The sequence below is a fragment of the Nomascus leucogenys genome, chromosome 11 (assembly GCF_006542625.1).
Source record: "Nomascus leucogenys isolate Asia chromosome 11, Asia_NLE_v1, whole genome shotgun sequence".
Lineage (NCBI taxonomy): Eukaryota > Metazoa > Chordata > Mammalia > Primates > Hylobatidae > Nomascus > Nomascus leucogenys.
The window spans coordinates 54,878,710-55,016,312 of NC_044391.1; the positions used below are offsets into that span (position 1 = coordinate 54,878,710).

General features: G+C 47.3%; 7 protein-coding genes and 1 non-coding gene across 17 annotated transcripts; 6 read left to right on the top strand and 2 right to left on the bottom strand.

Annotated features, from left to right (window-relative positions):
• The first annotated feature begins 29,521 nt into the window (after positions 1-29,521).
• APOF (apolipoprotein F) lies at positions 29,522-31,800 on the top strand. Its single transcript, XM_003252820.1, has 2 exons — positions 29,522-29,643; positions 30,180-31,800. The coding sequence occupies exons 1-2, from the start codon at positions 29,559-29,561 to the stop codon at positions 31,142-31,144; spliced, it is 1,050 nt and encodes a 349-aa protein (XP_003252868.1). The 5' UTR covers positions 29,522-29,558; the 3' UTR covers positions 31,145-31,800.
• Positions 31,801-32,094: 294 nt separating this feature from the next.
• Positions 32,095-51,832, top strand: STAT2 (signal transducer and activator of transcription 2). Of its 2 annotated transcripts, XM_003252812.2 has the most exons (24): positions 32,095-32,309; positions 35,936-36,073; positions 36,229-36,382; positions 36,711-36,806; positions 36,982-37,071; positions 37,163-37,238; positions 37,651-37,736; positions 37,900-38,048; positions 41,690-41,848; positions 41,950-42,042; positions 42,252-42,311; positions 42,688-42,708; positions 42,931-43,024; positions 43,487-43,534; positions 43,614-43,697; positions 43,862-43,960; positions 44,063-44,198; positions 44,318-44,370; positions 44,496-44,590; positions 46,450-46,586; positions 46,781-46,963; positions 47,201-47,258; positions 49,279-49,589; positions 49,883-51,832. In XM_003252812.2, the coding sequence occupies exons 2-24, from the start codon at positions 35,943-35,945 to the stop codon at positions 50,023-50,025; spliced, it is 2,556 nt and encodes an 851-aa protein (XP_003252860.1). In that variant the 5' UTR covers positions 32,095-32,309; positions 35,936-35,942; the 3' UTR covers positions 50,026-51,832. The 2 variants fall into 2 exon arrangements, with proteins under 2 accessions (XP_003252860.1, XP_030678291.1); XM_030822431.1 differs by lacking the exon at positions 42,688-42,708.
• Positions 40,398-40,461, top strand: LOC115837396. Its single transcript, XR_004032441.1, has one exon. It is a non-coding gene; the product is annotated as a U7 small nuclear RNA (small nuclear RNA).
• A 1,179-nt stretch (positions 51,833-53,011) lies between the features above and the next one.
• On the bottom strand, positions 53,012-54,664 carry IL23A (interleukin 23 subunit alpha). Its single transcript, XM_003252818.3, has 4 exons — positions 54,223-54,664; positions 53,900-53,998; positions 53,587-53,733; positions 53,012-53,481 (listed from the first exon to the last, which is right to left on the bottom strand). The coding sequence occupies exons 1-4, from the start codon at positions 54,382-54,384 to the stop codon at positions 53,320-53,322; spliced, it is 570 nt and encodes a 189-aa protein (XP_003252866.1). The 5' UTR covers positions 54,385-54,664; the 3' UTR covers positions 53,012-53,319.
• A 4,701-nt stretch (positions 54,665-59,365) lies between these two features.
• On the top strand, positions 59,366-76,327 carry PAN2 (poly(A) specific ribonuclease subunit PAN2). 3 transcript variants are annotated; one of them, XM_030822432.1, is made up of 26 exons: positions 59,366-59,552; positions 60,209-60,604; positions 64,584-64,753; positions 64,867-64,987; positions 65,150-65,227; positions 65,596-65,863; positions 66,268-66,610; positions 66,818-66,914; positions 67,773-67,892; positions 68,097-68,216; positions 68,510-68,638; positions 68,733-68,932; positions 69,041-69,177; positions 69,313-69,419; positions 69,627-69,725; positions 69,841-69,914; positions 70,016-70,163; positions 70,467-70,610; positions 70,743-70,802; positions 71,065-71,155; positions 73,230-73,387; positions 73,487-73,630; positions 73,764-73,943; positions 74,070-74,163; positions 74,827-75,024; positions 75,621-76,327. In XM_030822432.1, exons 2-26 carry the CDS (start codon positions 60,323-60,325, stop codon positions 75,653-75,655), a joined length of 3,597 nt encoding a protein of 1,198 aa, XP_030678292.1. In that variant the 5' UTR covers positions 59,366-59,552; positions 60,209-60,322; the 3' UTR covers positions 75,656-76,327. The 3 variants fall into 3 exon arrangements, with proteins under 3 accessions (XP_030678292.1, XP_030678293.1, XP_030678294.1); XM_030822433.1 differs by having other exon boundaries at positions 69,044-69,177; XM_030822434.1 differs by lacking the exon at positions 74,827-75,024.
• Positions 76,328-76,965: 638 nt separating this feature from the next.
• CNPY2 (canopy FGF signaling regulator 2) lies at positions 76,966-82,863 on the top strand. Of its 2 annotated transcripts, none has more exons than XM_012510355.2 (6): positions 76,966-77,442; positions 78,078-78,190; positions 78,354-78,469; positions 81,867-82,070; positions 82,227-82,323; positions 82,696-82,863. In XM_012510355.2, the coding sequence occupies exons 2-6, from the start codon at positions 78,103-78,105 to the stop codon at positions 82,737-82,739; spliced, it is 549 nt and encodes a 182-aa protein (XP_012365809.1). In that variant the 5' UTR covers positions 76,966-77,442; positions 78,078-78,102; the 3' UTR covers positions 82,740-82,863. The 2 variants fall into 2 exon arrangements, with proteins under 2 accessions (XP_012365809.1, XP_003252861.1); XM_003252813.4 differs by having other exon boundaries at positions 76,968-77,499.
• Positions 82,864-92,896: 10,033 nt separating this feature from the next.
• On the top strand, positions 92,897-122,048 carry CS (citrate synthase). 5 transcript variants are annotated; one of them, XM_030822437.1, is made up of 12 exons: positions 92,959-93,129; positions 102,234-102,320; positions 106,840-106,890; positions 107,459-107,566; positions 109,667-109,732; positions 110,539-110,670; positions 110,924-111,112; positions 118,302-118,501; positions 119,685-119,814; positions 119,938-120,039; positions 121,044-121,253; positions 121,586-122,048. In XM_030822437.1, exons 2-12 carry the CDS (start codon positions 102,318-102,320, stop codon positions 121,754-121,756), a joined length of 1,362 nt encoding a protein of 453 aa, XP_030678297.1. In that variant the 5' UTR covers positions 92,959-93,129; positions 102,234-102,317; the 3' UTR covers positions 121,757-122,048. The 5 variants fall into 5 exon arrangements, with proteins under 5 accessions (XP_030678296.1, XP_030678297.1, XP_030678298.1 ...); XM_030822436.1 differs by lacking the exon at positions 102,234-102,320 and having other exon boundaries at positions 92,897-93,129; XM_030822438.1 differs by lacking the exons at positions 92,959-93,129; positions 102,234-102,320 and adding an exon at positions 93,256-93,364.
• A 1,038-nt stretch (positions 122,049-123,086) lies between these two features.
• COQ10A (coenzyme Q10A) lies at positions 123,087-128,617 on the bottom strand. 2 transcript variants are annotated; one of them, XM_003252420.3, is made up of 5 exons: positions 127,935-128,617; positions 127,240-127,386; positions 125,923-126,115; positions 125,613-125,714; positions 123,087-125,021 (listed from the first exon to the last, which is right to left on the bottom strand). In XM_003252420.3, exons 1-5 carry the CDS (start codon positions 128,066-128,068, stop codon positions 124,854-124,856), a joined length of 744 nt encoding a protein of 247 aa, XP_003252468.3. In that variant the 5' UTR covers positions 128,069-128,617; the 3' UTR covers positions 123,087-124,853. The 2 variants fall into 2 exon arrangements, with proteins under 2 accessions (XP_003252468.3, XP_004089658.2); XM_004089610.3 differs by lacking the exon at positions 127,935-128,617 and adding an exon at positions 127,754-127,918.
• Positions 128,618-137,603: the final 8,986 nt, after the last annotated feature.

The window sequence follows — 137,603 nt, forward strand, 5'->3', positions numbered from 1 at the left end:
GCCTTAGCCTTCCAAAGTGCTGGAATTACAGGCATGAGCCACCACGCCAGGCCTAATTTTTGTATTTTTAGTAGAGATGGAGTTTAACCATGTTGTCCAGGCTGGTCGTAAACTCGTAGCCTCAAGTGATCTGCCTGCCATGGCCTCCCAAAGTGCTAGGATTATAGGCGTGAGTCACCAAGCCCAGTCTCTGCAGAAATTCTTTTTTTTTTTTTTTTTTTTTTTGAGACGGAGAATCCATCTGTCTGTCACCCAGGCTGGAGTACAGTGGCACGATCTTGGCTCACTGCAGCCTCCACCTCCCAGCTTCAAGCAATTTTCCTGCCTCAGCCTCCTGAGTAGCTGGGATTACAGGCATGCACCACCACACTCAGCTAATTTTTTGTATTTTAGTAGAGATGGGATTTCACCATGTTGGCCAGGCTGGTCTCTAACTCCTGACCTCAGGTGATCCACCCACCTCGGCCTCCCAAAGTGCTGGATTACAGGCGTGAGCCACCATGCCCAGCCCCCCTTGACTATTTTCAGTCACCCACACAGAGCAGGCCTTTTCATGCCAGCAAGCTGTGGATCCTGCCAGTCCCTTTATTGGAAGGTTCTATCCAAACACTAGCCATCCTTCCAGAATCAGCTCAAGCCTGGGCAACAAAGTGAGACCCTGTCTCTACAAAAATATAAAAAAATTAGCCAAGCATCGTGGTACATGCCTGTTGTCCCACCTACATGGATGGCTAAAGCAGGAGGATCACTTGAGCCTGGGAGGCCAAGGCTGTGGTGAGCTATTATCACACCACTGCACTACTGCCTTGGTGACAGAGTGAGACCTTGTCTCAATAATAATAATACAATAATCAATTATAACAAATGTAGCACACTGATGTAAGATGTTAATAATAGGGAAAACTGGCCAGGCGCGGTGGCTCACGCTTGTAATCCCAGCACTTTGGGAGGCCGAGGCGGGCGGATCACAAGGTCAGGAGATCGAGACCACGGTGAAACCCCGTCTCTACTAAAAATACAAAAAATTAGCCGGGCGTGGTGGCGGGCGCCTGTAGTCCCAGCTACTCGGAGAGGCTGAGGCAGGAGAATGGCGTGAACCCGGGAGGCGGAGCTTGCAGTGAGCCGAGATCGCGCCACCGCACTCCAGCATGGGTGACAGAGCGAGATTCTGTCTCAAAAAAAAAAAAAAATAATAATAATAATAATAATAATAGGGAAAACTGAGGGGTGCGGGAAGAGGGATTATATGGGAACTCTACTCTCTGCTCAATGTTTTTGTAAACCTAAAATTGCCCTAAAAAATACTCTATTAATTAAAAACAGCAGCAATGAAAACCCAAGTGCACAAGAAGTGACAACTGCTGGGCATTGATGAGGAACATGTGGCAGATAAGGGCAGGAGGTCTGGTTGTGGGACCTGCCTTTGTCTTCATGTCCTCTGTCATTCTCAGTCCTGAAGATAAACTCACCCCCACTTTCCCTGTCCTCTCCCATGTTTATGCATTCAATTTCCCCTGTCATTCCCAAAGCGCCAGAGTTAGAAATTCAAAGAATTTCTAAGAAAAGGCAGTTTCATACTGAGATAGTTTGGGTATTTGTCCCCTCGAAGTCTCATGCTGAAATTTGATCCCCAGTGTTGGAGCTGGGGCCTGGTGGGAGTTGTTTGGATTGTGGGGTGGATCCCTCATGAATTGCTTGGTGCCATTCTCGAGGGAATGAGTGAGTTGTCTTAGTTCCTGCAAGAACTGATTATTAAGAAGAGCCTGATACTTCCCTCCCCTGTTGTTCCCTTACACTCTTGCTGTGTGCTGCCTGCTCCCTTTTGCCTTCTACCATGAGTGGAAGCTTCCTGAGGCCCAGATGCAGATGCTGGCACCATGCTTTTTTTTTTTTTTTTTTTTTTTTTGAGATGGAGTTTCACTCTTTTGCCCAGGCTGAAGTGAAGTGGCATGATCTCAGCTCACTGCAACCTCTGCCCCCCGGGTTCAAACAATTCTTCTGCCTCAGCCTCCTGAGTAGCTGGGATTATAGGCACCTGCCACCACACCTGGCTAATTTTTGTATTTTTAGTGGAGATGGTGTTTTGCCATGTTGGCCAGGCTAGTCTCGAACTCTTGACCTCAGCCTGACTCACCCACCTCCACCTCCCAAAATGCTAGGATTACAGGCATGAGTCACCACACCCAGCCACACCATGTTTCTTGTGCAGTCTGCAGAATTATGAGCAAAATAAACCTCTTTTCTTTATAAATTACCCAGCCTCAGGTATTTCCTTTATAGCAGCACAAATAAACTAAGATACATACTGAGGAGGAGGATGCCAGCTGAAGAACCAGAAGGCTGGAGGAGGAGATGGGTCCAGTTATGGATGGTGAACTCAGGTCAGAAATGGGAGACTTAGACAAAATCCAAAAATCTCTCCGAGCTGTGCAGCAGCAGTAGAGGCTTGAGATTCGGGTGACAGGGTTGGACATCTCTACATCTAGTTCTCCCAGTTTTAGGTGTGTGTCCCAGTAGCTCCCTGTTTTAAAAGTTTTTTTTTTTCTGATTTCTTCTTCGTTGTTAGGTGCCTTTTCTGGGGAATAAGAGAAGTGAGTGAAATAGGAGGAGGGACCTGGACTTCTTTTTTTTTTTTTTTTTTTTTGGACGGAGTTTTGCTCTTGTTGCCCAGGCTGAAAGTGCAATGGTGTGATCTTGGCTCACTGCAACCTCCGCACCTCCGCCTCCCGGGTCCAAGTGATTCTCCTACCTCAGCCTCCCATGTAGCTGGGGCTACAGGCACCGCCGCCATGCCTAGCTAGTTTTTGTATTTTTTTGTAGAGACAGGGTTTCACCATGTTGTCCAGGCTGGTCTCAAACTCCTGACCTCACGTAATCCGCCCACCTCAGCCTCTCAAAGTGCTGGGATTACAGGCTTGAGCCATTGCACCTGGCCTGGCCTGGACTTCTTCACTGGCCTGTTTCCTTTGGCTGTCTGCCAGAGGTTGGTCATAGCTCCAGGGAGGAACCATTAGGTGCCTCCCATTAGGGCACAATTATGTGGGCCCTTTTACCAGTTGTAGGAGGAACTATATGCCATCTTTCCCTATTTTCCAAACTGCAGATACTCCTAGAAGAGATATGAAGCCCAATTCATGTTGTTTTGATATAAGCTTAGAAAGTGGTACTAGCATGGTAATGAATGTGTTCAATTTGGGTATTGCATTGGAATTAAATAGGCAAAGACTAAAAAGTTACTCTGATTTGGTCTGACTTGCTAATAGGTTCTATTCTTCCAGTCATCTACCTGATAAATCCATAGAGTAATAACTCTTTTTTTTTTTTTTTTTTTTTTTTTTTGAGACAGAGTTTCTCTCTTGTTGCCCAGGCTGGAGTGCAATGGGCAACAAGAGGCTCACCACAACCTCTGCCTCCCAGGTCCAAGTGATTCTCCTGCCTCAGCCTCCCAAGTAGCTGGGATTACAGGTGTGTGCCACCACACCTGGCTAATTTTGTATTTCTAGTAGAGATGGGGTTTCTCCATGTTGGCCAGGCTGTTCTCGAACTCCTGACCTCAGGTGATCCGCCCACCTTGGCCTCCCAAAGTGCTGGGATTACAGGCATAAGCCACCATGCCCAGCCTGTAATAACTCTTTTAGGGTCTTTTCTTTGTTTGTTTTCTGTTGCTTAGAACACCTAAAACTGGGTAATTTATAAAGAAATTTATCTCTTACAATTCTGGTAGCTGGAAGGTCCAAGGCTATGGCTCAGCATCTAGTGAGGGCCTTCTTCATGGTGGGGACTCTAGAGTCCTGATGTGGCCTGGGCTCTGAGCATTACACGGCAAGGGGGTTCAGCATACTAGCTCCGGTATTTCTCTTCTTATAAAGCCACCAGTAACACTCCCTTGATAATCTGTTAATCCATGAATTAATCATTCCGAAACACATTTTAATCCATTCATGAAGGCAGACCCCTCATGACCAAATCACCTCTTTTTTTTTTTTTTTTGAGACGGAGTCTTGCTCTGTCACCCAGGTTGGAGTGCAGTGGCACGATCTCAGCTCACTGCAACCTCCGCCTCCCGGGTTCAAGAGATTCCCCTGCCTCAGCCTCCTGAGTAGCTGGGACTACAGGCACACGCCACCACACCCGGCTAATTTTTGTATTTTTAGTAGAGATGAGGTTTCACCATGTTGGCCAGGATGGTCTTAATCTCCTGACCTCGTGATCCACCGGCCTTGGCCTCCCAAAGTGCTGGGATGACAGGAATGAGTCACCCCACCCAGCCGACCCAATCACCTCTTAAAGACAGTACCTTTCTTTTCCATTTTTTTTTTTTTTTTTTTTGAGACGGAGTCTCGCTCTGTCGCCCAGACTGCAATGCAATGGCGTGATCTCGCCTCACTGCATCCTCTACCTCCCGGTTCAAGTGATTCTCCTGCCTCAGCCTCCCCAGTAGCTGGGATTACAGGCACCGGCCATCATGCCCAGCTAATTTTTTTTTGTATTTTTGTAGAGACGGGATTTCACCATGTTGGTCAGGCTGGTCTCAAACTCCTGACTTCAGATGATCCGCCCACCTTGGCCTCCCAAAGTGCTGGGATTACAGGCATAAGACTGTACCTTTCAGTACTCCCATATTGGGGATTAAGTTTCAACAGGATTTTTGAAGGGTACAAACATTCAGGCCAGAGCAGTTCTCCTACCCAGAGGTGAAAGGCACTCCTGCCTTCCTCTCCTCCCTGTTTCCTCAGAAGGTACAGAGGAAACTTTTTAAATCTAAGTTTAGGTCTAGGGTAAATCCTTAGGGTGACAAGGATATGGGGCAGGAGAAGCAGAAGCCACAAACGGAAAAATGTTTGTCAGCGTGGGACAAAGGTAAGAAGGACAAAGTCCGGGCCAGGAAAAGGTAGATAAATATTTGTGAATGTTACATTCTTCACTGTTCTCAGAAGGCATCAGCTTTTTTGGCTGGGGTAAAGACGTCAGGTCTAAAAAGTAGTCATTCAGATTAGGGAAACACTGAAGCAAAGGATGTGTTTTGGGCCAACTGCTTCTGGCTTGTTTTTCTGGAGCAGGTGAGGTGTGTTCAGAGCAATTGAAGTTTCCAAGGGCTAAGACACTTTCTAGCTCTGGCCAGTCTTGGTGTCTCTTTGTCCTCAGCCTTTCTCCACTTCCCAGCCCTGAGCACTGCTTCCTTCCAGCAGGGCTGCTCTGCTGTCCCCCCATGGTCCAGGCTGTGCTGCTCCTCTGCTGTGTCTTGCTGCCCCTGGTAGCTGCCTTTCCAAGAAATGCCCAAAGTGGGGCCCTAACCTTCCAGCTGTCTTTTCCAGAGACTGGGCATCCATCTCCCATTTCTGGGAGAGCCAGATTCCTCTCCCAGATCCCAGGACCAGCCAGGATCTCTTACACACAGCCCCCTCCCTAGCCCCTCTGCCTGAGTACCTGTCCAACTTAGCTCTGAGGGTGGCCTTGGAGGAGGTGGGCTGCCCAACTGAGGCCCATGTTCTGCAGCTTCAGCTCATTAGGATGGGAGGAAAGGATACTACTGAAACCCTCATCCGTGAGAGTCAAAAGTTCAAGGAGGAGGAAGTGATTGGCAATACTAATATCATCGTGAGGGATCTGGGGGGAACCCCAGGGGAGCTTACGCGGGTCCAGCACTCCCGTTACCCTTCCTGAGGCATGTACCTATGGACATGGGCAGGTGCTGTATGAGACAGCAGCACTGATGTTTGAATTTAATGAGAAGCTCCCTTCCCCTAAGCTGGTAACAGCTTCTGCTGTCAATGTCACCCAGAAGTGCACGGATGAGCATTTGGAAGAAGTAGACAAACGGCTGATGAATAACTCCGAAATTAAGAACTTCACAATGGCCAGGTGCAGTGGCTCACACCTGTCATACCAGCACTTTGGGAAGCCGAGGCGGGTGGATCACGAGATCAGGAGTTCGAGACCAGCCTGGCCAACATAGTGAAACCCTGTCTCTACTAAAGATGCAAAAATTAGCCAGTGTGGTGGCACGTGGCTGTAGTGCCAGCTACTAGGGAGGCTGAGGCAGGAGAATCACTTGAACCCAGGAGGCGGAGGTTGCAGTGACCGAGATCATGCCACTGTGCGCCAGCCTGGCAACAGAGTGAGACCCCGTCTTGAAAATAAATAAATAATATCTCATTAATAATTAAAAAGAAAAAAAAGAACTTCACAAGGCCAGGGCGAGGGTCGGGCCCAGTCAGTGAAGGGATGCGGGGCGCCGTGGCGCTCACACGGAGAAGTGCAGCAGAGGGCACCTGCCTTAGCAGGTATGCAAAGACGCGTTTTCACTCAGGTGTCCTTAGAGATAACTTGGATGAGCCCAGAGTTCTCCTCTGGGTGCAAGCAGAACCCTTTCTAGTGGGTGCCTTGCAAGTCCCCCGCTCCATCCAAGTTTAGTCTTCACTATCTCAGGAAGATATTCAACTATGTGCAAATCCGGGCCACAGAAGGATTTTCCCCACACCTCTACTGGTCTACATGGAGGCACATCGCTTGTGGGAAGCTGTAGTTGGCTTTACTTCGAAATATCTGATAGTCTTTCAGTGAAGACACCTGAGGAGCGCCTGGAATGGTCTGAGGTTTTGTCCAACTGCATGTCTGAGGAGGAAGTTGAAAAGCAGAGAAATCAGCTTTCAGTGGACACCCTGCAGTTTCTGCTCTTCTTATACATTCAACAATTGAACAAGGCCTCTACTAAGGACATCTTTGATTGGAGAAGAGTGGCCTAGTCCCAGAAACAGATGTGAGTCTCCTGACCTGACTGAAAAGTCTAATTGTCATAATAAGAACTGGAATGATTACAGTCATCAAGCTTTTGTCTATGATCATCTGTCTGATCTCCCGAGCTGCTTTTAGATCCAGGACAACTCACTGCATCATTTCGTTCAAACCATAGTAGTCTAGTGTCTCAAGAAGCTTCCTTATTGAAAGAATAAGAAGAGCCAGGAAGATCTATCCACTTCATGAACTTGCACTGTGGTAACCACTGCATGCAGATAGTGGCTTCTCAAAGATCTCTAAGACTTTCTCTTTCTACAAGCTGGAACCCTGGTTGAGGTCCTCTTTGACTGAGAATCCATTTGGTACATCAACTTGCCTCATGTCTGGAAAGAAATTGGCTTGGGCTCATCAAGTTGAAGGGACAACCAAAAGAGCTAAGATTGCTTGTTTGTAATTCTTCTTCTTTTTTTTCTTTTTCTTTTTCTTTTTTTGAGATGGAGTCTCACTCTGTCACCCAGGCTGGAGTGCAATGGCGTGATCTCTGCTCACTTCAGCCTCTGCTTCCTTGGCTCAAGCGATTCTCCTGCTTCAGCCTCCCAAGTAGCTGGGATTACAGGTGCCCACCACCACGCCCGGCTAATTTTTGCATTTTTAATAGAGACAGGGTTTCACCATGTTGGCCAGGCTGATTTCAAACTCCTGACCTCAAATGATCCACTCGCCTCGGCCTCCCAAAGTGCCGGGATTATAGGCATGAGCCACCACACCCGTCCCAGATTGCTTGTAATTCTAATGTGGCCCCTAGGTTACACCACATGATGGTGATGAGCCAGGTTTACAATCAGACATTGGCTAAGAGCTCAGATACTCTGGTGGGGGCACATGTAAAGATTCATCATTGCAATGAATCTTTTATATATCTACTCTCTCCCTTATGATCTGTGACTATTGAGAAGTGCAAGAATAGCACCTTTGTCTTGGGCCCTGTAGCAACTATGCTTTACCTCCACAGTTGTGACAACGTTAAAGTCATTGCTGTTTGCCATCGTTTGTCCATCTCTTCTACAACAGGTTGCGTCTTTCACATTCTGATGCCTACGTGCCCACTCATTCTCTATGGGAACCAGATAGTAACTTTTGCCCCTTTTCATACCCATTACCCAATGCTAGGTAATGGACCTAGCATTAGTCCTGGTCAAAAGAGAACCACATGGCCAGGACTGGCCTTGCTACAGTGCCTAACTATTGGGATAATCTAATGGTTGTGTGCAGAAAGAACAGCGACACAGGTGTCTTCTGGCTTTTACCACCTTCTGAATTCTATATATTTATTATTCCCTTTGAAATGGAAGAGGACACAACAGAGATTCCTGGGGGTCTTCCATCTGTATATCAGAAAGCACTGGCTCAAAGAGAACAGAAGATACAGATCTGGCAGAAAACTGTGAAGGAGGCTCATTTGACATAGGATCAAAGGAAGCAGTTCCAGGTACTGACAGAGAACAAGTTTTTTTTTTTTTTTTTTTTCTTTTGAGGTGGAGTTTCGCTCTGTCGCCCAGGCTAGAGTGCAATGGCGCGATCTCGGCTCACTGCAAGCTCCGCCTCCCAGGTTCACACCATTCTCCTGCCTCAGCCTCCCGAGTAGCTGGGACTACAGGCACCCACCACCATGCCTGGCTATTTTTTTTTTTTTCTGTATTTTTAGTAGAGACAGGGTTTCACCGTGTTAGCCAGGATGGTCTCGATCTCCTGACCTCATGATCCACCCACCTTGGCCTCCCAAAGTGCTGGGATTACAGGCATGAGCTACCACACCTGGCCAGAACAAGTTTTATGAATGGTTGATTAATACAGGACATCGCCAACAGCTGGACAGCCTTGTACCCCCTGCAGCAGGCTCCAAACAAGCAGCTGGATAAGGATCTTCCATGGCAACACTGGGCCCTGGAAATACAAGGATAAATGGAGGATGGTGCTCATCTTGAAACTAAATTGGGAAGGTGCTCTTGCTGCTTAAGAGACATTGGGACTTTTTCATCCTATTTAAGAACTTTATTTGATTTCCATTCCATATTCATTTATTACTGTGTAGGCTGAATTTTAGCTAAACTTCTGACTTTCATATAAACATATTGTTTAGGCCGGGCCCGGTGGCTCACGCTTGTAATCCCAGCACTTTGGGAGGCCGAGGCAGGCGGATCACGAGGTCAGGAGATCAAGACCACGGTGAAACCCTGTCTCTACTAAAAATACAAAAAATTAGCCGAGCGTGGTGGCGGGCGCCTGTAGTCCCAGCTACTCGGAGAGGCTGAGGCAGGAGAATGGCGTGAACCCAGGAGGCGGAGCTTGCAGTGAGCGGAGATTGCGCCACTGCACTCCAGCCTGGGCGACAGAGTGAGACTCTGTCTCAAAAAAAAAAAAAAACATATTGTTTATAGAACATCAGAAGACTCATCTTTGTGATGCCCAACTGAAAAAGTTGATGAAGGTAGTAGCATTGTATATATGTTAATATTAACACAATTGAGTGTAGATTTGCAAATATACTGTGTATCTTAATTTGTATGATGAAAGAATTTCATTCTTTCTAGAGTTAAATAAGAGTTTTATAGTTCTTTGTAACTAAAAGGAAATTGCGACCAGGCACAGTGGCTCATGCCTGTAATCCCAGCACTTTGGGAGGCTGAGGCAGGTGGATCACCTGAGGTCAGGAGTTTGAGACCAGCCTGGCCAATATGGTGAAACCCCATCTCTACTAAAAATGCAAAAATTAGCTGGGCGCGGTGGCATGCCCCTGTAATCCCAGCTACTCAGGAAGCTGAGGTGGGAGAATTGCTTGAACACGGGAGGCAGAGACTGAGGTGAGCTGAGATCATGCCACTGCACTCCAGCCTGGGCAACAGAGCAAGACCCAATCTCAAAAATTATATAAATAAATAAATAAATAAATAAATAAATAAATAAATGGCAATTGCTACACCTTTTAAAAAATAATTGGAGGCCGGGCACGGTGGCTCATGCCTGTAATCCCAGCACTTTGGGAGGCCGAGACAGGCAGATAATGAGGTCAGGAGATCGAGACCATCCTGGCTAACACAGTGAAACCCCGTCTCTACTAAAAATACAAAAAAATTAGCCAGGCGTGGTGGCAGGCGCCTGTAGTCCCAGCTACTCGGGAGGCTGAGGCAGGAGAATGGTGTGAACCTGGGAGGCAGAGCTTGTAGTGAGCCAAGATCGCACCACTGCACTCCAGCCTGGGTGACAGAGCAAGATTCTGTCTCAGAAAAAATAAATAAATAAAAATAATTGGAAGGAAAGTATGATTTGTTGGTATATAGATATAGCAGAAATAGTTTTTATTATATTTTAGTCCTTAAAGTATGGAACTTAATGAAACTGTAAAAACTTTTTTTTTTTTTTTAAGAGGGAGTCTTGCTCTGTCACCCAGGCTGGAGTGCAGTGGCACGATCTTGGCTCACTGCAACCTCTGCCTTCCAGGTTCAAGCAATTCTCCTGCTTCAGCCTCCCAAGTAGCTAGGATTACAGGCACCCGCCACCATGCCCAGCTAATTTTTGTATTTTTAGTAGAGATGGGGTTTCACCATGTTGGCCAGTCTGGTCTCAAACTCCTGACCTCAGGTGATCCACCCGCCCCGGCCTCCCAAAGTGCTGGGATTACAGGCATGAGCCACTGTGCCCGGCCTGAAAATCTTTACTTTTCATTTTCTGCTTCAAATTTTCAATAAACAAACTCTAAAGAATTAAAAAAAAAACTTCGCAATGCCTATACATAGAAGATTAGATGTACTTTTTCATTCATGCCACAAAAATTCTGAACCTCATTTTGCTGGACTTGATAAAGAAATATTTTCAGGCTGATTTAGCCTACCACTACATTTACTTTCTCAAATGTCTCTGATAGACCTGTGTGCAGAGACTCAGCATAGCATAGCAGGTAGTTAGAAATGTTGAACAGAGGAGAAGGAAGAGGAAAAAAGGATGATGGGAACAGCTTAGGACAGATGTATGTTCACTTGATCCCAGAGCTAAAAGACATGTGACTAGAATCAGCTTTGCCCCTCTCTTAGTAGTTCCTACCTCCTATTTCTTCTCCCCAATTTATCTTTCTTTCAGTTGTCAAATACTGTGGATTTATTATGTACTAGATGTGAAGGGTATTGTTATCTTTCCCCATTCATCTTCTTTATACTTTCTAACTCCCCACCCAAATGCTGTAGCTTGCTTACATTAATTTGCAAACTGAAAAGAGAAATAAAAAGCTGCTTTTATATCAGAATCACAGTTTTCTTATTTCTCTTGACTGTGGGTCTCTGTGGCCTCTTTTGTGAACTGGAGGTGAAATGTGACAGGGACACGGAAATGCCAATGTCTTTTGAGGCTGAAGATTTTAACAAAAGGACAAATATTTGTAGAGATCATGTCCCTTAACTGAGTATCGGGGAAAGCAATCATCTCCCCTCCTCATGGGACAGGGAATTGGGCAGAGTGTCTACACCTATCAGAGCAGTCCCACTTCTCACTGATGGGATTGTGTAGTAATTTGGGGCCCCATAATTAGGAAGTGAAGCGGAGGAAGTCTAGTGATCTGGAATGGGGAGACCAAGAAGAATAATTGAGACCCATTCTCTTTTCTTGGGGCCAACTTAAAAGGCACAAAAGCTGAAGGTTATTGCATGAGATGTCTTCTGAGCCCTGGGCTCCTTTCAGACTATAACCATCATCTCTAGGCTGGAGGATGTGAACACATGCAGGGTTTATTCAACCAGATACAAGGTGCCATAAGGACAGCAGCCCAGGTAGATGCTTCCCAGGGGGTATCTTGATGTCTGTTCTGTAGCTGCTAGGCAGGGTTCAGCTTAATTCAGAGCAAGTGTACCTTCTCTACTATAGACTGTGGGCATAAGCAGGAACAGCATGTCTATAATGCAGTCTAGCTGTCACCAGGAGTGGGAATCTGCTACAAACTCAGGCACAGCTTTGTACTCTGCTGCTCAGAACTACTCTGTCAAACCCAAGGAACGAGGCAGATATGGAGCCATAGATCTTGGCCGTGACCTCCTGATGATCATACTGAGGCTGTCAGGGGGATCCACAGACTCTCTGTGTTAAACCTGCAGTGAAGGCTGGGATTCACAGCTCATCTAGTATTCCTATGAAAAAGAAGCAAACAGGCCGGGCGTGGTGGTTCACACCTGCAATCCCCGCACTTTGGGAGGCTGATGCGGGCGGATCATGAGGTCAGAAGTACGAGACCAGGCTGACCAACATGGTGAAACCCTGTCTATACCAAAAATACAAAAATTAGCCAGGCGTGGTGGCACGTGCCTGTAATCCCAGCTACTCAAGAGGCTGAGGCAGGAGAATCACTTGAATCCAGGAGGCGGAGGTTGCAGTGAGCCAAGATCGTGCCACTGCACTCCAGCCTGGGTAACAGACCAAGTCTCTATCTCAGAAAAGAAAAGAGAAAAGAAAAAGAAGCAAACACCCTTCTACCAGACATCAGGGATGGAGGGGTGGGGGCACCACATATATGAGTCACCAAGGGGTGACAAATAACAACCATGGCCTTGGAAGGCAAGGCTTCAGAAGAAAACAGTTCTCTCCTCGCTGTGGGCCTTATTCAAGGGCTGTGATGTAGATACTAGTCCTAGGAGTCCCGTGCTTTATGTAAAAGGGTTAGGCACAAAAAGAGTACGTACTAATTCTTGACAAACTGTATGTATGGTAGTCAAAATCCAACTAAACATCTGGTTTAATATCTACAAGATAGGCAGTACTTAACTGAATAATTAAAAAATTATCACCAAGTCTTTTGTACTATTCCCTAGATATAAAATAGAATATTCAACTATGATTATGTCAGCCTGTGATTACCCATGGTGGTGAAGAGAATTCTTCTTACCTTGAAAAAGGGGGCTGGGCCAGGCGCAGTGGCTCACGCCTGTAATCCCAGCACTTTGGGGGGCTGAGGTTGGCAGATCACAAGGTCAGGAGTTCGAGACCAGCCTGACCAACATGGTGAAATCCCGTCTCTACTAAATACAAAAATTAGCCAGGCATGGTGGCGCGTGCCTGTAATCCCAGCTACTCAGGAGGCTGAGGCAGGAGAATTGCTTGAACCCAGGAGGCAGAGGTTGCAGTGAGCCGAGATTGCGCCATTGCACTCCAGCCTGGGCAATAGAGTGAGACTCCGTCTCAAAAAAAAAAAAAAAAGAAAAGAAAAAGGGGGGTGGTGTGACAGCAAGGAACAGTGGTTCACGCTTGTAATCCCAGCACTTTGGGAGGATGAGGTGGGATGATTGCTTGAGGCCAAGAGTTCGAGACCAGCCTGGGCAACATAGCATGACCCCATCTGTATTAAAAGAAGAAAAAAAGAAGGTTTTTTTTTTGTTTTTTTTGTTTTTGAGACAGAGTCTCGCTGTCACCCAGGCTGGAGTGCAGTTGGTGCGATCTCGGCTCACTGCAGGCTCCGCCCCCCAGGGTTCACGCCATTCTCCTGCCTCAGCCTCCCGAGTAGCTGGGAATACAGGCGCCCGCCACCACGCCCGGCTAATTTTTTTGTATTTTTGGTACAGACGGGGTTTCACTGTGTTAGCCAGGATGGTCTCGATCTCCTGACCTTGTGATCCACCCGCCTCGGCCTCCCAAAGTGCTGGGATTACAGGCGTGAGCCACCGCGCCTGGCCAGAAGATTTTGCTTCATAATAAAATTTTGTGACTCTTTAAATCACAGAACGTGCTTGCTTTATTCTGTTAAGCTCGAGGTGTTACAATAAGTTTAAATTTCCCGGCCGGGCGAGGTGGCTCACGCCTGTAATCCCAGCACTTAGAGAGGCCGAGGCGGGTGGATCACGAGGTCAAGAGATCGAGACCATCCTGACCAATATGGTGAAACCCCGTCTTTACTAAAAATACAACAATTAGCCAGGGGTGGTGGCACGTGCCTGTATTCCCAGCTGCTCAGGAGGCTGAGGCAGGAAAATCACCTGAACCCGGGAGGCGGAGGTTGCAGTGAGCCGAGATCACACCACTACACTCCAGCCTGGCAACAGAGCAAGACTCTGTCTCAAAAATAAATAAATAAATAAAATAAGTTTAAATTTCCCAAAGGTCAGATGGCCCTAGGAGTAAAAAGGGAGCAAAGCCAGGTGCAGCGGCACACACCTATAGTCCCAGGTACTGGAGAGGCTGAAGCAGGAGGGTTGTTTGAGCCCAGGAGTTTGAGTCCAACCTGGGCAACATAGTGAGACCCCGTCTCTTAAAAAAGACAGCCCGGCATGGCAGCTCATGCCTGTAATCCCAGCACTTTGGGAGGCCAAGGTGGGGAGATCACTTGAGGCCAGGAGTTCGAGACCAGCCTGGCCAACGTGGTGAAACCGTGTCTCTACTAAAAATACAAAAAATTAGCCGGGTGTGGTGGCACGTGCCTGTAATCCCAGCTATTCAGGAGGCTGAGGCAAGAGAATCGTTTGAACCCGGAAGGCGGAGGTTTCAGTGAGCCAAGATCACGCCATTGCACTCCAGCATAGGTAACAAGCGAAACTGCATCTCAAAAAAAAAAAAAAAAACACACAAACAAAAAACAAAAAGGCAAGGGGCAACAGAGGAGATTTGGGGAGAATGCTGTACAGTCCAGCAAGTCTTTCACAGATATGATAATTCACACATTGAAAATCAGAGATGAGGCCGGGCGCGGTGGCTCACACCTGTATTCCCAGCACTTTGGGAGGCCGAGGCGGGCGGATCATGAGGTCAGGAGATCAAGACCATCCTGGCTAACACGGTGAAACCCTGTCTCTGGCCAGGTGCAGCAGCTCATGCCTGTAATTCCAGCTACTCAGGAGGCTGGAGTCGGGGGATCCCTTGAGTCCAAGAGTTCGGGGCTGCATTGAACTATGATCATACTATGATACTGCAGCCTGGACAACAGAGCAAGACTCTGTCTCAAAAAAAAAAAAATTAAGCTAGAGAACAGAAAAGGTTAAGATAATCATAAAGAAGAGAAAATATATTTACTATTCATTAAGTGAAAGTGGATCATCATAAAGGTCTTCATCCTTATCATCTGCACATTGAATAGACTGAGGAGGAAGAAGAGGAGTTGCTCTTGCTATCTCAGGGATGGCAGAGATGGAAGAAAATTCACCCATAAATAGATCCTTGAAATTCAAACTGGTGTTGTTCAAGGGTCAACTGTATTTGGCTATATGGCCTTTAAAGAGGTAATTAAGGCCAGGCACAGTGGTTCATGTTTGTAATCCCAACATTTTGGGAGGCCAAGGCAGAAGGATCACTTAACACCAGGAGTTCAAGACCACCCTAGGCAACAAAGTGAGACCCTGTCTGTACAAAAAAATTAAAAATTGGCTCATGCCTGCAATCCAAGCACTTTGGGAGGCCAAGGTGGGAGGAATGCTTGAGGCCAGAAGTTGGAGACCAGCTTGGGCAACATAGTGAGATCTCATCTTTAAAAAATTAATTAAATTTTTTTAAAAAGAAATAAATTAGCTGGGCATGATGGCACATGCCAATATTCCTAGTTACTAGGGAGGCTGAGGTGGGAGAATCGCTTGAGCCAAGGAGTTCCAGGCTACAAAGAGCTGTGATCATTCCTCTGCACTACACCCTGGGTGACAGAGGGAAACCCTGTCTCAAAAAAAAAAAAAAAAAAAAAAAAAAGCAGCTGGGCATGGTGGCTCACGCCTGTAATCCCAGCAGTTTGGGAGGCCCAGGCGGGTGAATCATCTGAGGTCGGGAGTTCGAGACAAGCCTGACCAACATAGAGAAACCTCATCTCTACTAAAAATACAAAATTAGCCGGGCATGGTGGCACATACCTGTAATCTCAGCTACTCGGGAGGCTGAGGCAAGAGAATCACTTGAACCCGGGAGGCGGCAGAGGTTGTGGTGAACTGAGATTGCACCATTGCACTCTAGCCTGGGCAACAAGAGCAAAACTCCGTCTCAAAAACAAAAACAAAAACAAAACAGTAATTAAAGTTAAAAGAGGGCCGGGTGTGGTGGCTCATGCCTGTAATCCCAGCACTTTGGGAGGCCAAGGCGTGTGGATCACCTGAGGTCAGGAGTTTGAGACCAGCCTGGCCAACATGGTGAAACCGCGTCTCTTACAAAAAATACAAAAATTAGCCAGGTGTGGTGGCGGGTGCCTGTAATCCCAGCTACTTGGGAGGCAGAGGTAGGAGAATCACTTGAACCTGGGGGGCGGAGGTTGCAGGGAGCTGAGATCGCGCCACTGCACTCCAGCCTAGGTGACAGAGCGAGACTCTATCTCAAAAATAAATAAATAAATAAATAAATAAATAAATAAATAAAGTTAAAGAGGTCATAAGGATGGAACCCTAATCCAATAGGACCTATGTCCTTATAAGAAGAGGAAAAGGCTGAGTGCGGTGACTCACACCTGTAATACCAGCACTTTGGGAGGCCAAGGCGGGTGGATCACTTGAGCTTGTGAGTTCGAGACCAGCCTGGGCAACATGGTGAAACCCTGTCTCTACAAAAAAATACAAAAATTAGCCGGGCACAGTGGTGCGCACCAGTAGTCCCAGCTACTAGGGAGGCTGAGGTGGGAGAATGGCTTGAGCCTGGGAGGTGGAGGTTGCAGTGAGCTGAGATAGCACCACTGCACTCCAGCCTGAGCAACAGAATCAGACCTTGTCTCACAAAAAAAAAAAAAGGAAAAAGGAAGAGACACCCAGAGTGTATGGGGATAGAGGAATGGCCATGTGCCATGTGAAGACACAGTGAGAAAATGGCAATCTGCAAGCCAATTAGAGAGGCCTCAGGAGCAACTGAACCTGCTGACACCTTAATCCTGTACTTCCAGCCTTCAGAACTGTCGGAAGTAAATTTATATTCCTTAAGACATCCAGGCTGTAGTTTTGCGTTATGGCAGCCCTAGCCAACTAAGACACTAAGCATGGGTCTTTATTCATCTATTTTCTCTTACCCTGTGAGTTCACTCAATCAGAAAACTTATTATCTTCATCTTAAAAAATCTCCTAGAAAAAAATCATTTTCTCACTTCCTTTTTTTTTTTTTTAGTTTAGTTTTCGTATGGTAAAAAACACATAGCAAGCCAAGCTCGGTGGCTCACGTCTGTAATACCCCAGCACCTTGGGAGGCCAAGACGGGCAGATGGCTTGAGCAACCTAGGCAACATGGCAAAAACCCGTCTCTACAGAAAATACAAAAAATTAGCAGGTGGTGGTGCATGCCTGTAGTCCCAGCTATTCGGGAGGCTGGGGTGGGAGGATCACCTGAGTCTAGGAGGTCGAGACTGCAGTGAACCATGATTACCCCACTGCACTCCAGCCTGGGTGACAAAGACCGTGTCTCAAAAGAAAAGAAAAACAAAACAAAACAAAACATGTAACGAAATTTATCATCATAACCATTTCTTTTTTTCTTCTTTTCCTTTCTTTTTTTTTTTTTTTTTTTTTTTTGACAGAATCTTGCTCTGTCGCTGAGGCTGGAGTGCAGTGGTACAATCTCTGCTCACTGCAACCTCCACCTCCTGGGTTCAAGCAATTCTCCCTGCCTCAGCCTCCCAAGTAGCTGAGATTACAGGTGCCCGCCATCACACTTGGCTAACTTTTGTATTTTTAGTAGAGGCGGGGTTTCACCATGTTGGCCAAGCTGATCTCAAACTCATGATCTCAGGTGATCTGCCCACCTCGACCTCCCACAGTGCTGGAATTACAGGTCTGAGCCACTGTGCCTAGCCCACAACCATTTCTAAGTGTACAGTTCAGTAGTGGTAAGTATATTTACATTGTTGTACAACCCACATTCAGAACTTTTTCTCTTGCAAAACGGAAACTGCATATTGGTTAAACAACAGCTGCCTATCTTCCCCTCCCGGAAGCCTGTGGCAACCACCCTTCCACTTTGTTTCTATGAATTTGAGTACTGTAAATACCTCACATAAGTGGAATTATACAGGATTTGTCTTTTCGTAACTGGCTGATTTCACTTATCATAATAGCCTCAAAGTTCATCCATGTTGTAGCTTGTGTCAGAATTTCATTCCTTTTTTTTTTTTTAGAGATGGGACCTCACTCTGACACCCAGGATGGACATCAACCTCTGGGCCTCAAGCAATTCTCCCACTTCAGCCTCCTGAGTAGCTAGGACCACAGGCATGAACCTTCACATCCCATTAATTTTGTTTATTTATTTTTTGGGGGGGCCAGATCTCACTATGTTGCCCATCCTGTTCCTTCCTTTTTAAAGCTGAACAATGCTCCATTGCATGTATGCACTTTTTTTTTTTTTTTTTTTGAGACAGAGTCTCACTAAAGACAGAGTCTTTTTTTTTTTGAGACAGAGTCTTACAGGCGAGAGCCACCGTGCCCAGCCCTTAAAATTTTTTAAATAGAATTACCATACAATCTAGCAATTCCACTTCTGGATATATATCTCAGAGAATTGAAAGCAGGATTTCAAAAAGATATTTTCCCATCTGTGTTCATAGCAGTACTATTCCCAATAGTCAAGAAATGGAAGCAACCCAAATGTCTCTCAATGAATGAATGGATTTTAAAAATCCATTTGGTGGTGGATGGCCGTGGCGGTTCATGCCTGTAATCCCAGCATTTTGGTAGGTTGAGGCAGGTGGATCACTTGAGGTCGGGAGTTCAAGTCCAGCCTGGCCAACAAGGTGAAACCCATCTCTACAAAAAAAAAAAAAAAATATATATATATATATATATATATAAATTAGCCAGGCGCGGTGGCAGGTGCCTGTAATACCAGCTACTTGGGAGGCTGACGCAGGAGAATCCTTGAACCCAGGAGGCAGAGGTTGCAGTGAGCCAAGATCGCACCATTGCACTCCAGCCTGGGTGGCAAAAGTGAAACTCCATCTCAAAAAAAAAAAAAAAAAAACAAAAAACAAATTTAAGGGCCTGTCATACTGTTTTCCAAAGGTCCTGTACCATTTTGCATTCCCAACAACAAAGCACAAGGGTTCCATTTTCTCCACATCTTTGACAACACTTGTTATTTTCTATTTTTAAAAATAATAACTATCCTAGTGGATGTGAGATAGTATCTCACTGTAGTTTTAATTTGCATTTCCCTAATGATTAGAGATGTTGCACATCTTTTCATGTCCTTATTGGCCATCTGTATAGCTTCCTTAGAGAAATGCTTGTTCATGCCCTTTGCCCATTTTGAGTCAGGCCATTTTTGTTTCTGTCGAGTTTTAGGAGTTCTCTATTTATTCTGGATATAAATGTTTACTAGGTATATAATTGCAAATACTTCCTCCCATTCTGTGTGTATTGCCTTTTTACTTTGTTGATATTGCCTTTTGGTGTACAAAATTTTAAAATTTTCATGAGGTCCAATTTGTCCGTTTTTTTCTTTTGTTGCCTGTGTCTTTGGTGTTATATCCAAGTAATCGTTGCCAGATTCAATGTCATGAAGATTTCGCCCTATGTTTTCTTTTTTTTTTTTTTTCGAGACGAAGTCTCACTCTGTCGCCCAGGCTGGAGTGCAGTGGAGCAATCTTGGCTCACTGCAAGCTCTGCCTCCCAGGTTCACACCATTCTCCTGCTTCAGCCTCCGGAGTAGCTGGGATTACAGGCACCCACCACCACACCCGGCTAATTTTGTTTTTGTATTTTTAGTAGATACGGGGCTTCACTGTGTTGGCCAAGATGGTCTTGATCTCCTGACCTCGTGACCTGCCCAAAGTGCTGGGATTACAGGCATGAGCCACTGCACCCGGCCCCTATGTTTTCTTCTAAGAGCTTCATAGTTTTAGCTCTTATATTTAGATTTTAGATAATATTTGTATGGTGTTAAGTAATGGTTCAACTTCATCTTTTTGCAGGTAGATATCCAGTTTCCCACGGCAACATTTGTTAGAAAAGTTGTCTTTTCCCTCATCAAATAGTCTTGGCACCCTTGTCAAAAATCATTTGACCATATATGCAAGAGTTTATTTCTGGGCTCTCTATTCTATTCCATTGGTCTATATGTCTGCTGCTATGCCAGTATCACACTGTTTCGATTTATAGTAGCTTTGCAGTAAGTTGTGATATGAGGAAGTTGTTCTTTTTCAATATTGTTTTGTCTATTTGGGGTCCCTTGAGATTTTATATGAATTTTAGAATGGGCTTTTCAATTTCTGCAAAAAAACATGATTGAGATTTTGATAGGGATTGCATTGAATCTGTGGATCACTTTGGGTACTGTTGGCCTCTTAACAATAGTCTTTTAATCCATGGACATGGAATGCATTTTCATGTATTTATGTCTCCTTTAATTTCTTTCAGCAATGTTTTACAGTTTTCATTGTATAAACCTTTTAACTCCTTGGATAAATTAATTCCTAAGTATTTTATTTTTATCCTATTGTAAATGGGATTGTTTTCAAAATTTTATTTTCAAATGGCTCATTGTTAATATGTAGAGATGCAAGTGGTTCTTGTTTGTTGACTTGTAATCCACTAATTTGCTGAATTCATTTCTGAGTTCTAATAGTTTTTTGTGTGAAATCTTTAGGGTTTTCTACATATAAAATCATAAGAAGTAGCCAGGCGTGGTGGTGTGCGCCCGTAGTCCCAGCTACTCAGGACGCTGAGGCAGAAGAATTGCTTGAACCCAGGAGGTGGAGGTTGCAGTGAGCCCAGAAGGAGCCACTGCACTCCAGCCTGGCGACAGAGTGAGACTCCTTCTCAAAAAAAAAAAACCATAAGAACAAGAGATAATTGCACTTCTTCGTTTTCAACCTGGATGCCTTTAATTTCCTTTTCTTGCCTAATTGCTCTGGTTAGAACTTCCAGTGCTATGTTGAATGGAACTAGTAAAAGTGGGCATCCTTTTCTTGTTCCTGATATTAGCGGAATAGCCTTTAATCTTTCACCATTGAGTATGATATAATGTTTGTTATGAGTTTCTCATACATGCCTTTTATTATATTGAGGTAGTTTCCTTTTATTCCTAGTTTGTTAAATGTTTTCATCATGAAAGGGTGTTGAATTTTGTCAAATGCTTTTTCTGCATCAATTGAGATGATTGTATGATTTTTCTCCTTCATTCTGTTAATGTGGTGAATTATATTGATTGTTGTTTTTCATATACTGTGCCATCTTTACATGCCGGGAATAAATCCCAGTGTATAATCCTTTTAATATATTGCTAAATTTGGCTTGCTGGCATTTTGTTGAGGATTTTTGCATCGGTATTCATAAGAGATATTGGTGTATGTTTTCTTTTTTCCTAGTGTATGTCTGCCTTTGGTATCAAGGTAATGCTCACCCCTGGAATGAGTTAGGAAATGTTCCTTCTCTTTGATCTTTTAGCAAAGTTTGAGAAGCATTAGCATTAATTCTCCTTCAAATGTTTGGCAGAATTCACCAGTGAAGCCATCTGGTCCAGGGCTTTTCATTTTGGGGAGGTTTTTGATTATTGATGCAATATCTTTATTTCAAATTTTCTATTACTTCATGATTTAGTCTTGGTAAGATATATGTTCCTAGGAATTTGTTCATTTCATCTAGATTATCCAATTTGTTGGCATGTAATTGGTTTAATTACTCTCATAATTCTTTTAATTTTTGTAAAATGTAATGTTCCCACTTTCATTTTGACTTTAATAATTTGAGTCTTTTTATCTTTTTTTGTTGTTAGTGTAGCTAAAGGTTTGTCAATTTTGTTCATCTATTTGAAGAACCAACTTTTGGTTGCACTGATTTTCTCTATTGTTTTTCTATTATCTGTATTATTTATTTATTTATTTATTTATTTTTTATTATTATTTTGAGACAGAGTCTCCCTCTGTCGCCCAGGCTGGAGTGCAGTGGTGCGAAGCCTCCACCTCCCTGGTTCCAGTGATTCTCCTGCCTCAGCCTCTCAAGTAACGGGGGTTACAGGCATCTGCCACCATGCCTGGCTAATTTTTGTTTTTTTGTTTTAATTATTTATTTATTTAGAGACAAAGTCTAGCTCTGTCACCCAGGCTGGAGTGCAGTGGCATGATCTCGGCTCACCGCAACCTCCACCTCCCAGGTTCAAGCAATTCTCTTGCCTTAGCCTCCCGAGTAGCTGGGATTACAGGCATGCGCCACCACAGCTAATTTTTATATTTTTAGTAGAGACGGGATTTCACCATGTTGGCCAGGCTGGTCTTGAACTCCTGACCTTGGATGATCCGCCCACCTTGGCCTCCCAAAGTGCTGGGATTACAGGCGTGAGCCACCGTGCCCAGCCAATTTTTTTTTTTTTTTTTTTGAGACGGAGTCTTGCTCTGTCGCCCAGGCTGGAGTGCAGTGGTGCAATCTTGGCTCACTGCAACCTCCACCTCCCAGGTTCAAGCAATTTCCTGCCTCAGCCTCCCGAGTAGCTGGGACTATAGGCGTGTGCCACCACGCCCAGCTAATTTTTTGTATTTTTAGTAGAGATGAGGTTTCACAGTGTTAACAGGATGGTCTCGATTTCCTGACCTCGTGATCCACCCCCCTCAGCCTCCCAAAGTACTGGGATTACAGGCACGAGCCACCTTGCCGGGCCTATTTTTAATTTTTTCACAAGTATTTGTGCCTAAAGGTATTCTCTGTTTTATTTATCTCTTCTCTAATCTCTATTATTTCCTTCCTTATGATAGTTTTGGGTTTAACTCATTCTTTAATCTTCTTAATCTCCTTTAATATCTTTTAGTAATGTTTTGTAGTTTTTTTTTAAACTTTTTATTATGGAAAATTTCAAATATATACAAAAGTAGAGAAAATAGTCTATTAAACACCCATTTCTTATCACCTAATTCCAAGAATTATCAATTCATAGTCATATACTCCACATTTTCCCACCTCCACCATTTTGAAGCAAATAATATATTATCATCCATGAGTATTTCAGTATGAATCTCTAAAAGATGAGAGCTCTTTTTTTCTTTGACTTTTTTTTTTATACTTTAAGTTTTAGGGTACATGTGCACAACGTGCAGGTTTGTTACATATGTATACATGTGCCATGTTGGTGTGCTGCACCCATTAACTCGTCATTTAACATTAGGTATATCTCCTAATGCAATCCCTCCCCCCTCCCCCCACCCATGCAGTTTTCAATGTACAAGTTTTAAACTTATAGCTGCTATTTATAAATGGAATTTTCTTTTTTTTTTTTTTTTTGAGACGGAGTCTTTGCTCTGTCGCCCAGGCTGGAGTGCAGTGGCCCAATCTCGGCTCACTGCAAGCTTCGCCTCCCGGGTTCACGCCATTCTCCTGCCTCAGCCTCCCGAGTAGCTGGGACTACAGGCGCCCGCCACCACGCCTGGCTAATTTTTGTATTTTTAGTAGAGACGGGGTTTCACTGTGTTAGCCAGGAAGGTCTCGATCTCCTGACCTCATGATCCACCCACCTTGGCCTCCCAAAGTGCTAGGATTACAGGTGTGAGCCACTGCACCTGGCCCTAAGTTAACGTTCAATGTATGTTTTTAGACTACAGAAATAGAATTCGTTTATGTATTAATATTTTATCTTAGCCGGGCGCGGTGGCTCACACCTGTAATCCCAGCACTTTGGGAGGCAGAGGCGGGTGGATCACGAGGTCAGGAGATCGAGACCACGGTGAAACCCCGTCTCTACTAAAAATACAAAAAATTAGCCGGGCGCGGTGGTGGGTGCCTGTAGTCCCAGCTACTCAGAGAGGCTGAGGCAGGAGAATGGCGTGAACCCGGGAGGCGGAGCTTGCAGTGAGCCAAGATTGCGCCACTGCACTCCAGCCTGCGCGACAGAGCGAGACTCCGTCTCAAAAAAAAAAAAAAAAATTTTATCTTGTCACCTTGCTAAATTAACTTATTGGTCCTTTTAAAATTGTATTCTTTAGGATTTTATGCATAAACAATCACATTCTTTTAATTTTTTTATTTTTTAATTATTATTATTTTATTTATTTATTTGCGACAGGGTCTCCCTCTGTTGCCCAGACTGGAGTTCAGTGGTATGATCACAGCTTATTGAAGCCTCAACCTCCTGGGCACAAGTGATCCTCCTGTCTCAGCCTCCTGAGAAAATGAGACTACAGGCGTGTGCCACCACAGCTGGACAGCTTAGCTGGCTAATTTTTTTTTTTTTTTTTTGCAGAGACATGGTTTCCCCTGTGCTGCCCAGGCTGGTCTTGAACTCCTGGATTAAGGCAATCCTCCCACTTCGGCCTCCCAAAGTGTGTGAGCCACAATGCCCAGTCCATGTTGTTTTTATTTTGTACTACTTTTTAAAATTTTATTATTATTACTTTTTGAGACATAGTCTCACTCTGTCGCCGAGGTTGGAGTGCAGTGGCACAATCATGGCTCACTGTAATCTCCCCCTCCTGGGTTCAAGCAATCCTCCTGCCTCAGCCTCCCGAGTAGCTGGGGCTACAGATGCACACCACCACCCCCGGCTATGTTTTTTATTTTTTGTAGAGATGAGGTTTCGCCATGCTGGCCAGGCTAGTCTCAAACTCCTGGTCTCAAGCCCTGCCCCATGTTTTTTTTGTTTGCTTGTTTTTTTGTTGTTGCGTTTTTTTTTTCTTTTTTTTTTTTTTTTTTTTGATAGAGTCTCGCTCTGTCACCAGGCTGGAGTACAGTGGCACGATCTCGGTTCACTGCAATCTCCGCCTCCCGGGTTCAAGTGATTCTCCTGCCTCAGCCTCCCGAATAGCTGGGATTACAGGGGCGCACCACCATGCCTGGCTAATTTTTTGTATTTTTAGTACAGACGGGGTTGCACCATGCTGGCCAGGCTGGTCTTGAACTCTTGACCGTGTGATCTGCCCATCTCGGCCTCCCAAAGTGCTAGGATTATACGTGTGAGCCACTGCGCCCAGCCCTCATGTTGTTTTCAAGAGTCTCATGTTCTACCGACTGAGCCAGCCTGGGCTATGTTGTTTTTAAATAAATATCGTTCTACATCTTCCTTTCTAGTTTTGTTTTTTTTTTTTTTTTTTTTGGAGACGGAGTTTCGCTCTTGTTGCCCAGGCTGGAGTGCAATGGCTCGATCTCGGCTCACCGCAACCTCCGCCTCCCAGGTTCAAGCAATTCTCCTGCCTCAGCCTCCCAAGTAGCTGAGATTACAGACATGCACCACTACGCCCTGGCTAATTTTGTATTTTTAGTAGAGATGGGGTTTCCCCATGTTGAGGCTGGTCTTGAACTCCTGACCTCAGGTGATCCACCCGCCTCAGCCTCCCAAAGTGCTGGGATTACAAGTGTGAGCCACCGTGCCCGGCCCCCTTTCTAGTTTTATGCCATTTATTTTTTATTCTTTCCACATTACACTAGTTAGAACTTCCAGTACAATGAGGAAAAACTGGTAAGAATGGATATTTCTGCTTTGTGATAGATCTTAGGAGAAAAGGGTTAAATCTTTTACTCCTTCTAGTGTTGCTACACAGAAATATAGAGTCCTAGGAGGCTGGGTGCAGTGGCTCAGCACTCTGGGAGGCCTAGGCAGGAGGATCCCTTGAGCCCAGGAGCTCTAGACCAGCCTGGCCAACGTAGTGAGGTCCCCTCTCTACAAGAAAATTTTAAAAATTAGCCAGGTGTGGTGGTATGTGCCTGAAGTCCCAGATATATAGGAGTTCGAGGTGGGAGGATTGCTTGAGCCCGGGAGTTCAAGGCTGCAGTGAGCTGTGATTGTGCCAACTGCACTCCAGCCTGGTATATGTATATGTGTGTGTATGTATATTTTATCCATGTAGGTATATGTATATGTATATATATTGTCTTAGGGATTCCCTAGGGGCTTGGGGTCTAGTAATTTCAGACAGGGTTGGACTCCTTTCCACCTAGTTCTTGCTGTTTCTAACTTGGCACTGTGTCCCTGGAGACTTACTCCTCTGCTTCTGTCTTTGCTCTTAGTTGCCAGGGGCCACTCCTGGGAACTGAAAGAACCGAAAAAAATAGAGGGAGGGACCCAGGACCCTGCCATTGGCCTATTCCCTTTGGCCATGTGCCTGAGGTGACATCAGAGGAAACTTTAGGCCATAACGATATGTGGGAACTGTTACCATTTTTAGGAGGCACCAGACGTCTTATTTCCCTAATTTTTGGACTAATGTTACCCCTAAACCCAAGATAAAGCCTAATTCCTAGAGTTTTAGTTAGATTTAGAAAGTTACTGCTCAGCTGATGAACATGTTTTATTTGTGTTTTGCATTGGAATTACAAAAATGAAAAATAAACCAGGTGCAGTGGTTCACACCTCTAATCATGGCACTTTGGGAGGCTGAGGTGGGAGGACTGCTTGAGACCAGGAGTTCAAGACCAGTCTGGGAAACATAGTGGAACCCCATCTCTACAAAAAAAAAAAAAATTTTAGCCAAGCATGGTGATGCACACCAGTAGTCACAGCTACTTGACAAGCTGAGGCAGGAGGATCTTTTGAACCCAGGAGTTAAACGCTGTGGTGAGCCATGATCAGGCTACTGTACTCCAGCCAGGGAGACAGAGCAATACCTGGATGGACTCTAAAAAAGAAAAAAAAAAGTTGCTCTGATTTTATCTTATTTGTCAATCTGTCCAGTTTCCCTGAACTCCCATCCAGTATATTCTCTTTTTCAAACAAAGTCTCACTCTGTCACCCAGTCTGGATGGTGCAGTGGTGTAATCATGGCTCACTGCAGCCTTGACCTCCCCAGGTTCAGGTGATCCTCCCACCTCAGCCTCCCCAGTAGCTGGGACTACAGATGCATGCCACCACTTCTGGCTAATTTTTATATTTTTTGTAGAGACGGGGCTTTCACCATGTTGCCTAGGCTGGTCTCAAACTTCTGGGCTCAAGCCATCTGCCCGCCTTGGCTTCCCGACCAATATATTCTTTTAATAAGAAAAATGATGACCAGGTGCTGTGGCTGGCTCAAGCCTGTAATCCCAGCACTTTGGGAGGCCAAGGTGGGCAGATCACCTTAGGTCAGGGGTTCAAAATCAGCCTGGCCAACATGGAGAAACCCCGTCTCCACTAAAAATACAAAATTAGCCAGGCATGGTGGCACATGCCTGTAATCCCAGCTACTCGGGAGGCTGAGGCAGGAGAATTGCTTGAACCTGGGAGGTGGAGATTGCAGTGAGCTGAGATCATGCCATTGCACTCCAGCCTGGTCAACAAGAGCGAAACTCCGTCTCAGAAAAAAAAAAAGAAAAAAAAGAAAAGAAAAATGGTTTAGGGGTCCCAGAGATCACCAGCTATTATGCCTTACCCTTTCTCCCCTCAAGAAGATACGGAGGACCTTTTCCTCAACTCATATATAGGTTTAGGGTAAAACCTTAGGATAAAAAAGATATGTCACTGGGTGCCGTGGGTCACGCCTGTAATCCCAACACTTTGGGAGGCCGAGGCAGGCAGATCATTTGAGGTCAGTAGTTTGAGACCAGCCTGACTGACATGGTGAAAGCCCATCTCTACTAAAAATACAAAAACATTAGCTGGGCGTGGTGGCGCACACCTTTAGTCCCAGCTACTCGGGAGGCTGAGGCAAGAGAATCTCTTGAACCTGGGAAGCAGAGGTTGCAGTGAGCTAAGATCACGCCATTGCACTCCAGCCTGAGCAACAGAGTGAGACTGTCTCCAGAAAACAAAACAAAACAAAAATTTGCCAGGCACGGTGGTGCGTGCCTGTAATCCCAACTACTAGGGAGACTGAGACACAAGAATTGCTTGAACCCGGGATGTGGAGGTTGCAGTGAGCTGTGATCGTGCCACTGCACTCTAGCCTGGGCAACAGAGTAAGACTGTGTCTCCAAAAAAAAAAGGAAAAGAAAAAGAAAAAGAAAAAAAAAAAGATATGGGACAGGACTGTAGGGCCTAAAAGGGGAAAGTTTGTCAGTATAGGTCAAAGGTGAGAAGGACAAAGTCTGGGCTGGGAAGAGATGCATAAATATTTGCAAATGTTTTGTCCTTCACTGTTTTGGAAGCCATCAACTTTCTGGTTTCCTTGTGATTCTGGGAAAGGGCAGATTAAAAACAGCAACAACAATAGCAATAGTAAGTCAGGTCATGAAGATACCAAAGCAAATGAGATGTTTGGACTGTTTTTTTCCTCTGACTTGTTTCTCCTCAAAATAGGAGGATCACCAACATCCTTTAAGAGTGAAGATGAGGTGCGTTCAGGGCAACCAAAGTTTCCAAGAGCTAAGACACTTTCTAGCTCTGGCCAGTCTTGGTGTCTGTTTGTCCTGAGCCTTTCTCCACTTCCCAACCTGAGCACTGCTTCCTTCCAGGAGGGCTGCTCTGCTGTCCCCCCATGGTCCAGGCTGTGCTGCTCCTTTGCTGTGTCCTGCTGTCCCTGGTGTCTGCCTTTCCAAGAAATGCCCAGAATGAGACTCTGACCCTCCAGCCGTGTTTCACAGAGACTGGGCATCCATCAAACATGCTCTCCATATTTGGAGAACATGGAGAGCCAGATTCCTCTCCCAGATCCCAGGATCTGCCAAGATCTCTTACACACAGCCCCCTCCCTAGCCCCTCTGCCTGAGTACCTGTCCAACTTAACTCTGAGGGTGGCCTTGGAGGAGGTGGGCTGCCCAACTGAGGCCCATGTTCTGCAGTTTCAGATGCAAGGAAAGGATACCACTGAAACCCTCATCCGTGAGAGTGAAAAAGTTCAATGGGGAGGAAGGCAATACCAACATCATTGTGAAGAATCTAGTAGTCCCTTAGGGAAGTGCGAATAAACCCAGTACCCAGCTGCCCATCCTGGGAAATGTATGGATGGTGGCAAATATACCCACTGGGGTGGCTGGCCTACCAGTTAGCTCAGATGGTGATTAAGTTTGCTGAGAAACCATCTCCCATGATGCTTGGTGTCACAGTTCAAAGCTTTGGGTGTCAACGTCACCAAAAACTGCAGGTATGAGTCTTGGGAGCATATTGAAAAATTAGGCAAAAAGTTGGAGAAGCTCTCAAGTTAAGATCATTTAAATATCCATGGACAGTGACAATATAATCTATCAAATGTTCCACAGCTATTCTGAAGTGCTTTGTGAAGAAAACGATCCAGGAATTGATCCCGGCTCACTTCAGCTATTTAATGCCACATAGGTAAGGAGTCTCCTTTCCCAGGACTGTATTCAAGGATGGGACACAGTAAGTAGTCAGAAACGTTGGAGACCACTTAGGACAGATGAATGCTCTTTATTTCATCCCTTCTCTTAAACACACATGTGACCAGTGTTAGCCTTGCCCCTCTCCACTTAGTAGGTGTCAGCCCCCCCCTCTTTTTTTTTTTTTAAGACAGAGTCTCACTCTGTCACCCAGGCTGGAGTGCAGTGGTGTGATCTTGGCTCACTGCAACCTCCACCTCCTGGGTTCAAGCGATTCTCCTGCCTCAGCCTCCTGAGTAGCTGGGACTACAGGCGCCCACCACCACACCCGGGTTATTATTTTTTTTTCTTGTATTTTTAGTAGAGACAAGGTTTCACCATATTGGCCAGGCTGGTGTTGAACTCCTGACCTTATGATCCGCCCGCCTTGGCCTCCCAAAGTGCTGGGATTACAGGCGTGAGCCACCATGCCCAGCCGCTAATTTAATTTTTAAAATGAAGAGAAATGAGAGTATCACAAACATCTCATCTTTCCTAATTCTGAATTTCCCTGGCTCCTATCATGAGCTTAGAGTGGGAATGTGGCAGGGACATACAGGAAATGCCAAAGAACAGGACTGTAGGTATAGAGGTTGAGTGTGTGACAAGGGGCACAAGGTTTGAGCAGCCAGTATAAATGGGCAAATATTTGCAGAGATTACATCCTTCACTGATCAGAGGGGAAAGCAAATATCTCCTTTCCTCATGGGACACAGAACTAGGCAGAACAGGATCAGGGAGCGACCAAACCTACCAAGGCAGTCTCACTTCTCAATGACTGGACTGTGTGGTAATTTGGGGTCCCTATATATGGGTGGAAATTAAACAGAAGTCCCTGGTGACCTGTAAGTGGGGGAGACCAAGTGGGAGCAATTGGGGTGCATTTCCTGTTTCCTACGCCTTTACCTAAAAAGAACAGAAGCTTGGGGCCAGGCGTGGTGGCTCACATCTGGAAGCCTATCACTTTGGGAGGTGGAGGTGGAAGGATCACTTGAGCCCAAAGTTCAGAACCAGGCTGGGCAAGATGGCAAAACCACGTCTCTACAAAAAATTTAAAAATTAGCTGGGCATGGTGTCATGCACCTGTAGTCCCAGCTGCTTGGGAGGCTGAGGCAGGAGGATCCCTTAAGCCCAGGAATTCAAGGCAGCAGTGATTTGTGATCCCATCACTGCACTCCAGTCTGGGCAACAGAGCAAGACCCTGTCTCTAAAAAGTACAAAAGCTTGGAGGTAGGTGATGTATGAGGTATCCCCCTAACTGAGTCTTGGGCTCACCATAGCCCTTAGGGAAATGGTTTGTATGTGTCGGATTTCTCCCCTTTCTAGGGTACTCTGCTGCAGACATGCGTGGCCTCAGACTCATCATGATACCAGTTGAGCTGCTACTTTGCTACCTCCTGCTGCACCCTGTGGATGCCACTTCATATGGAAAGCAGACAAATGTCTTGATGCACCTTCCCTTGTCCTTGGAATCCCAGACACACTCCTCAGACCCCTTGTCCTGCCAATTTCTGCACCCAAAGTCACTGCCTGGTTTCAGCCACATGGACCCTCTACCCAAATTCTTGGTAAGCCTGGCTCTAAGGAATGCCCTGGAGGAAGCTGGTTGCCAAGCTGATGTTTGGGCTCTACAGCTACAGCTCTACCGCCAGGGTGGTGTGAATGCTACACAGGTCCTCATCCAGCATCTTCAAGGGCTCCAGAAAGGCAGAAGCACAGAGAGGAACGTGTCAGTGGAAGCCCTGGCCTCTGCTCTGCAGCTGTTAACCAGGGAGCAGCAAAGCACAGGAAGGGTCCGGCGCTCCCTCCCCACAGAGGACTGTGAGAATGAGAAGGAGCAAGGTGTGCACAATGTCGTCCAGCTGCTGCCAGGAGTGGGAACCTTCTACAACCTGGGCACAGCTTTGTATTATGCTACTCAAAACTGCCTGGGCAAGGCCAGGGAACGAGGCCAAGATGGGGCCATAGATCTAGGATATGACCTTCTGATGACCATGGCTGGGATGTCAGGGGGGCCTATGGGTCTAGCGATCAGTGCTGCACTTAAACCTGCATTAAGGTCTGGGGTTCAGCAGTTGATCCAGTATTACCAAGATCAGAAAGACGCAAACATCTCTCAGCCAGAGACCACCAAGGAGGGTTTGAGGGCCATCTCAGATGTGAGTGACCTGGAAGAAACAACCACCCTGCCTTCTTTCATATCAGAAGTAGTAAGTTCAGCTCCCTACTGGGGGTGGGCCATAATCAAGAGCTATGACTTAGATCCTGGGGCTGGGAGTCTTGAGATATAAAAGAACGTGGTAACCACAGAATTAATAACTGTACTATCCTGACAAGCTGTATACATGTCTTCAAAATTTTAATCTCTGAATTATCCAGGAGGAAGGCTGTACAGTAAAACGTAGGAACGTAAATGTTTGGGGGTTGAAGTCAGAGGGTTTGGTTTTGAATCTAGGCTCCACTTGTTAGAGCCTCGGTGGTCACTGACTAGTAACTTCTTTCTTGAACTAAGATGAGTTTTTAAATTTCTAAAGGAGATAGAATGATTTTAACCTCAATGAGTTGCCCTGTAAATTTAAAATGATACAATGAATCTAAAATGCTTATCACAGTACTTTCAATAAATAGCTATTAGCCAGGTGCGGTGGCTCACGCCTGTAATCCCAGCACTGTGAGAGGCCGAGGCGGGAGGATCACCTGAGGTCAGGAGTTCAAGACCAGCCTGGGCAACATGGCGAAACCCCGTCTCTACAATAAATACAAAAAATTATCCTGGCGGAGTTATGCACGCTTGTAGTCCCAACTACCTGGGAGGCTGAGGCAGGAGAATCACCTGAGCCCGGGAGGTCGAGGCTGCAGAGAGCCGAGATCGCGCCACTGCATTCCAGCCTGGGTGATAGAGCGAGACCATGTCTCAAAAAATAAAAAAAATAAAAAATTGTTTTCATTACCTCAGCTCTCCTCTTCCTATCCCAAGGGGTCGAAATTCCGGTCCCACCCCTTCCCATGGAGCCCTTGGCGTCTCCAGGCTCCTCTAGCTAGTTTCGGTTCCGTGGCTCACGCGCGGGTTCCCGAAAAGCAGCTGTTTCAGTCTTGGGCTAGTCCACTAATTGCACTTCTCCCCTCGTAGAAAGTGCCTACTTGAACTTCTCCACCAATCGCTGGAGCTGCAGGTGTGGTTTCGGCTCAGCTTGTCCCGCCCTGCGGATGGGCGGAGTTGCGGCGGCGCCAGTGAGCTCGCAGTCTGGGAAGGGCTTGACTGAGTGGCAGCCGGTGTCGGGGTGGTGGCTGGGAATGGGGCCGCTCCGGACTTCCGCTGCCAACTACAAGGGCAGATCCGAGGGGATTAGCCGAAGTTGTAGGCGGGGCGTGAGGCTCTGGTACCCGAGCTCATACTAGGGACGGGAAGTCGCGACCAGAGCCACTGGAGGGCGCGGGGACTGCAACCCTAATCAGGTACGGGCCCTGAGAGGATGTGCTGAGGTAGGGGTGGGGGTCAAAGTGAGAGTTCCTCCCAGGGAAGGGCGACTGGCCCCAGGGGTTACGCCCTGGAGGGGGCAGCTTTGGTCCCCAGGTTGAAATAGGAGCTGTCGCCTGCTCGGTCCTCGATCTTCTTCTGCCCAGCCTATCTCCCCAACCCTAATGCCTCTCTCCCAAAACTGCCCTGCAGCTTCCGAGACCCGGATCTGGCATTATTATGTTAGTTCGGTATCTGACGTATTTCCCTCTGCTCTGCATTATTTTTTATCTTCACCAAAAAACGATGTTCAAAGATAAATAAATCTAAAAAAAAGATAGGTAAATCTATCATCTTTGTTTTGTTAAAAAGTATAAGCTACTGAAAGATGAAACGATTGCCTAAGGTCACACACAAAATTCAGTTCATTTCAGAAAAGCTTCTTGAGTGCAAAATATGTGCCTAAGAATGAGAGATGAGAAAAAAATGTTTCAGCCCTTAACCTCAGTGTTTGCAATCCATTTGGGGAGACCAGGTTTTTTGTTTGGTTTTCATATTTGAATCTTTGCTGACTTGCTCCTTTAATATCAGACACTTAAATCCTCAAGAATTGGGACCTCATCATTAATTTTTTTTTTTTTTTTTTGGAGATGGAATCTCACTATGTTGCTCAGGTTTGGTCTCAAACTCCTGAGCTCAAGCCATCCTCCCATCTTGTTGGCCTCACAAAGTGCTGGGATTCAGGCATGAGCCATCATGCCTAGCCACCTAATCATTTTTTTAACTTTTTTTTTTATCAAAAAAGCAATACAGATACATAGTTTTAAAAATCAAGCACTACTAAAAGGGTTAAAATGAAAATAGCCCCTGCCCAATCCTTCCCTTCCCTTGTTCCTGCTGGAGGTAGAAAGGCAGCTGATGTTAATCATGTTAGTAGAAGACTCTCCCACCCCAAGCATTTCTCTTTGTTTTGTAATAAAATCATGTGACCTTTTTAGACCACAAATATGCACGAATTCTGTTCTGTTAGGCTCAGGCTGCAACAAGCGTTAAGTTTCAGTTTCCTAAATGGACACCAGCTGGCAGTGAGCAGGGAACAGTGGGGAGAAAGATGCATGGCACAGCCTGCTTGGTGACAGGCAAAAACCAATTTGTTGTTGTTGTTGTTTTGAGACAGAGTCTTGCTCTGTCACCCAGGCTGGAGCGCAGTGATGTGATCTCTGCTTACTGCAATCCCTGCCTCCTGGGTACAAGCCGTTCTCCTGCCTCAGCCTCTTGAGTAGCTGGGATTACAGGCGCCCACCAACACGCCTGGCTAATTTTTTTATGTTTTTAGTAGAGATGGGGTTTCACGTTGGCCAGGCTGGTCTCGAACTCCTGACCTCAGGTGATCCTCCCGCCTCTTCCAAAGTGCTGGAATTACAGGCATGAGCCACTGTGCCCTGCCAAAAAAAAAAAAAAAAAATTAAGTGAAGTTTCAGGATCTCACAAAGTTGATAACCTATAATCATATTCAAGATTCACTGGTCATAAACATGTCATATTCTTAGGGATTGAGCAACCCGTTGCACAGCATTTAGATGTCTTCTAGAATGGAGCTCCTCCTTCTTGTATGGAGGGCAGTTTATATGGTGTACTTACCTGACCTCCAAAAAGATTTAGCCGCTAAAAAAGCTTCAGGTGGCTGGGCACAGTGGCTCACGCCTGTAATCCCAGCACTTTGGGAGGCCGAGGTGGGCGGATCACCTGAGGTCAGAAGTTCCAGACCAGCCTGGACAATATGGTGAAACCCCATCTCTACTAAAAATACAAAAATTAGCTGGGCGTGGTGGTGGGTGCCTGTAATCCCAGCTAGTCGGGAGGCTGAGGCAGGAGAATCCCTTCAACTCAGGAGGCAGAATTTGCAGTGAGCCAAGATCATGTCACTGCACTCCAGCCTGGGTGACAGAGCAAGACTCCATCTCAAAAAAAAAAAAAAAAAAAAGCTTCAGAGCCATCAGGGATCATGCTGTAATAAATACTTAACATCAACACTGATCTTTAAATGCTTTAGCATAATCAAATATAAACAACAAACAAACACATAAATGCAAAATAAACGAATTAGGGAGATAGATGAAATAAGATAGTGGAAATAGTAATGTTTGTTAAAGCTGGATGGTGATCCTTGTACTATTCACTCTACTTTAGTGTTTGTTTGAAAATTACCATTAGGCAGGTTATGGTGGCTCATGCCTGTAATCTCAGCATTTTGGAAGGCTGAGGCAGGTGGATTACTTGAGCTCAGGAGTTTGAGATCTGCCTGGGCAACATGGTAAAATCCTATCTCTACAAAAAATTAGCTGGCATGATGGCACACTCCTATAGTCCCAGCTCCTTGAGGGGCTGAGGCAGAGAATTGCTTGAACCTGAGAGGTCAAAGCTGCGATGAGCCAAGATCATGCCACTGCACTCCAGCCTGGGTGACCAAATGAGACCCTGTCTCAAAAAAAAAAAAAAAAAAATTCTCGTTAAAGCACAAAGGCCCACTTATTGAAGCTATTAAAATACAGGTTGGGGGTTGGGGCCGGCTGGGTGCCGCAGCTCACGCCTGTAATCCCAGCACTTTGGAAGCCTGAGGTGGGCAGATCACGAGGTCAGGAGATCAAGACCATCCTGGCTAACACGGTGAAACCCCGTCTCTACTAAAAATAGAAAAAAAAAATTAGCTGGGCATGGTGGTGGGCGCCTATAGTCCCAGCTACTCAGGAGGCTGAAGCAGTAGAATGGCGTGAGCCCGGGAGGTGGAGCTTGCAGTGAGCTGAGATCGCACTACTGCACTCCAGCCTGGGCAACAGATGGAGACTCCATCTCAAAAAGAAAAAAAAAATACAGGTTGGGGACATAGTGGCTCACGCCTGTAATCCTAGCACTTTGGGAGTCCGAAGTGGGTGGATCACCAGAGATCAGGAGTTTGAGACCAGCCTGGCCAACATGGCGAAACCCCATCTGTACTAAAAAAAAATACAAAAATTAGCTGGGCATGGTGGTGGGCGCCTGTAATCCCAGCTACTCAGGAGGCTGAGGCAGAAGAATCACTTGAACCAGGGGGATGGAGGTTGCAGTGAGCCAAGATCATGCCACTTCACTCTAGCCCAGGCAAAAGAGCGAGACTCCATCTAAAAAAAAAAAAAAAAATACAGATTAGGCATTCCTAATCGGAAAAATTGGGCTCCAAAATGCTCCAGTGAGCATTTCCTTTGAGCGTCATGTGGGTGCTCAAAAAGTTAGATTTTGGACCATTTCAGATTTCAGAGTTTTGGATTAGGGATGCTCAACTGGTAAGTAATGCAGATATTCCAAAATCTGGACAAATCTGAAATCCAAAATGCTTGGAATAGCAGATACTCAACCGGTAGCACTCCCTAGAAGAATATGCACCAAACTGATAGCAGTGGTTACTTCTGGAGAGGAAGGGAAAGAACCAAGATTAGGAGTAGGGTCAACATAGACTTTAATGTTTTCTGTATTTTTATTACTTGTGTAATTTAAACATTTTAAATTAGTAATAATGAACAATCATGAAACTATGGATGATTTAGTCCAGCAAAATAACCAATTGGGAACCCTCATCCTTCTGACGCAGAGCCCAAATGGCGCAGTGGGAAATGCTGCAGAATCTTGACAGCCCCTTTCAGGACCAGCTGCACCAGCTTTACTCGCACAGCCTCCTGCCTGTGGACATTCGACAGTACTTGGCTGTCTGGATTGAAGACCAGAACTGGTGAGGCCTTCAGGAAGTTGGGGGAATGAGAAAAGTGGTTCCTTACTTCTGGGCCCCCAGGATCCTGGAATCATTAATGGCAGGAAGGGGTTGGAAAGCCTCAGGACTACAGTAACACTGCAGAGACACTAATACTTCTTATTCCTGGTGCCCAGGCAGGAAGCTGCACTCGGGAATGATGATTCCAAGGCTACAATGCTATTCTTCCATTTCTTGGATCAGCTGAACTGTGAGTGTGGCCGTTGCAGCCAGGACCCAGAGTCCTTGTTGCTGCAGCACAATTTGCGGAAATTCTGCCGGGACATTCAGGTACTTGGAAGGGTTGGGAGTAATGGGGTAGCACTGGGAGCTGAACATAGAGGAGTAAGGTTTGGAGAATGGAATAGTACCTGGAGGTGGAAAGGGAGACGGGGACAAATCTGGGGAAAGGAGGACAGAGTCTGGACTTGGGGAATCACTAGCAGAGAGGAGGGCTGCATATACATGACACTGTTGGAAGGATGCTATGGGGAAAAGACAAAGGGCTAGGAACCCCGAAGGAGGAGGAAATACTGTGGACATTGGTGGGGAGGGTCTAGGGTGATAGGTCATTGAGAGTGGTTGAATTGGATCAATCCTTTCTGTTTTCCTATTCTAGCCCTTTTCCCAGGTCCCTACCCAGTTGGCTGAGATAATCTTTAACCTCCTTCTGGAAGAAAAAAGAATTTTGATCCAGGCTCAGAGGGCCCAATTGGTGAGGACAATTCAGTGGTAATGTTGGAAACTCCTGAAGTAGAGAGGAACCATGGAAAGGACTCAGGGATTTGTCTCAGAACAGGATCTCCCCCACATCCTGTGGTATAATTTCAGGCCTGAACTTAAGGCATGAAAGGCCAGAGTTAAAATGTACTCAGAGCCTCTTTTTTCAGGAGCAAAGAGAGCCAGTTCTCGAAACACCTGTGGAGAGCCAGCAACATGAGATTGAATCCCGGATCCTGGATTTAAGGGCTATGATGGAGGTTAGTAGATGTGGTAGGAGTTAGGGTGGACAGCGTTCAGCCTAACACCTCCCTGAGAAGCAGCCTCATTGGGGTCCTCTCCCCTCTGCAGAAGCTGGTAAAATCCATCAGCCAACTGAAAGACCAGCAGGATGTCTTCTGCTTCCGATATAAGATCCAGGCCAAAGGTAGGAAGCACATTGAGGGGCTGGAGAAAGATAAGTGCCTGCTGAGAAGCCAGAGCTGGAAGTGAACAAGAGAAAGCTCCAATGAGCAGTAGTCACTGTCAGACACACCTCACTGACTACAGTCCTGCTGCCATGCACAGCTGGAAGTGCCTTGTGGAGGCTGAGCTGGAGGTGTAGCTGAGAGACAGTAAATGTTGAGGAAATGCATGGAAAACTAACAGTGTTTTATTTGAGGGGGTGTCTGGTCCAAGCATGACCATTCAGAATTTGCCTGAGGGTCCCACAGGTGCCTGTGCTTTGCTTGGTTTCCCTTTCTTCCTCTGCAAAACTCCTCCTTCCTGACTCCGACTGAGACCCCAGTCAGGAAGGAGAGGAAAGAACCCCTGGACTGACTCCTGTTCCCACCATCCAGGGAAGACACCCTCTCTGGACCCCCATCAGACCAAAGAGCAGCAGATTCTGCAGGAAACTCTCAATGAACTGGACAAAAGGAGAAAGGTGGGAGACAGAGGACAGAACGTGTGGGCAACAAGGACCTGGAAAAATGAGGGATGTGGGGACCCTGGTCCTCTAGCACTGGCTTCTTTGTTTCTTCATCCCCAGTTGGGTGGTGGAGGGTGAAAGGGAGAGATGCTCAACACTCACATTATCTCTTTCCTAGGAGGTGCTGGATGCCTCCAAAGCACTGCTAGGCAGATTAACTACCCTAATTGAGCTACTGCTGCCAAAGTTGGAGGAGTGGAAAGCCCAGCAGCAAAAAGCCTGCATCAGAGCTCCCATTGACCACGGGTTGGAACAGCTGGAGACATGGTGAGAGGTACCACCCCAACCCTCATCCTCGCCACGCGCTGTGATTTGTGAGTTGCAGTGCCCTGCATATAGCAAGAGATACTATTCTCTATTGGTCTCTGCTCCCCAGAATGAGTCCTGCTCCCTGCTGACTGCAGCTCTATTCTGCTCCTCATCCTCACCACCCAGGGAGCCCAGAGCCCAGTCTCCTTCAGGGAAATGAATGAATTAACCCACAATCTGGTTTTTCCTTCTTTTTTAATCACCCAGAAATATATATAAATATGTATATATATATATATTTTTTTACTGCAGTGAATACAATGACAAGAAAGAAAGGAAGAAAGGAAGAAAGGAAGGTGGAAGAGAAAATTACCTATTACCTAGCTTATTAAACAAAAATGGAATCATATTGTCCATACTATTTTGAAATCCATGGGTTTTTTTTTAAGCTTAGCAGTATTATATATATATATATATATATATATATATATATATATATATATATTTTTTTTTTTTTTTTTTTTTCGAGACAGAGTCTCACTCTGTTGCTCAGGCTGGAGCGCAGTGGCACGATCTCAGTTCATTGCAACCTCCACCTCCCAGGTTCAAGTGATTCTCCTGTCTCAGCCTCCGGAGTTGCTGGGATTACAGGCACGCACCACCATGCCTGGCTAGTTTTTTTGTATTTTTAGTAGAGATGGTGTTTCTCCATGTTGGCCAGGCTGGTCTCAAACTCCTGACCTCAGGTGATCCACCTGACTTGGGCTCCCAAAGTGCTGGGATTACAGGCGTGAACCACCATGCCCGGCCAACAGTATATTATATTTATCCATGTTATTTCTTATGTCCACACAACAGTCGCCTATATGGTGGTAACATAATTTAATTAATGAACTCCTATTTTCAGCTATTTAGGTTATTTTCAATTTCTTGTTACCTTTTTCCAGGAAACTCTATATTTTATGGTAATTATATTGTGATGTGGAAAAATCACTAGTGTGTCCTCCAACATACTTGAAAAATACCTACTGTTTTCAATGTTTTCTCATTTAAAAATTTATTATAGGCCAGGCGTGGTGGCTCACGCTTGTAATCCCAGCACTTTGGGAGGCCGAGGCAGGAGGATCACGAGGTCAGGAGATCGAGACCATCCTGGCTAACACAGTGAAACCCCGTCTCTACTAAAAATACAAAAATTAGCCAGGTGTAGTGGCGGGCGCCTGTAGTCCCAGCTACTCAGCAGGCTGAGGCAGGAGAATAGCGTGAACCCGGGAGGCGGACCTTGCAGTGAGCCGAGATTGCACCACTGCACTCCAGCCTGGGCAACAGAGCCAGACTCCATCTCAAAAAAATATATATATATATTATTATTTCGTCTTTTAAAAATATACCAGGCCAGGCATGGCGGCTCATGCCTGTTATCCTAGTGCTTTGGAAGGCTGAGGCAGGAGGATCACTTCAGGCTTGGGGTTTGAGACCAGCCTGGGAAACATAAAAAGACCCCATCTCTACAAAAAAAAATAAAAATAAAAATTTTTTAATTAGGCATGTCCGGAGGCAGTGGCTCACACATGTAATCCCAGCACTGTGGGAGGCCAAGGTGGGTGGATCACTTGAGGTCAGGAGTTCAAGACCAGCCTGGCCAATGTGGTGAAGCCCCATCTCTACTAAAAATACAGAAATTTGTCAGGTGTGGTGGCACATGCCTGTACTTCCAGCTACTCAGGAGGCTAAGGCAGGAAAATCGCTTGAACTCGGGAGGCAGAGGTTGCAGTGCACTGAGATCATGCCACTGTACTCCACCCTGGGTGACAGAGCGAGACTCCGTCTCAAAAAAAAAAAAAAAAAAAGAGATTAGACATGGTGGCACACGCCTGTAGTCCCCAGCTACTCAGGAGGCTGAGGTGGAAGGATTGCTTGAGCCCAGGTGTTGCAGGCTGCAGTGAGCCATGATTATACCACTGTAGTCCAGCCTGGACAACAGAACGAGACCCTGTCTCTAAAAGTATATATGTACACATAACATAATACCCAGCTACTTAGGAGGATGAGGCAGAAAGAGTGCTTGAGTCCAGGAGTTTGAGGTCAGCCTGAGCAATATAGCAAGACCCTCACCTCTTAAAAGGTAGATAAAAAAAATACCACAATTGCTCAGGTAGATTGCAAAACAGGCATATAGTACTCATGTTACAGGACCAGCATGCATGCATGCATTGATTGATTGATTGACTGAGACAGGGTCTCTCTCTGTCTCCCAGGCTGGAGTGCCTGGCCTTAAGTGATCCGCCCACCTTTGCCTCCGAAAGTGCTGAGATTACAGGTGTGAGCCACCATGTCAGCTGGGGAGGCTTTTTAAAAGATAGTTCCAAGTGTTACAGCTCTTTTAGAATTTGTCTAGCAGGCTTTCAAGCTTTTGCCAGAAACCACCCCCACCCCCACCCCCACCAAAAAAAAAAAAAGAAGATAGTTACAAACGTTTCCCAGAATAGTTGTCCCAATCGAATCTATTTTCTCATGTGTAGTGTATGGTTGTTTTCCTATCACCACATTGCTGATTATTATTATTTTTAATTATAGAGACAGTAAACTACAGTAGTTAAAAATGTGAGTTGGGGCTGGGGTGCGGTGGCTCACACCTGTAATCCCAGCATTTTGGGAGGCCAAGGCGGGCGGATCACCTGAGGTCAGGAGTTCAAGACCAGCTTGGCCAACATGGCAAAACACCATCTCTACTAAAAATATATATATATATAAGTTAGCCGGGCGTGGTGGCACATGCCTGTAATCCCACCTACTCGGGAGGCCAAGGCAGGAGAATCTCTTGAATCCAAGAGGTGGAGGTTGCAGTGAGCCAAGATCACGCTATTGCACTCCAGCCTAGGTGACAAGAGAGTGAGACTGTGTCAAAAAAAAAGAAAAAACAAAAAAGTCTGAGTTGTACAATGAGACCGCCTGGGATCACATACAAGCTTCATCCCTTACTAGTTGTATGACCTTGAGCAAGTCACTTAACCTTTCTGTGCCTCAGTTTTATCATCTGTAATGTGGGGAAAATAATAGTACCTGCCTCAGAGGGTTGTTTTGAGGATTAAATGCATTAATATGTGGAAAGGGCTTAATATAAATTGTACATAGCATATGAAAACTGTTAGGCCGGGCGCGGTGGCTCACGCTTGTAATCCCAGCAGTTTGGGAGGCCAAGGTGGGCGGATCACGAGGTCAGGAGATCGAGACCACGGTGAAACCCCGTCTCTACTAAAAATACAAAAAAATTAGCCGGGCGTGGTGGCAGGCGCCTGTAGTCCCAGCTACTCGGAGAGGCTGAGGCAGGAGAATGGCATGAACCCGGGAGGCGGAGCTTGCAGTGAGCCGAGATGTCGCCACTGCACTCCAGCCTGGGTGACAGAGCGAGACTCCGTCTCAAAAAAAAAAGAAAACTGTTAAATCTGTTAGCAGTTTTATATGTGAAAATAGCTTTGATTTTCGTTTCTTGGATTATGAATCATGTTAAATAATCCTTTATATGCTTCCTGGATTCTTTTTTTTTCTTCCCCCCAGTCAGTTTCTGACTCTTCACATATTTACAGAGAGGTCTTGGAACCTGGTTGGGGGAATCCAGGAAACTCATGGATTCCTTCTTCCTGAATTTTATCACCCAGGTTCACAGCTGGAGCAAAGCTGTTGTTTCACCTGAGGCAGCTGCTGAAGGAGCTGAAGGGACTGAGTTGCCTGGTTAGCTATCAGGATGACCCTCTGATCAAAGGGGTGGACCTACGCAACGCCCAGGTCACAGAGTTGCTACAGCGTCTGCTCCACAGGTCTAGAGGCCAGGCAGGAACCCTGGGGGAAAGAAGGAACAAGGGAAGCCATTCTTACAGATACTGAGCTATATATTCTCCCCACACCTCTCTCTCCTCAGAGCCTTTGTGGTAGAAACCCAGCCCTGCATGCCCCAAACTCCCCATCGACCCCTCATCCTCAAGACTGGGAGCAAGTTCACCGTCCGAACAAGGTTAGCATTCCAGAACTCATTCCTGCTTCCTTTTTCCAACCCTGCCACTGTGTATTTTCTGGCTTTACAGCTCTTCCCACTCTTGGCTTTTTCTTCTCTTTCCCCTCAATCTCCCTACCTCTTATAATCCCTCTTCTCTTTTTCAAACATCTGGCCTATCCAGAAGGTTGAGGTTGACCACTTTCCCCTATCCCCCTGCCTTCCCCCAGGCTGCTGGTGAGACTCCAGGAAGGCAATGAGTCACTGACTGTGGAAGTCTCCATTGACAGGTAAATTGGAGCAGGTGAAGGGTGGCCGGGACACGGGCTGCTGATAGGGACAGGGCCCTAGGGCTATCTTCTTCCTCCTTCCAATCCTACCTCATATAAATTATAATTCATTTCTTTTGTTGAACACTTACTTTGTGACATGCAGCATGTCAGCTACTCATTTAATTGTCACACCAACCTCATGAATTAACTATTACCAGTGTACCATACAAACAAAGATACAGGCTTAGAGAGACTGATTACATCTCTTCTGAAGGCCACATAGCTAGTGAGCTCAAGTCGGGTTTGAACCCAGGTCTGTCTGATCCCAAAGACCAAACTCCTAACTTCTATACTCTTTTGCCCAATGATTTTTTTTTTATTTCTTTCTTTTCAGGAATCCTCCTCAATTACAAGGGTAGGTGCTTGACAAGGACACTGCAAACATCCGTACGGTGCATGACCTGCAGAACCACATTCGGCAGCCCGGGTGGCACAAACAAGGAGGGGGGGATTTGGGATATAGACAAAGGGAGATGGCGAGATCTGAAATGAAGTGGAACTTCTGTTTTTTTTTTCTGCTGAGTTTTTAGAATAATTCTGTTCCTTGTCTCCATGTATCTTCCTCCTCCTGGAACAGCTTCCGGAAGTTCAACATTCTGACTTCAAACCAGAAAACTTTGACCCCCGAGAAGGGGCAGAGTCAAGGTTTGATTTGGGACTTTGGTTACTTGGTAAGAATAGTTTGTGACCTATGCTTTTATTACTATTTTTATTTTTTTTGAGACAGAGTCTCACTCTGTCCCCCAGGCTGGAGTGCAGTGTGGCATGATCTTGGCTCACGGCAACCTCCGCCTCCCAGGTTCAAGCAATTCTCCTGTCTCAGCCTCCTGAGTAGCCAAGACTACAGGCACACACCACCATGCCCGGCTAATTTTTGTATTTTTAGTAAAGACAGGGTTTCACCATATTGGTCAGGCTGGTCTTGAACTCCTGACCTCAGGTGATCCACCCGCCTCAGCCTCCCAAAGTGCTGGGATCACAGGCATGAGCCACCACACCTGGCCTGCTTTTAGTCCAAAGGAACAGGGGTTGGGGGAAGTTCCCAGGGCTTGAGAGGTCTTGAAGCCAAACAGGGGTTCCAGGACACTAGGGTGCCCACTCTGGCATTTTCTCTCCTTCCCTTCAATTCACAGACTCTGGTGGAGCAACGTTCAGGTGGTTCAGGAAAGGGCAGCAATAAGGTGAGGCCTGGACAGAGGACTCGGGGGCAGGGGAACTTACCAAAGAGCCTTCTGATGACTATGTCTTTGGCTGTCCCAGGGGCCACTAGGTGTGACAGAGGAACTGCACATCATCAGCTTCACAGTCAAATATACCTACCAGGGTCTGAAGCAGGAGCTGAAAGTGAGTGAAAATGGAGGGCAAGGAGAGAGAAAGCAGCTTTGGAAGAAGGCATAAGAAGGGGATAAACAGAAGCCTCTTGGGATGGGTTAGCACTGCTTTCCTCTAACAAATACCTGCAGCTAGAAACATCACATCCCTCTCTGTGACTCCTCTCTTCTCCCCAGACGGACACCCTCCCTGTGGTGATTATTTCCAACATGAACCAGCTCTCGATTGCCTGGGCTTCAGTTCTCTGGTTCAATTTACTCAGCCCAAACCTTCAGGTAGGGAGTGGGGCCGACAGGTCAGTGGGGGAGAGGAGGGGTGTGGCAGCTTGGTGTGATAGGTTGCTTCTGAGCCAGCCTGCACTCTTCCCACCCCTGCAGAACCAGCAGTTCTTCTCCAACCCCCCCAAGGCCCCTTGGAGCTTGCTGGGCCCTGCTCTCAGTTGGCAGTTCTCCTCCTATGTTGGCCGAGGCCTCAACTCAGACCAGCTGAGCATGCTGAGAAACAAGCTGTTCGGTACAGATTTCTTTTACTCTCAGCCTTTCTCCAGCCTTAGTCTTTCCTGTCCCTCTGTCCTATCTATCCCAGGACCCCTGGCTTCCCTCATCATCTGTCTGTGGCTATCTGTCCCACAGGGCAGAACTGTAGGACTGAGGATCTATTCTTGTCCTGGGCTGACTTCACTAAGGTAACTCCCTGAATCCTGTGGAGCTAGATCTAGCCCACATTCCAAATACTGGCCTTCCCACGTCCCTCCTTCCCTACACCAGGGGCATCTCCTCAGCTTTTGCTACCTTTCCATTCCTCCTCCAGCGAGAGAGCCCTCCTGGCAAGCTACCATTCTGGACATGGCTAGACAAAATTCTGGAGTTGGTACATGACCACCTGAAGGATCTCTGGAATGATGGGTAAGGCCTTGGTCACCCTTCCCTCATGGGCTTGTGCTTTCCAGGCTTGAGAGTGGAGTCTCTGCGCCCTCATGTGGCAAGCAGGGAGAGAGCAAAGACAGGTGCAGGCCACATCTCCTCACATTTGTTAACAATAATAAGGCCGGGTGCGGTGGCTCACGCCTGTAATCCCAGCACTTTGGGAGGCCGAGGCGGGCGGATCATGAGGTCAGGAGATCGAGACCATCCTGGCTAACACGGTGAAACCCCGTCTCTACTAAAAATACAAAAAATTAGCCGGGCATGGTGGCGGACACATGTAGTCCTAGCTACTTGGGAGGCTGAGGCAGGAGAATGGCGTCAACCTGGGAGGTACAGCTTACAGTGAGCCGAGATTGTGCCACTGCACTCCAGCCTGGGTGACAGAGCAAGACTCCATCTCAAAAAAAAAATAAAAAAATAATAGCCATAAACAGTGTTTGTGAACATTCCAGAGCTTGATGGGTGCTCTTTATCAATTCTCTCATCTCATCCTTAAAACCACGCTGAGTGGTGGGTTTTGCCATCTTCATTTCATGCGAGGAAACTAAGTTTCAGAGAAGTTAAAGAACTTACCCAAGGGACAGAGTTGATATTCAAACCCAGGCCTATGTGACTCCAAGCCCATGCTCTTTTCACCACACTGCCTACCAATTTGTGTAGCATTTGGCTTTTAAAAGTGCTATTCATGACCAGGCGCGATGGCTAACGCCTGTAATCCCAGAACTTTGGGAGGCCGAGGTGGGCGGATCACCTGAGGTCAGGAGTTCAAGACCAGCCTGACCAACATGGCGAAACCCCATCTCTACTAAAAATACAAAAATTAGCCGGGCGTGGTGGCGGGCGCCTGTAATCCCAGCTACTCAGGAGACTGAGGCAGGAGAATCGCTTGAACCCAGGAGAGAAGGTTGTAGTGAGCTGAGATTGTGCCTTTGCACTCCAGCCTGGGTGACAGAGTGAGACTCCGTCTCAAAACAAAACAACAAAAAAAGTGCTATTTATGGCCGGGCACAGTGGCTCACACCTGTAATGCCAGCACTTTGGGAGGCTGAGGCAGGCAGATAACCTGAGGTCAGAAGTTCAGAACCAGCCATGCCAACATGGTGAAACCCCATCTCTACTGAAAATACAAAAATTAGCCAGGCGTGGTGGCGGGCCTGTGATCCCAGCTACTCAAGAGGCTGAGGCAGGAGAATTGCTTGAACCCGGGAGGTGGAGGTTGCATTGAGCCGAGATCATGCCATTGCACTCTAGCCTGGGCGACGAGCAAAACTCCGCCTCAAAAAAATGTGCTATTCATGGCTGGGCACAGTGGCTCATGCCTGTAATCCTAGCATTTTGGGAGGTTGAGGCGGACAGATCACTTGAGCCCAGGAGTTCAAAACCGCCCTGGGCCACATGGTGAAACCCCGTCTCTACAAAAAATACAAAAGTTAGCCAGGCATGGTGGTGTGCACCTGTGGTCCCAGCTACTCTGGAGGCTGAGAGGTGGAAAGATTGCTTGAGCCCGGGAGGTCGAGGCGGCAGTGAGCTGTGATCGTGCCACTGTTCTCCAGCCTGAGTGATAGAATAACACCCTGTCTCCCAGAAAAAAAAAAAAAAAAAGTGCTGTTCATCTGTGTGATCTTACTGAATCTTCATACCTCTTCAAACCCTCGGAAGGTGGCTATTGTCAGCAAAGTGAAGTGACTTGTAAAAGATAAAAAAAGCTAAGTGGCAGGGCTTGGTCCAAAACCTGGGTTCCAAACCTGGGCTGTTTCTCCATACGAGGGGAGCAGGGAGGCAGGGGCCTGGTGGGGCAGGGGTTGCGGGGCGGCTCACAGCTGCTCTCTGTACTCCAGACGCATCATGGGCTTTGTGAGTCGGAGCCAGGAGCGCCGGCTGCTGAAGAAGACCATCTCTGGCACTTTTCTACTGCGCTTCAGTGAATCATCAGAAGGCGGCATTACCTGCTCCTGGGTGGAGCACCAGGATGATGGTCAGCTGCTCTGCCCTGCCATTCCCACAGCCTCTCCTTTCTGCCTGGCTCCCCTCTTGCCCCTCTGCCTGCCCTTGGCTTCCCTGGCTCTGTCCTGAATCCCTCAGCGGGTTTGGGACTGGGCAGCCACAGCAGGGAGCTCCAAGGCCCACCCTCTTCCCTCAAGCCTGCCTGTTCCTGCATTCACTCTCCAGACAAGGTGCTCATCTACTCTGTGCAACCGTACACCAAGGAGGTGCTGCAGTCACTCCCGCTGACTGAAATCATCCGCCATTACCAGTTGCTCACTGAGGAGAATATACCTGAAAACCCACTGCGCTTTCTCTATCCCCGAATCCCCCGGGATGAAGCTTTTGGGTGCTACTACCAGGAGAAAGGTGGGAATCGTTGACATACTTCATTGCTAGATTGCAGAGATCTTCAGACATCCATAGATCCCACTCCTTCCTTTCAAGCATGGTAAAACTGATATCTAGAGGAGTTAAGGGATTTGTCCATGGGATACTGCTGGTTACTATGAGGATGAGACTGCCAGGACCATCTGCACTAGGGGAACCTCAGGCTATGTGTCTGGCCCACTGATCTTCTCTGCTTCTTGTGTATGTTCCTCACAGTTAATCTCCAAGAACGGAGGAAATACCTGAAACACAGGCTCATTGTGGTCTCTAATAGGTGAGATATGAACTCTTCACCCATCCTCCCTAATCCTTTTTGGCTCTGCTTCAGTGAATCATCAAAAGGGGGCATTACCTGCTCCTGGGTGGAGCACCAGGACGATGGTCAGCTGCTCTGCCCTGCCATTCCCACAGCCTCTCCTTTCTGCCTTCTAACCTGCCCTATTCCAGTCTCCCCAGCCTTCCCTCACTCCTATCCCACTCTAGTTTTTTCTGGTTCTAGTCTCTCCTATCTCATATTTTTCTGCTGCCATCCTTAGGTTGTCTCCACAGGGGTTTCTGGATAATAATGATCATAATCACTGGTGTTAATGGGTACCTACTTGATGCCAAGCATGGAGCTTTTTTTTTTTTTTTCCAGACAGGGTTTTGCTCTATTGCCCAGGCTGGAGTGCAGTGGCATGATCCTGGCTCACTGCAGCCTCGACCTCCTGAGCTCAAGCAATACAGGCATTCATCACCAAACTCAGCTAATTTTTTTTGTATTTGTTGTAGAGATGGAGTCTTACCATGTTGCCCAGGCTGTTCTTGAACTCCTGGACTCAAGTGATCCACCCGCCTTGGCCTCCCAAAGTGCTGGGATTACAGGCGTGAGCCACCACGCCCCGCCTATATATATATATATATATATATATATATATATATTTTTTTTTTTTTTTTTTTTTTTTTTGAGACAGGGTCTCTGTCACCCAGGCTGGAGTGCAGTGGTACAATCATGACTCACTGCAGCCTTGGCCTAGGGGTTGAAGCGATGCTCCTGCCTCAGCCTCCCAAGTAGCTGAGACTACAGGCACACGCCATCACACTCAGCTAATTTTTTAAATTTTTTGTAGGGATGGGGTATCACTATGTTGCCCAGGCTGGTCTTGAACTCCTGGCCTCGCGCAGTCTCCTGCCTTGGCCTCCCAAATTGCTGGGATTATAGGAATGAGCCATGGCACTTGGCTGGGGATAGATTTTTTTTTTTTTGAGACAGAGTCTCACTCTCATTGCCCAGGCTGGAGTGCAATGGTGCAATCTCAGCTCACTGCAACCTCTGCCTCCCAGGCTCAAACAATTCTCCTGCCTCAGCCTACTGAGTAGCTGGGATTACGGGCGAGTGCCACCCATGCCTGGTTAATTTTTGTTTTTTTTTTTTGAGACAGAGTCTCGCCCTGTTGCCCAGGCTGGAGTGCAGTGGCACAGTCTCAGCTCACTGCAACCTCTGCCTCCCAGGTTCAAGCGATTCTCCTGCCTCAGCCTCCTGAGTAGCTGGGACTACAGGCGCGCACTACCACCACACCTGGCTAATTTTTGTATTTTTAGTAGAGACAGGGTTTTACCATATTGGCCAGGCTGGTCTCAAACTCCTGACCTCATGATCCGCCCACCTTGGCCTCCCAAAGTGTTGGGATTACAGGCGTGAGTCTCTGCACCCGGCCTAACTTTTGTATTTTTAGTAGAGACAGGATTTCACCATGTTGGCCAGGCTGGTCTTGAGCTCCTGGCCTTAAGTGATCTGCCCGCCTCAGCCTCCCAAAGTGCTTGGATTACAGGTGTGAGCCACCGTGCCTTGGCCTGAAAGTTTATTATGTGCCAGGCACTAGGCTAAATGGTTTGCATTTATTTTCTCATTTTATTGAATCTACAAAATAGTCCTGTGAAGTAAAGGGCACTGTTACTGTTTTCAGCTAAGGAACTGGATTTAGAGTAGTCAAGTTTTGTACCTAAGGTACATGGCTAATAAATGATACAGGTCTGTTAGATTCCATAGCCCTGCTTTTAACCACCCTACTGCCTCTCAAGAATTACTAGGTATTGTTCTCATTTATAGACGATAAATCTGAGGCTCAGAAAAGTTGGGTCACTTGCCTAAGGTCCCCCAGCCAGGATTCAAACTCCAGGAGGCCTGATTCCAAACCCATGCTCTTTAGCCCTCCGCCCTACTGCCTTCTTAGACTAGCTTCTGCTTGTTCTACCATTCCCTATTTCATTTGAACCACTGAGCGCTGCTCCTTTGTCTGTCTTTGGGTATCCAGACAGGTGGATGAACTGCAACAACCGCTGGAGCTTAAGCCAGAGCCAGAGCTGGAGTCATTAGAGCTGGAACTAGGGCTGGCGCCAAAGCCAGAGCTCAGCCTGGACTTAGAGCGACTGCTGGAGGCAGGGCTGGATCTGGGGCCAGAGCTAGAGTCTGTGTTGGAGTCCACTCTGGAGCCTGTAATAGAGCCCACACTGTGCATGGTATCACAAACAGTGCCAGAGCCAGACCAAGGACCTGTATCACAGCCAGTGCCAGAGCCAGATTTGCCCTGTGATCTGAGACATTTGAACACTGAGCCAATGGAAAGTAAGTGATGAGATGGAGCTATGGAAGATAGCACACATTCCCTTTCCTACCCCTTCTCCCTCTCCCATTACAGAAAAAGCTGAGCTCCAAGCTCCTCATTGGAGAGAGGTCCATTCTGTGATTCCTTTTTTTAGGAATTACACATGTCTTCCCCCACCTCCCTGCTCTTTCATCCCACAAATTCCCCCTCAGGCTCTTCCCAGGCCTTTCCTGCCATCCTCCCTCCCTTTCCCTGCTGGGTTGGGAACTCCTAACTAAGATCAGGGCCTCACTGTTCTCTCTGGTTTACCTAGTCTTCAGAAACTGTGTAAAGATTGAAGAAATCATGCCGAATGGTGACCCACTGTTGGCTGGCCAGAACACCATGGATGAGGTTTACGTCTCCCGCCCCAGCCACTTCTACACTGATGGACCCTTGATGCCTTCTGACTTCTAGGAACCACATTTCCTCTGTTCTTTTCATATCTCTTGCCCTTCCTACTCCTCATAGCATGATGTTGTTCTCCAAGGATGGGAATCAGGCATGTGTCCCTTCCAAGCTGTGTTAACTGTTCAAACTCAGGCCTGTGTGACTCCATTGGGGTGGGAGATGAAAGCATAACATGGGTACAGAAGGGACAACAATGAATCAGAACAGATGCTGAGCCATAGGTCTAAATAGGATCCTGCTGTGCTGCCTGCTGCCTGGGAGGTATAGGGGTCCTGCGGGCAGGTCAGGGTAGTTGACAGGTACTTGGAGGGCTCAGGGTAGTGACTTCTTTCCAGTATGGAAGGATTTCAACATTTTAATAGCTGGTTAGGCTAAACTGGTGCACATGGGCATTGGCCCTTGGTGGGGAGCACAGACACAGGATAGGACTCCATTTCTTTCTCCCATTCCTTCATGTCTAGGATAACTTTTTCTTTCTTCTTTCCTTCACTCCTGAATCAAGCCCTGAATTTCTTCTTTTCCTGCAGGGGTTGAGAGCTTTCTGCCTTAGCCTACCATGTGAAACTCTACCCTGAAGAAGGGGATGGATAGGAAGTAGACCTCTTTTTCTTACCAGTCTCCTCCCCTACTCTGCCCCTAAGCTGGCTGCACCTGCTCCTCCCCCATAAAATGATCGTGCCCATCTAATGTGAGGGTGAAGCCTTGCACACTAGCTTAGGCTACCTAGTCTCCACTTTCTCAATGCTTAGGAGACAGATCATTCCTGGAGGCTGGGGATGGTAGGATTGCTGGGAATTTTTTTTTTTTAAACAGGGTCTCACTCTGTTGCCCAGGCTAGAGTGCAGTGTTGCAATCACAGCTTACTGCAGCCTCGACCTCCTGGGTTCAAGCAATCCTCCTACCTCTGTTGGGTAGCTAGGACCATGGCATGCACTACTATGCCCTATTTTTTTTTTTTTTTTTTTTTAGAGACAGGGTCTTGCTATTTTGCCCAGGCTGGTCTTGAACTCCTGGGCTCAAGTGATCCTCACGCCTTGTCTCCCAAAGTGCTGGGATTATAGGCATGAGCCACTGCGCTTGGCCAGGAATTTTTTTTTTTTTTTTTTTTTTTTTTGGGACGGAGTTTCTCTCTTGTTGTCCAGGCTGGAGTGCAATGGCGCGATCTCGGCTCACTGCAACCTCCGCCTCCTGGGTTCAAGTGACTCTCCTGCCTCAGCCTCCCAAGTAGCTGGGATTACAGATCTGCACCACCATGCCCAGCTAATTTTGTATTTTTAGTAGAGACGGGGCTTCTCCATGTTGGTCAGGCTGGTCTCAAACTCCCGACCTCAGGTGATCTGTCCACCTCAGCCTCCCAGAGGGCTGGGATTACAGGCGTGAGCCACCGTGCCCAGCAGGAATTTCTTTTTATAGTATCGGATAAAGTTTGGTGTTTTTACAGAGAAGAAGAAATGGGTCTTAGCTCTTTCTGTATTATGTTATCATCCCCCCTTTTTTGTACAATATGTTGTTTACCTGAAAGGAAGGTTTCTATTCCTTGGTTGTGGACCTGGACAAAGACCAAGTCTGTGGAACTTAAAACCTTGAAGGTCTGTCATAGGACTCTGGACAATCTCACACTTTAGCTATTCCCAGGGAACTCCAGGGGGCAACTGACATTGCTCTAAGATGTCCTCCTGATGTAGCTTGAGATATAAATGAAAGGCTCTGCACAGGTGGCTGTTTCTTGTCTGTTATGTCAGAGGAACATTCCTGTTCAGAAAGGGGCTCTTCTGAGCAGAAATGGCTAATAAACTTTGTGCTGATCTGGAAATGTCTCATCTTTGATCCTCTTTATTTCTCTGCTCACAAAGGCTAATGTTCTTAGGGACACCAACAAGCTGCACAGGAATGAAGTCAGAAAATTGTGGCCTCTCTTCCATCCACCCCTCTACGTTCCTCTTGTCATATTTCTTCTTCTTCCCTTCCTGTTTGGAGTAGCCCCTCCTGTCCGTTAGACTCTTCTAGGGGTGCTGGGAGCTATATATGCATTGTGGGGGGAGGGAATGAGTAGTTATATAACTGTCTCATCACTCAGCTGATTGTTGACAAAGCCAAAACACAAACTTGTCTGGATTTGTCTGACTTCAAAGCCCACACTTTTTGATGCTGTGACTGGAAAAAAAAAAGGAAAGGAAATAATCACTAGCCACTTCTCCTCATCTTTTCTTTTTTTCAAAGAATTTCAGCTACCCTTGAGTTACCAAACTTCCAAAGGGACTCCAAGGCCGGGCGTGGTGGCTCATGCCTGTAATCCCAGCACTTTGGGAGGCCAAGGCGGGTGGATCACCTGAGGTCAGGAGTTCAAAACCAGCCTGACCAACATGGTGAAACTCCATCTCTACTAAAAATACAAAAATTAGCCAGGCGTGATGGTGCGCACCTGTAGTCCCAGCTACTTGGGAGGCTGAGGCAGGAGAATCACTTGAACCTGGGAGGCGGAGGTTGCAGTGAGCTGAGATCACGCCACTGCACTCCAGCCTGGGTGACAGAATGAGACTCCATCTCAAAAAAAAAAAAAAAAAAAAAACAAGGGGACTCCAGTCGTCCTTTGAGAGGAAAGTCCCATTGTTCTGGGATATTTACCTTCATTTCCCTGGAATGCCCTTCCTGCTCAAAACTGAACTCTGACTTTTGATCCTGCAGCGATCAGGACTCCTGTCTTTGATCAGATATACCGTTGGCCAAGAAAGCAGGGAAGGAGGCGCTGGATCAGGGAGCAAGTGACCCTTAGATATGCTCCCACTTCCTAATCTGGTAATCCCATTCTGCTTGCTCAGCCATATAGGAATTGATACTAAAGAGATCCCAGTTATTCTATACGCCAGGGGGTCATGAGAAAATATCATTCTCCACCATAGCCCTTCAGAATAGAAGGGACGCATATTGTAGTCCCTTGGCCTTATTTTTCCATCGATTTCTCTTTCCCAATTGAGCCTACAAATTAGACTTATTTAGCCACAAAAATAAGTCTTTATTGAAAAAAGTACATAATTCAATATAAATATAATAAATAATCCTCCCCAAACTGTCCCCAGGAGGATAAATAATCCCAAAATTTCCCTTCCCATCTAATAAATACTCAACCTTATCATAGGTCAGCATCACATGTCAGTCAGTATTGGCAATTTTCAACGTATGCAGGTCCCACTAAAATTAATGGACTAATTAACCTGTTGGCTCACAGGTGCCTGGGGTGGTAGATTTATCTTGCCCTTGCTGGGCCATGGAGATCTGAGTGCCATCCTTGAGCTGCTGGCTTTAGGGACTCAGGGTTGCTGCTCCATGGGCAAAGACCCGGGCAGCTACAGCCACAAAGGCCTGGAGGCTGCGAAGGATTTTGAAGCGGAGAAGGAGGCGCTGCCATGGCTGGCTGGGACTGAGGCTTGGAATCTGCTGAGTCTCCCAATGGTGACCCTCAGGCTGAAAGGACACAGGACACAGTCAGAGAAGACTCTAAACCCTTAACCCCCAACCCTCTGTCTCTGACACCTGCAAGCCCCCATCCTCGAGGCCCCTACTTCATACCTGCAGGAGTTGGCTGAGGCCCAGTAGGGAGGCATGAAGCTGACCCACAGGGCTATCAGGGAGCAGAGAAGGCTCCCCTGTGAAAATATCCGATCCTAGCAGCTTCTCGTAAAAAATCAGACCCTGGTGGATCCTTTGCAAGCAGAACTAGGGAGAGAAGAAAGCAATGAAAGAGGACACCCTCTTCCTATTCCATTCACTGAAGACTCACCCAGTTTCTTAATATTTTCAGACACAACTTCTGGTTTACCATGGTACCCAGCCATGTTCTCAGTCCCCTCTCCTTCATCGCCCAGCCACATCCCAGTGGTACCTGACTGTTGTCCCTGAGTCCTTGGGGGTCACAGCCATCTCCACACTGGATATGGGGAACATCATTTGTGGTCTCTTCATCTCCCTCTTCTCTTAGATCCTGGAATGGAGGAAGAGGTGGAAGGAATGAAGAAGTAAGATAAGTACTTCTGAAGCCAACCTGGACCCTCAGGCCCATGACTCTCCCAGAAACCCTACTCTCTTGTCCTCTCTTAGTCCCTGATGGCCTTCAACCCTCCAGCTTCCACCCAAGGCCACAGTCTTCTGCCACGGCCTTGGAGAGCTTGGAGAGACTCCTGTTAGGCTCCAGGGGCTGCCACTCACCATGTGTCCCACTAGTGGATGTGCACTCCAGGCCAGTGTGCAGAGCTTCTGTGAAAGCTGCTGGCACTGAGCCCAGGCAGGGCTGCTGCCCCCAGGCACAGCCCTGCCCTGAGCTGTCCAGGGCAGCAGCAACAGCAGCATTACAGCTGTGCTCCCCAGCATCTTTTTGCCTTCTTCTGAAATCTGGCTGGCTCTGCGCCTTGCACCAGTCCTTGTGGAATCTCTGCCCACTTCCACTTGCTTTGAGCCTGATTCTGTCTGTTCAGTGCGTCTCTGGTTTGGTTCCCTCAGTTGTTCACCGAGTTTGTAAGCTGCTTCCTGTTGTTTTTCTCCCTTTGTCTCTGAGTCTTTTAAGGTCCCTGCATTGTAAGGCCCGCCCTTTATACCAGCAGGTGACTCACAGCAGGTGGGATTCCCCTCCCTGCATCATCCCCCTCTGTGGGGAGCCCAGGTATGCAGCCTCAGTTCCAGGGGAAATGAGTAGTGTGGTTGCTGTGGCTCGAGGCCTGGGATGGGACACATGTGTAATGCTCTCCAGGAATCGAAATAGCTGTAGAAGGCGGGGGGGATGGGGGGCACAGCGGGGATGGGGTGGGAGGGGGAAGGGAGAACAAATATTTAAATTAATCTGGTCTCAAGTTCCTTCCTGTTTGATCTTTCCCTGATCTTTTTGCCTCTCAAAGCTATACCCCTACCCCACCCTAAACCTAATTTCCTCATTTCCTCCTGCTTGAGGAAAAAGCAAAACAGAGAAACATTCATTCATCTCCCAATAGGATGGTGAGCTGTTTGCAATGAAGTTTGAATCCTACCTGATGCCCCCTATTAAGAATAAACAGGCTTCTTTTTCTCAGTTGGAAACAGCATTATTTCAACTGGATGGTCCTGGTTTCATGGGAGAGAATGGACATGAAGGAACTTGGAGAACTGGGAAGCCCGTATGAGGTCTTATTGCTCCCCATTTCAGGCCTCACAGTGGAGGTTAGAAAGGCTCTTGTGGGAAGAGGGTTACTGACTAAGAACCACCTGATTCTTCAACTCTAGTGGCCCAAGATTTCATAGGCTCTATAAGAGTTGGATGATGTTTTTTTCAGGACTAGTGCAAATAAGGCCTGGAAGTTCAACTTAGACATTCCAGCACCAGCCCCATGGCCTCATTCTGACATCATCCAAATTGTTCTGGGATCCTCCACTGGGGTCGGGGCAGTCCCGGCTTTGGACCCCATGGCTAGGAAGCCCAGGAGTTCTGGGTAGTAGAAGGTGCAGTGTCAATGACTCTGGCTGTTCCTTCAGCTTGTTGCATCCATGGGTAAAATCCACTGACACCGATTTCATCACCCTCCATGATGCAACATCGAGTGAAACAGCTAAGAGTGTGAGGTTGGGCGTGGGAGTGGAAGGTGGTCCAAAGCCGGGACTGCCCCGACCCCAGTGGAGGGTCCCAGAACAATTTCGAAGACGTCAGAATGAGGCCATCAGTGACCACACAGCTGGCTCCCAAAGCCTCCCCCAAGAGGTTGACCCTTTTCTTCTGAGAAACTTGTCCTGAATGGAGGTCTCCCTTCCCTTAGAACTATTCAAAACTGCCCAATGACACTTCTGGTTCAAATATTATGATTCTGTAGGTATGAGCTGAGAGAAGAAAAAAAATATTACGAGTCTAAGTAAAATCTACCAAGGGCCGGGTACGGTGGCTCACGCCTGTAATCCCAGTACTTTGGGAGGCCAAGGCAGGTGGATCATGAGGTCAGGAGTTCGAGACCAGCCTGGCCATCATGGTGAAACCCTGTCTCTATTAAAAATACAAAAATGAGCCGGCGCAGTGGCGGGCGCCTGTAGTCCCAGCTACTAGGGAGGCTGAGGCAGGAGAATCGCTTGAAGCCGGGAGGCTGAGGTTGCAGTGAGCCGAGATCGCGCCACTGCACTCCAGCCTGGGTGACAGAGCAAGATTCTGTCTAAAAAAAAAAAAAAAAAGAAATCTACCCTTTAAACATTTCCGGCATCAGAGAATTATCTGAGTTTGGGTGAGAACTGATTTGCCTTTCTCCCTAATAAGGTGGACACAAATGGAATAAGGAAAGGGGAGGGGGCAGGATAGGGAGTTCACCTTACTTGTGTACAACGTCTCCTATGCTCTTCCCATCTCTGGTCCCCATTCTGGGAGCCCTAAAAGATAAGAGATGAAAGAAAGATGAAAAGGAGGAAGTAGAGCCTGGGGGATGGGATGAGAGGGACAAGGGTGAGTTGGAGGCACAGGGCTCTGCCTCTTTTGTTTCACTTCCTGGTGATGCAGGAGTTGGGTAGGAAGCAGGGTTGGTGGGGAGATTGTGGGACTGTTGCATGGCAGGAACTACATCCAGGGCTACAACTGACCTGGAGCTATAAGGAGCCCTTGACGTCAGCTGGGCCTAGACCGTTATGCAAATCGCATTCACAAGACACTCCTAGGCAGGTCTTTCCAGTTGTATGCCTAGACTCCAAATCAGTTGAAGTTCCCCCAGGTGGTTAATAATGATGGCTAATATATATCCAACTCTCGCTTAATGCCAAATACTTTGTCTAAGCACTTTACATGTACTAAACTATTAAATTTTCGCAACAACCCTTTAAGGTAGATGTTATTACCCTATATTACAGATGAGGAGGCTGAGGTGCAAAGATAAGCAATTTGCCCAAGATCACAGAGCTTCTAAGTGGCTAGAATTCCTTTTTTTTTTTTTTTTTTTTGAGATGGAGTTTCGCTCTTGTTGCCCAGGCTGGAGTGCAATGGTGCCATCTCAGCTCACTGCAACCTCCGCCTCCCGGGTTCAAGCGATTCTCCTGCCTCAGCCTCCCAAGTAGCTGGGATTACAGGCATGCACCACCATGCCTGGTGGCTAATTTTGTATTTTTAGTAGAGACGGGGTTTCTCCATGTTGGTCAGGCTGGTCTTGAACTCCCAACCTCAGGTGATCCACCCGCCTGCGGCCTCCAAAAGTGCTGGGATTACAGGCATGAGCCACCACGCCTGGTGGTGGCTTAAGTGGCTAGAATTCTAATGCAGATAATCTAGCATCAGATCCTGCATTCTTTTTTGTTCTTGGTTTTTGGGGGGTTTTGTTGAGACAGGGTCTCACTCTGTCACCCAGGCTGGAATGCAGTGGCACCATTTCCGTTCACTGCAACCTCCACCCCTGGGACTACAGGCACAAGCCACCATCCTGACCTGGATCCTGAATTTTTAATCACTGCATTACATTGGATACTGTACGCCAGGTATGGTGGCTCATGCCTCTAATCTCAGAACTTTGGGGGGCCGAGGCAGGAGGATCGCTTGAGCTTAAGAGTTCGAGACCAGCCTGGGCAACGTGGCAAAACCCCACCTCTACAGGAAAAAAAAAAAAAAAATTATCTGGGTTTGATGGCCAGTGCCTGTAGTTACGGCTAGTTGGGAAGCTGAAGTGGGAGGATCGCTTGAGCCCAGGAGGTTGAGGCTACAGTGAGTGAGAGGGCCAATGCACTTAAGCATGGGCAACAGAGTGAGATCCTGTCTCAAAAAAAAGGCTGGGCGCGGTGGCTTACACCTGTAATCCCAGAACTTTGGGAGGCTGAGGTGGGCAAATCACGATCTAATATTACTGTATTAGAAACAGTAATTACAACTGAGCTAAATAATCTATGTCATGGATGCTCTTGTGTCTCCTCACAGTATCCTTTTTCTTTTTTCTCTCTCTTTTTTTTTTTTTTGAGACGGAGTTTCGCTTTCACTGACCAGGTTGGAGTGCAATGGTGCCATCTCGGCTCACTGCAACCTCCGCCTCCTGGGTTCAAACGATTCTCCTGCCTCAGCCTCCCAAGTAGCTGGGATTACAGGCTCCCGTCACCAGGCCCAGCTAATTTAGTATTTTTAGTGGAGACGGGGTTTCTCCATGTTGGTGAGGCTGGTCTCGAACTCCCGACCTCAGGTGATCTGCCCCCCTCGGTCTCCCAAAGTGCTGGGATTACAGGCGTGCGCCACTGCGCCCGGCGGACATGGATTATTTAGCCCAGGTTATTAGGATCTGTAACTCTCAAGGGTCTGTTAAGTCTTTCTCAATTTGAGACCTCAAGATGGAAATTTCTTAAAGTGCAGGAACCGTCTGTGTCTCTCAGCATCCACCTTTTTCGGAGATTCTATATGTAATGACCTGCGAAGTCAGATCAAATCAGTTTGAGAGACCATCTGTGTTATTCTTGGTCTAGGCTCTAGGACCTCTGACTGAGTATAGGACCCCACCCCTCTGAGTCCCAGAAAGTTAAATTCTTGGTTCCTTTAATGAAGGTCTATTTACCAGCCTTTATTGAGAGAGAAATGTTATAGAATTGAATCCTCCATGAGGAATGTCTCCCATCAGAGTCCCTTTATGTGGCCTTTAGAAACAGTAATAACAGCTGAACTGAAGTGCTCTGAGACATCTCACAACCTAGACCCATTTCAAAGCAATTAGAGTTCACAGGACCCACGAATCCTTCAGAATAACAAAAGTCTCAATTTGTCATGCTCATCCCCCTGTGAGGGATAACGTCCAGCCAGCCTCAAGAGCTAGGGGAATTTGATAACCAGGGGCATCCTGTTACCCGGGAATGTTACCGGGGTCTCTGGGGAGGGAACAATCACGGATGGGAGTTTCAGATGGATGCCTGTAGAAGATGCAGCCACTTGGACTATGTCAGGAGTCCGGCTCCCGCTTCCTTTTTTTTCTCTCCCATATCGAGAAACAATAGGAAATGCCAGCAAGTTTAGGGGGCAACAGGGTCAGAGGTGGCGGAGAGGCTCACTAGAGCATCGCAGGAAGAGGAGGTAGACTAAGCCCCGCTGGGAATACCCAACAGCGACTCCTAGTGCTTTGCCTTGGGTGTCCCTTATTTTAGAGTTCCTAAAGTTATAGAAAGCATAAAAGTTTGGTTTTCAAATCTAGACGTAATTTTGTTCAAGAAGACTAAAAAGAGTTACTTTTTAATGCCATCCAACAAGTCCGGCGTCTGGCTGCGTTTGTCCCACCGGCGCCCCGTAACCTCTTTTTCCGGCGCGTGCGTCACACGCTGTCTCCTGGAGTCGCCGTACCTGGCTCCTTCTGATTGGCTTAGATGCGCCCGGAGCCCTTCTGATTGGCTTAAATATGTCCCGAGCCCTTCTTGATTGGAAGGCGCGCCTGGGAGCCGGGTCCTTGGCGCCGTAATGGTTAGGTTGAGCCCTAGGCGTGGGGGAGAACTGGGGAAACTGGAATTTCCCGCGGAGCTGACAGCGCTTGCGCTCCCCCTACTCGCTCTAATTCCACGCGCTCCAAAATATCCGCCATGGAGAAATCTTGGTAATGACCCATTCCCCGTAAGCATCCCAGGAACACATCTGACCCTTGCCCTATCCCCCTCCTCACCGCCGCCGCGGGAGAATTCTAGGTAACCGATTTCTCTGGTTCCCCCAGAGAATTCTGGGTAACTAGCCGTTTCCGTCACCTTCCCCTGCCCCCGCCCCAATTGTGGGTAACTGGCCGTTATTGTTTTCCTCTAGAGAATCCTGGGTAGCTGTTGGAGAGGATTCTGGGAAATTGACTTCTCGTTATTCCCACCGTCCAACCCACCCGTCCTCACCCCCAATTCTGGGAGAAAGCACCTTAGATCCCTCTACCTAACTCCAGCCCCCGCAATTCTCGCTCCCTTCACCTGATGATTCAGGGCTGAACCAGGCAAGTGAGCAGTCCGAAGTGAGAAGAAAGAGAAGTCAAGGATTAGGTTAGATAATGGGGTGGTGGAGAGCACAGAGGGCCTAGCAGAGGAGAGATAGGGACAACAGTTCTTCTATCACCTGCACCCCCACTGCCCATCCCTCCCCCGCCTGCTTCATCCTTTGGCTGGCAGTCTCATCCCTCATGCCTGCCTCATCTCCCTCCTGCCCCCATAACCTAGAAGACCCTAAGTACTAGTACCTGGGCCTACCCTTGACTCAGCTACCTCTTTCCCCTTACAGGCCAGGATGTCCATTCTAGGCCCATCGGTGCTGTCTTGCTGAAGGTTGGGTCAGGCATCTAAAGGGACTGTGGTAAGGGAGGGTGTGACACAGGTGTAAGCTGCCATCGTCATCATGAACTTTGAGGGTCTGGACCCTGGACTGGCAGAGTATGCCCCAGCCATGCATTCTGCCCTGGACCCTGTCCTGGATGCCCACCTGAACCCAAGTCTGCTACAGAATGTGGAGCTGGACCCAGAGGGAGTGGCCTTGGAGGCTCTTCCCGTCCAGGAATCAGTGCACATAATGGAAGGTGTCTACTCTGAATTGCACAGCGTGGTGGCTGAAGTGGGTGTACCTGTTTCCGTCTCCCACTTTGACTTGCACGAGGAGATGCTGTGGGTGGGGAGCCATGGGGTAAGAACTATACCCCTTTGTGAGGGTTGAAAGATGTTGAAGGTCTTTATCTGGTCTTAACCCAAGGAAGCCGCTTTGCAGATAGCCAGTACCGAGGAGTTGTAGTGATGAGACAGCTGGGTCTGGTTGGAGGGATAAAGGGAGAATCTAGGATCTAGGAATAAATGACATTCTTTCTCAGGAGGCATCCCACTTTTTTTTTTTTTTTTTTTTTTTTTGAGACAGGGTCTTGCTCTGTCGCCTAGGCTAGAGTGCAATGGCATAATGTGATCATGGCTCACTGCAGCCTCAACCTCCTGGGCTCACACAATCCTCCCACTTTAGCCTCTCAAGTAGCTGGGACTGCAGGCGTGCACAACCAAGACCAGCTAATGTTTAAAAAAATTTTTTACTCTTACTATGTTGCCCAGGCTTGTCTCAAACTCCTGAGCTCAAATGGTCCTCCTGCATAGGGCTGCCAAAGTGCTGGGGTTACAGGTGTGAGCCACGGTGCCTGGCCAGCATCCCACTTTTGTCACAGTTGCCCATCCAGTGTTTTATCTTGATAGTTGTACCCATCACTTAGTTTGTAGCCATCCAAATCTAATCTCAATTGCTATTGCCCCACCTCTGTTTTCTATTTTTATTATTACAGAATATTTAATGAATGATTCTGCATATCTTACATTGAATCATTTTGTCTTCTCTGGCTGATTTTAATCTCTCTCAGAGCAGTTATCAATCTTAATTTTTTTTAATCTGTATCCATATTACCGATATGCTATGGTGCCCAAAGACTTTGTAAGACATAATGTGCTGTCCTGCCAGGCGCAGTGGCTCACACTTGTAATCCCAGCACTTTGGGAGGCCGAGGCAGGAGGATCATGAGGTCAGGAGATCGAGACCATCCTGGCTAACATGGTGAAACCCTGTCTCTACTAAAAATACAAAAAATTAGCCGGGCATGGCGGCAGGCGCCTGTAGTACCAGCTACTCGGGAGGCTGAGGCAGGAGAATCGCTTGAACCTGGGAGGCAGAAGTTGCAGTGAGCTGAGATCGTGCCACTGCACTCCAGCCTGGGTGACAGAGCGAGACTCCGTCTCAAAAAAAAAAAAAAAAAGAAAGAAATACGCTGTCCTTCATTTACTGATTGACTTCTTAGGTCATGAATTGTTTTTCCATTAGAAGGGATGAATTTTTGTTTGTGATTCATTCAGTTTAATAGGCAGTGTCTACTGCTATGCTAGGCACTGTGAATAAAGCTAAATAAAACATAATCCTTGCTCTCAAGGAGTTTACAGGACAGTGAGGTAAAAAACATATACAAAAACAGATAATTTCATGGTACTAAGCGCCAGTGTGAAAATCTTTACTGGATGCTGGACAGGATGGAGAATAGTCAGAAAGGGCATCGAGTAGGAAGTAACCCTTGAACTGAGCCTTGCAAGATGAGTAGAAATCAGGTGAAAACGATGGGAAAAGGCTGTCTTAGCATAGGATAAACAAAGATTCCCAAGATACTACAAAGCTTGTTGAGTACAAAATTCAGGAACTACAAGCAATTAGGATTTACCAGACTGGAAGAGGTAGACATTTATTCATTCAACCAGTGTTTTTTTGAGCCACATACTAGGTGTCAGACCTTGCTCTAAGGTCGAGGTTTGGAATAAGCAGTAAACAGAAAAACATTACAATACATCAGGCGTTGATTAGTACTGTTAAGAAAAATACTGGCTGGGCATGGTGACTCACACCTGTAATCTCAGCACTTTGGGAGGCCGAAGCAGGCGGATCACCTGAGGTCAGGAGTTCAGGACCAACCTGGCCAACATGGTGAAACCCCGTCTCTACTGAAAATATAAAAATTAGCTGGGTATGGTGGCGGGCGCCTATAATCCCAGCTACTTGGGAGGCTGAGCCAGGAGAATTGCTTGAACCTGGGAGGCAGAGGTTGCAGTGAGCTGAGATCACACCACTGCACTCCTGCCTGGGTGACAGAGCAAGACTCCATCTCAAAAAAAAGAAAAAAAGAAAAATACAGTGAGGCCAGGCACAGTGGCACCTGTAATCCTGGCACTTTGATAAGCCAAGGTGGGATGGTTGCTTGAGCCTAAGAGTTCAAGACCAGCCTGGGCAACATAGCAAGACCCCATCTCTAGTAAAAGAAAAATACAGTTGAGTAAGGGGGTTGAGGTAATGAAGGGTGGGAAATGTTGCTATTTTGTTTGGCTTTGTAGTGTTTTGTTTTAATTTTAATCTTTTTTCCTAATGGCTCTTTTAGAAACAATGTTGCTACTTTAGATAGTTGGTCAGGAGTTCTGATAAAGTAACATTTGAATAGAGACTTGGATGCCGCACCAAAAAGGAGAACAAAGAGGCAGAGCTCCATGCCTCTAACTTATCCTTGTGCCTCTCCTTTACTATTCTAGGCCCTCTAGAAGGGAGGGAAGGAGCCATGCAGATATCTGGGGAAGGAACATTCTAGAGAACTTCATATACTATGTTAAAAGAGCTTGGACCTTGGACTTGAACCTTCAGGCCACTGAAGGCCTTTTTTTTTTTCTAGATGGAATCTCACTCTGTTGCCCAGGTTGGAGTGAAGTGGTGCCATCTCAGCTCACTGCAACCTCTGCCTCCCAGGTTAGAGTAATCCTCCTGCCTCAGCCTCCTGAGTAGCTGGGACTACAGGTGTGTGCCGCCATGCCCAGCTAATTTTTGTGTTTTTAGTAGAGATGGGGTTTCACCATGTTGGCCAGGCTGGTGTCAAACTCCTGGCCTCAAGCGATCCACCTACCTCAGCATCCCAAAGTGCTGGGATTACAGCGTAAGCCACAGCGCCCAGCCTCAGATTTGGGAAATAATAGGCCGGGTGCGGTGACTCATGCCTGTAATCCCAGTATTTTGGGAGGCCGAGACAGTTGGATCACCTGAGGTCCCGAGTTCGAAACCAGCCTGGCCAACATGGTGAAACCCCCTTTCTACTAAAAATACAAAAAATTAGCTAGGTGTTGCCGGACGCGGTGGCTCACGCCTGTAATCCCAGCACTTCGGGAGGCCGAGGCGGGTGGATCACCTGAGGCCGGGAGTTCAAGACCAGCCTGACCAACATGGAGAAACACCGTCTCTACTAAAAATACAAAATTAGCCAGGCGTGGTGGCACATGCCTATAATCCCAGCTACTAGGGAGGCTGAGGCAGGAGAATCGCTTGAACCTAGGAGGTGGAGGTCGCGGTGAGCCGAGATCGTGCCATTGCACTCCAGCCTGGGCAACAAGAGTGAAACTCCATCTCAAAAAATAAATACATAAATAAAAATTTTTTAAAATCCTTGGTTATCTAGTGGTTAGGAAAAAAATAAATAGGACTTGACTGTCAGATATATGGCTTGGTCAACTAGGTAGATCTTGGTACCGTAGAGAATACAGTAAGAAAAATAGAAATAAAAATGGTGAATTTAATTTAGGATGTCATGAGTTTGAGGTTATGATGGGCTATTTAAAGAGGTTTAGTAGTTACCATCATATTCTTGGTATCCATGTGGGATTGGTTCCAAGATCTAAAGATACCAGATACCAATATTCAAGGATGCCTAAATCCCTTATAGAAAATGATATAGTATTTGCATATAACCTTATGCACATCCTCCCAGATGTGAAACATAAGAAAGCCAGCTGGCCAGTAGAGAATTGGACCATGTCCCTGACCTTCTATATACTGTTCTAACCAAGTGAGCCATTACCTATTCAGCAGGGTCATTGTGAGGATAAAATGAGGTAGAGTTTACAAAAATGCTGTGTAACACATTAAACAAACATAAGACAGTATTATCAGTGTCTTTATCACTAAGATTCACTGGTTCCTAGCCTTTTGCCTCAGTTGCTGCTAGTCACAAAGGCCAAGCAAGAAAGGATCAAAGCTGAGCCATGTTCAGTCCCTGACCTGGCCATAGGATGGCCCTTGCCCCTCCACTCTAAATGTCTCTTGTTTTTGTCCTCTATAGGGCCATGCCACTTCATTTTTTGGCCCAGCCTTGGAGCGCTACTCATCCTTTCAAGTCAATGGCAGTGATGATATTCGGCAGATCCAGAGCCTGGAGAATGGTATCCTTTTTCTCACCAAGAACAACCTCAAGTATATGGCCCGTGGGGGCCTCATTATATTTGATTACCTGTAAGTGGCTTCTCAGCTCTGGACTGGGAACGAGGATGCCTCATAGGGTGGGAAGGCTAGGGGACTGGCAGCTTCTAAGGCCTGGGCCCCTTAGCCTTTCCTCTCCCCACCAGGCTAGATGAGAATGAGGATATGCACAGTCTCCTACTGACTGACAGCAGCACTCTACTCATTGGTGGGTTGCAGAATCACATACTAGAGATTGATCTTAACACTGTCCAAGAGACTCAGAAGGTACAAGCCTGGGGCAAGAAAGACCTATGTGGGGTCTGAGGTTGTTGCAGGGGCAGGGTATGCTTGGGCTGGTAATGTGCCTGAGATGTGGGTGTGACTTTTCTGTTCCCTTGGTCTGTGGGAAAAATCATTCTCACTGGTTTTTCCTGCTTTCCTCTCCAGTATGCAGTAGAGGCACCTGGAGTCACCATCATGAGACAGACAAATCGCTTCTTCTTCTGCGGCCACACGTCTGGCAAGGTGGCCAAGTACCATTTCTCCTCCCACTGCAGGGCCCTGTTTCACTAGATACCTGATTGGGATCTGCTTTCCCTTAACTCTGGGGTGTAGTTGGATAGGAGATAAGGAATGAGTGGAGTGAATTCACTTCCTATTCAGTGATGTTCTACTATGAGATTATTTTGCAGCTTGACGTATTCTATGATAGTGAAGTCTCCCTGATGCCCCTTCTGGCTCTGGGCTTCTCTGTTTGCGTTTTCTGTGCTTTAAGTTTCCCTGTCCTAAAGCCCTAGTTCCTTTGGTAGGGACCCCACTGGGTTAGGTAGGTGGCAGGTATTTTTCCTGATAACAGAATTTGCAGATAACTGAATTTTTTTTTTTTTTTTTAGGTTTCCCTGAGAGACCTCCGTACTTTTAAGGTGGAACATGAGTTTGATGCCTTCTCAGGAAGTCTGTCAGACTTTGATGTGCATGGCAATCTGTTAGCTGCCTGTGGCTTCTCCAGCCGCCTCACTGGCCTGGCCTGCGACCGTTTCCTCAAGGTGTATGATTTGCGCATGATGCGTGCCATCACACCACTTCAAGTACATGTGGATCCTGCCTTCTTGCGCTTCATTCCTACATATACTTCTCGTCTTGCTATCATCTCTCAGTCAGGTATGAAGGGCATATGGGATTGGGTAGGAGGGATTGATGAGCGAAGGAGAGCTAGAACCCGAAGGAGTACTCATCCTGAAACCTCTTTGTTGGGGAAAGAAGTAACCTTTCATCAGGGCCCCAGGGTTTTACTTGGGTTTGGCCAGAGATTAAAGCTTTTATTTTCTTGAATGTGAGGAACATGGAAAAAGGTAAAGATAAAGTAGGCAAAATAACTGTAGAATTGCTGTTTGCTGAGTAGCGAACCATCTGTGGTTTATGGAAGGCATCAGGTGGCATTCTGTCTCTAGGCATGGATTTGGGGCCCATCTTGTCCTGAAATCAGGGGGAGACGATAGGAAGGGCATAAGAATATGGCTCTCTTTCACTGTCTAGGGCTCAGTGGGTTTTTTCCTCCTTTGTAGGGCAGTGCCAATTCTGTGAACCCACAGGCCTGGCCAACCCAGCAGATATCTTTCATGTGAATCCTGTGGGGCCTCTGCTAATGACATTTGATGTGTCAGCTAGCAAGCAGGCTCTGGCCTTTGGGGATTCTGAGGGCTGTGTGCACCTCTGGACTGATTCCCCGGAGCCTTCCTTCAACCCCTACTCCCGTGAGACTGAGTTTGCTTTGCCGTGCCTCGTGGACTCACTGCCTCCTCTGGACTGGAGCCAGGACCTGCTGCCTCTTTCCCTCATCCCTGTCCCACTCACCACTGACACACTTCTCTCGGATTGGCCTGCTGCCAACTCTGCTCCAGCTCCCAGGTTGTACCCTACCTCTGGGCCAAAAGGCGGGAGGGACAGGGAAAGGGCCAAGATACCAGAATTCTCTGCTAGTCCTGTTATTATTCTACTACTTTCCTGATTTTTGTCTACCTTCAGTATTTTCTTTTTCTCTGGACCCTTGGGGATTGGGGAGTGGACCGGTGTACACCACAACTCTTTAAGTCCTAGAATTATACTGAATTGTAGGCGAGCACCACCCGTGGATGCAGAGATTCTGCGCACCATGAAGAAGGTGGGCTTCATTGGCTATGCACCCAATCCCCGCACCAGGCTGCGCAATCAGGTGGGTTCAGAGTGGAGGGTCAGCCCCCAACCCGGCCCACTGAAGTTTCTCCTATCTTTTTCCTTTACTAGTCTTTCTTTTGTTTTTAGATCCTGTTGGTAACCAACCAAATTGATGGAACTATGCTAGGTGTTAGGGAGGATTCAAAGATAAAGAAGCTAGAGGCTTTGCTGTTAGGAAATTTAGTATTTGGTTGGTGAAGAGAAGACATAGCCATATCAGAAATTATGTTCTGTTGTTAAATGCTGAAAGAATGTCATAAGCATTTAGTGCCAGAGCTGTTTGGAGGAAAAATGTTATTCCGGGCTAAAGTGACCAAGGAAGGTGTAATGAAAGAGCTGGGTGTTAAGCTGGAAAGGTGGGATATCAGTTAAGTAGATAGTAACAGAGGAGAACATCTGAGATGAGAGAAGAGTGTTAGTAAAGGTCTCAACAGGCATAAATGCAAAACATATATCTGAGGGGGACTATATGAATATACCAGTCTGGCCGGAGTAGCTGTTGGTATTGGGATGTAGTGAGCGATTAAAGTTAGAAGTGGCCAGATTGTGAAGCTTTGAACACCAGTGTATAATAGAGGAAGTAATACATAGAAAGCAGCATTCTGCAAGGGTTAATTTGGTAGTGGTATGCTGGACAGAGTGAATATAGGGAGACCAGTGTGGATGCTATGACAGTTGTCCATCTATGCTGAAGCAGAGTGATGGCAGTGGAAATAGAAAGGAAGCAGTGGATGCTGAGAATGCTATGAATATAGAAGGTTCAGGACTTGGTGGCTGTTTCAGTGTTGGGATAAATGAGTGTGAAGCCAAAGATGACAAGACATCCAACAAGGTTACCTCTTCCTAAAATCCCTAGATACCTTACAGACTCAAGGAGTCAGAGAGTGAATTTGACAGCTTCAGCCAGGTCACTGAGTCACCAGTAGGACGAGAAGAGGAACCACATCTCCACATGGTTTCTAAGAAATACCGCAAGGTGCTGGGGGACATCAGGGCCTGTGGGATGTGGGGAAAGGTACCCTGGGAAGGAAGTCATATGAGAAAGGATTGAAGGACTCAGTCAGGAGGCCTTCAACTACCACCCTGGACCCAGGAGGAAGGTTCTAGGAACGGCTGTGGCTACTGGAAAGATTTGGGGACTCAGAATATCCTTGTCTTGCTCAGACAATTTCTGCCTTAGGTGACCATCAAATATTCCAAGCTAGGGCTGGAGGACTTTGACTTCAAACACTACAATAAGACTTTGTTTGCTGGATTAGAGCCCCACATTCCCAATGCCTACTGTAACTGCATGATCCAGGTAAGGGTTGGGTATTCCTATAACTTGAACGTGCCTACTGCTTTTCTTCTTCCCTGTGGCTCTCGACTCTGATCTTTCCAGGTCTCCTCAGCCATGTTCTCTTTACCATGGTCTCCTCTACAATTCTTTCTTGCCTCTACAACTTTCAAGTCTCCTCTGAGCTCCACTGATTTGGTGGACTCACTGCTTTGGTGGACTCCTGCTGTGTATTTTACACCAGCTCACTTAACCTCCATATTTCTTCTCACTCCCAGGCCAGTTTCCTACATCAGTTCTTCCACTTTTCCCTCCAGGTGCTCTATTTCCTGGAGCCTGTACGCTGTCTAATTCAAAACCACCTTTGCCAGAAGGAGTTCTGTCTGGCATGTGAGCTGGGCTTCCTGTTTCACATGTTGGACCTCTCTCGTGGTGACCCTTGCCAGGTCAGTACTTGGAGACCTTAGACACTTAAAATGGAAGGGGAAGGAAGGTGGACACAAAAGACAAAATAACCCCTTTCCACCAACACATTTCCAGGGCAATAATTTTCTTCGGGCATTCCGTACTATTCCTGAGGCTTCAGCCCTTGGTCTGATCCTGGCTGACTCAGATGAGGCCTCAGGCAAGGGCAATCTGGCCAGGCTCATTCAGAGGTGGAATCGCTTCATTCTCACTCAACTGCATCAAGATATGCAGGAGCTGGAAGTACCACAGGCTTATCGAGGTGCTGGAGGCAGGTATGAAATCAGGATAGAAATAGTTAAAGCCATCATGACAGGCCCCTCTGTGATTTAAAAGGTCTTCTAACTTCCTCAATGTGCATATATCATCCTCTCCACTCTTAGCAGCTTTTGCTCATCGGGGGACTCTGTTATTGGGCAGCTCTTCAGCTGTGAGATGGAGAACTGCAGCCTCTGCCGCTGTGGCAGTGAGACCGTGCGAGCCTCATCCACCCTGCTTTTCACACTCTCCTACCCTGATGGTAGCAAAAGTGGTGTACCCTTCAGCTCAGTTGGGAAGGCTCCCCCAAATGTCCTGTAATATCAGGGAGCGGGTATTGGGGACTAACTGTGGGTAGAGGGGAGAACCAGGAGTAAAGCATCTAATTTTCCCTCAGATAAAACTGGGAAGAACTATGACTTTGCTCAGGTGCTGAAGCGAAGCATCTGCCTGGACCAGAATACACAGGCCTGGTGTGACACCTGTGAAAAGTACCAGCCCACGGTGAGTGGACTGTTGGACTGGACTAGAGTCCTGGTCCTGCCATGGAGATTCAGCCACCATCCCATGTGGGGCTGGCTCTGTCAGCACCGCCATCCAGGGATCGCTGGTGGAGTGAGGAATCTCAGTTTGAGGACGCAGACCAGGTCCCTGTCCAGACTCCTTTTCCTGTACATTCCCTGCCATTCCTTGTTTGTTTCTTCCTCTCAGATTCAGACCCGCAACATCCGCCATCTGCCAGATATTCTTGTCATCAATTGTGAGGTGAACAGCTCAAAAGAGGCTGATTTCTGGAGAATCCAGGCTGAGGTAAGGACTCAGACTAGAAACAGGGCTTCCGGAATAATTTTTCATTTTATCCCCCTTCTGACCTCCATATATGATTACATTCCTGAAGAACTGGATGTTTTTCTTCTGTGTTCAGGTTGCCTTCAAGATGGCAGTAAAGAAACATGGTGGGGAAATCTCCAAGAACAAGGAATTTGCTTTGGCTGATTGGTAGGTGCTGTCTTGGGAGTTGTCAAAGGATTGAATTGTCCAATGGTTCCTCTTGTCAAGATCTCTTTCAGAACAAATTTCCAATTCTTCTGACCTGATAGGAAGGAACTAGGGAGTCCAGAGGGTGTGCTGGTGTGTCCCTCCATTGAGGAGTTGAAGAACGTCTGGCTTCCTTTCTCCATTCGCATGAAGATGACCAAGAACAAAGGGCTGGATGTTTGCAATTGGACTGATGGGGATGAGATGCAGGTTGTTGAAAAACTGGGAAGAGGAAAGGGAATAAGGGAGAGAAGGTGGGGCAGAAGGTAAAGGAAGGCAGGGGAAGGTGAAACTTAGCAGAGGGAAAAGGAAGAGAATAAGGCCTAGTATTTACCTGTTAGGGGATTTTCCATAGTCACTCAGTTCAGTGTTGGGGTCCTAGATGGGCTAGGATGGAGATAACCCACCCTGGTCCCCCATCCCCTATACCCCCAACTCCCTGTCCTCTGTCCCCATTCCCCTCCCTTCCCCATCCTTAAACTTAGCTTAGCAGCCTGGGTACCCCCCTCACAGTGGGGCCCAGCCAGGGCAGAGGAGGAGCATGGTGTCTATGTGTATGACCTGATGGCTACTGTGGTACACATCCTGGACTCACGCACAGGGGGCAGCCTGGTGGCTCACATCAAAGTTGGAGAGACCTACCACCAGCGCAAGGAGGTGAGTGAGGTTGTAGAGGGCAGGAACACTCCTGGGATGGCCACAGTGAGTCCCAGATCTGTCCTGGAGTCTGAGACAGAGAGGTCCAGCTATCACATTGTATCGCCACAGGCTTTCTTTGTATTTCCATAGGGCGTTACTCACCAGCAGTGGTATCTGTTCAATGACTTTCTTATTGAACCTATTGATAAGGTTAGTTGCAACATGTTCTGTTTCTTCTTTCATTTCCCCTTTTCCTAGCATCCTTATCTTTAGGGCTCTATAGAATGCCAGGCAGATTCAACAGGGAGGGAGGAAGGAATCCTCAGGAATAAAAACCATTAGCACTTAAAAATAGCACCTGAAAAAAAAAAAAAAAAAAAAAAACTAGCACCTGAGTCCTGGCCTCCGTCTGAAGTGGGGAAAAGGAAAAGGGTGATATACATTAGCCATAAGTGCTTTTTCTCTTCTATAGCATGAAGCTGTGCAGTTTGACATGAATTGGAAAGTACCTGCAATCCTTTATTATGTCAAACGGAATCTCAATTCCAGATACAACCTGAACAGTAAGTGCTACATAGTAGACCCAAGTGTGTGGACAGTTTAGATTGGGCTTCAGGATGAGATCTGGGACACTGCTTGCAAGTACTTAGGATTGGTAACCAGTGTTAATATTTCTGGAGATACTAAAGAGATTCCTGCTTATCAGACCTTAAATTTAGAAGTGCGAAATCCAGCCTGAGCAACATAGCAAGATCCCATCTCTTTGAAAAAAAAATTTTTTTTTTTTTTTGAGACGGAGTCTTGCTCTGTCACCCAGGCTGGAATGCAATGGCACAATCTTGGCACACTGCAACCTCTGCCTCCTGGGTTCAAGCGATTCTCCTGCCTCAGCCTCCTGAGTAGCTGGGATTACAGATGCCCACCACCACGCCCAGCTAATTTTTTTGTGTTTTTAGTAGACGGGGTTTCACCATGTTGGTCAGCCTGGTCTCAAACTCCTGACCTCATGATCTGCCCACCTCGGCCTCCCAAAGTGCTGGGATTACAGGCGTGAGCAACCACACCCAGCCTAAAAAAAAATTTTCTTTTTTTTTTTTTTTTAATTAGCCTAGTGTAGGCCAGGCTTATGGCCTGTAATCCCAGCATTTTGGGAGGCTGAGGTGGGCAGATCACTTGAGCTCAAGAGTTTGAAACCAGTCTGGGCAACATGGTGAAACCCTTTCTCTACAAAAAATACAAAAAGTAACCCTAACCCTAACCCTGACCCCTAACCCTAACCCTAACCCTGTTGTCCCAGCTACTTGGGAGGCTGAGGCAGGAGAATCACTTCAGCCTGGGAGTCGGAGGTTTCAGTGAGTCGAGATTGCATCACTGCACTCCAGCCTGGGTGACAGGAGTGAAACCCTGTCTCAAAAAAAAAAAAAAAAAAATTTAGCTGAGGTGGTGGCATATATACTTGTGGTCCCAGCTATTGGAGAAGCTGAGGCGGGAGGATCACTTGAGCCCAGGAGGTCAAGGCTGCAGTGAATGAGCCATGATTGCACCAGTGTACTCCAGCCTGGGCAACAGGATGAGACCAATTTTTTTTTTTTTTTTTTGACAGAGTTTCACTCTTGTCGCCCAGGCTGGAGTGCAATGGCACAATTTCGGCTCACTGCGACCTCCACCTCTCGGGTTCAAGCAATTCTCCTGCCTCAGCCTCCCGAGTAGCTGAGACTACAGGCGCCTGCCACCACGTCCGGCTAATTTTTTGTATTTTTAGTAGAGACAGGGTTTCACCATGTTGGCCAGGTTGGTCTTGAACTCCTGACCTCGTGATCCGCCCTCCTTGGCCTTCCAAAGTGTTGGGTTTACAGGCGTGAGCCACGGTGCCCAGCCTGAGACCCTGACTTAAAAAAAAAAAAAAAAAAAAGGCAGTTGTAAATCATGAGAGTGGAGTGGAAATGAGATAGGGGGAAGTTTGATCAGAATGGCTTAGGTTATGACGTTACATCTAATTATTCTTTTTTTTGAGACAGAGTTTCGCTCTTGTTGCCCAGGCTGGAGTGCAATGGTGTGATCTCGGCTCACTGTGACCTCTGCCTCCTGGGTTCAAGCGATTCCCCTGCCGCAGCCTCCCAAGTAGCTGGGATTACAGGCATGTGCCACCACACCCGGCTAATTTTTTTTTTTTTTTGTCTAATTAGTAGAGATGGGGTGTCACCATGTTGGGCAGGCTGGTCTCAAACTCCTGACCTCAGGTGATCCGCCCGCCTCGGCCTCCCAAAGTGCTGGGATTACAGGCATTAGCCACCGCACCCGGCTATGAGCTCCTTATTAAGTACCTATTTGGTACCTTTAAACCATAGTTTCTCTGTAACCTTTTTCTGGATTCTGTAAACTAAGGTCCAAGTGAAAATCTTATTTTTCTTCTCTGTGGTCTTTTCTGGTTTTTTCTCAGCATGTTTGTTGATAATTTTGTGATGTGACCTGCTCTGTCTACCTGTCCCATTTATCAGACATGATCTTTTTTCTCACGTGCTTTCATTATTGAGGGATCACAGTGAAGACCCAGAGTCTATGATCAGCCACACTGGGCTTCTTTCCCCTAGTCACTTCCCTATCCAAGCCCTGTGTTCTCTGCATTCTCTCTTCTAGTCAAGAACCCTATTGAGGCAAATGTCTTGCTAGCTGAAGCCTCGCTGGCACGGAAGCAGCGGAAAACACATACTACCTTTATTCCACTGATGCTGAATGAGATGCCACAGATTGGGGACCTGGTGGGTCTGGATGCTGAGTTTGTCACCCTTAATGAGGTAACCAAGACCAAAGGGATGGGGTATTGGAAGAGAACTCTGAGGATATTAGGAGTTGTAAGCATTTCTCTGATTTCCTTATTAACTCTTCTCATGTAGGAGGAAGCAGAGTTACGCAGTGATGGTACCAAGTCCACCATTAAACCAAGCCAGATGTCAGTAGCCAGGATTACCTGTGTTCGGGGCCAGGGACCCAATGAGGGTATCCCCTTCATTGATGACTACATCTCTACCCAGGAGCAGGTATTAGGATATGGAGATGCAAGTGAGGCACACCCTGGTGCTTTTGTACAGGGCTCAAGAACCCAGGGAAGAGTGATAGGGGAAAACTCCATCTCACTTCCTGAAAAAGACTTGTCCTTTTCTCTATTCCTAGGTGGTGGATTACTTGACTCAATACTCGGGTATAAAGCCTGGTGACCTCGATGCCAAAATTTCCTCCAAGCACCTAACAACTCTCAAGTCTACCTACTTAAAGCTTCGTTTTCTCATTGACATTGGAGTCAAGTTTGTGGGTCATGGCCTGCAGAAGGACTTCCGGGTCATCAACCTGATGGTTTGGCAGGGCTCTTTTAAGAGTCTTCTTGTGAGAGTGGGCCCCTCAGGGTATACATTGTGCCTTTAGAGAATGGGGAATTATAGGTCCCCTACCTTAAGTCTCCCCCTCTTTTATCCTTGCCAGGTGCCCAAGGACCAAGTCCTTGACACTGTCTACCTGTTCCATATGCCCCGAAAACGAATGATTTCCCTGCGATTCCTTGCTTGGTACTTTCTGGGTGAGTTGCTCTGCCTTGTAGGCCCCTGCTACATTAATAGCAGAAGCAGCCATTTAAAAAAAAAAAAGAAATCATGTCCTTTGCAGCAACATGGATGGAGCTGTGGGCCATCATACTAAGTGAACTAACTCAGAAACAGAAAATCAAATACCACACATTCTCACTTATAAGTTGGAACTAAACAATGAGTACATATGGACATAAGGATGGAAATAATAGACATTGGGGACTCTAAAATTCGGGGTAGTGGGTGAGGGGTGAGAGTTGAAAATTACGTATTGGGTGCATAGTTCACTATTTGCATATTAGGGATACCAGAAGCCCAGTCCCCACCAGTACACGATACACCCATGTAACAAACATGCACATGTACCCCAAATCTAAAATAAAATTTAAATATAAAAAATAAAAGCATGGGGGGAAAAGAAAAAGTAGGAAAAGTGTTAGAGGACAAAGTGGGAGTAGGGGAGACCCTCAGTTAGTGGTGACAGTTACTAATGGATTTAATTAACTTCAATATCCCTCTGTGCACTGAGGAAGATGTTTGACAATTTTTTAAGGGCAGGCAGGCTTTTTAGTTTTCTGGAGTCAGGTAGGAGTGGGGAGACATGTTCCTACCTCCCTTTGCTGGGTCCCAAACTATTCCACCTTTACTTACCCCAGACCTGAAGATTCAAGGGGAAACCCATGACAGTATTGAGGATGCCCGCACAGCCCTTCAGCTCTACCGAAAGTATCTGGAGCTAAGCAAAAATGGCACTGAGCCTGAGTCTTTCCACAAGGTGCTCAAGGGTCTTTATGAGAAGGGCAGAAAGATGGACTGGAAGGTGCCTGAGCCTGAGGGCCAAACAAGTCCCAAGAGTAAGACCTGGGATGGGACAAGGGAAACTGGACTGGGTGGATTTTGTATTTTGTTTGTTTGTTTGTGACAGGGTCTCAATCTGTCACCCAGGCTGAAGTGCAGTAGTGTGATTACAGCTCACTGCACCCTCGACTTCCTGGGCTCAAGTGATTCTCCCACCTCAGCCTCCCAAGTACCTGGGACAACAGGCACACACCACCACACCCAGCTAATTTTTGTACTTTTTGTAGAAACGGGATTTTGCCATGTTGCCCAGGCTGGTCTTAAACTCCTGGACTCAAGCGATCCACCCACCTTGGGCTCACAAAGTGCTGGGATTACAGGCATGAGCCTGGCGCCCCCAGTTGGGTGGATTTTGATTGCACATATGGAGAACAGCACTTAACAGTTTACAAAGCACTTCATCCTCCTAACATTCAATAAAATACATTTTATCGAAACTCTCCATTAACTATAACTTCCTCTTGCCCAAGTCTAAAATGTCCAGGGAAGGTCCATGCCCTTTTTTGTCTTGCATTTTTCCTTCATAGGAAGTATGAGAAGATGCTTTTTCTCCACTCAGCTTGAATCATGCTTTTGGTTTTGTCTCTGACAGATGCAGCTGTCTTCTCCTCAGTGCTGGCGCTCTGACTACCCTTCCCAAAGAACCACTGCCCTCTCCCTTTACTGTTCTATAGCCCCAGAACTGGGAGATGGCTTCCTAAGTTGGCTATACCTTGTCCACTTCCAGTACTGGAGGTGCTCAGGGTCTAGAGTCACAGATGGTGCTATTAATTGAACTGGAACACAGCAGAATTGTTGCAAAGGTTCTAGGAGCCAGAGTCATTCCTTCTTCATTCTTTACAAAACAGTGGTACAGACATGGAGTCTAGAATTGACCCAGATGGAAAGTAATTGGTATTCTTAATATCTTGGGTGACTAATATCCAGACAGAGAAGCTCCTGGAACCATAACTGTAAGTTCCTAGCTGGCTAGGGATTGAAGTCCTGGACAGTGACAGATGATACCACAGTAGTTCAAGACTTAGCACAAGTCACCAACTGCTTCAGGGATACCTGGAGGGGCCGGCAAGTAGAGTGTTGGTGGCCCAAGCAAACCAATGTTGCCAATACCATTGCCGAAAGGGCCTTTGGATCCTGGACAAAGCTTGGCTGCCGGCTTTATTCCTGCTGATGGCTGAGAAGCATCTGTCTTCCATCCCACCCTCCTGTCCCAAGTTCCATTTTTTAAAAATTTGTTGTAAACTGCATGTTTTATAAAATAAAAACAAAATATCGTTTGTCATTTATCTCATTAGAGAACTGCTAGTGTGGGTTCTCTGGCTTCAGTCTTCCTCTCCTTCCTTTGAAGGTAAAGGTCCAGAATCCAAAGTTATGGATATGAAAGGATGTAATTAGGCCTGGCGCGGTGGCTCACTTCTGTAATCCCAGCACTTTGGGAGGCTGAGGTGGGTGGATCACGAGGTCAGGAGTTCAAGACCAGCCTGACCAAGATGGTGAAACCCCGTCTCTTAGTATACACAAATTAGCCGGGTGTGGTGGATGGCGACTGTAACCCTCGCTGAGGCAGAGAATTGCTCCAACCCGGGAGGCGGAGGTTGCAGTGAGCCAAGATCACGCCACTGTATGCCAGCCTGGGCGATAGGGCGAGACTCGTCTCCAGCCTGGGCGACAGAGCGAGACTCCGTCTCCTGCCTGGGCGACAGAGCGAGACTCCGTCTCAAAAAAAAAAAAAAAAGGAAAAAGGTATAATTTATGCCTTTTCTGGGCAATGCTGGATCTTTGCTATAGCTGCTTAGTACCCTAAGTCAGACTGAAGATGTACAGTATGGTTTCCGTTAATTGTGTAAGCCGACAAACTACAGGTCCCAGGATAGCTTAAGACCTGTAGTTGCTCACAGAGATGGGGCTGGTGCTGCGGTGCTTCCTGGGAGTTGTAGTTTCCTGTGTATTGAAACCTGGGCTGCTCGCTGGCCTGCAGCGCACCGTTTTGAAGGTCCTAGCCCACCTGGGCTGGCTCACGCGCACGACTAGCCGCTCCCATACAGCACGTCCAGGCTCTGTCGTCGCTTAAGGCCACTCCTATTCTACGGCTGACTCCTGGTGGTCACGTGGAGCTGGTCGCCACGCAAGTCTGGGTCCTTCGGCGATTGACCGGGGTCCTTGCTGTCCGGGAGCCTCTCCTAAGCTGCCTGTTCGCGCGAGAGTTTGGAGGGGCGGGTTTGGGGTCGGTGTCTGATTGGGACTCGCACCGCAGCACGCTGGAGCCCCGCTTAGGTACCGGTTAGCGCCAGGGGAGCTGGGTCAGGCGGTCGCCGGGACACCCCGTGTGTGGCAGGCGGTGAAGCGCTCTGGAGAATCCCGGACAGCCCTGCTCCCTGCAGCCAGGTGTAGTTTCGGGAGCCACTGGGGCCAAAGTGAGAGTCCAGCGGTCTTCCAGCGCTTGGGCCACGGCGGCGGCCCTGGGAGCAGAGGTGGGACGGACGCGGGCGGCGAGGCGCTGGGCGCTGAGGGTTGGGGATGGACTGAAGCGAAAGCAATGGCGGAGTCCTTAGAAAGGGGGCTGGGGTCCGTACGGGTAATCACTTACGGGCTGGAGGTGGGGACGCAGGAATCTTCGGTGCAGGATCCAAATGGGCCCTAGTTATTGCTGTCCTCCCTGGCCTCCTGGCCTGACTGAGGGCTCCCTGCCGGCAGTTCCCTAGTGCCTGTAGTCCTCACGTAATCGCCAGTTTACCTCCTGTAGCTGCCACAAAGCCCCGTGAACCCTAGGCATGCAGTGCTAAAGTACCAACACTTAGGGCCTCACCTATCCACGTAGAGTCTGGGGCTGAGCCCCAAGTCCTGAGCTCGCGCTCCCACCCACCACCCTGGGGGAATCAGAGCCCTCAAGTGCTGGAACAGAGAAGCCCCTTTGTGTCCCGGCCATTTCCTGGAAAGTAGAGCCAGAGTCACAGTGAGCCCTTTGAAAGCCTTGGGGTGAGGAGTGGGTGGGTCAGGGAAAAATAGAGTGGGCTTCTCGCACTTATGTTTTATTCCCACACAAACCCAGGTGGAGCGACCCCATTACACTAAAGATGAAAGGCTGGGGTTGGCTGGCCCTGCTTCTGGGGGCCCTGCTGGGAACCGCCTGGGCTCGGAGGAGCCAGGATCTCCACTGTGGAGGTAAAGGCACAACGGGAAAAAGAAGTGGAGGAAGCAGAGCTTTGGGAGGGCATGAGATCCAAGGCCTGGGAGAAGGATGAATGGAAATCCTGGGTTGATCCCATTCTCCTCATACCCTACCCCCTACCCTGTCCCCTGCTCTCATTCTCTCCTCTTCCACCAGCATGCAGGGCTCTGGTGGATGAACTAGAATGGGAAATTGCCCAGGTGGACCCCAAGAAGACCATTCAGATGGGATCTTTCCGGATCAATCCAGATGGCAGCCAGTCAGTGGTGGAGGTAACTGTTACTGTTCCCCCAAACAAAGTAGCTCACTGTGGCTTTGGATGAAAATTCGACTGCTTAAAAAGGACCTTGGTTTAATAGAAATGAAGAAAACAGACTCAGAAAAAAGATTTGGCTGTGTCTCATTTGGAAGAAGCTGCAGGCTTATTCCCCATGCACTTGCTTCCTGGCTGCAAACCTTAATACTTTGTTTCTGCTGTAGAATTTGTTAGCAAACAGGGAGTCCTGATCAGCACCCTTCTCCACATCCACATGACTCGTTTTTAATGTAGCACTGTGGTATACATAACAAACATCCGTTCAAAATCTGAGTCGGAGCTAAAAATAAAAAATGAAAAAACAGAAATAAGAATAAAAGGTCTTATCCTCATAATTAGGAAATTTTAGTCGAAAACAACACACATGTACACAAAGGTGTATCTAATAAGCAATATATAAGGCAATGTTAAGATTACAGTGCTAGCCTGGGCGTCATGGCAAAACACCAACTCTACAAAAAAATGCAGAAGTTAGCAGTGCATGCTGGCATGTGCCTGTAGTGACAGCTACTTGGAAGACTGAGGTGGGAGGATCACTTGAGCCCAGGAGGTCGAGGCTGCAATAAGCCGTGATCGTGCCACTGCACTCCAGCCTGGGAAACACAGCAAGACCCTGTCTCAAAAAAATCCCCAAACCCAGCACTTTGGGAGGCCGAGGCAGGCGTATCACCTGAGGTTAGAAGTTTGGGACCAGCCTGGCCAACATGGTGAAACTCCGTCTCTACTAAAAATACAAAAAAGTAGCCAGGCGCGGTGGTGCATGCCTATAGTCCCAGCTACTCAGGAGGCTGAGACAGGACAATCACGTGAACCCAGGAGGCGGAGGTTGCAGTGAGCCAAGATCGCACCACTGCACTCCAGTCTGGTTGACAAGAGCAAAACTCTGTCTTGAAAAAAAAAAAAGGCTGGGCGCAGTGGCTCACGCCTGTAATGCCAGCATTTTGGGAGGCCGAGGCAGGCGGATCACAAGGTCAGGAGATCGAAACCATCCTGACTAACATGGTGAAACCCTGTCTCTACTAAAAATACAAAAAATTAGCCAGGCGTGGTGGTGGGTGCCTGTAGTCCCAGCTACTCAGGAGGCTGAGGCGAAAGAATGGCGTGAACCCGGGAGGCGGAGCTTGCAGTGAGCTGAGATCGAGCCACTGCACTCTAGCCTGGGCGACAGAGCGAGACTCTGTCTCAGAAAAAAAAAGAAAAGAAAAAAGATTATGGTACTTTAATAGCTATTGTTCACAGAGCCTACACTACCTCTTTAATACTGTGCTTACTGAGAATATTAGTCTCAATTTAAACAAAATTATTATTTTTTTGAGATGGAGTTTCGCGCTTGTTGCCCAGGTAGAGTGCAATGGAGCGATCTTGGCTCACCGCAACCTCTGCCTCCCGGGTTCAAGCGATTCTCCTGCCTCAGCCTCCCGAGTGGCTGGGATTACAGGCATGCACCACCACGCCCAGCTAATTTTGTATTTTTAGTAGAGATAGAGTTTCTCCATGTTGGTCAGGATGGTCTTGAACTCCTGACCTCAGGTGAGCCACCCTCCTTGGCCTCCCAAAGTGCTGGGATTACAGGCATGAGCCACCATGCCCGGCCAAAAATAAAATATTAATCAACACATGGACACAGGGAGGGGAACATCACACATCGGGTCCTGTTGGGGTGTGGGGGACTAGGGGAGGGATAGCATTAGGAGAAATACCTAATGTAGATGACAGGTTGATGGGTGCAGCAAACCACCATGGCACATGTATACCTACGTAACAAACCTGCACGTTCTGCACATGTATCCCAGAACTTAAAGTATAATTAAAAAAAAATTATCTTCATCTATAGAAATTAGAAGTATAAGTTGATCAGGTTAATCAAAAAATTGTTTATAACTTGGAGCTAATGTTAACTGTCTTGTTTCTTAGAATTGTACAATGAGGTGCCGGGCACGGTGGCTCATGCCTGTAATCCCAGCACTTTGGGAGGCTGAGGCGGGCGGATTACTTGAAGTCGGGAGTTTGAGACCAGCCTGACCAACATGGAGAAACCCTGTCTCTACTAAAAATACAAAATTAGCTGGGCGTGGTGGCACATGCCTGTAATCCCAACTACTCGGGAAGCTGAGGCAGGAGAATCACTTGAACCCAGGAGGTGGAGGTTGCGGTGAGCCGAGATCGCGCCATTGCACTCCAGCCTGGGCAACAAGAGTGAAACTCCGTCTCAAAAAAAAAAAAAAAAAAAAAAGAAAAGAAAGAATTGTACAATGAGATAAAATAAAATCATATATTTGAAACTACTGCCAAGTACAGTGGCTCATACCTGTAATCCCAGGACTCTGGGAGGCCAAGGCAGGCAGATCACTTGAGCGCAAGAGTTCGAGACCAGACTGGGCAACATGGCAAGACCCTCTCTCTACAAAAAAAATACAAAAAAGTAGCTGGGTGTGGTGGTGTGCACCTGTGTGAGGCTGAGGTGGGAGGATCACCTGAGCCTGGGAGATCCAAGCTGTAGTGAGCCTCAGTCATCACACCACTGCACTCCAGGGCAACGGAGTGAGGCCTGTCTCAAAAAAAAAAAGTACTTTGAAACTATCAAGCAAACCATACTAATTTAAAACCAGGCCGGGTGCGGTGGCTCATGCCTGTAATCCCAGCACTTGGGCAGATCACGAGGTCAGGAGATCGAGACCATCCTGGCTAGCACGGTGAAACCCCGTCTCTACTAAAAATACAAAAAAATAGCTGAGCGTGGTGGTAGGTGCCTGTAGTCCCAGCTACTCAGGAGGCTGAGGCAGGAGAATGGCGTGAACCCAGGAGGCGGAGCTTGCAGTGAGCCGAGATAGCGCCACTGCAGTCCGGCCTGGGCAAAAGAGTGAGACTCCATCTCAAATAAATAAATAAATAAATAAATAAAATAAAAACCACACTAGGCTGGGCACAGTGGCTCATGTCTGGAATCCCAGCACTTTGGGATGCTGAGGCAGGTGGATCACCTGAGGTCTGGAGTTTGAGACCAGCCTGACCAACATGGAGAAACCCCATCTCTACTAAAAATAGAAAAGTTAGCTGGGTGTGGTGGTGCATGCCTGTAGTCCCAGCTACTCAGGAGGCTGAAGCAGGAGAATCACTTGAACCCAGGAGGCAGAGGTTGCAATGAGCCGAGATCGTGCCAATGCACTCCAGCCTGGGCAACAAGAGCAAAACCCCATCTCAAAAAAAAAACAAAACTAATTAATAATTAAAATCAATGAGGGAAGGCTTTTTAGAATAGGTTGTTGGAGCTAGATTTGGAAAGAAAAGTAAGGATATAAATTACTAATGTACAGAGGTAGAAGAGAGTGACCCAAGGCTGAGGACATTTCTAGGTGCCTTATGCCCGCTCAGAGGCCCACCTCACAGAGCTGCTGGAGGAGATATGTGACCGGATGAAGGAGTATGGGGAACAGATTGATCCTTCCACCCATCGCAAGAACTACGTACGTGTAGTGGGCCGGAATGGAGAATCCAATGAACTGGATCTACAAGGCATCCGAATCGACTCAGATATCAGCGGCACCCTCAAGTTTGCGGTGAGCTATGGGAATCGGTAGCTGGTTCTTGGACATTAAGGGGTTGTTGGAGAACCAATTAGAAAGTTAGGCTGACATCCTTGTCCTCCTCTTTGGAAGTGAAGGCAAGAGGCCTCTTATTGCCCTGTGTCACCCATTTCTCCCTTGGGTTGGCAGTGTGAGAGCATTGTGGAGGAATACGAGGATGAACTCATTGAATTCTTTTCCCGAGAGGCTGACAATGTTAAAGACAAACTTTGCAGTAAGCGAACAGGTAAGCTGCCCCCACTTTATCTCCTGTTCTAGTAGCTCTGTGGAACCTGAAACCTGACATTCCCTAACTCACCCATACACCCCCCTCCCAGAAACCTCTGGTATTAGGTCAAGAGCTGTCTTCCATTTCCCTTGGCTTAGGGACTTGGGGTGTTCCTCCACATTTTCTGTCAGCTTTCAGAATTTGTGTCCCCTTGACCCTGAGATACAGGTGAGAGGGCAGTGGGGATGTTTTATCATTTATAAGCATATATTATTCTGCAGAATGGTGGTTGCTGTGTGTTTGTGTCAGCTTGGTCTGGGAAATTTTCTTGATACTGGCATATATCAGTATGAGAATGGCATTCTCCTTTAAATTGTTTACCATTTGCAGATCTTTGTGACCATGCCCTGCACATATCGCATGATGAGCTATGAACCACTGGAGCAGCCCACGCTGGCTTGAAGGATCACCCCCAGGAGGGGAAAATGGTGGCAATGCCTTTTATATATTATGTTTTTACTGAAATGAACTGAAAAAATATGAAACCAAAAGTACAAACTGTGTTGTCTTTTCATGCCCGGAATTGCCCTTACATTAAGCTTGAAGATAAGGAGTTATAGACAGGAAAGATAATGGAGGAAAAAGAAGAGTTTTGGGATTGATACAGGATAAAGGTAGGAGAGGCCTGAACCTTTAATTCTTCTACCTTCTGAGATTCCACTCCACTCATAAACTAGATAAGCTTTCAGTCAGTGCCCACTCAATACCACGTCTTTAGGGTCTAATTGTGGAGAAGAGAAGAACCTCCATGAGGAAGCAGGGGAACATAAGTGTACGGTAGTGTAGAATACTAGAAATCCCTTGTGTTCATGGCTGTTGAAACATAAAGTAAGACAGGGCTTGGTCTTGAAGGAAATAACGGACATGCATTATTCTTCCTTCCCTGCCCATCCAGATGGAGGGACCAGCAAGAACAGAGACAGGAAGGGGAAAATGGATGTGACCAACTCAGCTGAAAAGTAAGGGCTTTATCAGATAGGGACAGACGAGGTAAGGAAGGTTGTTTAATGAGAGGCCTTGCTTGCCAGCCTAAGCTTTTAAATTTGATGCCAGTGGCAACAGTAAATTATATCTTTCTTATCTCTATCACTAGCCATTGTCAATCTGGACTATAAGTCTGTCCACACTTCTGTGTGTAGAGATTCCAGACTGGGGCATAGGGATGAAAACCTAAAGGATACCTTCTTTTGGAAAATTCTTTTTTTCTTTTTTTTTTCTGAGACGGAGTCCTGCTCTGTTGCCTAGGCTGGAGTACAGTGGCACGATCTCGGCTCACTGCAAGCTCTGCCTCCCAGGTTCACACCATTATCCTGACTCAGCCTCCCAAGTAGCTGGGACTACAGGCGCTCGCCACAGCACTGGCTAATTTTTTTTTTTTTTTTTTTTTTTTGTGAGACGGAGTCTCGCTCTGTCGTCCAGGCTGGAGTGAAGTGGCACGATCTCGGCTCACTGCAAGCTTCGCCTCCCGGGTTCATGCCATTCTCCTGCCTCAGCCTCCCAAGTAGCTGGGACTATAGGCACCCGCCACCACGCCCAGCTAATTTTTTGTATTTTTAGTAGAGACGGGGTTTCACCATGTTAGCCAGGATCGTCTCGATCTCCTGATTTCGTGATCCACCCGCCTTGGCCTCCCAAAGTGCTGGGATTACAGGCCTGAGCCACTGCGCCCAGCCCACACTGGCTAATTTTTTTGTACTTGTTAGTAGAGGCAGGGTTTCACCGTGTTAGCCAGGGTGGTCTCGATCTCCTGACCTCGTGATCCGCCCGCCTTGGCCTCCCCAAGTGCTGGGATTACAGGCGTGAGCCACCGCGCCCAGCAGAAAATTCTTAAACACCCTGAGCTTGAGGTATCCTTGTCTCAGGGTTTCAAATAGAATATCTCTGGTCCCAAGAACACCTCAAGGAGAGAAGACCTGAATAAACATTTCAAAGATTTTAAAAATTACATCATTTTAGAATCTAAAGGAACCTTAGAGGTTGTCTGGTTCACCTCTGCCCATTTTATTGATGAAGAAGCTGAGGCCCAGAGAAGCCATATAACTTCATGAAGTTCTGTATTTAATGGCAAAACTGGGTCTATAAGCTAACTTTCCCAAGTGCCAATCTGATCTAATATAGCTATAGAGTAGCTTCTATTTTAAGTCTTTTTTCTCTAATAATACCTTGCACTAAGCCTGGCGCATAGAATGCATATATTCCACAAAGCTCTCTTGTACCAAAAATCCCTACAAAATCTGACAAATTAACTAGAGCACACAGAGCAAGCATTCTGATATTTGTTGTTAACTAATATCAGCCTGGTGTTAATTCCATCTTCTCCGATCAGCCATAAGAAATGCTGTGTTCTCTCTAGTTTTCCAAACCAACTATTATAAACCTTATTTTTTCTTCTATGATGCATATAAGTAATAATTACATTTTTTCATGCCCCTGAAAGTATACCCAAGGTGCTGTCCATTTCGTGCTTCGTGCCTAAAAATGCCTTTCTCTTCCATCAGAAAGCTTATCAGAAGTATAAATGAGAGTACTCTTCAAGCCAGATGTGGTGGCTCATGCCCATAATCCCAACATTTTGGGAGGCCAAGGTGGGAGGATCACTTGAGTCCAGGAGTTTGAGACCAGCCTAGGCAATATAGTCAGACCCCATCGCTACAAAAAATACAAAAATTAGCCGGCATAATGGTGTGCATCTGTGGTTCCAGCGACTCTGGAGGCCGAGGTGGCAAGATCTCTCGAACCCAGGAGGCTGAGGCTGCACTGAGCTGTGATTGCACCACTGCACTCTAGCCTAGGCAACAGAGTGAGATCCTGTCTCAAATACAATAAAGAGAGTACTCTTCTGGAAACTTAAAACTGTTTTAATTTAGAAAACAAATTATTCATAGTTTTAAATAAATAAATTTAATGTTAATCAGTAACAAGTTACTTGTGATGCACCTTTCTGGTTTGTCAAAGTACAGTTGTTAAGAACTCTCCAGCTGGAGAGACTTTGTCATTGGTACACAAAGGATATGTCCTATATAGGAAAGGGTGGATGTTACCCTCTAGGCTTGATTAAGGATACACTTTGTGGGTTTTTTTATTTTTATTTTTTATTTTTTCCTGAGGCAGAGTCTCGCTCTGTCGCCCAGGCTGAAGTGCAGTGGTGCAGTCTCAGCTTACTGCAACCTCTGCCTCCCGGTTCAAGCGATTCTCCTGACTCAGCCTCCCAAGTAGCTGGGATTACAGGCATGTGCCATCATGCCCAGCTAATTTTTGAGTTTTTTGTAGAGACAGTGTTTCACCATGTTGGCCAGGCTGGTCTCAAACTCCTGGCTTCAAGTAACCCGCCCGCCTCAGCCTCCCAAAGTGTTGGGATTACAGGCATGAGCCACCGTGCCCAGCAGGAAGATACACTTTGCAAGCCTCTTATTTTTATTATTATTATCATTATTATTATTACTATCTTAGCGAGACAGGAGTCTTGCTCTGTTGCCCAGGCTGGAGTGAAATGGCATGATCATAACTCATTGCAGCCTCTAACTCCTGGCTTCAAGCAATCCTCCTGCCTTGGCCTCCTGAGTTTCTAGGATTACAAGCAAGCACCACCATGCCCGGCTTTGCACATGTTTTAATTCATATCACAAGGAATGCATGAATTTATCTGAACCCTCTGGAGGTTCATTATAATAAATTACAGCCCAGTATTTGGTAGAGCATATGCTCTTAACCTTGTAAATCTGATCAAGCTTCAAATGACTTCTTAGTTTATCAGTAAAATGTTAGAACTTAATAAACATTTCCAAAGACAGTGTTAAATGAGGTACAGATATAACAGGAAAGTTTATTATGTGAAAATTTAGTCCTTTAGAAATATGTTTTAGGGTTGGGCTTAGTGGCTTATGCCTGTAATCCCAGCACTTGGGGATACTGAAGTGGACAGATCAGTTGAGGCCAGGAGTTTGAGACCAAGCCTGGGCAACATGCCAAAAACCCATCTCTACCAAAAATACAAAAATTAGCCAGGTGTAGTGGCATGCGCCTGTAGTCCCAGCTACTAGGGAGGCAGAGGTTACAGTGAAGATTGCGCCACTGCACTTCAGCCTGGGCAATAAAGTGAGACTCAAAAAAAAGTTTAGGCCAGATGCAGCGGCTCACACCTATAATCCCAACACTTTGGGAGGCTGAGGCAGGAGGATCTTTTGAGCCCAGGAGTTCAAGACCACCCGGACAACATAGCAGGACCCTGTCTACGCAAAAAAATTAGCTGGGTATAGTGGCAGGCATCTGTAGTCCTAGCTACTCAGTAGGCTAAGGTGGGAGGACTGCTTGAGCCAGGGAGGTCGAGATTGCAGTGAGTCATGATCTCGCCACTGCACTCCAGCCTGGGCGACAGAGCAAGATCCTGTCTCAGAAAAAAACCAAAAAAAGTGAAGTGGCATGATCTCGACTCACTGCAACCTCCACCTCCTGGGTTCAAGTGATTCTCCTGCCTCAGCCTCCCAAGTAGCTGGGACTACAGGTGCCTGCCACCATGCCCGGCTAATTTTTGTATTTTTAGTAGAGGTGGGGTTTCACCATGTTGGCCAGACTGGTCTTGAACTCCTGATCTGAAATGATCCACCCACTTTGGCCTCCCGAAGTGCTGGGATTACAGGCATGAGCCACTGCCTGGCCAAAAAAAAAAAAAGTTTTATAGGATTTTTTAACTTAAAAAGCATTCATAGGTACAATATTCCTTTGAATATAGGACAGGGGCCAGGTGCAGTGGTTCACGCCTGTAATCCCAGCAGTTTTGGAGGCTGAGGCAGACAATCACTTGAGCTCAGGAGTTCGAGACCAGCCTGGGCAACATGGAGAAACCCCATCTCTACAAAAAATACAAAAATTAACCAGGCAGGGCACACCTGTAGTCCCAGCCACCCAGGAGGCTGAGGTGGGAGGGTGGCTTGGGCCCAGGAGGTTGCCGTGAGCTGAGATCTTGCCACTGCACTCCAGCCTGGGTGACAGAGCCAGACCCTGTCATAAATAAATAGGAATAAATAGCATGGGAAAGGGAAATAATATATGTTGAATACTTGTATAACAAGCACTTACACACTCATTTAATCTTTTTTTTTTTTTTTTTTTTGAGACAGGGTTTTGCTCTGTTGTCCAGGCTGGAGTACAGTGGTGAGATTATGGCTCACTGCAACCTCCACCTCCCAGGCTCCAGCAATCCTCCCACCTCAGCCTCCTGAGTAGCTGGGACTACAGGTGGGCATCACCAGGCCCAACTAACTTAAAAAATGTTTCGTAGAGATGGGGTCTTGCTGTTTTGCCCGGGCCGGTCTCAGACTCCCGGGCTCCAGTGATCCTCTTGGCCTCCCAAAGTGCCGGGATTACAAATGTGAGCCACCTTGCCTGGCCTCATTTAATCTTTACAACTCTAAGAAATAGATGTTGTTCCTATTTTATAGATGAAGAAACTAAGCTCAGAGAGATTAAGTGTCTTGCTAGTCAGCGAGGAGCCAAGACTTCACCCCCAGTGATCCTCTAATCCCTAGTCCAGTCATCTTTCTGTTATACCTCATTCTATGTAGTGGAGTCTCCAAGTGGCTGTATAAAGTAGTACTTTTTAAATATGGCTTGAAAAACTGTCTCCAAGTTTGAATGTATGCCCTCTGATTCTAGAATCTGTAGTGGAAAAGCATTATATCCTCTGTTCAGCCATTTTTCCTGACTATTCCTTATAAGACCACCCCTTTTACCTTTCTGGTCATTTTTTGTTTGTTTTCGCTGTTGTTGTTTGAGACGGAGTCTCGCTCTGTCGCCCAGGCTGGAGCGCAGTGATGCAATCTCGGCTCACTGCAACCTCCGCTTCCCCTGCTCATGCGATTCTCCTACCTGAGCCTCCCAAGTAGCTGGGATTACAGACATGCACCACCACGCCCAGCTAATTTTGTATTTTTAGTAAAGACAGGGTTTCTCCATGTTGGTCAGGCTGGTCTCAAACTCCCAGCCTCAGGTGATCCGCCTGCCTTGGTCTCCTAAAGTGCTGGGATTACAGGCATGAGCCACCGCGCCCGGCCTAATTTTTGTATTTTTAGTAGAGACGGGGTTTCAACATGTTGGCCAGGCTGGTCTCAAACTCCTGACCTCAAGTAATCTGCCTGTCTTGGCCTCCCAAAATGCTGGGATTACAGGAGTGAGCCACCAAGCCTGGGCTGTAGTATTTGAGACAAGCTTGCTCAGTCGCCCAGGCTGGAATGGAGTACATGGAGTGCAGTGGTGTGATCATGGCTCACTGTAGCCTCAACCTCCTGAGCTCAACTGATCCTCCAACCTCAGCCGCCCCAGTAGCTGGGACTATAGGCGCACACCACCTGGACTGGCTAATTTTTACATTTTTTGTAGAGGTGGAATTTCATCATGTTGCCCAGAGTGGACTTGAATTCCTGGTCTCAGGTGATCCTCCTGCCTTGGCCTTCCAAAGTGCTGAGACTACCACACCTGGGATTATAGGCATGAGAAACCACACCCAGCCCCCTTTCTGGTCATTTCAAATGCTGAATGTTTGTCTCTGCTACGTTTATGTATTCTGGGAGTCACCATTTATTATCTAGTTCACGTATGGATGTGAAAGCCTTTACAGATGAGTAAGACTATAGTTCCTTATCTTTTATTTTTATTTGTTTTTTAGAGACAAGGTCTCACTATGTTGCCCAATCTGGAATACAGTGGCTGTTCACAGGCGTGATCATTAGGCACTATAGCCTCAAACTCCTGGGCTCAAGCAATCCTCCTGCCTCAGCCTCCCTAGCAACTGAAACTACAGGCACATTCCACCTTGCTTGGCTTAAATATCTTTTTATTTATTTATTTATTTATTTATTTATTTATTGAGACAGAGTCTCGCTCTGTCGCCCAGGCTGGAGTGCAGTGGCACAATCTCGGCTCACTGCAAGCTCCGCCTCCCGGGTTCACGCCATTCTCCTGCCTCAGCCTTCCGAGTAGCTGGGACTACAGGCGCCCACCACCACGCCTGGCTAATTTCTTGTATTTTTAGTAGAGACGGGGTTTCACCGTGTTAGCCAGGATGGTCTCGATCTCCTGACCTCGTGATCCACCCGCCTTGGCCTCCCAAAGTGCTGGGATTAACAGGCGTGAGCCACCATGCCCGGCCAAAATATCTTTATAGCAACACAGTGAGTTGATGTCTCCAGGAGACAGTTGACAGTGACTCAAAAATCCCCTTACTGAGTTGCAGCTGATAGTTCACAATTGGCAGATGTGGTGCCTCATGCTTGTAATGCCAACGCTTTGGGAGACCAAGGAAGGAGGATCACTTGAGCCCAGAAGTTCAAGACCAGCCTGGGCAACATAGCAAGACCCTGTCTCTAAAAAAAAATAGGAAAAATTAGCCAGGTGTGTAGTGAGTACCTGTAGTCCCAGCTACTTGAGAGAGTGAGGTGGGAGGATCGCTTGCGGCCAGGAAGTTGGGCAGCAGTGAGCAACGATCATGCCACTGCATTCCAGCCTGGGTTACAGAGCAAGACCTTCTCTCAAAAAAAAAAAAAAATCACAATCATCATGTAAGACATACAGCTTAGGGCCAGGCGCAGTGGCCAACCTGGCCAACATAGTGAAACCTTGTCTCTACTAAAAATACAAAAATTAGCTGAGTGTGGTGGCATGCGCCTGTAATCCCAGCTGCTTGGGAGGCGGAGGCAGGAGAATCGCTTGAACCAGGGAGGCAGAGGTTGTAGTGAGCTGAGATCGTGCCACTGCACTCCAGCCTGGGCGACAGAGTGAGACTCCATCTCAAAAAAAAAAGAAAAAGAAATACAGCTTAGCAATGCTGACCTTGGTCTGAATTTATAGCTATGCCAATTACAAGCTATGACACTGGGTAGGATACTTCATCTAAGTCTTGGTTTTCTCTTTATTTTTTAATACCTATGAAACTTAGAGTTGTTGTGAAGATTAAGATAATGCACATTCCAGGCCAGGCACGGTGGCTCACGCCTGTAATCCTAGCACTTTGGAGACCAGCCTGGGCAACATAGTGAAACCCCATCTCTACTAAAATAGAAAAAAAAAAAAATTAGCCAGGCGTGGCGGCGTGTGCCACCCTGGAGGTGGAGGTTGCAGTGAGCCGAGATCACACCACTGCACTCCAGCCTGGGCAACAGAACGAGACTCTATCTCCAAAAAAAAAAAAAAAAAAAAAAAAAGGATAATGCATGTTCCACATTTAGAGAGTATCTGCAAATAGTAAGGGATCCTCCAGTTTAAGTTTTAGCTATTATCTATTAAATAGAGGAGTTTGGTTTACCATGTAGTTTAAGGGTTTAAATTTAGATTTTATTAGCCCACTTGTCCTTTGCCACTAGGGGGTGCTATTGCCTCCCTACATTTTAAAGAGGTCCTCCCAAGGTCACAACCTAAATTCTCAGCCTTCTCTCCCTTGCCCCTTCAAGTTCCCAAGCACTTAGTTATACTTGGATCTAGAGCTCACTTGGCTGCTTTATTCATGCCAATCTTTCTTCCTTAACATTCTCACCACCTCCCCAGGTCCTATCAGTGTTGAGAAGGAATCTAGGCCAGCTCCTGGGAGATGCCAGTTAGCCCCTTTGATCCTGTGCTTTCCAATTGCCCTTATAGCAGTCGATGTCAGGATTGGACAACTTCAAAACAAGTCCATAAAGTCCCCATGGCACTAGGGGCTCTGGGACCCAGTGTCGAGAGGCTTAGAGCATTGCTGTTCCCCACCCAATCACTAAAGCTCCAAGACAGATGATCCTGTGGCCTCTCAATAATTGTCCCTTTGGTAGTCTCATCCTGGGGCACTGAAGTTCAGTCCTGTGGTCTGCTGGTTAGTCTCTGTGGATAATTAACCAGAGAAAAGGAACCAGGTCAGACTATTCTAGGGTTATGTGGAAATCCTTTATGAGATGCTAAATGGGGAGCAAATGTTGATCAGTGAAGCTTTGAAGTCACAGGGGTCTTCAAAGGTAGCTGAGGTCAGTACTCCTCTGGAGCATTGCCTAAAGTTTTTTCCTGAGACCTAACTATCTGATCCCCAGGCCAGAAGAGCATTGGTTGTTAGGTGTGAAGCTGGGTATAAAGAAAATTAAGAAGAGAAAATAGGAATTTTCTATCTCTTTTTCCAAGTCCAAGCTAGAAACTCGGTTCTTTGTAAAGGAGATCTATCTAAACCTGGCTTAGGTGGATACTGAGACCTCTGATCCTTGTTACTGCTATGTGGTGAGATAAAAGGGCTATTCACAGCTGGGCACGGTGGCTCATGCCTGTAATCCCACTACTTTGGGAGCCCGAGGCGGGTGGATCACCTGAGGCAGGATTTCGAGACCAGCCTGACCAACATGGCAAAACCCCATCTCTACTAAGAATACAAAAATTAGCTGGGCGTGGTGGCGGCCGCCTATAATCCCAGCTACTCAGGAGGCTGAGATCGCACCACTGCAATCCAGCCTGGGCTACAGAGCGAGATCTGTCTCTAAAAAAAAAAAAAAAGGCTGTTCACTTGGGGCTGGAGGTTTGTAGATAAGATGCCCTGGTCCTTGGGTCAGTTCCCCTCTGCCCTTGGGTCAATGACTACTACAGGCTTAGGGAGGCACAAAGGTCCTGAAGCCTTGTCTACCGAGAGGAGTTAGAAAGTGGTGCGGAATATCACTTCAGGGTCGTGTCATGGTCTCCGGGGAGCACAAGGTAAGAGAGCATAGAAGACTGCCAAGTAGGAGAAGTGGCCCAGAGGCCCTAGAGAATGATGTGACGAAAGGGAATCTTCGATGAGGGGTTAGTCTGCGGCTCCTAATGTGTGGCTAAAGTGGAGTAGGCTGCTGTGTGGGGTTATGTGACCAGAGTGGCAGTGAGACTAAAGCCCATGACCCAGAGGCTGTGGCCGGCTCTGTAAGCTTTCATAGTAAGGGCGCAGTTGTTAAGACTTGGATTTCCTGCCATTATACACAGAACTGACAGCTCACAAAGCACTGGATATTCAGGCTCCTGCTTTTGCTTTTCTCCCCATATCGGGGTCTGTTAGTATCTATAATATCGTGGCCTCTGCTGACCTCAAATGATCTCCACCAAGCAGCTAACTCTGGCATCATAGCCTGTTGTCCACATGATGTCACCTCCATGGCCGTGAAGCCATTAACCAAAGACATTCCTCAAGAAAGCGCGCCAAGGCGGTAGGAGGATCAGGCAATGATCAGTTTCCATGATAGCATATTACGGAATTGGCTCCAAGGACCTTCAGAGGTCGAGTCCTGGAGCGTCTCCTTTAGTATTCGCCTCAGAGATAACCCCAAACGTGTTAAGGTCAAAGGGAAAAGCCAAGAGGGAAGTTAACTGAGTTCTCAGGCACCTACTTAGCCACCCGCACTTCCCCGCCCGCCACCCATCCACCTTTAATTAGCCCTAATCCGGGCGGTCCAATCCTCCCCGTCACAAATGCTGTCAAGGGCTAAGGTCCCGCCCCGCTTCCATAACGGACCAATGGCCGGGCCCGGGGAGAGTCCCCTGAGGGGCGGGCTTGGGTTCCGGCCAGTGGGCGGGGCCTCCTTGAGGACCCCGGGCTGGGCGCCGCCGCCGGTTCGTCTACTCTTTCCCTGAGCCGCCTCCTTTCAACCTTGTCAACCAGTCGGCGCGGCCTCTGGTGCAGCGGCGGCGGCTCCTGTTCCTGCCGCAGCTCTCTCCCCTTCTTACCTCCCCACCAGATCCCGGAGATCGCCCGCCATGGCTTTACTTACTGCGGCCGCCCGGCTCTTGGGAACCAAGGTGAGCAGCGAGGGGAGGGAGCACGCCGTCCCAGGGTGGGGCTGAGGCGACCGCAGGCCCTCCGGCGCCGGGGTCTCCCTCCCACACCCGTGCGCACCCTGCGCGCCTTAAAGGACCCTGCGCTTGGCTGGCCGCCAGCCCTGCGTGAAGCTCCCAGGACCATGTTCCGCGCTTCCCTTCTGGCTCCTGGGGGTGAAGTGCACGCCGTCCGCCCTCGGCCCGCAGTCTAGAGCGCGTGAGGAGGCCGACCCTGCTGTCACCCCGCATGTCTGAAATGAAAGGGGAAGGGATGCGTGGCCCTGAAATAGCAAGGAGCCGAGACAGGAACCTCTGGTAGAAGACTAGAGATGCGGTGTTCCACTGGAGTTACAGTCAGTTTTGTGGAGGGAGCGGGAGTGAAGAGATGTGCTCACTCTGGAGCAGTGGCTAATTTCGTCTTCTTTGTGGGAAGGGCCTTGTCAGTTCCCGAACTGCCTGTTTCCATTTCTCCAAGCCTGTTATTTAAGCCTTCGGTGACCACGCCAAGCACAAGAATGGGTCCTTCAGGCCCTCCTCTTTGTCCTTGGGACTCTTGCACTTTTTATATAGGAGGAGCTTGGGTGGGGTGGAGCACTTCTGTACAACCTCCTGCGTGACTGTCATATATGATTGCAGAAAGAACCAGAAAGGTGGTTCCACCAAACTGCAGGCCAATAAATGAAGATCCTTGGCAAGAGATACTAATGCCAAGGTCACATGACCGTCATACTACTTGGTTACCCAGGTTATGCCGTTCATCTTAAGTCTACTTTATCCAGGAACTTTCTCTCCTTTGGGGTCCTTTACTTGGTATTGATTGCCTTTTGGGTCATAGAAATACTGTTGCAGGTAATGATGCCTCCAATTTCAAATTGCAGTACTTTTAGTTCTAAGTAACTTGGCCCTTTTAGACAGAAACTGCTGTGCTGAGGGAGTCCCAGCCCTCTAATCCAAGTAGGGGACGGTCCCACAAGTGACCTTGACTTCTGCAAAGAACTTAGTTTTTTCTGCGGATAATTTAAAGCTGACAGCATCTGAAGGAAAGGAAAGTCTTAGGATGGTTTTGGCTTGCTGTATGTAATTTTTTTTTTTTTTTTTTTTTTTTTTGTGGTAGGATATTGCTCTGTCACTCAAGCTGGAGTCTTGTGGTGTGACCAAGGCTTCCTGCAGCCTCCACCTCCTGGGCTCAAGCAATCCTCCCACTTCAGCTTCCCAAGTAGCTGGGACCACAGGTGTGCACCGCCACGCCTGGCTAATTTTTTTTTATTTTTAGTAGAGGCAGCGTCTCCTTATGTTGCCCAGGCTGGTCTTGAACTCCTGAGCTCAAGTAATCTTCCTGCCTCGGCCTCCCAAAGCACTGGGATTACAGGTGTGAACCGCTGCACCTGGCCTGCTGTGCGTTATTTTTCATGGTTGGCACAAAGTGAAACTTGTAAGATTTACCTTGGTTCTTCCAGGCACCCAGTGGCAAGTACTAGCTGAGCATTTGGGAGATGCTTGTCTTACTTGGCTGTTGCTTCTCCTGCTGCTGGGGAAAAGGGTAAGGAAACCTCTTGGGAAATGAAGCAAGTTCTAGATAGCGTTTTGGCAGAATGGGGGACACTATAATTAGCTCATTTCTGAGCTGCTGACCCAGACCAGATAGTCTAACCCTGCAGTGAATGTGAAAAAGCCTTAGGATTTACCTATTGAATTTATTTTGCTCCTTAAGCCCATAGGGAAGCTCAGAACACTTTTGGGATGACAGAGCTACATAATTATGGTACCATTATTTTCCTATTAGAGATGGCCTGACGATCCTAGTAACCTATCAGTCGAAAGCCATTAGAAGGCTTTTGACCCTTAAAAGTAGGCCAGGTGCAGTGGCTCACACCTGTAACCTCAGCACTTTGGGAGGCAGAGGCGGGTGGATCACCTGAGGTCGGGAATTTGAGACCAGCCTGACCAACATGGAGAAACCCCGTCTCTACGAAAAATACAAAATTAGCCAGGCATGGTGGCACATGCCTGTCATCACAGCTACTTGGGAGGCTGAGGCAGGAGGATCGCTCAAACCCGGGAGGCGGATGTTGTGAGCCCAGATCGCGCCATTGCACTCCAGCCTGGGCAACAAGAGCGAAACTCCATTTCAAAAAAGAAAGGCGGGGGGGTGGTAGCAAAGCCCAATAATGAGTTTATTGGACTGGAAATCTCCTGAGAAATAAGCAATATGAGCAGGATACCAAGAAGCTTGTTGGCTTGTCAGCATTGCTAGCACCTGCCTGCGCTTTCTAGCTTAGCCTGTGGATAATGGTAGTCATAATTGGTAATTTTACTTTTGCTAGTAAGGTAGACTTTGGGAAGCAGTAATTTCTCACCAGGGAGAACTGACTTTTACCACTTTGAGTCTCAGCGTCAGGTGTAGTTTTACTTTTCTGAGAATAAATTTTTTTTTGTTTTGAGACAGAGTCTTGCTGTCACTCAGGCTGGAGTGCAGTGGCGTAATCTCCGCTCACTGTAACCTCTGCCTCCCAGGCTCAAGCGATTCTCGTGACTCAGCCTCCAGAGTAGCTGGGGTTAGCAGGTGTGCACCACCACGCCCAGCTAATTTTTTGTACTTTTGGTAGAGACGGGGTTTCACCATATTGGCCAGACTGGCGAATTTTTTTAACCTTACTAGGAGACAAAATGTGAATTAGTCATTATTCTATTGTTCTACTTTCACTGTCACATAATTTAAAACCCCTGAGGTAGAGAGACATTAATTCAGAGAGCTTTGAGATTATTTGACTTCTTGTTTATCCAAATGCATTAATGCTAAGCAATGGCCTTAGTATTATCTGTGGGTCAGTTTTGTGACATCAAAAATGTCTTTTCACAGATGATCTGGGTTTGGATTTGGGCTAGGAATTGAAGTAGGGCTACAGTTCACTTCTGGACTTTTGAAGTCAACATGCTTCACCAACCCTAGTTAAAGGGAACTGTCTCTTGAGCCACTGAAAATTGCTTCTCCAAGCTAGTATGTTTGAAACTGAGTAAATCAATTCAAAGATGTTTCTAGATTACTTCTTGACTTTTTCAAGACACTTAAATGCAAAGGAACCAATGGTTTCTTTACATAGGACTTATACCACTGTACAACATCACCTGTATAAGTCCTACTCAGAAATTGGGTTCAACACAACTGAGTTGGTTTTGTCCTGCAAAATATTTAGTTAGGTTTTAAAGCCCAAATTTTTTAAAGGTAAGGGCTCATATCTCTGTGCCTTCACTTTGACTATCAGCCTACCCAAAGTAACGGTGATTCCTTGATACTAGAATGGCAGGGGAAGCCTTATGGGGTGTTAGTGGTGAGATGATTGCTTTTGGTCTTCCTGGTGGGCTTTAGGTTGGTAGCAGGTGAATGAATGCATGGGGAGGCAGGAAGAATAGTATGGTAGGTAGCAGTGATAGAGTTGGCATTCCTGACTTAAAATCCAAGGGGCAGCAGAAGGGAAACCAGACTTGGTGGATTTCAATAAAGCCACACAATGATTCCTTCTGCCCTGTGTCAATGCTTTATGCAACAGAGTAGGATGTGAAATTTAAAACTGTAATGAGGCAACTGTAGCAATAGATCTTTCTTAGCATCTGATTGTCTTTCAGTTCTGGCTTCAACTGTGCTTCAGCTGCACAAATTCCTTAGTTCTCTGTTTTGGGTTTTTTTTTGGGGGGGGTGCTGGAGTGCAGTGGTGCAAACATGGCTTGCTATTACTACAGCCTCAACCTCATGGGCTCAAGCAATCCTCCCGAGTAGCTGGGACCATAGGCACACACAGCCACGCCTGGATAATTTTTTTGTAGTTTTTTTAGAGACAGGGTTTTGCCATGTTGTCCAGGCTGGTTTCGAACTCCTGGGCTCAAGCAATCCACCAGTCTCAGCTTCCCAAAGTGCTGGGATTACAGGCATGAGCCACTGCACCCAGCCCTCTGTATTTCTTTTAACATGATGCTATTTTAAAAGGTCTGTAAACTCACAGTGGGCATTGTCACCCGTAATGCTTGTTTATGTTGCAGTTTCCTGGATCCTACCTTCAGATTATGATTCTGCAGAGTAGGATGGGATCTGGAAAAGTTTCTTGTAAATCCCTAAAGTGTCAGGGAGGTAAAACTTGTAAGAACTTTTTTTTTTTTTTTGAGACAGAGTTTCGCTCTGTCGCCCAGGCTAGAGTGTGGTGGCTGGATCCCGTCTCACTGAAAGCCCCGCCTCCAGGGTTCACGCCATTCTCCTGCGTCAGCCTCCCGAGTAGCTGGGACTATAGGCGCCCACCACTGCACCCCGCTAATTTTTTGTATTTTTAGTAGAGATGGGGTTTCACCGTGTTAGCCAGGATGGTCTCGATCTCCTGACCTTGTGATCCGCCTGCCTCCGCCTCCCAAAGTGCTGGGATTGCAGGCGTGAGCCGCCGCACCCGGCCGTAAAACTTCTAAGAACTTCTAGCAGAAGTAAGGGAATAGTTTCTAATTCCTGAGAAAGTATTATGGTGACAGATCCTATATTCTTTATTCACTAGTATATACTTAGTGTACACATAATAAGTAGGTGTTCAAGAATTTTTTTTTTTTCTTGAGATGGAGTCTCATTCTGTCACCCAGGCTGGCGTGCAGTGGTGTGATCTCGGCTCACTGCAACCTCTGCCTCCTGGGTTCAAGCGATTCTCCTGCCTCAGCCTCCCTAGTAGCTGGGACTACAGGCGCATGCCACCACACTGGGCTAATTTTTGTATTTTTAGTAGAGATGGGGTTTCACCATGTTGGCCAGGATGGTCTTGAACTCCTGACCTCGTGATCCACCCGCCTCAGCCTCCCAAAATGCTGGGATTACAGGCATGAGCCACCGTGCCCGGCCAAGAAATATTTATTAGCTAGGCATGATGGCTCATGTCTATAATTCCAGCACTTTGGGAGGCTGAGGTAGGAGGATCACTTGAGCCCAGTAGTTTGAGATCAGCCTAGCAACATAGCAAGACCTGTCTCTTAAAAAAAAAAAAGTTCATTAAATTAAAGTACAGTAAGTGTTGGCCAGGCACAGTGGCTCACGCCTGTAATCCCAACACTTTGGGAGACTGAGGCAGGCGGATCACTTGAGGTCAGGAGTTCGAGACCAGCCTGGCCAACATGGTGAAACTCCGTCTCTACTAAAAATACAAAAATTAGCCAATCGTGGTGACAGGTGCCTGTAATCCCAGCTACTAGGGAGGCTGAGGCACAAGAATCGCTTGAATCTGGGTGGCAGAGGTTGCAGTGAGCTGAGATCATGCCACTGCACTCCAGCCTGGGCAATAGAGTGAGACTCATCTCAACAAAAGAACAGTAAGTGTTCCTACTGAAAGGATAGTTTAATACTTGTGATTCCTGGCTGGGCACGGTGGCAGGCACCTATAATCCCAGCTACTCGGGAGGCTGAGGCAGGAGAATCGCTTGAACCCAGGGGGTGGAGGTTTCAGTGAGCCGAGATCGCACCACTGCACTCCAGCCTGGGTGACAGAGACTCTGTCTCAAAAAACAAAAATAGACTTGTGATTCCTTTCTGAAGATGGAAGCTGGAGGAGTATCTTTTGCAGTCCTCCTTACTGAGTGATCAGTGCATCTTTTTTTTTTTTTTTTTTTTCGAGATGGAGTCTTGCCCTGTAGCCCAGGCTGGAGTACAGTGGCATGATCTCGGCTCACTGCAACCTCTGCTTCCTGGGTTCAAGCAATTGTCCTTTCTCAGCCTCCCGATTAGCTAAGATTACAGGTGTGCGCCACCACACCCGACAAATTTTTGTATTTTTAGTAGAGACAGGGTTTCATCATCTTGGCCAGACTGGTCTTGAACCCCTCACCTCAGGTGATCAGCCTACCTTGGCCTCCCAAAGTGCTGGGATTACAGGCATGAGCCACTGCACCCGGCCGTGATCAGTGACTATTCACGTGAAGAGACTGTTGGAAAATGACAGTTAGGTAGAATTATTAAGGAAATGTCTGTAAGTATGAAGGAGGTCAAAGTATGAAATCTGTAGATTGCTCAGGCTTTTAAGTGGCCTGACCATGTAATGCCAAACTGACTTCCAGTATCACCATTGTGAAACACACACATTAAATGGCTTTAGTTCTCTGACCTGGTTCTGGGGAGAGAGGAGCCTTTGTCCTACTTGTGTTCGTGTTCTCTGAATGCATGTTGTTCCTTCTGCATTGGAAGTGTCTAGCACAGGATTTTTTCCTACTGGTTATTAGTGTATTGTGTTTGCTCCATCAGCTAAGCCAGTCCTGCTGGCTTGGCAAGCTCTGATCTTTTGTTGATGAAGGACGAAGTCCCTGTTAAAATCAGGAGCTTCTCCCCCAAGGTTTTTCTGTCTTGTTTTCTAATTTTTTTTATTTTTTATTTTTTATTTATTTATTTATTTTTGAGGCGGAGTCTTGCTCTGTCGCCCAGGCTGGAGCGCAGTGGCACGATCTCGGCTCACTGCAAGCTCCGCCTCCCGGGTTCACGCCATTCTCCTGCCTCAGCCTCCCACGTAGCTGGGACTACAGGCGCCCGCCACCATGCCCGGCTAATTTTTTGTATTTTTAGTAGAGATGGGGTTTCACCATGTTAGCCAGGATGGTCTTGATCTCTTGACCTTGTGATCCACCCGCCTCGGCCTCCCAAAGTGCTGGGATTACAGCCTTGAGCCACCATGCCCGGCCTCTAATTTTTTTTAGTGTTATTATTATTTTGAGACGGAGTCTTGCTCTGTCACCCAGGCTGGAGTGCAGTGGCACAATCTCAGCTCACTGCAACCTCCGTCTCCCAGGTCCAAGCGATTCTCCTGCTTCAGCCTCCCGAGTAACTGGGACTATCGGCACGTGCCACCATGCCTGGCTAATTTTTGTATTTTTAGTAGAGATGGGGTTTCACCATGTTGGCCAGGCTGGTCTTGAACTCCTGACATCAGGTGATCCACCCGCCTTGGCCTCCCAAGGTGTTGGGATTACAGGCGTGAGCCACTGCATCCAGCCTGTTTTCTAATTTTTTAAATTATTTTTTGTAGAGACAGAGTCTTGCTTTTTAATTCAGAAATGCTGGGATTATAGGCATGAGCCACTGCGCCCAGCCTCCCCCAAGGTTTTAATGTTGGTTATGTGGATATGTGGTAGGACATATCCTGGATATGCGGAAGGACGGACAGAGTCTGGATGTACCTAGGATAGAGAATCAAAGAAAATTTGGCTTCTTGACTGTAGGGTGAGGGTGCTAGATGTGGAACAGTGATGGTAATAGGCTAAGGAGTAAGAGGAAAATAACCTATATTGAGTAAGTGGGGTTTTTTTGTTTTGTTTTGTTTTTTGAGATAGTCTTTTCTGTTGCCCAGGCTGGAGTGAGTAGCACAATCTCAGCTCACTGCAGCTTCAGCCTCCTGGGTTCAAGCGATTCTTCTGCCTCAGCCTCCTGTTGGAAATGCTTGTTCCCTGGTGCCGTAAAGAAATAGCACTTGAACATAAATTTAATTAATTTAATTTACTCAGCAAGGCCTTTTTTTTTTTGAGATTGAGTCTCGCTCTGTTGCCCAGGCTGGAGTGCAGTGGTGCGAACTCGGCTCACTGCAAGCTCTGCCTCCCAGGTTCACGCCATTCTCCTGCCTCAGCCTCCTGAGTAGCTGGGACTACAGGCGCCCGCCATGACGCCCGGCTAATTTTGTGTGTGTGTGTATTTTTTTAGTAGAGATGGGGTTTCACCCTGTTAGCCAGGATGGTCTCGATCTCCTGACAACATGATCCGCCCGCCTTGGCCTTCCAAAGTGCTGGGATTACAGGTGTGAGCCACCGCGCCCGGCCATCAAGGCCATCTTTATACTTTCTGCAGAAAGGGTACACGCCAGCAGTTTTGCCACGAGAGTACACTGAGCAAAGGAAACAGGGTCATTTATACCCTGACACATCCACCCTACTGCTGTGTCCAATTCCAGTTTCCATTTGCTGGAATGGGACCTCACATTTTGCATTTGTCCTGATTGGCTAGCAACTTAGAACTTTTTTTTTTTTAGACCAAGTCTCGCTCTGTCAACCAGGCTGGAGTGCAGTGGCACAATCTCGGCTCGCTGCAGGCTCCGCCTCCCGGAGCTTCTCCTGCCTTGGCCTCCCAAGTAGCTGGGACTACAGGCACCTGCCACCACACCTGGCTAATTTTTTGTATTTTTTAATAGAGACGGGGTTTCACCGTGTTAGCCAGGATGGTCTTGATCTCCTGACCCCGTGATCCGCCTGCCTCAGCCTCCCAAAGTGCTGGGATTACAGGCGTGAGCCACCGCACCCAGCCGCAACTTAGAACTTTTGGCAGAGGAGAACAAAGGAAGGTGTGAGTCACCATACCTGGCCTCTTTCAATTTTTATATTTTTTCATCTTACCACATTTGAGGGCTACAGCCCACCTCTATCAGTAATAGCAGACTCACTAGAGAAGTTCTTGTAATGGGTGGCAACAAATGAGCTCTTAGTGATTGTGGGGGAAACCTCTTCGTGATTGTGATAACCCCACCTCCACCCTATAGAGAATACTGGCTGTCAGACATTGTGAGCCAGGCCCTTGTCTTTGGAAGTAGCCCTCTCCATCTCTCCCCATGAAGGAGCTGACCTATTGAGTGAGATGACTGCCTGATTCACCTGAGAGCTGCTGTTCCAGTAAGGTGACTCTACAGGTGGCATGCATCCAGAAGCCAAAAGCCCAACTGTTACACCTCCAGGGTTAGGGGAGAAGCTGGGAGGTAGAAGTTCAGGGATGATTCAGAGGTTTGTAATCTACCTGTCTCATCACTCATCAATGAACATAACCTGAATGTACTGTTCAGAGCCATTCAGCAGCTTTCTTCGGCAGCCATGGGGTAGAGGAAATGAAATGTAGCCTTTGGTGTTACAGTCTTCAAGCACCTCCTGTCTAGAGTCATTTGCTCTGCTGGTGGCCATTAGGGTTAGTTAAATTTGTTTCCTCTCCCTGAGACTCCTCCCTTCTTGGTCCCTTAAAAAGAAAACTGGTATCTTTTCCTTGATGGCTGTTAAAAAAAAAAAGAAAAGAAAGAAAGAAAATTGGAACTTTATTTTGTATTCCACAGCTGGAAGGAATTATCCATTCACCTCTGCCTCAAGCTTGACTGCTTCTTTCCTGGGATCCAACTCCCAGGAAGTTCTGACACTTGATGGTAGGTGATAGGCCAATACATTTCTAAGAAACAAATATTTACTGAATTCAGCTATGCACAAGGCACCGTTCTAGATGCTTTTATGAAAATTATTTAGTTTACTTAACTACTCTGAAATTGGCTTTTATTATTACCATTTTAGAAATGTAAAAACTGAGACTTAGAAATTAGGTTACATAGCCAAGATAACACAGGGGGAAAGTGGCAGAACGTTAATTTAGGACTTGGTCCTTGGTAACTTCATATCTAAACTGTTTGGATTCAGTAGGTCTGAGGCCCAAGAAATGTGAATACTTCTGGCGAGGAGGTCACATTTTAAGTAACAAGACTTGACTACTTTTGCATATATGTCCTTATTGGAGCCTGAGAATCAGACTCTGAGTTAAGTAGTGTGTTATCTTAATTATGGAAATGGGAAGAGAAATAGTAGTTAATTGTTTTCCTTTGGTTGTCTTAGTTAATTAGTAATGGAGCTAGGACTAGAACCCAGACTTCCTTTCCTAACTCCAAATCAAGTGCTGTGTACTCTACATCATTAGATAAAGTTGTCCTAAGTTGAGTTTTTTCTACTCTACCCTTTTGAGCAATCTTACCAATGAATTGCTGCCTTTAAAATTCCTCTGGTAACTTTTTTTTTTTTAAGCTTCAGGTTTAGCAAAAAACATGACTGAACCTGACACCGAAGGGTGCCAGAAAGTGGCTATCAGGCTGAGTGCAGTGGCTCACGCCTGTAATCCCAGCACTTTGGGAGGCCGAGGTGGTGGATCAGAAGGTCAGAAGTTCGAGACCAGTCTGGCCAACATAGTGAAACCCCATCTCTACTAAAAATACCAAAAATTACCGGGGTGTGTTGGTGTGCACCTGTAATCTTAGCTACTCAGGAGGCTGAGGCAGGAGAATCGTGTGAACCCAGGAGAGGGAGGTTGCAATGAGCTGAGATCGTGCCACTGGACTCCAGCCTGGGTGACAGTGCGAGACTCCTTCTCAAAAACAAACAAACAAAAACAAAAAACAGAAAATCTGCCGGGCACTGTGGCTCATGCCTGTAGTCCCAGCATTTTGTGAGGCTGAGGCAAGTGGATCATTTGAGGTCAGGAGTTTGAGACCAGCCTGGCCAACGTGGTGAAACCCTGTCTCTACTAAAAAACTACAAAAATTAGCTGGGCATGGTGGCGGGTGCTTGTAGTCCTGGCTACTCGTGAGGCTGAGGCAGGAGAATTGCTTGAACCTGGGAGGCAGAGGTTGCAGTGAGCCGAGATCAAGTCACTGCACTCAGCCTGGGCAACAGAGCAAGACTCTGTCTCAAAACAAAACAAAACAAAGTCAGCTGGTTGCAGTGGCTCATGCCTGTAATCTTAGCACTATGGGAGACTGAGGTAAGAGGATCGCTTAAGCCCAGGAGTTCAAAACCAGCCGGGGCAATATAGCAAGACCCCCGTCTCTATAAGAAAAGTTTAAAAGATAAAATTAGCTGGCCGGGCACGGTGGCTCACGCCTTTAATCCCAGCACTTTGGGAGGCCGAGGCGGGCGGATCACGAGGTCAGGAGATCAAGACCATCCTGACTAACACAGTGAAACCCTGTCTCTACTAAAATACAAAAAATTAGCCAGGCGTGGTGGCGGGCGCCTGTAGTCCCAGCTACTTGGGAGCCTGAGGCAGGAGAATGGCGTTGAACCTGGGAGGCGGAGCTTGCAGTGAGCTGAGATTGCGCCACTGCACTCCAGCCTGGGCGACAGAGTGAGACTCCGTCTCAAAAAAAATAAAAAATAAAAATAAAAAATAAAAAAAAAATCACCACAGCAAACAACCACCCGCAATTAAAAGGTCTCTTGCTGGGCTGATGTAGTCTCTGGGACGTGGGGCCTCTATAATAGGGAATCTGTGGGACTCTAAACCATGGAATAGCTTGAACAAGGTTAACTGTAGAACAATAGTTTGAACTTATTAACATGTTTTCTTTGCCCATTTTTTTTTGTGAAAGAAAGGGCAAAGTTACATCTTCAGTGCTGGGTTCAGCTTCCTGTTTGCCCATGTAGGTGCAGGGCTATGAAGGGCTGTTTGTGCTGCCTATTTCTTGCTCAAATGATCCTCAGTAAGATAAGAGGAGACTCTTTAGGAAGTTAAGAAAAGGAGTTAAGGACAGCCCTGGTAACAACTTGAGGTGTTCCTCCTTTGCTTTGGGAACATACTGGCTTGGTCTGTGCTCTCTGAATTTACCTTTGGATTGATTCTTTTAAAAGTAATCTTTTCTGGCTGGGTGCGGTGGTGCATACCTATAATCCCAGCACTTTGGGAGGCTGAGAATGGAGGATCACTTGAGCCCAGGATCACTGGAGACCAGCCTGGGCAACATAGCAAGACCCCATCTCTACAAAAAAAATTTTTTTTTTTTTAATTAGCTGGGCTTGGTGACGTGCGCCTGTAATCCCGGCTACTCAGGAGGCTGAGGTGGAAGTATCACTTGAGCCCAGGAATTGAAGGCTACAGTGAGCTATTAACATGCCACTATACTCCAGCCTGGGGGAAAGAGTGACCTTTCTGAAGGGCCTCTTTTCATTCCTCCTCTCCACCCCAACAGAAATAGGGGAACTAAATTTTAAAAATTCTAAAAATCTGGGAGGTCGAGGTAGGCATATCACCAGATGTCAGGAGTTTGAGACCAGCCTGGACAACATGATGAAACTCTTGTCTCTACTAAAAATATAAAAATTAGCCAAGCATGGTGGTGTGTGCCTATAATCCCAGCTACTCAGGAGGCTGGGGCACGAGAATCACTCGAACCCGGGAGCCAGAGATCGCGCCACTGCACTCCAGCCTGGGCGACAGAATGAGACTCCATCTCAAAAAAAGAAAAAAAAAATCTAAGAAGCCTTCAGCCCTATGGAACTCTCACCCCAGGCAGGTAGCAATTTTTTGCACAGAGAGCAGTGCAGTAGTTACTAGAAAAGGTGTCTCTGGTCTTTTGACAAAAGGAGGACAGGTGCAGCCATGCTCCAGGATTAGTTTATTTCTGTGTGTAATCTTCTAAGTTTGCAAAGCACTTTTATGTCCACTGTAATTTAATTATCATGGGATTATTCTGTGAGGTGTGTGGTGAGTATTAGAGCCATTTTATAGAGCAGGAAACTTAGGCTTAATTTGATTATCTCAATTTGTTTTCAAAATCTAGTACAGAAAAATTAATTTCCTTGCCTCAGGCCGTATTTCTAGTTAGTAACCTGATTGGTCATCTTATTTCAAAGTTGGTGTATGGCCGGGTGCGGTGGCTTACGCCTGTAATCCCAGCGCTTTGAGAGGCCAAGGCAGGCGGATCACCTGAGGTCAGGAGTTTGAGACCAGCCTGGCCAATATGGTGAAACCCCGTCCCTACTAAAAGTACAAAAAAATTAGCCAAGCGTGGTGGTGCATGCCTGTAATCCCAGCTACTAGGGAGGCCAAGGCAGGAGAATCACTTGAATCTGGAAGGCGGAGGTTGCGGTGAGCTGAGATTGTGCCATTGCACTCCAGTCTGGGCAACAAGAATGAAACTGTCTCAAAAAAAAAAAAAAAGAAAAGAAGAAAACTCACAAAGTTGGTGTGGAACTTTTATTGCAACTTGACAATCTTATTTGAGGAAAAAAGAAACTGCCTGTACACATAGAAAAGCATAAACTAGCTAAACTATTTTCTCTCTCTCTCTTTTTTTTTTTTTTTTTGACAGAGTCTTGCTCATTTGCCCAGGCACAATCTTGGCTCACTGCAACCTCTGCCTCCAAGGTTTAAGCCATTCTCCCACCTCAGTCTCCTGAGTAGCTGGGATTACAGCTGCCTGCCCATACCACGCCTGGCTAATTTTTGTATTTTTAGTAGAGACGGGGTTTCACCATGTTGGCCAGGCTGGTCTTGAACTCCTGACCTCAGGTGATCCACCCACCTCAGCCTCCCAAAGTACTGGGATTACAGGCGTGAGCCACCGCACCCAGCCAAACTAATTATTTTCTTTTGACACTCTTAGAAACTTTGCAAGTTTCCATTTCTGCTAATGAGTAGTTTTCTGTCAGCTTCTTTGTAGATAATCTTTGTGCTTTTTCCAGGAGGGTCAGAAGTACCGTTGTGAAAGGCTGTCCTCTGCCTGTGGTCTTTCCCAGACTAGAGAGGTAGAAGTGCTGCCGAAAGACCAGGTGCAGGAGAGATCTTACCAGCAGTGTTAAGTAATTGCTCAGTTTCCTCGTTCGTTTTCCTTGGGGTCACTCAAAAATATTGACAACTGCCCTGTTCTGGAACCCAGATGATGGGAAAGAGTCTGTCTTCAAGGAATGCTAGTGAAGCTATAGATGAAAAAAAGCAGTTAAAACTCCTGCTGTCTCCATAGTGGTAACTCCTTCCAAACTGTTTGGGGACTTTTACAGCTTTCTTATGTCAAACTGCCCTAAGAGGCTAAGATGAAGAGAGAGAGGTTGAGTCACTGTAATTCCTTCTTGTTAATACAAAGGAGGGAGGGGTAACAGTTACATAAGGTTTTCTTTTTTGCTTTGCAGAATGCATCTTGTCTTGTTCTTGCAGCCCGGCATGCCAGTGCTTCCTCCACGGTAAGGTTTGGAAAAGAAGACTAAGAATAAGAATCATTGCGGCCAGCCTGACCCTGGGGCAGAGGATTTGGCAACCACCTGGCCTCTTATTATCCTGAATATTTCCTGGAAGTGTTTGTTATTATTGTTATTGTTATAGCTGCTATTATTATTATACTACTATTTAACAAATAATTTACTCAGTGGTATAGTGAGATGGGAATATCAATACATTTGCCTAATTCTTTTAAATGTTTTAAATAGTGTAAAATATACATAACATAAAATTTACCATTTTAATCATTTTTAAGTATATGCTTTAGTGGCAGTAGATATGTTTACATCATTGTGCAACCATCCACCTCCAGAACTTTCGTCTGCCCAAACCAAGAAACTGTTCCCATTAAACATTAACTCCTCATTCTTTCCTCCCCCTGCCTAATTCTTTTACCCTCATTGTGCAGAGTAGTTGACCAGACTTCCCTGGCAGATAAAGCCAACTTCTAAAAAGCAAATTCTTGACACCTACTTTGCAGGAAATCTAATAAACTTTTAGACCATCGCTTAGCCCTTCTACTTTTCTTTTTAGAATTTGAAAGACATATTGGCTGACCTGATACCTAAGGAGCAGGCCAGAATTAAGACCTTCAGGCAGCAACATGGCAAGACGGTGGTGGGCCAAATCACTGTGGACATGGTAAGGGTTGTGTGGCTTTGGCTGGGAAAAGTAGCTCTGTAATGTGCTTCAACAAAAGTAACGTTCTCTCCACTGACTATTCAAAAGCATTCTGTCCCATAGGCCCTGTAGGACAGCTTTAGGATGACTTTTCCCCATCCTTCAGATTCTGAGCAGCTCAGCTGATAGTTTCTCAACAGTTTTTAGCTTATTGGTCTCCATCCCCTTCTTCTAGAATGGAACTCATTCTGTTTGTTTTGATTGGTTGGAATTTGAGGGTAGGGTATGCTGGGGAGTGGTTGAGTGGGCAGAAGAAAAAAAGTGAAATACAATAAGAAAAGGAATCAGAGGCAGAAATATTAAAGATAGTAGGCTGGGCACAATGGCTGATGCCTATTATCCCAACATTTTGGGAGGCTGCAGACGGAGAATCACTTGAGGCCAGGAGTTAACAACCAGCTTGATCAACAAAGGAAGATACCATCTCTATGAAAGAAAAATTTTAAAAATTAGCCAGAGATAGTGGGATGCCCCTGAAGTCCCAGCTACTGGGGAGGCAGAGGCAGGAGGATTGCTTGAGCCCAGGAGTTCAGGGCTGCAGCGAGCCATAATTATGCCACTGTAGTATAGCCTGGGCAACAGAGGGAGACTCTATCTCTAAAACAAACAAAAAAGAAAGATAGTGATTTCTCAACTTAAAAAATTTCATTTCCAGGCCTGTTGCAGTGGCTCATGCCTGTAATCCCAGCACTTTGGGAGGCCGAGGTGGGTGGCTCACCTGAGGTCAGGAGTTCGAGACCAGCCTGGCCAACATGGTAAAACTCCGTCTCTACTAAAAAATATAAAAATTAGCTGGGCATGGTGGCAGGCAACTGTAATTCCAGCTACTCAGGGAGGCAGGAGAATCACTTAAACCCAGGAGGCAGAGGTTGCAGTGAGCCGAGATTGCGCCATTGCACTCCAGCCTGGGTAAGAGTGAGACTCCATCTGGGGGAAACAAAAAAAAAAGATCAGCCTGGGCAACATGGCTGGCAAAACCCTGTTTCTTTTCTTTTTTTTTTTTTTTTTTTAAGACGGAGTCTCACTGAGTCACCAGGCTAGAGTACAGTGGCGTGATCTCGGCCCACTACAACCTCTGCCTCCCAGGTTCAAGCAATTCTGCCTCAGCCTCCCAAGTAGCTGGGATTACAGGCCCGCACTACCATGCCCAGCTGATTTTTGTATTTTTCGTAGAGACGGGGTTTCACCATGTTGGCCAGGATGGTCTCGATATCCTGACCTCGTGGTCCGCCCGCCTTGGCCTCCCAAAGTGCTGGGATTACAGGCGTGAGCCACTGCGCCCGGCCTAAACCCCATTTCTTAAAAAAAAAAAAAAAAAAAAAAAAAGAAATACAAAAAATTAGCCAGACATGGTGGCACGTGCCTATAATCCCAGCTACTCAGGAGGCTGAAGTGGGTGGATCACCTGAACCTGCAAGTCCAGGCTGCAGTAAGCCGTGATTGTGCCACTGCGCTCCAGCCTGAGTGACAGACTCTGTGAGAGGCTCTAGTGATCTTCCCTCCTCCTCAGCCTCCCAAAGTGCTGGGATTACAGGCATGAGCCCCACCGCACCTGGCCACAAAGTTTCTTTTTTTTTTTTTCCTTTTTTTTTTTTTGAGATGGAGTTTTGCTCTTGTCACCTAGGCTGAAGTGCAATGGTGTGATCTTGGCTCACTGCAATCTCTGCCTCCTGGGTTCAAGCGATTCTCCTGCCTCAGCCTCCCAAGTAGCTGGGATTACAGGCACATAGACCATGCCCGTTAATTTTTTTATTTTTAGTAGAGACAGGGTTTCACCGTGTTGGCCAAGGCTGGTCTCAAACTCCTGACCTCAGGTGATCCACCTGCCTCGGCTTCCCAAAGTGCTGGGATTACAGGTGTCAGCCACTGTGCCCGGCCACAAAGTTTAATTCTTTAGTAAGCTGACTCCTCAGACATCTCTCACCAAATGAAGTCTTACAAGTCTAAGAATAAATTTTCTCTCCCAGATCCCATGAAGCTCTAACAAGTTCTAGTCTGAATCATTCTGATTACTGGCCACAGTCTCTTTTTTTTTTTTCCTTTTTTCTTCATCCTCTTTAGATGTATGGTGGCATGAGAGGCATGAAGGGATTGGTCTATGAAACATCAGTTCTTGATCCTGATGAGGTAAGACATCTTCATGTCAATTACTAATAATCATTAAGTTTGTGCAAATATGCAAACCGTGGATTAGACCAGTAAGGGTAAGCACAAAACAGAGCACCTAGCTTCATATATTGGAAGGTAGAGAAGACATATGTATGGAATAATTGAAGAACAAATTTACCTTTTAAATATATCAACTAGTAAAAATAAAAGTACAAAACCAGAAGTAAGTTATGTGAAGATTTAAGCTTTAAAAGTTCTGTTCTGGGCCGGGTGCAGTGGCTCACGCCTATAATCCCAGCACTTTGGGAGGCTGAGGCGGGCAGATCATGCGGTCAGGAGGTTGAGACCGTCCTGGCTAACACGGTGAAACCCTGTCTGTACTAAAAATACAAAAAATTAGCCGGGCATGGTGGCAGGCACCTGTAGTCCCAGCTACTCGGGAGGCTGAGGCAGGAGAATGGTGTGAACCCAGGAGGCGGAGTTTGCAGTGAGCTGAGATCGCGCCACTGCACTCCAGCCTGGGCGACAGTGTGAGGCTCCGTCTCAAAAAAAAAAAAAAAAAAATTAAAAATTATATTCTGGGCTAGGCATGATGGCTTGCCCCTGTAATCCTAGCACTTTTGGAGCCCAAGGTGGAGCATTGCTTGAGGCCAGAAGATTGGGACCAGTCTGAGCAACATAGCAAGACTCCACCTCTACAAAAACAATAATTAATTAACATAAAAAGTCCTACTCTAACTTGTTGTAAGGTCTGATGAGTAAGACCAGTCGTGTGACTTCCAGGCTATAAACTTGAGTTGTAATTCTCTCTCTTCTCTCTCAAGGGCATCCGTTTCCGAGGCTTTAGTATCCCTGAATGCCAGAAACTGCTACCCAAGGCTAAGGGTGGGGAAGAACCCCTGCCTGAGGGCTTATTTTGGCTGCTGGTAACTGGACATATCCCAACAGAGGAACAGGTAAAGCAGAAGGATGTTATTAGCTCTTCTCATTCCCCTTCTTCATTGCCTTTCTCTAATCTCAGACACTTAATGCTGATCCGGCATTTATAGAGATGTGTAGTGAGGGGAAGGAATCAGAGCAGAGTTCTGCTGTGTAAATGGATTGGGTTGAACTCTCTTGGGTTTTCTTTACTCAGATGTTGCTGTCCTTTTTTATTTTTCTCCTTCCTTGTCCTTGCTGGTGTTCTGAGCACTGTCTCTTTTTCCACAGGTATCTTGGCTCTCAAAAGAGTGGGCAAAGAGGGCAGCTCTGCCTTCCCATGTGGTCACCATGCTGGACAACTTTCCCACCAATCTACACCCCATGTCTCAGCTCAGTGCAGCCGTTACAGCCCTCAACAGTGAAAGTAACTTTGCCCGAGCATATGCACAGGGTATCAGCCGAACTAAGTACTGGGAGGTAGGAAATTTGGGTGGGGTGATCGGTGTGTGATGGGGATTCAAAAGACTTGAGTGTGAAGGGAGGGAAAAAAATATAGAATCTTCAGAAAAATTACCTCCGAATTAATCAGAAACTAACTTAACAAATTTTCATTGGAGGCTTGTTTTTTGTCAGTTGTTGGAATTACAGAGCTAAGTAGAGCATGGTTTCTATCACCAAGACTGTTTGTTTGGTTAGGCTGACACACGTGTAAAAAAATAAATTATTAAAATTCCATAGTCGGCCGGGCACAGTGGCTCATGCCTATAATCCCAGCAACTGGGGAGGCCAAGGCGGGCATATCACGAGGTCAGGAGTTCAAGACTAGTCTGGCCAATATGGTGAAATCCCATCTCTACTAAAAATACAAAAATTAGCCAGACGTGATGGCGGGTGCCTGTAATCCCACCTACTCAGGAGGCTGAGGCAGAAGAATCACTTGAACCTGGGAGGTGGAGGTTTCAGTGAGCCGAGATCGCACCACTGCACTCCAGCCTGGGCGACAGAGTGAGACTCCATCTAAAAAAAAATTCCATAGTCTTGCTGTAACAGAGTTATGTACACACAGCTGTTGAAACGGAAAAGAGACCTAGGTAGGTGGCTCACACCTATAATCCCAGTGACTCATGAGGCTGAGGTGGGAGGATTGCTTAAGGCCAGGAGTTTGAGATCAGCCTGGGCAACATAGTGAGATCCCATCTGGACATAAAAAAGGAAAAAACAAGAAAAGAAAAGGATGTGACTTAACTGCAGGGTCCCTGAGGAAGGTTTCACAGAGCAGTCTCACGCTAGCGCCAGAGGGTCACTTTCCCTCCCCATCTTCTTCAAATACAGAAAACTTTGAGAAATCTTACAAGTTGGGAGAACAGCAGTTGCAACTCTGGAGTCTAGGAGGACTAATGCCAGTCAGTCATGTTCTCGGCTAGCCAATCTAAGATACCCATCAGGAGTGGGAGAGTGGTTAGTATCCTTGGAGTAGGCTCCAGATCCAGAAACAAATGAGCTTTATTCTCTGAAAATGAAAAGTGTCCTTAATAGTTTACAGCTCTGGTTAGGGTATGGAAAGATTGTTTCTTATCCCAATGCATAGTACATAATTCCTTCCATCCTCTTCTAGTACCCCACAAACTCAAACACTGGGTAAAAGTACAAATTATCTGGCTAGGTTTACAGGAGAATGTACCATTTTCTTTTGTTTGTTTCTTTTTTTTTTTTTTTTGAGACGGAGTCTCGCTCTTTCACCCAGGCTGGAGTGCAGTGGCGCAGTGCAGTGGCGCAGTGCAGTGGCGCGATCTCGGCTCACTTCAGGCCCTGCCCCCCGGGGTTCACACCATTCTCCTGCCTCAGCCTCCCGCGTAGCTGGGACTACAGGCCCCTGCCACCTCGCCCGGCTAATTTTTTTTCTTTGTATTTTTAGTAGAGACGGGGTTTCACCGTGTTAGCCAGGATGGTCTCGATCTCCTGACCTCGTGATCCGCCCGCCTCGGCCTCCCAAAGTGCTGGGATTACAGGCGTGAGCCACCGCGCCCGGCCTTTCTTTTGTTTCTTATTTGGAGATAGGTAGTATAGGAACAGAAAATTTTCTTTTTACAAAGCAGGTACATTAAATGATTTTTGGCCAGGAGGTGCCAGCCACCAGGAAGGCCCTAAAGAGTTCACTGTGGTGCAAGACACAGAAGAGCATGATCCACTGCTCTGATGCAACCCCCTTGGGTCCTTGGCAAATCTAGATTCATTTAGTTGGTCAATATTAATTCGGCACCAACTGTGTGTAGAGAATTGTGTTTGCAGTTGAGGAAGACAGAGAGCATTTAAAATTGATATTAACTTGGTTGGCATTGGGGAGTTGGTATCAGAATGATGCAAAATATATACATTCACACCACATAAAGCATTTATTTATAAAGGCTTATTTAGAAACACTTTAGGTGGTATGAATGTGTATATTTGTACCTGCACACATTAGCAGGTACAAAAGATCATATAATCTTAATATTTTATTTTTCATTTTCTTTATTTATTTTATTTTTTTGAGATGGAGTCTCGCTGTCACCCAGGCTGGAGTGAAATGGCCTGTGAGCCACCGTGCCCAGCCATTTTTATTTTTATTTTTTTAGAAATAGGTCTCTCTCTAGTCACCCAGGCCAGGATGCAGTGGCATGATCATAGCTCACTGTAACCTCGAACTCCTGGACTCAAGTGATCCTCCCGCCTCAGCCTCCCAAGTAACAAGGACTATAGGCACATGCCGCCATGCCTAGCTGGCATTACAGGCGCACACCACCACTCCTGCCTAATTTTTGTGTGTGGTTTTTTTTTTTTTTTTGAGACGGTGTCTTGCACTGTCGCCCAGGTTGGAGTGCAATGGCACGATCTTGGCTCACTGCAACCTCCACCTCCCGGGTTCACACGATTCTCCTGCCTCAGCCTCCCGAGTAGCTAGGATTACAGGCGCACACCACCACACCCGGCTAACTTTTTGTATTTTTAGTAGAGACAGGGTTTCACTATGTTGGCCGGGCTGGTCTCGAACCTCTGACCTCGTGATCTGCCCACCTCGGCCTCCCAAAGTGCTGGGATTACAGGCTTGAGCCACTGCGCCTGGCCTTGTCTTTTTAATAGAGACAGGGTTTCACCATGTTGGCTAGGCTGGTCTAGAATGGCTGGTGCAGAACTCCTGACCTCAGGTGATTTGCCCACCTCTTCCCAAAGTGCTGAGATTATAGGCGTGAGCCACCACGGCCTTTTTGTTTGTTTGTTTGTTTTGTTTTGTTTTTTTGAGATGGAGTCTCACTCTGTTGCCCAGGCTGGAGTGCAGTGATGCAGTCTCAGGTCACCACAACCTCTGCCTCCTGAGTTCAAGCGATTCTCCTGCCTCAGCCTCCCCAGTAGCTGGGACTACAGGTGCACACCACCACGCCTGGCTAATTTTTGTTTTTTGTTTTTTTTTTGTTTTTGTTTTTGTTTTTTTTTGAGATGGAGTCTTGCTCCGTTGCCCAGGCTGGAGTGCAGTGGCGTGATCTCAGCTGATTGCAAGCTCCGCCTCCCTGGTTCAAGCGATTCTCCTGCCTCAGCCTCCTGAGTAGCTGGGACTACAGGCACCCACCACCATGCCTGGCTAATTTTTTGTATTTTTAGTAGAGTCGGGGTTTCACCATGTTAGCCAGGATTGTCTTGATCTCCTGACCTCGTGATCCACCTACCTCGGCCTCCCAAAGTGCTGGGATTACAGGCGTGAGCCACTGCGCCTGGCCTTGTTTTTTTTGTTTTGTCTTGTCTTGTTTTGTTTTGTTTTGTTTTGAGACAGAGGCTCACTCTGTCTCCCAGGCTGGAGTGCAGTGGAGGGATCTCTGCTCACTGCAAGCTCCGCCTCCCGGGTTGACGCCATTCTCCTGCCTCAGCCTCCCGAGTAGCTGGGACTACAGGCGCCCGCCACCACGCCCAGCTAATTTTTTCTATTTTTAGTAGAGACAGGGTTTCACTGTGTTAGCCAGGATGGTCTCGATCTCTTGACCTCGTGATCTGCCCACCTCGGCCTCCCAAAGTGCTGGGATTACAGGCGTGAGCCACCGCGCCCGTCCAGGCCTTGTGTTTTTAATAGAGACAGGGTTTCACTCTGTTGGCCAGGCTGATCTCAAACTCCCGACCTTGTGATCTGCCTGCCTCGGCCTCACAAAGTGCTGGGGATTATAGGAGTGAGCCATGGTGCCCAGCCTTCTTGAGCTTTTAAGGAGTTTTTTTACATATACCTTAAGAGGATGATCTTCTGCACGAACATTTCTTCTATAATAATTTCCATTAGGCCAGGCGCAGTGGCTCACGCTTGTAATCCCAGCACTTTGGGAGGCCGAGGCGGGCAGATCACGAGGTCAGGAGATCGAGACCACGGTGAAACCCCGTCTCTACTAAAAATACAAAAAATTAGCCGGGCGTGGTGGCGGGCGCCTGTAGTCCCAGCTACTCGGAGAGGCTGAGGCAGGAGAATGGCGTGAACCCGGGAGGCGGAGCTTGCAGTGAGCCGAGATCGCGCCACTGCACTCCAGCCTGGGTGACACAGCGAGACTCCGTCTCAAAAAAAAAATAATAATAATAATTTCCATTAACTCTAGGTGAATAGTGTAATCTCTTGAGTTGAAAGAGTTTAATTAGCTTCTAGGCCTCTAATTGACTTAAGATCACTCAGAACAAGGAGATTGATTGCTCTGATGCAACCAGCTGTTTAATTGTGAAGTAGCCTTAAGCTGTTGAATTTAGTCAAATTTGTGAAGTAGCTGACAGATCAAGTTTTGCTAGTAGGCCAGGCATGAGGACTCATGCTTGTAATCCCAGCACTTTGGGAGGCCACGGCAGGCAGATCACTTGAGGTCAGGAGTTCAAGACCAGTCTGGCCAACATGGCAAACCCCATCTCTACAAAAAAATACAAAAATTAGCTGGGCGTTGTGGTGCACACCTGTAATCCCAACTGCTCGGGAGGCTGAGGTAGGAGAATCGCTTGAACCTAGGAGGCATAGGTTGCAGTGAGCCAAGATAACACCACTGCACTCCAGCCTGGGTGAGGATAAACCAAAAATATATGCTTTTTATTTACCAACTTTTTTTTTTTTTTTTTTTTTTTGAGACAGAGTCTTGCTGTGTCGCTCAGGCTGCAGTGCAGTGGCACGACCTCGGCTCACTGCAACCTCCGCCTCCCAGGTTAAAGCAATTTTCCTGCCTTGGCCTCCCGAGTAGCTGGGACCACAGGCGCACGCCACCATGCCCATCTAATTTTTGTATTTTTAGTAGAGATGGGGTTTTGCCTTGTCGGCCAGGATGGTCTCGATCTGTTGACCTCGTGATCCGCGCGCCTCAGCCTCCCAAAGTTCTGGGATTACAGGCGTGAGCCACCGTGCTTTGCCTGTTTATCAGCTTTTTAAAAAGTGGCATGGGCTGGGTGCAGTGGCTCACGCCTGTAATCTCAACACTTTGGGAGGCCGAAGAGGGTGGATAACCTGCGGTCAGGAGTTCGAGACCGACCTGGCCAATATGGTGAAACCCCATCTCTACTAAAGATACAAAAAATTAGCCAGGCATGGTGGCGCACGCCTGTAATCCCAGCTACTCAGAAGGCCAAGGCACAAGAATCGCTTGAACCCTGGAGGCGGAGGTTGCAGTGAGCTGAGATCGCGCCATTGCACTCCAGCCTGGGCGACAGGGTAAGACTCCGTCTCAAAAAATAAAAGTGGCATGAGTTAATAACGTAAGCTAGGTAATGCTTCTTGGCTACATGGGTGACCTTGTGCAAGTTAACTTAGCTAAGCCCCAATTTCCTCATCTATAAAAAGAGGTATATGTTACCTTACAGGATTATTGTAAGAAAAGAAAAAGTAATACTGCAAATAATATAACTAGCACAGTACCTGTTGCATAGTAAGTGCTTAAAGAATGGAAGCCTCGGCCAGGTGCGGTGGCTCGCTCCTGTAATCCCAGAACTTTGAGGGGCCAATGCGGGCAGATCACCTGAGGTCGGGAGTTCAAGACTAGCCTGACCAACATGGTGAAACCCCCCTCTACTAAAAATACAAAATTAAGCCAGGCATGGTGATGCATCCTGTAATCTCAGCTACTCAGGAGGCTGAGGCAGGAGAATGGCATGAACCCGGGAGGCAGAGCTTGCAGTAAGCCGAGATCGCGCCACTGCACTCCAGCCTGGGTAACAGAGCGAGAATCCATCTCAAAAAAACAAAAAAGAATGGAAGCCTTTGTTATTAAACAACAGTTGAATATCACTGTTTGATCCTTGGCACATACAGTGAATTTTCTTTGAAAGATGGAACATAGAATTCATTATTAAAACCTAGTGTCTTTTTTTTTATTTTTTGAGATGGAGTCTCACTCTGTCACCCAGGCTGGAGTGCAGTGGCACGATCTCGGCTCACTGCAAGCTCCACCTCCCGGATTCATGCCATTCTCCTGCCTCAACCTCCCGAGTAGCTGGGACTACAGGCGCCTGCCACCACACCCGGCTAATTTTTTGTATTTTTAGTAGAGACGGGGTTTCACCGTGTTAGCCAGGATAGTCTCGATCTCCTGACCTCGTGATCTGCCCGCCTCGGCCTCTGAAAGTGCTGGGATTACAGGCATGAGCCACCGTGCCCAACCCCTTTTTTTTTTTTTTTTTTTAAGTCAGAGTCTCACTCTGTGGTCCAGGCTGGAGTGCAGTGGCACAATCTCGGCTCACTGCAACCTCCACCTCCCGGGTTCAGGCAATTCTCCTGCCTCAGCCTCCCGAGTAGCTGGGATTATAGGCGCCTACCCACACCACGCCTGGCTGATTTTTTGTATTTTTAGAAGAGACCAGGTTTCACCATGTTGGCCAGGCTGGTCTTGAACTCCTGACCTCAAATGATCTGCCAGCCTCAGCCTCCCAAAGTGCTGGCATTATAGGCATGAGCTGCCGTGCCTGGCTGTAAAACCTAGTGTCTTAACACATTGAACGTCAAGTCATGGTGTAGTGAAAAAGATCATGATTAAACATATCAGAGGGCCAGCCATGGTGGCTCACACCTGTAATCCCAGTACTTTGGGAGGCCAAGGCAGGCAGATCACCTGAGGTCGGGAGTTTCTAGACTAGCCTAACCAACATAGAGAAACCCCGTCTCTACTAAAAATACAAAATTAGCCGGGCATGGTGGCACATGCCTGTAATCCCAGCTACTCAGGAGGCTGAGGCAAGAGAATCACTTGAACTTGGGAGGCGGAGGTTGCAGTGAGCTAAGATTGCACCATTGCACTCCAGCCTGGGCAATGAGAGTGAAACTCTGTCTCAAAAAACCATATCAGAGTTCAAACTTGACTTTGGCATTTAACCTAATACTATGAGCCTTAGTTTGCTCATCTTTAAAATGGCAGTCATTATATACTTTGTAGTAGTAAGCGTTGGGAATAATGTTTTAGTGTACATTAGATGGTATTACAAATCACTTAGTGCCTGGGTCATAATAGTTATTCGGTGAAATGGTTATGATTGTTATTCTCTACTTTCAAACACACTCAATATATAACAACCCATCATATAACTAACCATCAACCCAAATAGCCCCAATTCATGGAGGACAGACAATATCCCTGCCTAATTCTTCTTTACTGATAATTCCTTTTTTTTCTCCATCTTGCTCCCCTTCTGTCAGTTGATTTATGAAGACTCTATGGATCTAATCGCAAAGCTACCTTGTGTTGCAGCAAAGATCTACCGAAATCTCTACAGAGAAGGCAGCAGTATTGGGGCCATTGACTCTAACCTGGACTGGTCTCACAATTTCACCAACATGTTAGGCTATACTGATCATCAGTTCACTGAGCTCATGCGCCTGTACCTCACCATCCACAGGTAAGCTAGACCTAGCAAGCATAGCCACTAGGTGCCTCAATTGGTGGGAAATTTTTTTAAAAGCTCCTTTATGTTCTCATCTTCTGAGAACAGGTGATAGGCAGCAAGAAGACAGAAACGTGGCATAAAGGATGATACAAGGCAAGAAAGGGGTCTAGTAAGCAAGGTCAGGAGGCCTAAAGAAATTACTGTAACCATGCTAAGAACAAGATGGTGCTTCTGGCTGGGAAAAGGTACTAGCTGCTCACATTAGATGGTCCTTCAGCTTTCCAGGAGCTCCCTCTTTGGGGCCATTGCTATTAAAGCTAGGTTGGAGTCATGGAGCAGAGCATATAGGCATCATCAACCAGTAACCTCTCCAGCTCTGTGGATGAGTGAACAAAAGCTGGTAATGAGATTAGGATGCTTTTTTGGTTTTTTTTTTTAGATGGAGTCTTGCTCTGTCGCCAGGTTGGGGTGCAGTGGTGCAGTCTTGGCTCACTGTAACCTGCACCTCCAGGTTCAAGTGATTCTGCTGCCTCGGCCTCCCAAGTAGCTGGGACTACAGGTGTGTGCCACCATGCCCAGCTAATTTTTGTTATTTTTAGCAGAGATGGGGTTTTACCATGTTGGCCAGGTTGGTCTTGATCTCTTTTTTTTTTTTTTTTTTTTTTTTTTTTTGAGACGGAGTCTCGCTCTCTCACCCTCTCACCCAGGCTGGAGTGCAGTGGCGCGATCTCGGCTCACTGCAAGCTCCGCCTCCCGGGTTCACGCCATTCTCCTGCCTCAGCCTCTCTGAGTAGCTGGGACTACAGGCGCCCGCCACCACGCCCGGCTAATTTTTTGTATTTTTAGTAGAGATGCGGTTTCACTGTGGTCTCGATCTCCTGACCTCGTGGTCCACCCACCTCGGCCTCCCAAAGTGCTGGGATTACAAGCATGAGCCACCGCGCCCGGCCGGTCTTGATCTCTTGACCTCATGATCCACCCGCCTTGGCCTCCCAAAGTGCTAGGATTATAGGCGTGAGCCACTGTGCCTGGCCAATATTAGGATATCTTTTACAAGAGTTTAGGTATAACTGACTGGCTATAGGCTGGCATGAGCCCATAACTAGGCTAGTAAGTGGCAAATAAGAGAACAGCAAGGTTTCCATAATCTGCTCTTTCTTTCTCCCCTTGGCTCTCCCTTCTTACTTCCCCACAGTGACCATGAGGGCGGCAATGTAAGTGCCCATACCAGCCACTTGGTGGGCAGTGCCCTTTCAGACCCTTACCTGTCCTTTGCAGCAGCCATGAACGGGCTGGCAGGGCCTCTCCATGGCCTGGCAAATCAGGTAAGACTATTCTTTTTATTTTCCTGATACATGTTTTCCTTACCCCATGCTTTGTTTCTGATCTTGCCATTCTCTTCTGGCATATGTATTAACATTCCCTTTTTTCCCAAACCTTACCCATAGGAAGTGCTTGTCTGGCTAACACAGCTGCAGAAGGAAGTTGGCAAAGATGTGTCAGATGAGAAGTTACGAGACTACATCTGGAACACACTCAACTCGGGACGGGTAAGCAGAGATGCTTAACAACTGGGAAAGAAACCAAGACCCAAGTTCTGCAATTTGGAAGAATTAATAAGAAAAGAATGAAAGATGTCCCTAAATTAGAGATTTTTTTTTTCTTCATTTATCTACCTTGAAGAATTTAGAAAAGAATTTCTAGGTGGGTACAATGGCATGCACCTGTAGTCCCACCTACTTGGGAGGCTGAGGCAAGAGGATTGCTTGAGGCCAGGAGTTTAAGGCTGCAGTGTGCTAAGATCGCTCCTGTGAATAGCCACTACACTCCAGCCAGGACAACACAGCAAGACCCCGTTCTCTAAAAAACAATTTTAAATAGGTTGAGTGTGGTGGCTCACGCTTATAATCTTAGCACTTTGGGAGTACAGGGTGAGTGGATCACTTGAGCCCGGGAGTTTGAGACCAGCCTGAGCAACATAGACCCTATCTTTTTTTTTTTTTTTTTTTTTTTTTTTTTTTTTTTTTTTTTTTTAAGACAGAGTCTTGCTCTTGTTGCCCAGGTTAGAATGCAGTGGCGCAACCTCAGCTCACTGCAACCTCCGCCTCTCAGGTTCAAGCGATTCTCCTGACTCACTCTCTGGAATAGCTGGGATTACAGGCATGCGCCACCATGCCCAGCTAATTTTGTATTTTTAGTAGAGACAGGGTTTCTCCGAGTTGGTCAGTTGGTCAGGCTAGTCTAGAACTCCCAACCTCAGGTGATCTGCCCACCTCGGCCTCCCAAAGTGCTGGGATTACAGGCATGAGCCACCGCACCCAGCCAGACCCCATCTTTGCCAAAAAAAAAAAAAGCCAGGTGTGTTGCTGTGCCCCTGTGGTCCCAGCTACTCTGGAGGCTGAAGTGGGAGGATTGCCTGAGCCTGGGAGGTCGAGGCTGCCGTGAGATGTGATCATGCCACTGCACTCCAGCCTGGGTGACAGAGTGAGATCCTGTCTCAAAAAATAAAAGAATTTCTACTGAGAATATTATCTTTTTTCCTCACTCTTTACAGGTTGTTCCAGGCTATGGCCATGCAGTACTAAGGAAGACTGATCCACGATATACCTGTCAGCGAGAGTTTGCTCTGAAACACCTGCCTAATGACCCCATGTTTAAGTTGGTTGCTCAGCTATACAAGATTGTGCCTAATGTCCTCTTAGAGCAGGGTAAGGCCAAGAATCCTTGGCCCAATGTAGATGCTCACAGTGGGGTGCTGCTCCAGGTAAGTCCTCCTTTCCCTCTTTTCCCTCTAATTTTTACCAAACCCTATTGTTATCTGCCATGCACAAAGTCAATTAACTCCTAGTCAGAGCAAGGACTTCCCTCACAGAGCATTTTGATAAAGTTGACTATGAGAGGGTTGGGGGTTGGGGTTGCTCTGTTTTCAGAATCCCAATTGCTATACTTTTCTCAGTGTCATTTCTATTTAAGGTTGACTGGGCTAAGTCCTTGGAGAAAACCGGAAAATTGAGCTTTTAAGGTTTCTATCACCCAAGACTTGTACATGCCACTGCCTCTGCCTTAAACAAAATATTTTTCTCTTCTACCTTACAGTATTATGGCATGACGGAGATGAATTACTACACGGTCCTGTTTGGGGTGTCACGAGCATTGGGTGTACTGGCACAGCTCATCTGGAGCCGAGCCTTAGGCTTCCCTCTAGAAAGGCCCAAGTCCATGAGCACAGAGGGTCTGATGAAGTTTGTGGACTCTAAGTCAGGGTAAAACTGGAGACTGGGGGAAAGTGACTACCAGAAAGTGAGGAAGCCTAAATAAAAAGTATACTTTTGTTTCAGGGGGCCTTTAAAGACTTAAGGTTAAATTATATCTGAGGCACTGATATGTTTGAGGTTAAAATATTAATTAAGACTTTAAAAGATGAAAAATGGTCCCTTCCCTAATAAGCTCCCTTCCCCTGCCTGGTATGAGTTGCCCATCATAGGCATGGTCCTGGAGGATGACCAGGACTAATGCATGTGGTATGAGTAGGTTTGGCACCCTCACTATCTCTAGAGTGAGAATCTGGCTTCTGTTTCCATGGGTCAAAGCCGGTTGCAGAGAATCTGCAGTCACCTTGGAGCTTTAGCTTCTTCTCTGCCAAGCCCTCAATAAGCCAGCAAACCAGGACTCTGCCCCTTCTGTTTCCATAGGAATGTTGGATAGTCATCTGTACCAAGCCCCTTGGCCCTCTCCCATGCACACAAACACCTCCTAGCAAGACCTGTTGGTTAGCTGGACATGGTTTGGCAATTTTTTTATACTACCAAGTGACCATAAAGGCATGGCATTTGTTGTGACCGGCACCCAATGTTTGATTTCTTTTTTAAAAACTATCCAATTAAAATTAAGGTCTGGGAGTATTCTGTTTCCCATTACTTTAATACTCACCTCCTCCCAGACTTTCTACACCTGTTACACCTCAGGCTGAGGATGTTCTAGACCTCCCTCTCTTGGTCCCTACTAGAGACCTCTCAGCAGATCTGTGGGCCCAGTCATTGGGTTTTATCAGTGCTTAATGTGAACTAAGTTTTTTACTTCCACAGAATACAAGCCACTACCTTCTGACCTCCCCACCCCGCACCAACCCCCATCTTTTAATATGCTGTGGGGCATAGAACAGGGACTCTGGAATGACCAGCATGATATTTTCAGAGTCTTGTCCCTGGGGTATTAGCACCTCTTTTTGAACAGAGAATTGATTCAAGATTGGACATGGTCTCCTCTGATTATCAGGTACTGGGGCTGAGGGCATTAAAAATAGTAAGCCTTGGCCGGGCGCGGTGGCTCACGCCTGTAATCCTAGCACTTTGGGAGGCCGAGGCGGGCGGATCACAAGGTCAGGAGATGGAGACCATCCTGGCTAATACAGTGAAACCCCGTCTCTACTAAAAATAAAAATAAAAAATTAGCCGGGCGTGGTGGTGGGCGCCTGTAGTCCCAGCTACTCGGGAGGCTGAGGCAGGAGAATGGCGTGAACCTGGGAGGCGGAGCTTGCAGTGAGCCAAGATCGTGCCACTGCACTCCAGCCTGGGTGACAGAGTGAGACTCCATCTCAAAAAAAAAAAAAAAAAGAAAAATAGTAAGCCTCCCTCCTCGTCCCCTGCCTCAAGAAATTGCCTCCTTAATTATCAACATCTTTTTCCTCCCTTTCCCTGAGAGCTCACAGTACAATGTTTGTTTCAGAAGCCTCATTAGCACAGGTTTTCAGCAACTCAGAATGCTCTACTTCTTTTTCTTTGAGAAAGGATTTTGATACACTCCTGCTGTGCCCCCATCTTTCCTCCAAACTCCTGCCTGTGTTTGTGTGGATACCCAGTCCCAGAACCACACTGTTGAGTTGGACACACTGTAAACCCCTGGGTAACTGTGAAGTCATGATGCAGACTTCAGGTTGTTCTGTACAAAATGCAAAATAAATGTTTTTATTAACAATGCTTGAGCCTACTATTAAATAAGGCCTGGAAGAATCTTTATTATGAGGTAAAGAATCTGGCTAGCAAGATCCTGAACTTAGTGGGTTATAAGTAAAGTAATCTGTATCCATTTATCTTTAGGCAGGTTTGGCTTTCTTTTACCTTAACCAGAGGAAAGCCTCCCTGAGAAATTTCCAGAGGAGATTTCTGTCCTTCCTCAAGGTTAGGAAGTCCTTGATGTTTAGCCCCTAACCTTGCTAATTTTGTTGTAAAATAACATACTCAAGGGCTATAGCTGAGATTCTCACTTGCTTATGTGACTAATCCAAGAACTGGTCTAGCCCACTGAGAGAAAGGAACAAACTGTACCAAGGACGAATGGGCTAGTACTGCTACCTCAGGACCAGAGCCACTAGAGGGCTCTGGTACTTCTTGGAGTGCCTGCTCTTTACAGCTTCTCTGAAGGAGGTCCCAAAAATAACAAGAGGTGGTCCTGAGGGCATCACATATATGGGAGGTCCGAGACCAGATGATTCTGTCCTGAGATCCCTGCTGCAACTGACCTTCTGAAAAAGTCTATAAATAGACAAGGGGGTGGGTACTAGGTCCTGGCTTGTAGAATGTGCTACTATAGTTAGCAGGGACACTGTGTCCAAGAGGCCTTCTTACACCTTCACTCCCCCAGGAAGAGAAGCCATAACTTCCTTCTACTCTACTATATCTACATTATTGCCCCAAGAAACAATATAATAAAGCCAAATTCACACTGTCACAATTTATTGAAATTTTATAAAAACTCAGGCCAACTGGAAGAATAAGGTACAACTCAAGAGTACAAAGACAACTCCGTTTCCATTCAGTACTTTTCTCCTTGGCTCTGGTGGTAAGAAAGCCCCTTGCTCTCTAGTAGCCAAGCAGCATGGACTTATAGTCTTAAAATGAGGCTTTATGTATTTCAGGCTGGAGGCAGGTTGCCTTTTCTCCTGAGGAATCTCAGGCAGTGTAAAAGTTACTTACCACTCAGTACCTCTGTGCCAGAAGAAAAGCTCAATTGATTCAATCCTTAGAAAAGTTACTATCGTCCCCTGGTCAGACACTAAGGTGTCTTGATAAGGTCCAGAGACAACCACATAGTCCTTATTCTAATTCATAGTGAAAAGGCTGCAGGCATATGGTGCTCCTACGATGGGCCTGACCCTTTCCTAAGCACATCTCATTTCCACATCCTTTGCCTTCTCTTTCCCCCAACATTTCCAGCCAGCATAGAACCCAATTTCTGGGGAATTGAGAGGAGAAACAGTATTATGAACACAGACTCCTTTCAAATTGGAACAGGAGCCAAACCAAATAAATAAGAGAATTGCATAGGGAAGTGGGGTAGAAGGGAGGTCAGGGAGCAATCCCTTGCCTCAAGTCTGGTGCACCTCATGGAACATCAGTTCACGGGGGATGGCTGTTTCTGGACCAAACTTGGTGGCTGCCCGACGCTCAAAGGCAGCAACATTCTGTTTGACAACCTCATCAAAAAACATGGTGGCCAGCTGGGAGTGCAGCAGAGAACGAAATTCAAAGGAAATCTGGGAATGGGTAAGAGACAGTCAGAAACTTCCAGCCCATGTTGGATAGTCCCTGGCCAAATGCAAGGAAACTGTTCCTCAGTGCCTTTTCTCCCCCCTCCCCATCCAGTTCGTTGGATCCCCATAAGAGCCCTAACTTGGGACTGAGCACAGAGTACAAGTCTGACACAAGCTCAGACTAACTGACTTGGGAAATGCTAGCTATACTTAAAGAATAACCCTGTCAGGTCCGTGCAGTGGCTCACGCCTGTAATCCCAGCACTTTGGGAGGCCAAGGCAGACAGATCACCTGAGGCCAGGAGTTTGAGAGCAGCCTGGCCAAAATGGTGAAACCCCGTCTCTACTAAAAGTACAAAAATCAGTCGGGCTTGATGGCGGGCTCCTGTAATCCCAGCTACTTGGGAGGCTGAGGCAGGAAAATCGCTTGAACCCGGGAGGTGGAGGTTGCAGTGAGCCGAGATCGTGCCATTGCACTCCAGCCTGGGTGACGGAGCAAGACTCCATCTCAAATAAATTAATAACCCTGTCACAGTACCCCAACCCTTCCTCATACCCAGTCCTCGTCCTCTGCTACACAACCTCCTGACTCACCGAAAAGTCCACAGTGCAGGTTCGGGGATAGGCAGGAATACCAGGGCTGAATCGCCAAATGGTCTCTAAGTGGTTGAAGAGCTTGCCATCAGTACAAACAGCCTAGAATAGGGTAATCAGGTAGTTAAATAACATTACTAAGCATAGGATACAATATAAAGGAATTGAAAGCCATTTTCCTTCTTTTCTGATACTAGGGAAATACTTGACACATGGACATAAAGTCATTACAAGGAAGGCCAAAATAGCACTTTTATATGAAACTGCTAAAAACAAAAAATCTTGTCAATCCCTCCCATACAGGCCTCACCTTGACCATGTGAGGTTTGACCATGGAAACTGCAGAGGTGTAACGTTCCATGACAGGTGGAAAGCCAACCTCCAGCTGGGCTTTCAAGTGACCCGTACGGCTGGATACCACCAGAGACTTCTTACACCAGGGCACAAACTCACGATACTCCTGGACATTGGACACCACCTCATACATCTCCTGCATTGAGTACCTAGGAGAAGAAGAATCACAGGCCAAGGAGCTGCCAGCTGGGTCAGGTTCCTCCTTGCTAGAGGTCCCTAATTCATACCTTTGCCCACTAACCATGCACCTTCAGGAACCAGAGATCCCAAATAAGCCTGGATGAATAACTTCCCAAAAGCAAACGTGTAAATCCTTATGATATTGTTATCTTATATTTTGCAGTTTACAGAATGCTTTTGCATTCATTGTTTATTTTGATTTTAAGAGGGACCATCTAGGGAGAACAGAGGCTGTCAATTTTACTGGTGATCACACAAGGATCAGATCCCAGCTCTTAACAATTTTTTAACAATGTGGCCTTAGGAAATTACCTATGTCTCCATTTTCTCACCTGATTTATAGGTTTATTGTGAGAATTAAATGAGAAATATCTATGTAAAACATCTAAGTCAAGCTGCTAGCATGTAGCAAGTGCTCGATAAGTTAGCTATTATGCTCAAAATATACTAAAAAGGTTACGCTGCAAATTTACACATACTATGTACCCATAAAAACTTTTTTTTAATGGTCACCAGAAAAATACACCCTGTTTTTTGTTTGTTTTGTTTTTTGAGACAGTCTTGCTCTGTCGCCCAGGCTGGAGTGCAGTGGGGCAATCTCAGCTCACTGCAACCTCTGCCTCCCAGGTTCAAGCGATTCTCCTGCCTCAGCCTCCCAAGTAGCTGGGATTAAAGGCGCCCGCCACCGCGCCAGGCTGATTTTTGTGTGTGTGTGTGTGTTTTTCTTTTTAGTGGAGACAGGGTTTCACCATGTTGGCCAGGCTGGTCTTGACCTCCTGACCTAAAACGATTGGCCCGCCTCAGCCTCCCAAAGTCCTGGGATTACAGGCGTGAGCCACCGCACCCAGCTACGCCCTGTTAAAGTATACTCCAACCCTAGTCTCATTTCACTTAAGCACATGCACAGCAACCAAGAAGGAAGAAATTAAGGTCGGGAGGGTGGCAGGGGAGGATTGAGGATCAGTATTGTAGCTGGGGAGGGGGATGGCTAGGGATGAATCTTGCCCACCAATGATACCCTGACATTCTTGCCTGGACATGGTTATTTGGAGGGAAAGGGGAAGTGGAAGGATGCAAGGCAGAGAATGCTTACCCCATGATTCTACGCTCGGAGTAAGCCTTTCGCTTGTTGGTGAAGGGAGCAGCAAATCCCATGAAGGAACGGCTCGAAGGTAAGCCAGCCTCAGCCGCCAAGATCTGGGCAGCCCGAGGCAAGAGGAGGCTGCAGGAGGTCAGAAACCTAAGGCCAAAGGAAAGAGGAGCCAACCTTATAGTTCTTTGTAATCCTCTATCATTTGTAGGTGAAGGAGAAGAAGAGTGCATCCCAGACGAAGGTCGTCCAGACAAGCTTTCCCCCCAGCACCTGCTGCAGCCTGCTAGGCTCTCTCTGGCCAGGGAGTCACGAGTGCAAAAGGTCGAGGGCAGCTAAGGACAGGGCTGGGGGCGGGGTGGGGGGGATGAGAAAAAGCGGGGTGTGTGGGAAGCGCCAGTTGCCTTTGACTGGGCCTACGCTACTGCTGAAAGCTAAGACTCTTAAGGAAGCATCACTGTCCCCGGGGACCCCAGGGCGTCCGCGAGGGCCCAGACTCTAGAGGTTGGACACTCACCCCGAGAACTTCCCTTCTCGTACAGCTTGCAAAAGCATTATCCAAAGCTCTACATTAGCTCCCAGGGCATGATTGCTGCCAGTCCCTGCCGCGCCTGCATCCCAGTATAGCACCCCTCCACCGCGGAACCCCGGGGTCCGCAGCGACCCCCTGCCCTCAGCCGCGGTCGCCTCCCTCTCACCTCATTGGTCGCGGCGGCCGCAGAGGGCCTGGGGGCGGGGCTGGGTGCGCGCCCGGGCGGAGCGACAGCGGGCAGCAGCGCTCGGCTGCCGCGCGCGTCCCAGCCGGGACCCGCCGCGAGCCCGCCCAGGCCATGCGCGCGACCCTGCCTGGCCCTCTAAGTTCTGACGCGGGCTGCGCCCTCCTCACTCCAAAGGCAGAGCGGCAAGAGGCAGCGGCCGGGCTGGTTCGGGACCTCGGAGCGCAGGGGCGACGGGAGGCGGCAGCACCTCTCGCCTTGCTCCCGTCCAGGCTGCCGGGTAGGCTAGAACTGAAGCCGGGACCGCTGCTCCCGCTGATCTCGGTACCCACCCCCACGTCACGCTGTTGCCATGGCTCGGGCCTGGGAGAGGAAGGAAGGAAGGAAGGAAGGGGACAACGCCGCCTGTCGGGAGATGTAGTTTCACACCTCTGGCGAGAAAGGGCACTGGGGTGTGCGTTTGAGAAGCTGCAAAGATGGTTCAGGGGACTGAGGTCGCCTGTGGTCACAGGACCCGATACGTAGGCACAGAGGCGACTTCGTGGGCGTGTCTACCGCAGATATCTGTAGATCCTCAGAACGCGGCTCTTAGCGCCTTAGGTTCTCTAGAGGGACAGGGTGAATAGGATAAATGTATATATGAAAGGGAGTTTATTAGGAAGAATTGCCTCACAGGATCACATTAGGCCGTCTGCAAGTTGAGGAGCAAGGAGGCCAGTGGTGGATCAGTCCAAGTCCCAAAACCTCAAAAGTAGGGAAGCCGGCAGTGCAGCCTTCAGTTTGTGGCCAAAGCCCTGAGAGCCCCTGGCAAACCACTGGTGTAAGTCCAAGAGTCCAAAAGCTGAAGAACTTGGAGTCTGATGTTCGAGGGCAGGAAGCATCCAGCACGAGAGAAAGATGAAGGCCGGAAGACTCAGCAAGTCGGCTTCTTCCACCTACTTTTACATTTATTTATTTATTTATTTATTTATTTAAGACAGTCTCGCTCTGTTGCCCAGACTGGAGTGCAGTGGTACGATCTCAGCTCACTGCAACCTCCGCCTCCCAGGTTCAAGCGATCCTCCTGCCTCACCACCCCCGCCCCGCCCCCCTCCCCAGTACCTGGGATTACAGGTATGCGCCACCACGCCCAGCTAATTTTTGTATTTTTAGTAGAGATGGGGTTTCGCCATGTTGGCCAGGCTGGTCTCGAATGACCTTAGGTGATCCACCCGCCTCGGCTTCCCAAAGTGCTGGGATTACAGGTGTCAGCCACCATGCCTAGCCCTACCTACTTTTTCTAGCGTCGCTGGCAGCGGATTGGATGGTGCCCACCATTGAGACTGGGTCACCTTCTTCCAGTCCACTGACTTAAATGTTAATCTCCTTTGGCAACACCCTCACAGACACTCAGGAACATCACTTTGCCTCCTTCAGTCCAATCAAGTTGACACTCAATATTAACCATCACAGAGCCTTTATCATATTCGGCCTTGTTTATAGTTAGAAGCATTGTTAATCTTTGTAGCTTCCACAAGTGGTTAGTGCTGAGTTCTACTTTTTTTTTTTTTTTTTTTTTTTTTTGAGACGGAGTCTCGCTCTGTCGCCCAGGCTGGAGTGCAGTGGCGCAATCTCGGCTCACTGCAAGCTCCGCCTCCCGGGTTCACGCCATTCTCCTGCCTCAGCCTCTCCAGTAGCTGGGACTACAGGCGCCCGCCACCACGCCCGGCTAATTTTTTGTATTTTTAGTAGAGAGGGGGTTTCACCGTGGTCTCGATCTCCTGACCTCGTGATCCGCCCGCCTCGGCCTCCCAAAGTGCTGGGATTACAAGTGAGAGCCACCGCGCCCGGCCTGTTCTACATTTTTGGGAAAGGAGATTAACATTCCAAGCTCTGGGCTAAGATTGCATAGTTTTTACCTTTAATTTTTGTAGAAAGAAGTCGAGGTAGGAAGAACCAGATATTCTTAGGACAGAGAACCATCTTTGTCTGAAAAGTGTGCACTTGATGAAGAGTGAGACCTCACGGACAGAAACCCAGGCAATTAAACATCACTATACTACTTTTCATGACTCAAGGAGAAAAAAAAATGCTCTTGGCTAGGCATGGTGGCTCACTCCTGTAATCCCAGCAATTTGGGAGGCTGAGGCAGGTGGATCACTTGAGGTCAGGAGTTCAAGACCAGCCTGGCCAACATAATGAGACCTTATCTCTACTAAAAATACAAAAATTAGCCAGGTATGGTGGCGGGTGCCTCTAATCCCAGCTACTCAAGAGGCTGAGGCAGGAGAACTGCTTGAACCCAGGAAGTGGAGGTTGGAGTGAGCTGAAGATTGTGCCACTGCACTCCAGCCTGAGCAACAGCAACAGAGCAAGACTCCATCTCAAAAAAAAAAGAAAGAAAGAAAGAAAAGAAAGCAAGAAAGAAAGAGAAGAAATGCTCTTGATAAAAGTCTGGTGGGCCAGGCGCAGTGGCTCACGCCTGTAATCTCAGCACTTTGGGAGGCCGAGGCGGGTGGATCATGAGGTCAGGAGATCAAGACCATCCTGGCTAACACGGTGAAACCGCGTTTCTACTAAAAATACAAAAAATTAGCCAGGCGTGGTGGCGGGCGCCTGTAGTCCCAGCTACTCAGGAGGCTGATGCAGGAGAATGGCATGAACCCAGGGAGCAGAGCTTGCAGTGAGCCAAGATCATGCCACTGCACTCCAGCCTGGGCAACAGTGCAAGACTCCATCTCAAAAAAAAAAAAAAGTCAGGTGAACAAAAGACAAAAAGGAAGGGAAGAAAGAAATCAACAATTAGAAAGAGATTGGGCTAGGTGCAGTGGCTCATGCCTGTAATCCCAGCACTTTGGGAGGCTGAGGTGGATCACTTGAGGCCAGGAGTTCAAGACCAGCCTGGGCAACATAGTGAGACCTTGTCTCTCCAAAAAGAAAAAAGAAAAAAAGAGAGAGACTAGGCCGGGCGCAGTGGCTCACGCCTGTAATCTCAGCACTTTGGGAGGCCGAGGCGGGCGGATCATGAGGTCAGGAGATCGAGACCATCCTGGCTGACACGGTGAAACTCCGTCTCTAGGCCAGGCGCGGTGGCTCACGCTTGTAATCCCAGCACTTTGGGAGGCCGAGGCGGGCGGATCACGAGGTCAGGAGATCGAGACCACGGTGAAACCCCGTCTCTACTAAAAATACAAAAAATTAGCCGGGCGTGGTGGCAGGCGCCTGTAGTCCCAGCTACTCGGAGAGGCTGAGGCAGGAGAATGGCGTGAACCCGGGATGCGGAGCTTGCAGTGAGCCGAGATCGCGCCACTGCACCCCAGCCTGGGTGACAGAGCGAGACTCCGTCTCAAAAAAAAAAAAAAAAAAAAAAAAAAAAAAAGAAACTCCGTCTCTACTAAAAATACAAAAAATTAGCCGGGTGTGGTGGCGGGCGCCTGTGGTCCCAGCTATTCGGGAGGCTGAGGCAGGAGAATGGCGTGAACCCCGGGAGGCGGAGCTTGCAGTGAGCTGCGATCCCGCCACTGCACTCCAGCCTGGGCGGCAGAGCGAGACTCCGTCTCAAAAAAAAAAGAAAGAAAAGAAAAAGGAGAGACTAAGACTAGAACTAGGTGGGTGCAAGAGAATGGTGGTGCCTGCTGTTGAGTTTTAAGAAATTCATGCTATTACAGTACAAGCCTTTCCTCTGCTTGCTTTCTAAATCTTCAGTCAAGCTCTCCACTTTCAGGAAATCTTTCCCTGAGAAGTGTTGTATGTGGTGGTTATGCGGAGGGGCAGGGGATGAAGTAAATAAAGACTGTGTTGCAGCCAGGCATGGTGGCTCATACCTGTAATCCCAGCACTTTGGGAGGTGAAGGTTGGTGGATCACCCAAGCGGCTCCGGAGTTTGAGACCAGCCTGGGCAATATGGTGAAACCTTGTCTCTACAAAAAATACAAAATAATTTAGCCAGGCGTGGTGGCACATGCCTGTAATCCCAGCTACTTGGGAGTCTGAGTTGGATCACCTGGGCCCAGGAGGTTGCGGCTGCAGTGAGCGGATGCCCATGCCCAGTCTGGGACGGGAGGGACCTGTCCAAAAAAAAAAAAAGGCAATCGGTAAAATGGAAGAACATCTTAAAAAGAGAAGCCTTGGCTCGCCGGGCTCATGCCTTCCCAGCACTTGGGGCCAGGCGGGCGGATCACGAGATCAGGAGTCGAACCATCCTGGCCAACGTGGCAAAAACCCATTTCTACAAAAAATACAAAACACGTCCAGGCGCAGTGGCTCACTGCCTGTAATCCCAGCACTTTGGGAGGCCGAGGCGGGTGGATCACAAGGTCAGGAGATGGAGACCATCTTGGCTAACATGGTGAAACCCTGTCTCTACTAAAAATACAAAAAATTAGCTGGGCGTGGTGGTGGGCGCCTGTAGTCCCGGCTACTCGGGAGGCTGAGGTTGAGGCAGGAGAATGGCGTGAACCAGGGAAGCGGAGGTTGCAGTAGGCCGAGATCACACCACTGCAGTCTAGCCTGAGCAACACAGCGAGACTCCGTCTCAAAAACAAAACAAAACAAAATAAAACAAAACAAAAAGCCAGATGTGGTGGTGCACACCTATAGTCCCAGCTACTTGGGAGGCTGTGGCAGAGAATCACTTGAGCCCGGGAGGCAGAGGTTGCAGTGAGTGGAGATTGTGCCACTGCACTCCAGCCTGGACGACAGACAGAGACTCTGTCTCAAAAAAAAGGCGGGGCGAGACAGCTCACGCCTGTAATCCCAGCACTTTGGGAGGCCAAGCAGGCGGATCACCTGAGGTTGGGAGTTCAAGACCAGCCTGACCAACAAGGAGAGACCTCATCTCTACTAAAAATACAAAATTAGCCAGGCGTGGTGGTGCATGCCTGTAATCCCAGCTACTCGGGAGGCTGAGGTAGGAGAATCACTTGAACCCCAGAGGCAGAGGTTGCGGTGAGCCTAGATGGCGCCATTACACTCTAGCCTGGGCAATAAGCGCAAAACTCTGTCTCAAAAAAAAAAGTTTAGGCCAGGCGCGGTGGCTCAAGCTTGTAATCCCAGCACTTTGGGAGGCCGAGGCGGGCGGATCACGAGGTCAGGAGATCGAGACCACAGTGAAACCCCGTCTCTACTAAAAAATACAAAAAATTAGCCGGGCGTGGTGGCGGGCACCTGTAGTCCCAGCTACTCGGAGAGGCTGAGGCAGGAGAATGCATGACCGGGAGCAGAGCTTGCAGTGAGCCGAGATTGCGCCACTGCACTCCAGCCTGGGCGACAGAGTGAGACTCCGTCTCAAAAAAAAAAAAAAAAAAAAGTTTGAGCCCATCTTCTCTGGATTTCAAGTAAGCAAGAGCCATTGGGTGATCATCAAAACCCATTTTTAATAAGCTGTTCTACCTCTATAGCAGTTAGTACTACCAATTCAAAATAATTATTGACCAAATGAATATGTTTTATTATTTACTGTGGGCGGCAAGCCACCCAGGCGCCGAGGCAAGAGACTGAGGACACGAGCTGTTCCAGTATAATAAAATATAAAACAAGAATAGTCATACCAGATATAGATCTTAGATATGATTTTATATGAATATCATTAATCATTAGTTGGTAGTAATTACTCTTTATCCCAATATTATAATTTTTTTTTTTTTTTTTTTTTTTGAGACGGAGTCTCGCTCTGTCGCCCAGGCTGGAGTGCAGTGGCGCAATCTCGGCTCACTGCAAGCTCCGCCTCCCGGGTTCACGCCATTCTCCTTCCTCAGCCTCTCGGAGTAGCTGGGACTACAGGAGCCCGCCACCACGCCCGGCTAATTTTTTTTTGTATTTTTAGTAGAGACGGGGTTTCACCGTGGTCTCGATCTGCTGACCTTGTGATCCGCCCGCCTCGGCCTCCCAAAGTGCTGGGATTACAAGCGTGAGCCACCGCGCCCGGCCTATCCCAATATTATAATAATCCCTGCTCTATAATCATAACCTAGGAAAAACCAGGCCATACAGAGATAGGAGCTGAGGGGACATAGTGAGGTGTGACCAGAAGACAAGAGTGTGAGCCTTCTGTTATGCCCGGACAGGGCCACCAGAGGGCTCCTTGGTCTAGCGGTGATGCCAGCATCTGGGAAGATGCCCGCTGCCAGGCGGACCATGGTCTAGCGGTAGCAAAAGGTGTCAAGGAACAACACCCGCTACTTAGCAGACCGGGAAAGGGAGTCACTTTTTCCCCGGGGGAGTTTAGAGAAGACTCTGCTCCTCCATCTCTTGTGGAGGGCCTAACACCAGTCACGCTTTCCCGCAGTTATCCGGAGGCCTAACCGTCTCCCTGTGATGCTGTGCTTCGGTGGTCACGCTCTTAGTCCACCTTCATGTTCCATCCTGTACATCTGGTTCTGCTTTCTAGATAGCAGTAGTAAATTAGTGAAAGTACTAAATGTCTCTGATATGTAGAAATAATGGCGTAAGCTGTCTTTCTCTTTGTCTTCTCTCTCTCTCTCTGCCTCGGCTGCCAGGCAGGGAAGGGCCCCCTGTCCAGTGGACACGTGACCCACGTGACCTTACCTGTCATTGGAGAAGACTCACATTCTTTACCCTGCTCCTTTTGCTTTGTATACAATAAATAACAGCGAAGCCAGACATTCGGGGCCACTACCGGTCTCCACGCATTGGTGGTAGTGGTCCCCCAGGCCCAGCTTCCTTTTCTTTTATCTCTTTGTCTTGTGTCTTTATCTCTACACTCTCTCGTCGCTGCACACGGGGAGAGACCCACCGACCCTGTGGGGCTGGTCCCTACAACTTATCTATTTAATTTTTGAGACGGGGGTCTCACTCTGTCACCCAGATTGGAGTGCATTGGTGTGATCTCGGCTCACTGCAACCTCTGCCTTCCAGGTTCAAGTGATATTCCCACCTCAGCCTCCCAAATAGCTGCGACCACAGGGGCACACTACCACATTTTTGGTAGAGACAGGGTTTCATCATCTTGCCCAGGTTGGTCTCGAACTCCTGAACTCAAGCAATATGTCCACATTGGCCTTCCAAAGTGCTGGGATTACAGGCGTGAGCCACCATGCCTGGACTATAAATGTGTTTTGTCAACTTTTCTTTTTTTTTTTTTTAATTTTGAGATAGAGTTTTGCTCTTGTTGCCCATGCTGGAGTGCAATGGCGCGATCTCGGCTCACCGCAACCTCGGCCTCCTAGGTTCAAGCGATTCTCCTACCTCAGCCTCCCAAGTAGTTGAGATTACAGGCATGCACCACCACACCCGGCTAATTTTGTATTTTTAGTAGAGACGGGGTTTCTCCATGTTGATCAGGCTGGTCTTAAACTCCCAACCTCAGGTGATCCGCCTGCTTGGCCTCCCAAAGTGCTGGGATTACAGGCATGAGCCACCGTGCCCGGCCGCCACCTTTCCTTTTATCCTCTTCCGTGAAACCCCAAGTCGGGTGATGATCTCACTTATTTTCTTTCCTAATATCTCTTCTTTTCACTTCTGCACTCCAGAGTGAGCCTGTTAAAATGTCCACATCCCCCAGTCCTCTTCTCCACTACTGTAGTACAGTGCCTCCTTCCAGTTCACAAATGGTAATCTGGAGCCACCTTCAGATGGGCACATCACCTTAAGGACAGATTTACTCTTTCCAATTCCACTCTCTTGTCCAGCCCCACCCGCCTCTGACTAAGGGCTTATACATGTGAGACAGCTGCTTTGAATGAGGAGTAAGGATCTGGTTGGTTAAAAGACAGAAATTAACAGGGATACATAACTGAACTGTGACCTCATTATCACTCTGCCTTAACCGAGTTGACTGCTACAGAATCCCCAAGGTCCAATAGGCCTACCAAGCCAATTTGCTTGCTTCCCCTACTAATTAGTTTAACTAATTACTGCCATTTAAACTTTCCTAGTTTAGTCCCTATACTTGAAACAACCGATTTCTTCCCATGTCTCCACCATTCTACATCAATAACTTCCTTCAAGTACTGACTCAAAACACACCTCCTCCAGCAAGACCCCCTTGACTGAATCCTTCCTTCAACACTACTCTGAACACATAATGCCATTTAATCTAGCATGTATCCTGTATTCTGTAGTTGTTTCACATGTATATGTATGTTCATCTACTAAGTTATAAGCTCCTCACAAAGAGACACAATTACTTCTAATTTTTGACCTCCCGACCAGTTAGTACAGGGCTGTACATCGGGTGAGTCCTCACATTTAGTCCTCACATTTCAGAAGAAGGAAAACTGAGGCTTAAAAATAGGCAGCCATCTGTCTAGAGTTACCCAAATATGAATACTTGTAGTTCAATCCAGAAGGACTGTCCATATAAGGTTTTATCACCACTTCTGGCCTCCTCCTCCCATACCCTGTGTGTCTCCCTGAGCCCTAAAAGTATCAGTGTTCCCTACCTCAAATCCTTTTTTTTCCTACTGGGAAATCCTCTTTCGGTGCTCTAAATAATATTAAAAATAACTCTTCTAGCCCGTCCTCCTCCCTCCAGTTGCCCAGAGAACCAGGCTGGCAACCTCTCTTGTTCACCTCCATCCCCTAGCCAGATCCGGGCACGTGACCCCAGCTCAACCCCTGACTCCAATTCCTCAGGTTACCTAGAGTTATTTTGGGCAGTGGATACCATGTATGCCCCTCCTCCTTATCCTCTGGGCCATATCCTAGTTTAGCCCTTCCTGGAAGGCCCATCATACCCAATAGCCAAGTCCCAACACCCGTATCCATTTGATCCTTTGCTACCTTTGGTTTCTTTTTTTTTTTTTTTTTTTTTTTTTTGAGACGGAGTCTCGCTCTGTCGCCCAGGCTGGAGTGCAGTAGCGCAATCTCGGCTCACTGCAAGCTCCGCCTCCCGGGTTCACGCCATTCTCCTGCCTCAGCCTCTCTGAGTAGCTGGGACTACAAGCGCCCGCCACCACGCCCGGCTAATTTTTTGTATTTTTTAGTAGAGACGGGGTTTCACCGTGGTCTCGATCTCCTGATCTCGTGATCCACCCGCCTCGGCCTCCCAAAGTGCTGGGATTACAAGCTTGAGCCACCGCGCCCAGCCTTGCTACCTTTGGTTTCTGCTGCTTCTTCTTCATCATTATCAATCATCAAATATTAAATGCCTGTTTCTCTATACTGATATTCTCGAGCTTAAAAAGAACTATACCTGGCCGGGCATGGTGGCTCATGCCGGTAATCCCAGCATTTTGGGAGGCCGAGGCGGGCGGATCACGAGGTCAGGAGATCGAAACCTCCTGGCTAACATGGTGAAACTCCATCTCTACTCAAAGTTAGCTGGGCATGGTGGCGGGCGCCTGCAGTCCCAGCTATTCGGGAGGCTGAGGCAGGAGAATGGCATGAACCCTGGAGGCGGAGCTTGCAGCGAGCCGAGATCCCACCACAGCACTCCAGCCTGGGCGGTGACAGAGCGAGACTCGTCTCCAAAAAAAAAAAAAAAAGGTGAAATGAGAAACAAAGGTGTACAGTTTAACCAGATTGTGGCAGTATAAACTAAGTATGTAAGTGTTAAGGAGAACTAACAGGGCAGGGCGCGGTGGCTCACGCTTGTAATCCCAGCACTTTGGGAGGCCGAGGCGGGCGAATCACGAGGTCAGGAGATCGAGACCACGGTGAACCCGTCTCTAGGGGGGGGGGGGGGGGGGGGGGCGGATCACGAGGTCAGGA

Excerpts from the sequence above, each read along its gene's own strand:
- APOF (XM_003252820.1), top strand. The coding sequence starts at position 29,559 with ATGGGACACAGAACTAGGCAGAACAGGATCAGGGAGCGACCAAACCTA. Across the intron at positions 29,644-30,179 it reads CTCAATGACTGGACTGTGTG|GGTACTCTGCTGCAGACATG; the intron begins GTAATTTGGGGT and ends TCCCCTTTCTAG.
- STAT2 (XM_003252812.2), top strand. The coding sequence starts at position 35,943 with ATGGCGCAGTGGGAAATGCTGCAGAATCTTGACAGCCCCTTTCAGGAC. Across the intron at positions 42,312-42,687 it reads GTGGAAGTCTCCATTGACAG|GAATCCTCCTCAATTACAAG; the intron begins GTAAATTGGAGC and ends CTTTCTTTTCAG. Across the intron at positions 46,587-46,780 it reads GGTGGAGCACCAGGATGATG|ACAAGGTGCTCATCTACTCT; the intron begins GTCAGCTGCTCT and ends TTCACTCTCCAG.
- IL23A (XM_003252818.3), bottom strand. The coding sequence starts at position 54,384 with ATGCTGGGGAGCACAGCTGTAATGCTGCTGTTGCTGCTGCCCTGGACA. Across the intron at positions 53,999-54,222 it reads ATCCACTAGTGGGACACATG|GATCTAAGAGAAGAGGGAGA; the intron begins GTGAGTGGCAGC and ends CCTCCATTCCAG. Across the intron at positions 53,482-53,586 it reads GCCTCAGCCAACTCCTGCAG|CCTGAGGGTCACCATTGGGA; the intron begins GTATGAAGTAGG and ends GTGTCCTTTCAG.
- PAN2 (XM_030822432.1), top strand. The coding sequence starts at position 60,323 with ATGAACTTTGAGGGTCTGGACCCTGGACTGGCAGAGTATGCCCCAGCC. Across the intron at positions 69,726-69,840 it reads TCTGGAGAATCCAGGCTGAG|GTTGCCTTCAAGATGGCAGT; the intron begins GTAAGGACTCAG and ends TTCTGTGTTCAG. Across the intron at positions 71,156-73,229 it reads TTCCAGATACAACCTGAACA|TCAAGAACCCTATTGAGGCA; the intron begins GTAAGTGCTACA and ends TCTCTCTTCTAG.
- CNPY2 (XM_012510355.2), top strand. The coding sequence starts at position 78,103 with ATGAAAGGCTGGGGTTGGCTGGCCCTGCTTCTGGGGGCCCTGCTGGGA. Across the intron at positions 78,191-78,353 it reads CCAGGATCTCCACTGTGGAG|CATGCAGGGCTCTGGTGGAT; the intron begins GTAAAGGCACAA and ends CTCTTCCACCAG. Across the intron at positions 82,071-82,226 it reads GCGGCACCCTCAAGTTTGCG|TGTGAGAGCATTGTGGAGGA; the intron begins GTGAGCTATGGG and ends TTGGGTTGGCAG.
- CS (XM_030822435.1), top strand. The coding sequence starts at position 93,865 with ATGACCGTCATACTACTTGGTTACCCAGGTTATGCCGTTCATCTTAAG. Across the intron at positions 93,997-106,839 it reads TCATAGAAATACTGTTGCAG|AATGCATCTTGTCTTGTTCT; the intron begins GTAATGATGCCT and ends TTTGCTTTGCAG. Across the intron at positions 110,671-110,923 it reads ATATCCCAACAGAGGAACAG|GTATCTTGGCTCTCAAAAGA; the intron begins GTAAAGCAGAAG and ends CTTTTTCCACAG.
- COQ10A (XM_003252420.3), bottom strand. The coding sequence starts at position 128,068 with ATGGCCTGGGCGGGCTCGCGGCGGGTCCCGGCTGGGACGCGCGCGGCA. Across the intron at positions 127,387-127,934 it reads CGGCCGCCGCGACCAATGAG|GTTTCTGACCTCCTGCAGCC; the intron begins GTGAGAGGGAGG and ends CTTTGGCCTTAG. Across the intron at positions 125,022-125,612 it reads CCTGCACTGTGGACTTTTCG|ATTTCCTTTGAATTTCGTTC; the intron begins GTGAGTCAGGAG and ends ACCCATTCCCAG.